At 40.5% G+C, this 121,896-nt stretch overlaps 1 protein-coding gene across 7 annotated transcripts; it reads right to left on the reverse strand.

The window, feature by feature from the left end:
- Positions 1–37,351: 37,351 nt before the first annotated feature.
- LOC124137724 lies at positions 37,352–121,337 on the reverse strand. 7 transcript variants are annotated; one of them, XM_046504152.2, is made up of 22 exons: positions 121,215–121,337; positions 89,359–91,843; positions 76,141–76,204; positions 69,863–69,907; positions 64,076–64,202; positions 62,834–63,566; positions 60,757–60,823; positions 58,965–59,009; positions 56,161–56,281; positions 54,737–54,893; positions 53,879–53,902; positions 52,087–52,253; positions 51,043–51,099; positions 50,123–50,301; positions 48,439–48,591; positions 47,166–47,367; positions 46,322–46,411; positions 44,739–44,911; positions 43,865–44,050; positions 42,613–42,689; positions 39,889–39,993; positions 37,352–37,990 (listed from the first exon to the last, which is right to left on the reverse strand). In XM_046504152.2, exons 2-22 carry the CDS (start codon positions 91,526–91,528, stop codon positions 37,830–37,832), a joined length of 5,103 nt encoding a protein of 1,700 aa, XP_046360108.2. In that variant the 5' UTR covers positions 91,529–91,843; positions 121,215–121,337; the 3' UTR covers positions 37,352–37,829. The 7 variants fall into 7 exon arrangements, with proteins under 7 accessions (XP_046360108.2, XP_046360109.2, XP_046360107.2 ...); XM_046504153.2 differs by lacking the exon at positions 121,215–121,337 and adding an exon at positions 111,741–111,880 and having other exon boundaries at positions 76,156–76,204; XM_046504151.2 differs by lacking the exon at positions 121,215–121,337 and adding an exon at positions 111,741–111,880.
- Positions 121,338–121,896: the final 559 nt, after the last annotated feature.

A 121,896-nucleotide genomic window follows, 5' to 3' on the forward strand; every position in this document is an offset into this window, starting at 1 on the left:
GCACCCGTACTGCAATTGCTACTACATTTGCACAATCAAGAAACGAACAAGAAAGTGACAGAGCAATAAAAGGAAAACTGAACACAGACATTTCGTATGGTGAAATACGCCATGATATGTTCGGACGCCTGCACCTTTCCCGTAAGAACTTATAGGTGACATCCAATGACATGTCTGATTTACATAGCGTAAACTATCGGATATTGATAATAGAAGACATGTTTCAAAAAAGGTTCATCAGGTTTTTTAATCAATGTTTCGACAAGATCTCGTCACTGACAGACAGCCGCCGTCGTGCATCAGCATAGGCATGCATTTCACGTTGAGAAGAGGAAACACGGAAAACCTGTCCTTTTTTTCATGTGTCATTCGATAAAAATGCCAAACAACTTAGGCGGAATGTACAGAAGTCATGTTTCTCATCCCAAGCTGGCTCCCACAGGAGATATCGCTTTGGTGAAATCAAGCGATATCTATTATACACTGTAGATATCGATGCAATGAAATTGCATCACAATGTTTTGCGGACCATTGTGACGTCATTGTTGCCATGACGTCACAATCAAATGACATCACTATTTTCTTACACACCTGTGGGTGAGAAACCCACACTTCGTCGCAGTGGTGACTCAGGATAACACCACTGCCACAGGCTAATTTGCATATCACGTGACCGGACTTTTCTCTTGTTTGTAAACAAACGCGCTTTTTCAGAAATCAGTATAGAACGGACTAATGCAAGTATTTGGGGTCGCTTAACATATTGTTTTGCATAATTATATAGATATGCTACTACCACTGCGACAGTGAATTTCATGACAATATATATTTATACATCAAAGTGAACGTATCGCTAGCTCTCCGTTGGGCTTCGAAGACACAACGTTCTTATTTTCTCACACAACGTTACAAAATCTCTACCAAATAATAATTCTTTATATTGTCTTTTGGGATGTCTTAAAGTTGTTAAAAAAGTTGTTTTCATTCCGATGCCATTGTTGAAAGTGTGAGTAGTCTTAATTTTCGTGGGTTTTTTTCCTGTATACATTTTGTGAACTAAGTTCATGTCAACTTGTCAAGTTTAGTCTTTTTCATTGTGTTTTCATTTTCATTTGCAGTTAAAGATTCTTATCGATGCCATCGTCGTTCACAAAGGCAAACCTGTCTGTACTAAGTCCGGTTTTTGGATTCGGGTGGTCGAAAAATTCGTCACACAGACACAAACCCGGACTTGGTGGTGTTGATCTTGGCGAACTAGAAACAGTTTCTAGCAACACTCGCAATCTGAATCTTGGAACGTCAATCTGGCTGTATGCAATTTTGACAACAAAGTCATTAAATGTGTTCAGAGATTATACGAATAACTCTTCATGTCAGTCAGATCTCCGTCCGCTTTAACGAGGTCATTTACTTTGAGATGTGTCAAATGGTCAACGGTGTTTGTTTACAAACAACGCAGACGTAGTTTTGGGTTTTACTGTAAAATGAAAATCATGTGAAATAAATAAAAATAATAATAATGTGAAATCATGTTGTTGATATGAAACTATGTTTCTGGTAAAAATCTCGAATCAGTGAGATTGTAGCACTTAAAACATTTTAATAAATGGCGTGGATTTGTGAATGAATTGAATGAGAGAAAAATAGTCCCGTTGTCCAGTGAAAATTGATCCTTGTTTAACTGACCAATCACTTTTGATAATCACTTAATTGCACACTGTGCAAATATCAGAAAGATGTTACACTGCACATTTCGCCAGTGTGGGTAATAAAATATAATAGGTTGATATTATTTTGTCGATTTACGTCAGTTAGTACGCACAAGCGTCATATTTCATTTCCAAAGTGACATTTTACTTTCCAGAGTTGGACAATGCAGGGGAAAAAGAAGGTATTATTTTAATTTCTTTTAATTTCTAACATGTTGATATACATGTACCATGTACCACTCACAGTCAGGTACAGGCTCGATTATTATGGCCATTAAGCTGGAATATTGCTGAGTGCGGCGTTGAAAAACAAATAAAAATGTTTCAACGGCCTTAAATTTGATGTCACCCTATGGGGAGTCCGAAGCAGGCGTTGCATCAAGTATTGTTTGTTTGTTTGTTTGTTGTATAACGCCGCACTCAGCAATATTCCAGCTATATGACGGCGTTCTGAAAATAATCGAGTAATCCGGTGATTGACATCATGAGCATCAATCCATGCAAATGGGATACGCTGACATGCATCAACCAAGTCAGCGAGCCTGACCACCCGATCCCGTTCGTCGCCTCTTACGACAAGCACAGCGTTGCCTCAAGTAACCTGTTTGTGGTAAGAGGCGACTTACTTGGATTGGGTGGTAGGACTCGGTGACTTGGTCGATTGCTTGTCACAGTACCCGAGTGTGTAATATTTGCTGGTGCCGTGGCTACTTGAAGCAAGTGTACCCAACACACCTTTTTATTTACAATGGATATATTATATGTGTATATTATTCTGTTATGAAATAAATGTCTTTTTTATTGTGTGCTCCGTAGTTTGAGTTCTGTGTGTGCACTAAATGCATGGGTATGGCGTTATACGCTTCGCTTCGGTGGACTGTAGGAATGGGCTTCATACGGAACATAAGCCAGATGTGAGGAATCGAACTCGGCCGTTTCAGCCAAAACTTGATTCAGACACTGGGCTACCTTACTGCTATTGTGGACATATTTCCTTCACAGGGGCGGTCGGGTAGCCTAGTGGTTAAAGAGTTCGCTCGTCACGCCAAAGACCCGGGTTCGATTCCCGACATGGGTACAATGTGTGAAGCCCATTTCTGGTGTCCCCCGCCGTGATATTGCTGGAATATTGCTAAAAGCGGCGTAAAACCATACTCACTCACTCACTCACTCACTCACTCACACATAAAATATTACTTTGCACGGTGGAATCTGTCGAGACAGGACTTTGACTAATCAGTATTTGTAATACAAGGCGGTGTCAATTGTGCCGAATATACTATGATTTATAATAATACTTCTTTGAATCTTGTTTCTATTTACATTTGTTATCCTCTGTGATTAATATTCCTAATACAGGTCTCTGTAAAAATCAGACTCACTTTCGGCCCCACAACAAGTAAAACGTTCATTTCACCTGGATGTCAAAACAATGACGCAATGAAGTCCTAAGCAGATATCCACTGTACTACACTGTACACAATGAAAGTCAAAAGCCCCGCGCATGAATGCGTGATACGGATGCGACGGGGTAATTCTCTCAAATGTTGGAGTCAGAAGGAATTTCAAAGCTTTTTACACATGGGTTGTGGTGTTCTCAGCATCCCAGAAAATGGTTTTGCGCTGGCCCTTACGCTAGAGTGAGTGAGTGAGTATAGTTTTACGCCGCTTTTAGCAATATTCCAGCAATATCACGGCGGGGGACACCACAAATGGGCTTCACACATTGTACCCATGTCGGGAATCGAACCCGGGTCTTCGGCGTGACGAGCGAACGCTTTAACCACTAGGCTACCCGACCGCCCCTCCTTACGCTAGACGGGCTAGCGACGACACCAAATGCATGGTGACAAATGATGATTATTGATCTATATTTGTTTGTTTGTTGCTTAACGCCCAACTCAGCAGTAATCTAGCTGTATGAGACTTGCCGCCAGTCTATGTGACCCAACTCTCCCCTGGGTTCACACTGACTGGCACTTTCTTGTGGCTCCCGGCACACAGCACAACTGGGGCGCAAACATCTCATTGTATGAAGTGGTGCTCGCAACTGAAGCTCAAACGTAAGAGACCAACTCATTATATGAAGTGGCACGTCACGACTGGAGCTGAAACCTTATAGATCAACTCGTTATATGAAGTGGCGCATCACAACTGGAGCTGAAACATTAGAGACCATCTCATTATATGAAGTAGGGTGTCCCAACTGTAGCTGAAATATTAGAGACCAACTCATTATATGAAGTGAAGCGTCACAACTGGAGCTGAAACCTTAGAGATCACCTCATTATATGAGGTGGCGTGTCACAACTTGAGCTGAAACATTGGAGATCAACTCATTATATGAAGTGGTGCATCACAACTGGAGCTGAAACATAAGAGACCAACTCATTGTATGAAGTGGTGCGTCACAACAGGAGCTGAAACATTAGAGAAAAACTCTTTATATGAAGTGGTGCATCACAACTGGAGCTGACACATTAGAGACCAATTCATTAAAATTGGAGTTTGAACGTCTGAACTGGATCTGAAACAAACTAAACCATCATTTTAGGAGGTGGTACATTACAAAATAGAGTCTTGATTTCGTTTTCTTAATCATCCTTTGATAGTGACACGGGGATCGTAATAAACCTCTACAAAATTTAATTGCCGGAACGAGTATGCACAACAAAGGTCCATAACACAAAATCTTTGCACTGACTATTGTTCTAAATAATGACCAAACGGAGACAGTGTGTCTCAAAACCTGAAGTTGGGGGCTTTTTAATATCTATCAGTATATGTGCTAGAGGGATCAAACTTCCAGACGACCTCAGCTGACACTACAACTGCCTTTCTACGGTAACTGGGGTATCATTGGGTGTGGACAGCACCCGCAACTCATTCTTACACTTCACCATGGATGCGGAAGGTTATACTTTCTCCACTACTCGGAACATTCGGACCAGCAAAATACACCCCTATATCTACTGACCACATTCTTCACAGAGAAAGTCCAGCATAGCATGGCTTTCTCAGAATGGAGCCCACGTGACCACGGACAGTTGCAATGTGTAACCCATGTCCAGGCACCTTGGTCGTCTAGGTATAACCTACAATTGTAGAGGGATACGCTTACATTCAGTCAAAGTAGCGCCGAGTTTAAATCATAATGTTGAAAAAATTATTCTGTCTGGAAAAAATAATCTACTTCGTCTTAGTGATGCGTCTCAAATGGACATAAATCATGAAAAACAGCTCATATTAGTAGGAAATGGTGCACCACAACTGGATCTGAAATATTTGAGACCAACTCATTATATGAAGTTGCGTGTCATGACTGGAGCTGAAACATTAGAGACCAACTCATTATATGAAGTGGCGATCACAATTGTAGCTGAAACATTGGAGACAAACTCATTATATGAAGTGGCGCTTCACAACTGGATCTGAAACATTTGAGACCAACTCATTATATGAAGTTGTGTGTCACAACTGGAGCTGAAACCTTAGAGATTACCTCATTATATGAAGTGGTGCTCACAATTGTAGCTGAAACATTGGAGACCAACTCATTACATCAAGTGACGAATCACAACTGTAGCTGAAACCTTAGAGACCAACTCATTACATCAAGTGACGCGTCACAACTGTAGCTGAAACCTTAGAGACCAACTCATTACATCAAGTGACGCGTCATAACTGGAGCTGAAACCTTAGAGACCAACTCATTATATGAAGTGGCGATCACAACTGGAGCTGAAACATTAGAGACCAACCCATTATGAAGTGGCGCGTCACAACTGGATCTGAAACATTTGAGACCAACTCATTACATGAAGTTGCGTGTCACAACTGGAGCTGAAACATTAGAAATCAACTCATTATATGAAGTGGCGAACACAACTGGAGCTGAAACATTAGAGACCAACTCATTATATGAAGTTGCGTGTCACGACTGGAGCTGAAACCTTATACATCAACTCATTATATGAAGTGGTGCGTCACAACTGGAGCTGAAACATTGGAGACCAACTCATTATATGAAGTGGTGCTTCGCAACTGGAGCTGAAACCTTATAGATCAACTCATTATATGAAGTGGTGCTCACAACTGTAGCTGAAACATTTGAGACCAACTCATTAAAATTGCATTTTGAACGTTTGAACTGGATCTGAAACATTAAAAGACTAAATCATAATTTTAGGAGGTGGTTCATTTCAAAATAGAGTCTTGATTTTGTTTTCTCAATCATCCTTTGATAGTGATACGTTTGATAGTGATACGCGGATCGTTATAAACCTCTACAAAATTTAATTGCCGGAACGGGTATGCACAACAGTGGTCCATAACACAAAATCTTTGCACTGACTATTGTTCTAAATAATGACCAAACGGAGACAGTGTGTCTCAAAACCTGAAGTTGGGGGCTTTTTAATATCTATCAGTATATGTGCTAGAGGGATCAAACTTCCAGACGACCTCAGCTGACACTACAACTGCCTTTCTACGGTAACTGGGGTATCATTGGGTGTGGACTGCACCCGCAACTCATTCTTACACTTCACCATGGATGCGGAAGGTTATACTTTCTCCACTACTCGGAACATTCGGACCAGCAAAATACACCCCTATATCTACTGACCACATTCTTCACAGAGAAAGTCCAGCATAGCATGGCTTTCTCAGAATGGAGCCCACGTGACCACGGACAGTTGCAATGTGTAACCCATGTCCAGGCACCTTGGTCGTCTAGGTATAACCTACAATTGTAGAGGGATATGCTTACATTCAGTCAAAGTAGCGCCGAGTTTAAACCATAATGTTGAAAATATTATTCTGTATGGAATAAATAATCTGCTTCGTCTTAGTGATGCGTCTCAAATGGACATAAATCATGAAAAACAGCTCATATTAGTAGGAAATGGTGCACCACAACTGGATCTGAAGCATATGAGAACAACACATTATAGGAAGTGACGCGTCACAACTGTAGCTGAAACCTTAGAGACCAACTCATTACATCAAGTGACGCGTCACAACTGTAGCTGAAACCTTAGAGACCAACTCATTATATGAAGTGGCGCTTCACAACTGGATCTGAAACATTTGCGACCAACTCATTATATGAAGTGGTGCGTCACAACTGGATCTGAAACATGAGGGACCAACTCATTACATGAAGTTGCGTGTCACGACTGGAGCTGAAACATTAGAGACCAACTCATTTTATGAAGTGGCACGCCACAACTGGAGCTGAAACATTGGAGATCAACTCATTTTATGAAGTGGGGTGTCCCAACTGTAGCTGAAACATTAGAGACCACCTCATTATATGAAGTGGTGCTCACAACTGTAGCTGAAACATTTGAGACCAACTCATTAAAATTGCATTTGAACGTTTGAACTGGATCTGAAACATTAAAAGACTAAATTATAATCTTAGGAGGTGGTACATTTCAAAATAGAGTCTTGATTTCGTTTTCTTAATCATCCTTTGATAGTGATACGCGGATCGTTATAAACCTCTACAAAATTTAATTGCCGGAACGAGTATGCACAACAGAGGTCCATAACACAAAATCTTTGTACTGACTATTGTGCTAAATAATGACCAAACGGGGACAGTGTATCTCAAAACCTGAAGCTGGGGGCTTTTTAATATCTTTCAGTATATGTGCTAGAGGGATCAGACTTCCAGACGACCTCAGCTGACACTACAACTGCCTTTCTACGGTAACTGGGGTATCATTGGGTGTGGACAGCACCCGCAACTCATTCTTACACTTCACCATGAATGCGGAAGGTTATACTTTCTCCACTACTCGGAACATTCGGACCAGCAAAATACACCCCTATATCTACTGACCACATTCTTCACAGAGAAAGTCCAGCATAGCATGGCTTTCTCAGAATGGAGCCCACGTGACCACGGACAGTTGCAATGTGTAACCCATGTCCAGGCACCTTGGTCGTCTAGGTATAACCTACAATTGTAGAGGGATATGCTTACATTCAGTCAAAGTAGCGCCGAGTTTAAACCATAATGTTGAAAATATTATTCTGTATGGAATAAATAATCTGCTTCGTCTTAGTGATGCGTCTCAACTGGACAAAAATCATGAAAAACAGCTCATATTAGTAGGAAATGGTGCACCACAACTGGATCTGAAGCATATGAGAACAACACATTATATGAAGTGACGCGTCACAACTGTAGCTGAAACCTTAGAGACCAACTCATTACATCAAGTGACGCGTCACAACTGTAGCTGAAACATTTGCGACCAACTCATTATATGAAGTGGCGCTTCACAACTGGAGCTGAAACATTTGCGACCAACTCATTATATGAAGTGGTGCGTCACAACTGGATCTGAAACATGAGGGACCAACTCATTACATGAAGTTGCGTGTCACGACTGGAGCTGAAACATTAGAGACCAACTCATTATATGAAGTGGCGATCACAACTGGATCTGAAACATTAGAGACCAACTCATTATATGAAGTTGCACGTCACGACTGGAGCTGAAACCTTATAGATCAACTCATTATATGAAGTGGTGCGTCACAACTGGAGCTGAAACATTGGAGACCAACTCATTATAAGAAGTGACGCTTCACAACTGGAGCTAAAACCTTATAGATCAACTCATTATATGAAGTGACGCTTCACAACTGGAGCTGAAACATTGGAGACCAACTCATTATATGAAGTGGCACGTCACGACTGGAGCTGAAACCTTATACATCAACTCATTATAGGAAGTGGTGCGTCACAACTGGAGCTGAAACATTGGAGACCAACTCATTATATGAAGTGACGCTTCACAACTGGAGCTGAAACCTTATAGATCAACTCATTATATGAAGTGACGCTTCACAACTGGAGCTGAAACATTAGAGATCAACTCATTATATGAAGTGGTGCTCACAACTGTAGCTGAAACATTTGAGACAACTCATTAAAATTGCATTTTGAACGTTTGAACTGGATCTGAAACATTAAAAGACTAAATCATAATTTTAGGAGGAGGTTCATTTCAAAATAGAGTCTTGATTTCGTTTTCTCAATCTTCCTTTGATAGTGATACGTTTGATAGTGATACGCGGATCGTTATAAACCTCTACAAAATTTAATTGCCGGAACGGGTATGCACAACAGTGGTCCATAACACAAAATCTTTGCACTGACTATTGTTCTAAATAATGACTAAACGGAGACGGTGTGTCTCAAAACCTGAAGTTGGGGGCTTTTTAATATCTTTCAGTATATGTGCTAGAGGGATCAGACTTCCAGACGACCTCAGCTGACACTACAACTGCCTTTCTACGGTAACTGGGGTATCATTGGGTGTGGACAGCACCCGCAACTCATTCTTACACTTCACCATGGATGCGGAAGGATATACTTTCTCAAATACTCGGAACAGCAAAATACACCCCTATATCTACTGACCAAATTCTTCACAGAGAAAGTCCAGCATAGCATGGCTTTCTCAGAATGGAGCCCACGTGACCACGGACAGTTGCAATGTGTGACCCATGTCCAGGCACCTTGGTCGTCTAGGTATAACAATTGTAGAAGGAAATGCTTACATTCAGTCAAAGTCACCGTGATTATAGAAAATATATGGAGTTAAAGTTTAAACCATGATGTTGAAAAAATGATCCTGTGTGGAAAAATAATCTGCTTCGTCTTAGTGATGCGTCTCAACTGGACATAAATCATAAACAAACCAACTCATATTAGTAGGAAGTGGTGCGTCACAACTGGATCTGAAACATATGAGAACAACACATTACATGAAGTGACGCATCACAACTGGAGCTGAAACATTATAGACCAACTCATTATATGAAGTAGTGCGTCACAGTTGGAGCTGAAGCCTTAGAGACCAACTCATGATATGAAGTGGCACGTCACAATTGGAGCTGAAACATAAGAGACCAACTCATTATATGAAGTGGTGCATCAAAACTGGAGCTGAAACATTATAGATATCTCATTATATGAAGTGTTGCGTCACAACTGGAGCTGAAACATTGGAGATCAACTCATTATATGAGGTGGTGCGTCACAACTGGAGCTGAAACATTGGAGATCAACTCATTATATGAGGTGGTGCGACACAACTGGAGATGAAACATTAGAGATCAACTCATTATATGAAGTGGTGCCTCACGACTGGAGCTGAAACCTTATAGATCAACTCATTTTATGAGGTGGTGCGTCACAACTGAAACTGAAACATTGGAGATCAACTCATTATATGAAGTAGTGCGTCACGACTGGAGCTGAAACATTAGAGATCAACTCATTATATGAAGTGGTGCGTCACAACTGGAGCTGAAACATTGGAGACCAACTCATTATATGAAGTGGTGCTTCGCAACTGGAGCTGAAACCTTATAGATCAACTCATTATATGAAGTGGTGCTCACAACTGTAGCTGAAACATTTGAGACCAACTCATTAAAATTGCATTTTGAACGTTTGAACTGGATCTGAAACATTAAAAGACTAAATCATAATTTTAGGAGGTGGTTCATTTCAAAATAGAGTCTTGATTTTGTTTTCTCAATCATCCTTTGATAGTGATACGTTTGATAGTGATACGCGGATCGTTATAAACCTCTACAAAATTTAATTGCCGGAACGGGTATGCACAACAGTGGTCCATAACACAAAATCTTTGCACTGACTATTGTTCTAAATAATGACCAAACGGAGACAGTGTGTCTCAAAACCTGAAGTTGGGGGCTTTTTAATATCTATCAGTATATGTGCTAGAGGGATCAAACTTCCAGACGACCTCAGCTGACACTACAACTGCCTTTCTACGGTAACTGGGGTATCATTGGGTGTGGACTGCACCCGCAACTCATTCTTACACTTCACCATGGATGCGGAAGGTTATACTTTCTCCACTACTCGGAACATTCGGACCAGCAAAATACACCCCTATATCTACTGACCACATTCTTCACAGAGAAAGTCCAGCATAGCATGGCTTTCTCAGAATGGAGCCCACGTGACCACGGACAGTTGCAATGTGTAACCCATGTCCAGGCACCTTGGTCGTCTAGGTATAACCTACAATTGTAGAGGGATATGCTTACATTCAGTCAAAGTAGCGCCGAGTTTAAACCATAATGTTGAAAATATTATTCTGTATGGAATAAATAATCTGCTTCGTCTTAGTGATGCGTCTCAAATGGACATAAATCATGAAAAACAGCTCATATTAGTAGGAAATGGTGCACCACAACTGGATCTGAAGCATATGAGAACAACACATTATAGGAAGTGACGCGTCACAACTGTAGCTGAAACCTTAGAGACCAACTCATTACATCAAGTGACGCGTCACAACTGTAGCTGAAACCTTAGAGACCAACTCATTATATGAAGTGGCGCTTCACAACTGGATCTGAAACATTTGCGACCAACTCATTATATGAAGTGGTGCGTCACAACTGGATCTGAAACATGAGGGACCAACTCATTACATGAAGTTGCGTGTCACGACTGGAGCTGAAACATTAGAGACCAACTCATTTTATGAAGTGGCACGCCACAACTGGAGCTGAAACATTGGAGATCAACTCATTTTATGAAGTGGGGTGTCCCAACTGTAGCTGAAACATTAGAGACCACCTCATTATATGAAGTGGTGCTCACAACTGTAGCTGAAACATTTGAGACCAACTCATTAAAATTGCATTTGAACGTTTGAACTGGATCTGAAACATTAAAAGACTAAATTATAATCTTAGGAGGTGGTACATTTCAAAATAGAGTCTTGATTTCGTTTTCTTAATCATCCTTTGATAGTGATACGCGGATCGTTATAAACCTCTACAAAATTTAATTGCCGGAACGAGTATGCACAACAGAGGTCCATAACACAAAATCTTTGTACTGACTATTGTGCTAAATAATGACCAAACGGGGACAGTGTATCTCAAAACCTGAAGCTGGGGGCTTTTTAATATCTTTCAGTATATGTGCTAGAGGGATCAGACTTCCAGACGACCTCAGCTGACACTACAACTGCCTTTCTACGGTAACTGGGGTATCATTGGGTGTGGACAGCACCCGCAACTCATTCTTACACTTCACCATGAATGCGGAAGGTTATACTTTCTCCACTACTCGGAACATTCGGACCAGCAAAATACACCCCTATATCTACTGACCACATTCTTCACAGAGAAAGTCCAGCATAGCATGGCTTTCTCAGAATGGAGCCCACGTGACCACGGACAGTTGCAATGTGTAACCCATGTCCAGGCACCTTGGTCGTCTAGGTATAACCTACAATTGTAGAGGGATATGCTTACATTCAGTCAAAGTAGCGCCGAGTTTAAACCATAATGTTGAAAATATTATTCTGTATGGAATAAATAATCTGCTTCGTCTTAGTGATGCGTCTCAACTGGACAAAAATCATGAAAAACAGCTCATATTAGTAGGAAATGGTGCACCACAACTGGATCTGAAGCATATGAGAACAACACATTATATGAAGTGACGCGTCACAACTGTAGCTGAAACCTTAGAGACCAACTCATTACATCAAGTGACGCGTCACAACTGTAGCTGAAACATTTGCGACCAACTCATTATATGAAGTGGCGCTTCACAACTGGAGCTGAAACATTTGCGACCAACTCATTATATGAAGTGGTGCGTCACAACTGGATCTGAAACATGAGGGACCAACTCATTACATGAAGTTGCGTGTCACGACTGGAGCTGAAACATTAGAGACCAACTCATTATATGAAGTGGCGATCACAACTGGATCTGAAACATTAGAGACCAACTCATTATATGAAGTTGCACGTCACGACTGGAGCTGAAACCTTATAGATCAACTCATTATATGAAGTGGTGCGTCACAACTGGAGCTGAAACATTGGAGACCAACTCATTATAAGAAGTGACGCTTCACAACTGGAGCTAAAACCTTATAGATCAACTCTTTATATGAAGTGACGCTTCACAACTGGAGCTGAAACATTGGAGACCAACTCATTATATGAAGTGGCACGTCACGACTGGAGCTGAAACCTTATACATCAACTCATTATAGGAAGTGGTGCGTCACAACTGGAGCTGAAACATTGGAGACCAACTCATTATATGAAGTGACGCTTCACAACTGGAGCTGAAACCTTATAGATCAACTCATTATATGAAGTGACGCTTCACAACTGGAGCTGAAACATTAGAGATCAACTCATTATATGAAGTGGTGCTCACAACTGTAGCTGAAACATTTGAGACAACTCATTAAAATTGCATTTTGAACGTTTGAACTGGATCTGAAACATTAAAAGACTAAATCATAATTTTAGGAGGAGGTTCATTTCAAAATAGAGTCTTGATTTCGTTTTCTCAATCTTCCTTTGATAGTGATACGTTTGATAGTGATACGCGGATCGTTATAAACCTCTACAAAATTTAATTGCCGGAACGGGTATGCACAACAGTGGTCCATAACACAAAATCTTTGCACTGACTATTGTTCTAAATAATGACTAAACGGAGACGGTGTGTCTCAAAACCTGAAGTTGGGGGCTTTTTAATATCTTTCAGTATATGTGCTAGAGGGATCAGACTTCCAGACGACCTCAGCTGACACTACAACTGCCTTTCTACGGTAACTGGGGTATCATTGGGTGTGGACAGCACCCGCAACTCATTCTTACACTTCACCATGGATGCGGAAGGATATACTTTCTCAAATACTCGGAACAGCAAAATACACCCCTATATCTACTGACCAAATTCTTCACAGAGAAAGTCCAGCATAGCATGGCTTTCTCAGAATGGAGCCCACGTGACCACGGACAGTTGCAATGTGTGACCCATGTCCAGGCACCTTGGTCGTCTAGGTATAACAATTGTAGAAGGAAATGCTTACATTCAGTCAAAGTCACCGTGATTATAGAAAATATATGGAGTTAAAGTTTAAACCATGATGTTGAAAAAATGATCCTGTGTGGAAAAATAATCTGCTTCGTCTTAGTGATGCGTCTCAACTGGACATAAATCATAAACAAACCAACTCATATTAGTAGGAAGTGGTGCGTCACAACTGGATCTGAAACATATGAGAACAACACATTACATGAAGTGACGCATCACAACTGGAGCTGAAACATTATAGACCAACTCATTATATGAAGTAGTGCGTCACAGTTGGAGCTGAAGCCTTAGAGACCAACTCATGATATGAAGTGGCACGTCACAATTGGAGCTGAAACATAAGAGACCAACTCATTATATGAAGTGGTGCATCAAAACTGGAGCTGAAACATTATAGATATCTCATTATATGAAGTGTTGCGTCACAACTGGAGCTGAAACATTGGAGATCAACTCATTATATGAGGTGGTGCGTCACAACTGGAGCTGAAACATTGGAGATCAACTCATTATATGAGGTGGTGCGACACAACTGGAGATGAAACATTAGAGATCAACTCATTATATGAAGTGGTGCCTCACGACTGGAGCTGAAACCTTATAGATCAACTCATTTTATGAGGTGGTGCGTCACAACTGAAACTGAAACATTGGAGATCAACTCATTATATGAAGTAGTGCGTCACGACTGGAGCTGAAACATTAGAGATCAACTCATTATATGAAGTGGTGCGTCACAACTGGAGCTGAAACATTGGAGATCAACTCATTATATGAAGTGGTGCTTCACGACTGGAGCTGAAACATTGGAGATCAACTCATTATATGAAGTGGTGCGTCACGACTGGAGCTGAAACCTTATAGATCAACTCATTATATGAAATGGGGTGTCCCAACTGTAGCTGAAACATTAGAGACCAACTCATTATATGAAGTGAAGCGTCACAACTGGAGCTGAAACATTGGAGATCAACTCATTATATGAGGTGGTGCGTCACGACTGGAGCTGAAACATTGGAGATCAACTCATTATATGAGGTGGTGCGTCACAACTGGAGCTGAAACATTGGAGATCAACTCATTATATGAGGTGGTGCGTCACAACTGGAGCTGAAACATTGGAGATCAACTCATTATATGAGGGCGCGTGTCACAACTGGAACTAAATGAGTGGGCTTATGTACCACCTACATACTCAGAGAGTTCGATGTCAGTAGATGATGTCCCTCAAGGGTTTTTTCCATATGCATAATTGAAACACTGCACAATAAATTTAATACAAATTTTAAGGGTTCTAGTGAGAGATTTGCAACTGTGATAGTTTATTGCAGGTATACCTCCCACAAGATAACATGAAATCATGTATACAATATCACACGTCTCAGATATATAGTTCATGGATTATAATTGTATGCCAGACACTCCAATCTCTGTATGTGTTTATGTATCATATTGAGAGAGGGGTGTTTATTTAATAGTCCAAATGTCATTACTTCCTTATTTGACTTATTTATTCCGAATTTCGTATTCCTGTGATTATGTTTTAAAGACAACATTCACATGTCTCAGTTAAACTATTTGTTCTTTAATAGAGCTGATGCAGTTTCACACGTGAAGGCCACAAAGACTCTCAGTGGGATGTACGGCAATAAATCAAATTTGAAATTTGAATAGATAAAAGGGGAAAAAGTGTAATTTACTCAAGAAACCCTGATTTTTGTTTTGATAAAGTTTGTATACAGATGGATGAGACATAACTGTTGCTGTGAGACTTGTGTTATGTAAAATGAAAATTTCTTTCAGACAAGGATACCAATCTTAACCTAGAGAGGGGGAGACTGAAAGTCCTAAAGGAGCTTCTTGAGGTTGAAAAAAGAGACTCCACTCGGAAGAACAGAAACCGGCCTACATCATTTCTCTGGAAGCTGGCCACTCTGGCCGACTGAATGTGTCCCAAATTATTCAGTTCCTTTAAACTTTGATTAATTTTCCAAAAAAATAAAAAAATTAAGACTGTTAATGTAGCTTCTGTTGTTATTTATCATCGGTTACAAAAAGTCGTTTATCTTAATCATACAATCATTTAGAGAAACAGTTATTGACGACAGCTTTTCGAACTTTGAGGCCGTCATTGAGAGGTCCCTGGTAGGATATCCCATCTTCTTGGGTCAGTTCTACTTGTGTAGGAGGAGCTGGCAATCTGAGGCTGATGCCGAAGTTATGAAGCTGACATGTTGCATACATAGCTGGATGGCATTTGGGGGGAGAGAGAGAGAGGAGGTAAACGGCAAGCAGCCACCTGATTTATGTAGGCACCGATTAATGTACATGTATATAAAAACAAACATTACCCTTTGTTCGGAATACAGATAAGATAGGCTAGTCACAGTTTGTGTAAAACTTGAAATATTCTATAAAGACCATATCTCCGATTTACTATAAAGTATTAGGATTATCTTTAAGCATCACATCTTAATCTGTCATTAGCACAAATATATGCCTTGCTAAATGTTATATTTCCTTGAGTAGATAAGGGATGAACATATACATGCCTGATCCTGGATTTAAGGAGTCCAAAAGCCCTCTCCACCTTGTTGCGTGTTCTGCAGTGTGCAGTATTGTAGGGTTCATCGGACGGTGTTGTAGGGTTAACTACTGGCGTAAGCAGCCATGGGCAACATGCATATCTGATGGAAAAAGTGTAATTGTGTTAAACATACTGGCCATACCATTACATATTGAAAGACAACTTAAAATACCAGCTTATATATTTCAATTTAAATGTTATTTCATTTAGTGACAATTACAGTTTAATTGTCAGTTTACACTGTGAAATTTGGGTTTAAATACAAGGGGAAATCACATTCACTCAAAGCTAGATTTTATAGGCGCTGCTTTCAAATTATTATCAATTTATTTTAAAGTGACTTATATGAAATTAACATTGGAATCTGAAAATGACATTATGAGTGAGTGAGTGAGTGAGCGGGTATGGTTTTAAGCCGCTTTTAGCAATATTCCAGCAATATCACGGCGGGGGGCACCAGAAATGGGCTTCATCACACATTGTACCCATGTCGGGAATCGAACCCGGTCTTCGGCGTGACGAGCGAACGCTTTAACCACTAGGCTAGACGTAGTATTAAACAACCTTTTTATTTTTTTAACCTCATATATTAGAATCTCGCATGGTTCAATTTATAATATATACAGTAAATATAATTAGATCTACACGCAATATTTAGATAAATTCATAATCGATTTCTGAATGACAAAATGATTTCAGTGTAGACTAACTGTGATTTCGTTTTGATGTTTTAAATAGTTTTCATTTTGTTTTTTTCACTGTGTATAACATTATATAAATTATCAAATACTTCGATCTGTGACATATGTATTAAGTAAAAATTACTTTGTTTTGCATCCTTAATAAGAAATAGAATTTGAAAAAAAATTAATCTTGTCTAAGAGCAAAATTAATGCGTTCTTGTGGTTCTTTTTCACAATTTTAAATTGTGTATGCTCCCTCCAAGCTGTAGTTTAGCTAGGCCAAAAGACAAAAGGAAAGACATAATAACAGGAAAACCATTAAAGATTGTGTTAGTTATATTTTCGAAGTTCAATACCAAGAATATATGACAAATAATTCCATTACTTTCAGTCACCAACGATCATTATCTAGTTCAAACGTTTCCTTTTGTAGAATGGGATGACATGGAAAACTGTACTGGAAATAAACTATCACGAATGTCTTTGAATGTGCATGTACGTACCTAGGTGTAGAATACACTTCTAAAGTCGTAGTTATTAAACAATGTGACATAAAAAGTTTGTGAGGCAGCCAAGTGCGAAATACATGCTGAGACGAGGATGTATGTTGTGAAACAAATTTGTGCAGAGTTTTGAGCACATGAACTGTATATACATTGAACGCTACTTGAATCGAAGCAATTCATATTTTCGTTATTGTCTCTTTCACTTGATCTAGATATTACTTATAACTGTACCGGGGGAAAAACAATAATATTGCCTTCCTTCACCTGTGCAAGGTATCGTTTCCTTGTATTAAATAAAGCCAACTCTATGCTTCTTGAGCTTTCCAATTCAAGTATTAAAATTGTCCAATTACATTTCGTTTCAAGCTTTTTGTAAGGTAGATTTAAACCATTAACAACACACCATAACATCCGAAGTATAATTAATCTGTGTGATTGCACAACGAAGCAATATGCGTGTATGACATACAGCGCCCAAGTTATGAGTGATCCAAAATAGGCTTGTGAATAGATTTGCTGCCCATGAAAACGTTTCAACGATTTTGATTGAATCTACATGTACTTACTCTTGGGTGGTAGTACGTTATAATCTTGTTAATTATTAAGAAATAATAATGATGTCAGATATTAAGCGATGTCAATTTGAGTATTGTTAGGACCGTTTAGCCAACCTTCCTTTGAAAATGTCCGATGTCAATTATCCCGAAGTTGTTTTTATCACTAATGAAAGAGCACGGACACGGAAACCTACATGGACGTAATCGATGATTTTTTCAAGATATGCATTCCAAACTGTCATTCGTATTGTAACAATCTCTTTGACAGTCTGCGTACGAACTAATCACGACAACTTCCCTCAATTTTGTTTTGATGTTAAAAACACTGACAATATATATATATATATATATATATATATATATATATATATATATATATATATATATATATATCGGTACTGACCAGTTATGCTGAGGACCAACTACCGCTAGCTCCCCGTAATAGCGCGCACGTGATCTCGCATCTCATTTTACTTTTGCTCGTTTTCATTTATCCGAAAATGATGAATAAAATGAGCTATTCACCATAATCACCTTGCTGAAATACAACTTCAGAAAAGACGCGCGGGCTGTGTCACGTGAGTATTTTACGCGAAAATATAAATCAAACACGATGATGCAGTTTCAGTTCTGTCATTGCTTTCTATCTGTCTGTCATTTCTTCCCAAAAATACAATTCTGAAACCTATTTGGTTACACATGCATTATATCCGCAATGTTTGTTTGATGCTACTAATAAAGTAGATCGAATTTGGGGAATGTTGGTTTTCGTCAGTTTGAAGACGACAAATTGATAATAGCATACTTTATTCATTTTGATGAAAAAAATAATTGCGATACCCGAGATACTAAAAAATGCAATTCGTATAACTGAAGCGCTGCGCGTGATCATGTGGCACGTGCTGTTAAGACGATGGCGCAGGGTTAGAAATTGGCACTAGTCCTATATAGTCCTTGACAAACTAAGGTATCCTAAGTACTAGTAAAAATGTGCCCTTTTTAAGGGTTTTGCTATATGTTATCATTATAAGGACTAGTAGTCTAAAACTGTTAGTTTCTAACGCTGTGGCCATAACTGCATGGTACAGTAAGTCCACAGGAAAGGTCTGTTTCACACTGTTTTGATTCCCTATCGAAGCGTTAACAAAAATCAACTGAATCTTATTCCACAGACAGAAATGTGCGCATTTGCTCAGAGTTTCACAAAAAGAAAAGTTATTGGTACAGTCAACTTTGTACACGGATTATGTCAGAAACAACATGAAAAAAAATAACTGGTCGGTGACCAGTAAACATTAATCATGGAAAATTCATAAAATTCATAAATGCCATTTGTCTATCACTGTCAGGATATGTACTTTCCAATGATATGAATTATTGGACAATTAGATTTCAAACAAGAGCGCTTATTTGACTTTACTTGCCGCATTCGGGTGCTTCCATATTACGATTAAAGTAGAAAAGTAGGAACCTTACAATACCGGCACTTTTATCGATGGCTAGGCAGTGCATATAGGCCAGTAGAAATATTGAAACACCTAGACATTTATGATAACAGACAAATTTTATGTTTATTTTATGTTTATTTTACCTCTGGCAAATATAGTTTTAACCATGTTATTCATCGGGGCAAATATGTTAGAAAAGGGGGAAATGGTGTCTTCATGGAGGCTTTAATCAGGATGTCTTTAAACACATAATGGTGATTATTTGCCATATTTGGTAAACAAATACAGAAATAAGGAAATTAACAAGGTAATGTGTGGCAAGGCCATACTTGAGTTGTCTCCCTTTAAACATACTTGCATCAACTGTCAAAATGTTGGTCATCTTCATTCCTACATGTGTGCAGCAACTTTAAGACTGAAGTAAATATTTAGAAGCAGCACAAGGTCCATTCAAAATTAAGTCAAGGTGACATATCCATATTAGTCAGGTAGACATGCTCCCATAATCATTCTTTTGGTAATGACATATGAACATGAGAATACCTTTGGCACACATATTTGTCTGTTATTGAAAATGACTAGGTGTCATTAAATTAGGGGATTTTCCTACTGGACTAATACATCCTTTGGATTCGTTGACTTTAGACATGTTAGATACTGCTGGAAAGACAATCAACTCGAGTTGCATGTTATACAATTTGGTTACACTGTGTGAAATAATAAGAACGTTGTAGCACTTCATTATATGAAACGGTGCATCGCAACTGGGGCTGAAATATTAGAGATTTTTTTTAATTTTTTTATTTTTATTTATTTTTATTATTTTTTTTATTTTTTTTTGGGGGGGGGGGTTTGGTTGGTTGGTTTTACGCCGCACTCCGCAATATTCCAGCTATATGACGGCGGTCTGTAAAAACCGAGTCTGGACCAGACAATCCAGTGATTTACATCATGAACATCGATCCACGCAATTGGGATCGATGACATGCATCAACCAAGCTAGCGTGCCTGACCACCCGATCCCGTTAGTCGAAATATTAGAGATCAACTCTTTAGTATGAAGTGACGTGTCACAACTGGGCCTGAAACATTAGAGACCAGGGTCTAGATTTTCGAAACGATCTTAGATACGATTAATATTAACAACTTATGTTCAAAGATAAGATATCTCAAGATCAGATACATTTTCGAAACTATCTTAAATATGTCGCAGATCGTATAAAGTTACGATCCCTTTCACAGAACTCATTTGTGTAAGAGATTGAAAAAGCGGGGTGTTTTCCAGTGATGTCACGGGAATGTCCCAGCTGCTGACAATAACAACAACATGGAGAAGTAGCACGGAATTCATGATCACATTGTCAGGTCACACTGTTTAACACGCAACGTTTTGAGTGACAGTCCGTTCAATGCTGCATATGTCCTACATGTAGACGTTTTGTTTTTATGATAAATGATACCATGACTACCCAACCACAAATAGCATTCGTGTGCCATGCAAAGACATTTTTCAAACCCAATAAATGTTATAATCATTAAGTGTAGTGTTACCACATTATAGTTATTAGAATTGAAATAATGTGCAAAAAAGACACTTCACTATTTTCCCTTTTAATGAACCTCTCGCGAACGCGCAGAACTTTATATAATTATGTGGACACATCGGGTACAAAGTCAAGGACGAAAGTAAATAAGGGACGTTATTCTAAATGACAATGACGAGATTTATGATCGAACACCAGGCGTTCAGCATTTCAGATGCGTGTGCAGATCTGATGTTACGTAATGTATGCTGGGTCAGTTTCACAATACTGCTTGTTTTTGTGTTTATGTCAAAAGTTAAGTTTATAGAGAAATCACCAACATTATACCTGGAAACACTCAAAACAAAAATTCTTCAGGAAGCAGCGCACCCATGCACGAGCGAGATATAATGACAATGGAAGTTTCTTTTGTTATTTACATATCCAATATATTTCACGAATAAACAAAGGACTCAAATACATATTTAGATGATGTATTCTTTTTTCTTTTTTTACCAAACGTCCATAATTCTTATCAAAATTTGAAAGTGTCACTTTCGTTCACAAAGGGAGATAATTTAGGAATTGTCAAGTTAAGTGAACAGGCGTCAATGAGTGAAGTCTATTCCCGAACGTAGCTCGACGACGCTTGGCTTGTCTGACAGCATTGTATTTGTCTGGTGACCCTTTCCTTTACAATGATATTAACGTTTGAATGGTCTCAAGTGTATATTTTGTTAATATAAAACGGGTAAATGTACACTTAATTATTTTAAAACCAACATCAATTATTTTTTTTAAATCGGTCCACTGAATCCAAAATTCAAAGATTATTGTGGTGAAAATGTCTATTTTATATTGATCAGTCAATTTCATTCAATAAACATTTTATGCGCAAATATAATGGAACGTGAATTTTGGACAATGTTCAAAATAAGTTACTTTTTTACGACATTTTAAACCCAAATGAGCATGGGAACCCATTTTTTACTTTTCACATCGCCATTCTCAAAAATACGATACGAAAATATGTGCTTAACTTTTGCTCTCAAAATATCAATAAATTGCTATCTATAATGGAATACATCTATGTCGTTAATCACCCTGTTTTAAAGAATGCAAATATTCAATAGACAATATTTAATCACTTGTCGAATATTTGTCTTTTAGTAATAGAGATAACCTAGGTGGGTTTTTTTTTAAACGAAACCAAATACAATTACTTTTGCTAGAAAAACATTAAATATGCTCTTTGTATAAATATACAATATGCATATTTGATCACATGTATTTCCTTGTTAAATCAATAAGATTAGCTGCCCCTGAGTTATCAATAAGGTCACGGTCATTACTACATAGATGGCCGACACCTTCCGTTTTAAACGAACAAACACACACACACACACACACACACACACACACACACACACACACACACACACACCAGAATTTACATCTACATACATACAGAGTATTTGCGAAACGGGTTTAGAATCAATGTTTTATGTACATGCTGTATGCTTACATTTCATAATATGTTTTCAATTCATTGACGACATGGCACAATCTCCCCCCACCCTCCTCACTCTCTCTCACACACACTCTCTCTCTCTCTCTCTCTCTCTCTCTCTCTCTCTCTCTCTCAGCCACTGTGATTACATTTTTACATAATTATATGTTCACCAATAGATTGTTTAATTACATATTGCTGCACTTACCTTGTCGTTTTGTTCAACGTCCCCTCCATATTGAAAACAGAGCAGAAAATCACGCTGAAAAATGTTTCTTCGTGAAAAGTCTTTATAATACACATGACATTCCAAAGTTTTAAAAGCAGCGTTCAAACATGAGAAATAGGGGTCAATGTAATCTCGATTTTAAATGAATTCTAAACAGCTTGTTGAAATTAATTTAACATGCACCGGTGCATTTGATAAAGTGAGCGTCGTCTGCTTCGATCCATAGAGTCTGGATTACACGCAGGAAAAACTCGTGCAACGGAAGTGTTTCCCGATTGGCTAAACTTGTAACCATGACATCACGTGACTATTCTGGTGAACACCTGCATGAAATGTACAACACTTTTAACCTGATTTGACACTTGTTTATATAAATAATCTTAACCGACCAGGCCATTGGCGGTGGGGTCTGTCCAGCGAGGTTAAAGCGTAGACTCGTCACACCAATTCACCACATGGGTACACCATGTAGAGCTGATTTTGACGCCCCTCCCCATAATATGGCTTGGATAGTGTTAGTTTAAAATTTCGCAAATGATTTTGTAATAATAAGTGGTAATCTTTAGCGGTATTCATAATAGAATGGATATGTAATACAGTGGATGGTCGACCAAGAGTTGCCAAGCGCCTTAACATTTTAATGTATTTTAATCTTTTAGGAGCGACGTTTCGGTGTAGGTTCTAACACCCTTGTGAGTGAGTGAGTGAGTTGGGTTTAACGCCGCTTTTAACAGTATTCCAGTTATATCACGGCGTGTCAGCTTAATGTGGGAGGAAAGCCTGAAGTGATGCAGGTCTCAGACGTTTACCACTTCGATGAAACCCACGGGCACGGGTATGGTGCTGACAAACCTAGAAACATAATCGGGGCGAACCGGGATTCGAACCCACAATCATAGGTTTCTGGTGTGCCTAAGGGATGCAACTCTGCACAGCGAATCGCGGCGCCTTAGACGACTGGGCCACCCATCGAAAATTGTTATTCTGTCTTCTGCATGTTAATAAACTGTAAAGAGGTGTCATTAAAGTCAATAACTGCACAACCCATAAAGTTATGGTTAAAGATAACAGTGTCATATGTAATGGTTATTCCAATCACTCAACCAATGTAAATATTTGAGTGAGTGAGTAAGTATGGTTTTACGCCGCTTTAAGCAATATTCCAGCAATATCATGCAATTGGGCGGTGTAAATATTTGCATGTATTTTGTTTGTATGATTGTAAAAAATCAAAAAATCTTCCCTATCTGATGTTTTGGTTTCATGAGTTACGATAAACCGCAGTTTCCAGTAGGAATTGTTAAAACTGTTACAACAAATCCGAGATATACCTCTACCCTTGTGTGTACGGAATACATAAAAAAAACCACTGCAAACAATTTACAAGTTTGTTTTAACAATTTTTCAATATCTTAAAATTAAATTTTGGTTTTCGGTTGTTAAAAGTAACTTGATAAATGATTTACCTTATAATAACTTAGAGATTGCTCTAGTCTGTCATTGAGCGAACAGTTACAACGACATATATCAGGAGGCTGAAATAGCCGACGAATGAAAATTAATAACCAGAGTTGTGGTTTAACCCCGCTCTCAGCAATGTTGCAGCCATATGATTGCAGCCCGTAAATGCGTTTTCACTCGACACATCTTTCGCTACATATTGGCCAATGTCCAAACTGTTACACAAAAAACTAAGTTGCGCATAAAAGTATCTTTCCCTTTCAAACTGTTTTGATTCTTTGATGCACAACCAAACTAGCTACAGCTTGTTTGAATACCGAACTAATTGCGATTTCAACTTCATAAACAATAAGAGTGAGTGAGTGAGTGAGTATGGTTTTACGCCGCTTTTAGCAATATTACAGCAATATCACGGTGGGGGACACCAGAAATGGGCTTCACACATTGTACCCATGTCAGGATTCGAACCCGGGTCTTCGGCGTGACGAGCGAACGCTTTAACCCCAAAGCTACCCGACCGCCTCCATAAACAATAAGGGAGTGAGTGAATGTTGTTTTAACTCTGCAGTCAGCAATATTCCGGCTATATCACCTCTGTCTGTATATATTCGATTTTCAACCAGACAAACCAGAGATTGAGATTATGATCAATGTCCCATGCTTGACCGGCCGATTCATATCCTGCCATATTGTCGCCTCTTACGTCAGTCATAGATGTTGGGGGCTTAGGATTACTGGTGGGTGGGCTTAGCGAGACTTGAGCAACAGTCAGTTTCGTGAGTCAGTAATGATTAATGGCGATTTCGACGTGTTTGGTATCTGTGGAACATTCCTACCAGCTGAATCTACTCTGTCTGTCGGGAGTACTTGGTACGACCATAATCGGAAGAAAACTAACAGGTGAGCTAAGGGAGGATCAGGCAGAGTGGTGCATTTTTCAAAAAGATGCTGAAAGATTTAAATGTGACAATGAAGATATTATGCTGTTGAAAATGTGTTTTTAGCATGATACAAGTTTAACAATTGTCTTGTGTAATTGTTGTCTATCTCCATCATGTTATAAAACGGGCTAGTGATGCAGAACAAGTCTTCAATAACCTTTCGGAATAGGTATGCTTACCAGCTAGTAACCAGCTTGACTACATGCAAGGTGTGGATTGTACACCCGATAGAGGGGTAACTGATTACAAAGATTTTGCTCATGGTAACTTATGTTTTGTTTGTTTGTTGTTTAACGCTGCACTCAGCAATATTCCAGCTATATGACGGCGGTCTGTAAATAATCGAGTCTGGACCAGACAATCCAGTGATTTATATCATGAGCATCTATCCGCGCAATTGGGATCGATCACATGCATCAACCAAGTCAGCGAGCCTGACCACCCGATCCTGTTAGTCGCCTTTTACGACAATCATAGTCACCTTTTACGGCAAGCATGGGTTGCTGAAGACCTATTGTATTGACCTTTTAATAGAAACTAAGTTATGTATTCTTAATGGAAGAATTGGTGAGTGAGTGACTTGAGTGTAAAGCCGCTCTTAACAGTATTCCAGTTATATCACGGCGTGTGAGCTTGGTGTGGGAGGAAAGCCCGAAGTGATGCAGGTCTCAGACGTTTACCACTTCGGTGAAACCCACAGCACTGAAGTGTGTAGATGCCATTGGGGGTTGTAAGGGAAAGTGCCCCTACGTAGATGACTTTCAACGAGACGTGTCTGATGTCTGATGGGCGTATGGTTTTACGCCGCTTTTAGGCAACATTCCAGCAATATCACGCTGGGGGACACCAGAAATGGGCATCACACATTGTAACCATGTCGGGAATCGAACCCGGGTCTTCGGCGTGACGGGGCGGTCGGGTAGCCTAGTGGTTAAAGCGTTCGCTCGTTCACTTGCATAAAATTTGTATAATTACCACGGTGTCTGAGGCAAAATTGGTGTTTTCTTGCGACGTTGCAGTTTAGTCCACTCTTCATACTGACGTAGGAGAGACCCGTGAAGATCCGGGGTAGAATAGGTCTTCAGCAACCCATGCTTGCCGTAAAAGGCGACTAACGGGATCCGAGGGTCAAGCTCGCTGAATTGGTTGATGCATGTCATCAAATCCCAATTGCGTGGATATTGTGATATTGAAACATTGTCTCACTCAAGTAAAGGTATTCAGGTATTTCTGAATTGAAAAGACGCATAATAAGGACTCGACTAGTCATTGTACCAGGCAGGGTAATAAGTACTATACTCGACTAGTCCTTGTACCAGGCAGGGTAATAAGTACTATACTCGACTAGTCCCTGTACCAGGCAGGGTAATAAGTACTATACTCGACTAGTCCTTGTACCAGGCAGGGTAATAAGTACTATACTCGACTAGTCCTTGTACCAGGCAGGGTAATAAGTACTATACTCGACTAGTCCCTGTACCAGACAGGGTAATAAGTACTATACTTGACTAGTCCTTGTACCAGGCAGGGTAATAAGTACTATACTTGACTAGTCCTTGTACCAGGCAGGGTAATAAGTACTATACTCGACTAGTCCTTGTACCAGGCAGGGTAATAAGTACTATACTCGACTAGTCCCTGTACCAGGCAGGGTAATAAGTACTATACTCGACTAGTCCCTGTACCAGGCAGGGTAATAAGTACTATACTCGTCTAGTCCTTGTACCAGGCAGGGTAATAAGTACTATACTTGACTAGTCCTTGTACCAGGCAGGGTAATAAGTACTATACTCGACTAGTCCCTGTACCAGGCAGGGTAATAAGTACTATACTCGACTAGTCCCTGTACCAGGCAGGGTAATAAGTGCTATACTCAACTACTCCTTGTACCAGGCAGGGTAATAAGTACTATATTCTATCGTCTTTTAGTCTGATCAAACTTAAAAACTTCCGCTCTCTGGGCAGACACGGAGGACGCCCTGCTGGGTGACAAAACTAAAGGTTCGACCTCTAAATATTCAGGTGCAGGGTGTTTGTTCCAGACAGAATAGTTTTTCAGTCAGTTCTTTAAAACATACTAATTTTTCTCTGAAAAGATAAGCCCCAAACACTTGGAGGGCAACCTTTGTTTTTCAGAACATATCCAACCAACAAATGTTTTTGGTTACAACTGACAAACATTTGGGTGAAGGAATATTTCATAACATACAAGGCCTCCCCAACAGATCTTCAAACGGTTGTCTCATTATCTCATTGGGAGCTATGAAGCTATCAAGCCAGTGTGGATTGTTGAACATGCTTTCAGTCAGACTCATTTGGCAGACAGCATGCGTGAGTGAGTGAGTGAGTGAGTGAGTGAGTGAGTGAGTGAGTGAGTGAGTGAGTGAGTGAGTGAGTGAGTGAGTGAGTGAGTGAGTGAGTGAGTGAGTGAGTGAGTGAGTGAGTGAGTGAGTGAGTGAGTGAGTGAGTGAGTGAGTGAGTGAGTGAGTGAGTGAGTGAGTGAGTGAGTGAGTGAGTGAGTGAGTGAGTGAGTGAGTGAGTGAGTGAGTGAGTGAGTGAGTGAGTGAGTGAGTGAGTGAGTGAGTGAGTGAGTGAGTGAGTGAGTGAGTGAGTGAGTGAGTGAGTGAGTGAGTGAGTGAGTGAGTGAGTGAGTGAGTGAGTGAGTGAGTGAGTGAGTGAGTGAGTGAGTGAGTGAGCGAGCGAGCATGGTTTTACACCACTTTTCGCAATATTCCATGGGTGAGTGAGTGAGTTAGTTTTACACGGCTTTCAGCAATATTCCAGCAATATCACGGGGCACCATAAATGGGCTTCACACATTGCACCATGTCAGGCATCGAACCGGGTTTTCCCGCATGACCAGCGAACGCTTTACCCACTAGGCTACCCGAACGCCCCACTGACAGCATATTCTTATTCATGTCATATGACACACTCAAGAGTATTCCAACTGACGAATAAATACACAAAAATACAAAACAAGTAAATTTTTATTAATCATGGTAACTATGGTTACCGTTTTATTTTCATGATGACATTTTCATCATAAATATGAACATGAATGTCGATGATGGAATGTATAAACAAGATTGAACACAGGAAAGGAGATATAAATAGCTACTTATTGCAAACATCATCTGCAATGCAAAATGTTACAACATTTATCTGTTGTAAACCCACTTGCCTTTCAATGAAGCCACTCTTAAACTTTATTACATTTATTGATACGTCAATGCTTTCTTGAAAGTATTTTCATCCAGAAAAATTGACTTTGAAACAAGCTGTTACTCTTAGTGGAACAACCAATGTCAAACTTCATCACAATGTCAAACCTTGCACAAGAAGAACTTGGAAAACTTTGTGTACAATTTGTACCGCTTTTAAGTGAAAAAACACTGTATCAGAGCTGTGAAAATTGCAATTTTTTTGTAACACAAATACAACACTATGCCTGACAAGATAGAGGAAAATGACACTGAATCAGAACGGCTGACAGGTCCGGGATGCAGGAAACCTTATCCCGGACAACTACTGTATCATTGAATCATGGGTGAGGTGACTGATAGTGCGAATGACAACAGAGTAACTATGGGAACCGTAACCATAGAAACCGTAACCATGGAAACCGTAACCACAGAAACTGTAACCATGGAGAACAAGACTGTATAAAAGCATAGAGAGCCACTGAACATCTGTATAAAATACCTCAATCATCTATACATTTATCAAATATACATATCGGTCATCACGAGCTGTCCTTGTTCAACAACTCAGCAATGTGGTTTAAGCATTACTGTCTGTGCAAAATAGGCGACTTTGCTCACATCGCTTGTGCTGCGATAAATGTACACAAATATATATAAATACTGTGCAATAATGCAATACATACTACAGTACAAAATAAACATATATGCTTTAAATAGAACCACTTTGGTAAGCCATAGCAATCGTGTTGGTGCATGTTTTCACTGATCAACAATCAATGGTTAAATTTACACTTTTCCAAACAGAAAATTCAACAGAGAGTTTTTTCAATATTGCATTTAATTGTCCGCGGTCTTGTGGTTTGAGGCAGGTCATATGTTAAGGGAAGGCAGACGATGAATGAGGGAAACTTTTGAGTTTAACTAATGGCAGTTGTCTTTCAAAATGATATAAAAATGTGTTGCTTAAGTTTGTAAATCTTCAGATTCTACTCAAGTTTTAAAATAAAACCCTTTAATATGAAAATGTCATAAGACTACCGACTTTGTTGTTCTTAAAGCTGGAATTTCCAAGACTCCTCACCTTTTGAGAGGGATATTCCTTTCATATGAATAGTTTTACACCTCAGTATCCCTGTCAAAACGTTGAGTAAATAACTTATAACTTTCTCATCATAATAATGGAAAGTCATCTAGAGTAAATAAAGAATATACCTCTCCCACTGCATCCTGACCTATAGTCTTAACAAATGAATGTCTAGCCCTGAAGTTTTGGTCGTTATAACACCGTAATAACCACGCAAATTATACGATTTACAGAAACACTCAATAACAAAGAGTAAATAAACGTACTTCTACACAAAACAAACGTAACCATGATTTTCTAAACATTATTGAAAATCGAACAGAAATAAAATTCAACATCAACAACAAAACCATAAACAGAAACTGCTGACATGGCAACATTGGGAATCTTTAGCTGGATACACTTCTTACATATCCAAATGTGGATGATCTCATCCGAAAATGTACACAAGAGTTTTAATGCCATGTTAATTCTCACTATTTGTTAGTTAGTTTGTTTGAAGTAGAACTTGGCACTGCATACTGGAATAATTCACTGTTTCCTCATAGTTTTTGGTACTGTATATCAAATATTGCACACTTAAGATATAATCCTTAAAAAACTCATCCCAAACGGTATAATTCATAAAATAAACAAAATGATAAAAACAAAAAGCTTCTAAAACTAAAATGTGAAGTTATTGATGATGTTTTACCATTTAAAAGGACAATATGCTAAAATATTCTGCAAAAAATATTAAGTGGTCATAGCATACAAAACATATCCTCAGTATTCTTGTTGTGTTCTCTAAAAAATGTGAGTGTGCCATGCTTGTTAAACAGAGAGTGAAATTTTATCTATGGAATGCATATTTTCGGACAGGTAATTATCAAGTTTGAAAAAGAGAGATAGCAACAAAACCAATTTGTTCAACTAGTTGATGACCACTTGACATATTTGTAAGTATTTGCATATTTCGTTTTGATCTACACACAAGTTGTTTTTCAGATTTATTTTATGTTTCCATTTTTCACATTCTTATGACCAATGTCAAACAAATTGGATCACAGGATCATCCATGTTACTCTGTCGGAAATGATCTTCATAATTCTCTCTGGGTTTATCCCAGGGGACAAGATCAGCTAAAATACTATAAGTGATTCAAACAGTAATAATATATGTCTTGAAGTATCTTACTTTTATGAGTATTTTCATTATTTTTATGTAAACAGTGAGCAAAAATAGACATTTCCTTATAAATCTGGGGTGAGCATTACCTGAATATTTAAAAAACATTTTGAAAAATATCTTTAATGATAAAGATGATATGTTGTTAGCCTAAAAAACAGACTTAATGATAATATTATTGGAACAATATAGCCCAACTAATAATGCCTTTAAAAGTGTGTATCAAAGAGCGAGTTGTGTTTAATGCCACTTTGAAAAGTATTTCAATCATATACTGATTTTGCTAAAAGCCCTTTACATATATAAGTTAATTCTTAAAATAACTTGATAAATCCAGAGAAAATATACCATAATACTGTCTCTGATAATTGAGATAGGTTTGACTGAGTAATTCCCCTTTATGGCCAGACTGATTTCCCTTGATGGCTATTAATAGTCACGTATTGTAAAATTCTCATTTCAAATGACAAAATAGGAAAATAATTTGTCGAGTAAACAAGCTGCAGCATAAACAAAATAGAACATGCAATGAAAAATATATGTAGAAATTTCTGAGTACATATATGAATCCTTATACCTGTTTAACAGTAACAGAGTACAAGTATTATGTTGGGAATTGTTTTTAGACATTTGAGTAGAAAAAAATGATACATATGTTCAACCAGGGCTTAGAAAACATAGCCTCTACTTTCACTTTCATTTCCTTTGGAGACACAAAACAAGAAGGTTCACAATATGAAGGATATTTTAAAAGAAGTTGAAATAAAACGTCATAACTGTTCACATAGTCATAAGAGCTACATCAATATCTAAGTTTATTTTTCAATTAAATATATATTTTTCTTTCATGACGTGTTTGATCTTGAGGTTTGAAAGTCCCTCAACAAAACATGTTTACTTTTTATCTGTACTTGGTTGTGTTCAGATGAATTGAAATACTTGAAGAATGATAAGAATATTGAAATGACAATGCAACAAATACAATTTTCAATAATTGAACACGAACGATTTTGCCCCTCTCTCAAGTCCTCAACTGTTTAAATCTTGTATTAAGGGTTATTCACTTCCTACTTGGAGCAGCACATGAGGAAGAGCGAGGACAGGTCTTTATTGGAAATTTAAGGCTGAAATTGGTATTTGAGTGATCTAGTTTTACTGAAAATAAGGTCCAAAAGCAGGAAAAATGAAACCAGCTGGTTAACAAGGTAGAGTGAGTGAGTGAGTAGGGTTTAACGCCGCTTTTAACAGTATTCCAGTTATATCACGGCGTGTCAGCTTCATGTGCGAGGAAAGCCCGAAGTGATGCAGGCTTCAGACGTTTACCACTTTGGTGAAACCCATGAGCATGGGTATGGTGCGAACAAACCTAGAAACATAATCGGGGCGAACCGGGATTCGAACCCACAATCATAGGTTTCTGGCGTGCCCAAGGGACGCAACTCTGCACAGCGAATCGCGGCGCCTTAGTTGACTGGGCCACCCGTGCCCCCTTAACAAGCTAGACACAATTTTATGGATAACAACTTCTTTACTACTGTAAAAAGTGACGTTTCGGTATAGATCCTTGTAGGGTATAAGGATCTATACCGAAACATCGCTTTTTACCATATTAAAGTTGTTATCCATAAATGGTGTCTACCTTGTCATCTGTCAACTTCTAAGTAATGCCTATCAAACAATTCAGCTGGTTAACTTTGATAATTGATCCACTGGGGTAATAACATCATCATCAATTTACAACCATTAGTTATGAATTTCTTTCATAGATGAGAGTGAGTGAGTATGGTTTGACGCCACCTTTAGCAATATTCCAGCAATATCACGGCGGGGGACACCAGAAATGGGCTTCACACATTGTACCCATGTCGGGAATCGAACCCGGGTCTTCGGCGTGATGAGCGAATGATTTAACCACTAGGCTACCTGACCCCCCCTCATAGATGAGAGACACCATGGACTTCTATATAGGTAATACAAGTCCGGGGTGACACTATATCTTAAAAAATACATATTTTCATTAAACATCATTTTATCTAAGTTTTTCAGAAGACATTACAGTGGTTTATTTCCCAAAAATTGTTTAACAGGTTTATTTCAAGGTTTTTCTTTAGAAGACATTCACCCCAAATCAATCCTGAAAGTTTCTTTTTTGGCCTCCTGCATCTTGGCATTTAAATCAAGAAAATAATTAATCTTGTTTGCCCTCAGCCAATTATTATACCATATTTGACGTAATAAGCGCCCCGCTCTAATAAGCACCCACGGCGATATTTGTTAATACATGTATATTGACTAGTGAACAATTGCTATCAGCACCCATTTCGATTGATCAATGTACACAAGACTTATATATTCGTGTATATTACGTGTGTCATATGCATTCTTAATTATGGGAAATTATATTTTGGAAAAATATATCTGTCGTATATAAACATTTCAGGCTGTCAGCATAAACCACGAAATTTACGATCTTTCAACTCTGTTGTTTTTCACCAAAATAATATTCTGATAAGAGCCCCCTATTTCTAATTTTGAGAGCGCCCTGGGCGCTTATTATGTCGAATACGGTACTTACAAATGTTGTGAACAGTAATAACTTAAGACTTAATATGCTTCAGCTACTAAACTAAACAGCTGATCAAAATAAATTCATCAATCAATTAGACCCTGTATTTTACTCATCGATGTATTCATTTCTAAATACCTCTTGATATTCACAAACATAAACCATAGCAATACCTGAGAAAATTCATGCCTGGATCGCACGTGTAATTTCATTTAAATTGGCTCTGATCCAAAAACAACAAATTATCTCAGGAATTGCTGTCAAAAATAAGACTAAAAAAAGACATTTGACTTTGAAAAATATTAAATCCTAGTATCAAAAGATGAACACAATAATGGACAAAAAACATGACATATATGTTTGTGGTTTCTTCATGCCCATGAGATACAAGGCATTGCGACCTCCAGATGACCTTGAGGAACAAGGCATTGCGACCTCCAGATGACCTTGAGGAATAGCTTGGTGGGCATATTGTAGGTTGTCATTGTTAGACTTCAGAGATCAAACATCAAAATTCAATGAAGATTCATAAATCAAGGTATCATCATATTAATGTTATACCAATCAACAAACTTCCCCAAATCCATCGGTTTCTTCCATAACACCTAGAAAAGTAATATCAAAAATGCTGAATCATCAAAATTAGTTCATCTAAGACGTCTGCCCCCAAATAAATACAATGTTCATTACTGCATCATTACCTTGGACTATTTTCCAGTTCACTTCAGACAAAGCAGGTGTTTTCTTACAATGTTCTTGTTAAATGCATATCAATGTCTCCATGGAGAAACATACTTATCGGTGAGTGTTATTCCTGGACCTGAGGTAATCAGGGTTTTTTCCACAATCAGCAAAATCGTCATCATATCACAAAACTTGTTACAAAAATCAATACATACAGGTAAAAATCATCAAGAAGGAATGATATCAGAGACTGGATGATTCACAAAACAAGTAGTTCCCTGGCTTTTACCCATTAAGTCTCAACAGCATGGAGAAGTACATAACATGACCAGTCTGCAGACTCAATGGGCACAGCTTGGCAACATAGGGTTAATATACATAGGTAACCATTCAGAACCTTACATGTCAAACGGGTAAATGAATAACTGTTGTTTAACACCTTAAATGTGGCCACACCTTTAGAAAAGTAAGTGAACATTGAGTGAGTGGGTGTATTTACTCCCCACTTTCATAACTGAAGTATTATATCAAATGGGACACCAAAACCAACTTTGTGACCATGGGAATCAAACCCATGTGTTTTGTCAGAAACTGAACACCTGAACCACAGGACCACCCCTCCCCAAGGAAGGAGTAGACCAGTCGTAGAGTCTATAAGTCACTGATTTACTGTCATACAGACCTTTTGGAAATGCCTGGTTACCACCCCCAGGAAGAAGTGGACCAGTCGCCGAGTCCATAAGTGACTGATTTACGGTCATACAGACCTTTTGGAAATGCCTGGTTACCACCCCCAGGAAGAAGTGGACCAGTCGCCAAGTCCATAAGTGACTGATTTACGGTCATACAGACCTTTTGGAATTGCCTGGTTATAATAATTACAAAAACATCAACAATGACGTCATGAGCACCATCATGTGTACACACTGCATAAGCCAGGAACATCGTCTACAACAGCCAGTGAAATATTGACAGTCTGGAGTAACATTGTACCACTGTTCCCTAGAACCAGCACTCTGTACAGAACACACATATACCAGTGATAAAACACTGACCTTGTTGGGAGAAAATAGGTTGTTACTCAGTGTTCGAAATTAAGCATGAGTGTCAAGAGGTTCTTGTCACAACCCTGATAATACGGTGGGGTTCCTTGACCCCCTTAATTTCGAACACTGTTACCTTATTTAACATAATTAGTGCCCTTGATAGATTTGTTAAAGTCATTATCACATTTTCTAGTTTTAGTTGAAAGATATCAAATCTGCTGGGAACAACTATTTGAGGTTTAATATTTAGAAAATACAAAATGCTGCAACGCTTACATTTTGACATAATTTAGGTTGTCTTTATATAAAAAGCTGGCTAATTTTTGCTATATATTTTCCACTTGTTCAATACACTATGTGACCACAGCCAGATATCGTCTTTGTAAATTTGGTGAAACCCATGAAAACGGGCATGTAAAGACATATGATAATTATCAGGGTCTGGGTTTAAAACCTAGGACCAGCAGATCCTCGCCAAACTAGGACAAGATCAGGTTCAATTTACTGATAACCTTCAGCGGACAACTCACATAATTGTCTGATGCAGGTACATGGGTGCTGTACCACAAAGTAGTTCACCTAATAATGGTCAAGGTCATGGCACTAAAAATCTTAAATACAGCATTGTAATCCCTAACTAACCACAGCAGTGGTAAATATTCTTCCTAATTAGCCACAGTTGAAACTGAATATTTCTGACATATATATTACTTGATTACAAACATAAATACATATTTACGTGATAATAATCATAAATAATTATTTTGACTATTTGTGATTGATGTAAAATACCATTAAACCATCAATGCCAAATTAACCATTGTCTGGTGTTGTTGTCCACTGACTATATACATACTGTAAACTTGTGCTACATGTCCTTAGGCAATAACATATTCATTTATCTGTGTAGCACAGCTTACGAAATATTTGGCTTGGCACCCTTGGCACAGTAACCATGGTAACCAGAAATGGAACCCTTCAAGAAGTCCCTCACATGTTATCTCACCTTTGGTGCAAATAGGCACTAATAGCAACAATAACTAGAAACACAAACATATTTCTGCCAGATTATCAACGTCTTCCAGTCATGAAAGGAAAGTGACTGCATTTTCATTTTGCATGACTAAGATGATCAGCTCCGTAGGTAGCAGCAAGTGGGTGAAAGTTTCTGAAGGTTCTCCTTCATCTGTTCTTCCTCCAGCTGCTTCATGGAACATCCATGGACGTAATCTGTCCTTTGTTTAGTTGAGCAACTATTTTTCACATCTACTTTATCCAACGTTTTATAAAAAATTAATATGAAAAAGTGGATGAGAATTCAGTTTGTGTTCCAGGTTGAACTTCAGAAAAGATGGCATCATTTGGATTTATACTCTCAGAACTTGGAGATTGACATTTCTTGACTCTTGTGTCATCTTGGACCAAACAGATCAGCAAGGTCAGACTGAAGAAATGGATACATTAACCTAACGCATCTGATTTATATCAGCTGAACATTTGGGGGACATTTTGGCCAACTTTTTAGAGCCTTGAGGTTAGCTTGACCTTGAGGACCAATGATGCCTTGGCTCAATTCCATCCCTCACGTCAAGATGACCTTGACCTTGAGGACCAATGATACCTTGCCTCAATTCTATCCCTCACGTCATGCTGACCTTGACCTTGTGGCTCTTTCATGCCTTGGCTCAATCCCATCATACAGGTCAGACTGACCTTGAAGAGACATAACTGTAGCTGACCCAATTCCATAACTCAGATCACGCTGACCTTGAACACATACTGGCTATCCATTCTCATGCACGTAGCATCCCACAGCTGTTGGTGTTGGCTGACTCAGATTACTGTAGATTACTGTTCATCATGAACCTTGTTTATCCCTCAAACTGACACATCCGTCCATCATGTGCCTTGACGCATCAAAGGTACTTGACCATGTCTAATGTTCACATACTGTTAACCATTCTCACATAAAGGTCAGACTGACCTCACATACATAAATCATTTACCTCAACGCATCAAAGGTACTTGACCATGTTTAATCTTCACGTACTGTTCACCATTCACATCATAAAGGTCAGACTGACCTCGCTTACGTCCACCAATGACCTCGATTCATCACAGGTACTTGACCATGTTTAATCTTCACATACTGTTCACCATTCGCATATTAAAGGTCAGACTGACCTCGCCTACGTCCACCAACGACCTGGATTCATCACAGGTACTTGACCATGCTTAATCTTCACATGCTGTAAACTAAAAACACAGGTCCAACTGACACATCCATCCATCACGTCTCTCGACACATCAAAGGTACTAAACCTTGTCTTATCTTCACAAGCAGTTGACCACTCACACACACTGGTCAGTCTGACCTCACGCATCCCTCCTGTTCACCAGACCATCCCCCCTCATTGTGCGCTGTACATCCCTCACCGCACCAAGTGCCGCAACATCACTCCAGCTGGTATCACATTCCAGCACACAATGTACAAATACTGATCAAGATTTTCACAGAGACTTTGACATAGGAACAAGATCCAGCCGAATCTTGGGAGAACAAACAATCAAGAAGCAACGTTACATCCACAGGAAGCTTGAATCCACTGATGCTCAACATCAACAAAATAATTTCACATAATCAACATGAAAACATTGTCATGTGTGTTTGATATGTAAGTTGTGTGCAACTCAATCCTCAGTGATACCACTGCGACCAGCACATCACATGACATGTCAAAAGACTGTCCCAGGTCACATGACTAGTTTGTACACAGTTTCTGATCACATGACATTTAAAGGATGCCCCTCTTGGCAATAATCGTCCTCATGTGCTTCACTGCATATATGATGCAAAACTTGAAATCATGAAACATGCAGCACATGACCTCATCTGTAGCATCTGTAACTTAATCATGAAATGTCGGATGTGGATGCTTAGCAGCATCCTGAAATCGTGTCTCTACTAATTTGCATTGTCAGTGATAGTCCCGTCACTATTTGGCGGCTGTTTCTGTGTACTGTTGTGACGCCAACAGCAGCCGGTACCTCAGGCGTAGATTGCGGGATCGAACGTGCGAGTTCATGATTTCCTCTGTGTAGCATGCCGGGAACCAGCCTCGTTCTCCATCCCGAATGCGCTCTCCCTCGTACCAATCTGTGTCAACAAAAGAGTGAGTGAGTGAGTATGGTTTTACGCCGCTTTTAGCAATACTCCAGCAATATCACGGCGGAGGACACCAGAAATGGGCTTCGCACATTGTACCCATGTCGGGAATCGAACCAGGGTCTTCGGCGTGACGAGCCAACGCTTTAACCACTAGGCTACCTGACCGCCCCGTCAACAAAAGAGGATGTATATCAGAAAAACACATACAGACACAAAGATGTGAGAGTATTCAGTGAGAGAGTTGGGTTTAACACCGCTTTTAACAGTATTCCAGTAACATCAGCTTAATGTGGGAGGGAAGCCCGAAGTGATGCAGGTCTCAGACGTTCACCACAAGCACAGGAATGGTGCTGACAAACCTAGAAACATAATCGGGGCGATCCGGGATTCGAAGCCACAATCATAGGTTTCTGGCGTGCCCAAGGGACGCAACTCTGCACAGCGAATTGCAGCGCCTTAGACGACTGGGCCACCCGTGCCCTCTGTGAGAGTATTGTCTTACCTTAATTTGAACAATATTAAAGTTATATACCTCCACCTAGATTAATGTAGCAGGAAAACCATGAGGAGACACAGACATTAAACACTGTCGTGTTACCCTACACAGTGAATACCGTATTCGATGTAATAAGCGCCCCGCTCCAATAAGCGCCCACGGCAATATTTGCTAATATATTGGCTAGTGCACAATCCCAATTGGCACCCCTTCCGATTGATCGATGTACACAAGACTTATTTTTTCGCGAATAATAATAATAATGTGTTATATGCACCCTTAATTAGGGGCAATTAAATTCTGGAAAAATATATCTGTCGTAAAGAAACATTTCAGGCTGTCAGCATAAACCACGAAACTTATCTTTCAACTGTTTCTAACAAGAGGCCCCTATTTCTAATTTTGAGAGCGCCCGGGGCGCTTATTACGTCGAATACGGTAACTGTTTGATTGGCTATCTAGAAGTTGGCAAATAAGTAAGAAAAACATTTAACTTCATACAGCCATGACAGAACTGGGCATATTGAATTGCTAGTCCCTTAAAAATACAAACTGTATTCAAAGAATATATTCCGAGCTGGCTTTTACATTGGTTGTAATGATAAAAATCTATCATTCTTTCTGGACCGTTTATGAATTTGAAATACATGTCTCATGTGGTACACAGGTGTATCTTCATGCTCAGATCATCATGACTACCATATTGTAGCACATTGACTTGAATGAGCCTCAGTACTAATATTGCTTAGTAGGTCTTTGAATACAGACTGATTGGCATTTAGAAGCAATACACAGAATTTATGGATGTCAACTTCTTTATTGTGAGGAACTTAATGTTTCGGAGTATATACTTACTCCTTCATCATGTGAGTAAGAATATTCTCTGATGAAGGAGTAATCATATACCCCGAAACGTTGTGTTCCTCATAATAAAGAAGTTGACATCCATGAATTCTCTTCCTTCGGAATATATCATTGAATAATAAATATTGTTTAAAGACACAGTCAGCAATATTCCAGCTGTATGGCCGCAACCTGTAAATAATTCAGTCTGGACCAGGCAATCCAGTGATTAATGTGAGCAATGATCCATGCTGTCGGGCACAAGGAAAACCCAGTCCATTAAGTCGTCTCTAACGACAGGCATATGTTGCTGGGGACCAATTCTAACCAGAATCCCCAGGGGAGCCATAAATGTATGAGTGAGTGAGAATGGTTGTACGCCGCTTTTAGCAATATTCCAGCAATATCGTGGCGGGGGACACCAGAAATGAGCTTCACACATTGTACCTATGTCGGGAATCGAACCCGGGTCTTCGGCGTGACGAACGAACACTTTAACCACTAGGCTACCCGACCGCCCCTCATAAATGTACGAGGAAGTACTCACGGTCCTCAGTCTTCTTGTAGACGTTGACCACATCAGACTCCTCCAGACTCAGCTCGTCCGGTTCCTGGGCCACGTACTTCTTGACACACTGCACCTGGGGACAGTCTGCAACACAACGAGTGAGTGAGTGAGTGAGTGAGTGAGTGAGGGAGGGAGGGAGGGAGGGAGGGTGGGTGGGTGGATGGGTGGGTGGGTTGATGAGTGAGTGAGTCCCTTCTATGTCCCTTCTACTAACCAATCAGGTTCCACCACTCATAACACTTGCATTTACTTCAAACAAAATGATGGCACCCAGTCAAAACGATCTGATTGTAATTGTAATAAAACAGGTCCTACCTCGCAAAATGCATCAAACCAGTTTAGTGCCTTGATTAAAAAACATGAAAAGATTTGAAAAATATCTATCAACGCCTAGTTTATGGAACACATGCTTTGCAAATGTTGCAATGGTCCGAAATACACCACTCAGACACAGTATACTGACTACGAGTCGACCAGTCCTTGTTTTAGCCCCGTAATGCCGAGACAGGGTAACAACAAGTACCATCTTTTAACGTCTTTAGGTATGACGCGGCCGGGGATCAAACCCCGGACCTTCCGCTCTCCGGGCCGACGCTCTACCACTAGACCACGGAGGCGGTCTTACATATCTGAAATCCATGAAAAAGTTCATAGTAACACTGAGATCGCTTTGCGAAATGTGGCCTTTGACAGCATCTTTCACATTGAACAATGTCCAATATAGCAATTAAGCAGTAATATCACCATGGAAACACCAAAAACTGGCTTCACTAAATGTATGGATTTGGGGAAGTAGATCATGCCCATACTGTGTCATGCAACACCTCACCCATATACATTGTCCAAGGTCAAATCTCACAGGCTGACCAAAGGAGTGAGTCAGTCAGTATTGTTTGACCATCCATCACCTGCATACACATAGTCAACCTCTAGCACCCTGAACACCCACCCACCCTCCACCCCAAGCACCTGCAGCCTCGTCATGTCACTGGGTTACACTGATAACGATGGTTCACTCACAGTTTTCTACCGGTATACTCTGCAATACTGACATGGCCTTATGCAGTACCCATCCATCACCTGCATACACCCAGTCAACCTCTAGCACCCTGAACACCCACCCCCACCCCAAGCACCTGCAGCCTCGTCATGTCACTGGGTTACACTGATAACGAAGGTTCACTCACAGTTGTCTACCGGTATACTCTGCAATACTGACATGGCCTTATGCAGTACCCATCCATCACCTGCATACACCCAGTCAACCTCTAGCACCTTGAACACCCACCCTGAACACCCACCCTCCACCCCAAGCACCTGCAGCCTCGTCATGTCACTGGGTTACACTGATAACGAAGGTTCACTCACAGTTGTCTACCGGTATACTCTGCAATACTGACATGGCAGCATCATCTAGCTAAAGAAGATAACTGTACAAGCAGATGACTTTTCCTCTATAATGAGTGAGTGAGTGAGTTGGGTTTTACACCATTTTTAGCAATATTCCAGCATTATCACAGTGGGGACACCGGAATTGGGCTTTACACAATGTCCCCATGTGGAGAATAAAACCCAGGCTTTTGGCATGACAAGCAAATGGAAAGTAATAAAAAATATAACTATGTTTCAGACTTGAAAAAAAAGGAATTGTCTGCCATTACATTGTTGCAATAATAAAACAATAATAGTCTTTATATACAGTCAATACTTGATTTTATGGATATAAAAATCGACATTTGGACTTTTTTCTCGTTCAATGTTGTTCTTTTCAGGTTCATAAAAACAGTCCTTTATTATATAGAGAATCTCACCCAAGTGTCTTTGGAAATCAAATATATCAACACGAGTTGATCAAAGCGGAAAAACTCCCAGGCTTGATACATGTATTTGATATCAAAAGTCACGAGGATGAGATTTTATTTATCATGCAACATCATTCTTCCAACTCTTTCAGTTTGTAGATAGGGTTAGCCTCTATGCTATTCCGCTGAGGTGGGTAGAGTTATTATACAGTTAACCTCTATGCTATTCTGCTGAGGTGGGGTAGAGTTATTATACAGTTAACCTCTATGCTATTCTGCTGAGGTGGGGTAGAGTTATTATACAGTTAACCTCTATGCTATTCTGCTGAGGTGGGGTAGAGTTATTATACAGTTAACCTCTATGCTATTCCACTGAGGTGGGGTAGAGTTATTATACAGTTAACCTCTATGCTATTCCACTTAAGTGGGGTAGGGTTATTATACAGTTAACCTCTATGCTATTCCACTGAGGTGGGGTAGAGTTATTATACAGTTAACCTCTATGCTATTCCACTGAGGTGGGGTAGAGTTATTATACAGTTAACCTCTATGCTATTCCACTGAGGTGGGGTAGAGTTATTATACAGTTAACCTCTATGCTATTCCACTGAGGTGGGGTAGAATTATTATAAAGTTAACCTCTATGCTATTCCACTGAGGTGGGGTAGAATTATTATATAGAGTTAACCTCTTTGCTATTCCACTGAGGTGGGGTAGAGTTATTATACAGTTAACCTCTATGCTATTCCACTGAGGTGGGGTAGAGTTATTATACAGTTAACCTCTATGCTATTCCGCTGAGGTGGGGTAGAGTTATTATACAGTTAACCTCTATGCCATTCCACTGAGGTGGCCGGGGTAGAGTAAAGACATGGACAAGTGTGGTATTTGGGCCACTCACCCCAGTCTTCATAAATTCTTTCTGTTTCTGACGTCTGTACTGGAGTCACGGCATCAATCCATCGAGTCCTGTCGCTCCTGGAAACCAACATTTCGGGATTAGAAGTGAGGTGCTGTGAGGTCCAATGGGGTTTAACATCGCGTTCACAATTATTGCACTCATAAATCTACGCAATTTTCCAAGTTGCAATGATAAAATGTCCAAGCATAATTATTATTATTCTCATATTAGGGTTATTCACACGGCAACTCATTCACAGGTGAGGAAATCTACAATGTTTATGATAATAATATAATATTTTCCTTATTATGAATAGTTCGTCACATGCCAAAAGAAGGCCTATAGATTAATCTTCAATGGAACAAATTCATAAACACTGAAAACAAATGAGTGAGTGAGTGAGTATGGTTTTACGCCGCTTTAAGCATTATTCCAGCAATATCATGGCGGGGGACACCAGAAATTGGCTTCACACATTGTACTCATGTCGGGAATCGAAGCCGGATCTTGAAAACAAATGAAAAAGAAGACGTAGAAGATTTAGAGTGAGTGAGTTGGGTTAAACGCCACTTTTAACAGTATTCCAGTTATATCGCGGTGTGTCAGCTTAATGTGGGAGGAAAGCCCGAAGTGATGCAGGTCTCAGACGTTTACCACTTCGGTGAAACCCACGAGTACGAGTATGGTGCTGACAAACCCAGAAACATAATCGGGGTGAACCGGGATTCGAACCCACAATCATAGGTTTCTGGCATGCCCAAGGACGCAACTCTGCACGGCGAATCGCGCCTTTTAGACAACTGGGCCACCCGTGCACCCAAAAGATTTAGAAGCTGGTAGTACATAAAAACATATTTGTCACATTTCTGGGTTACTGTTTGAGACACAATAAAGTTGCTATCCAATAAATTTTGTGTCCTTCAGGAATGACAACTTTTTTAGCTTTAATGACTCAATCATAGAGTAAACACAATTTATGTAGAACAACTTTAATACTGGAAAAAGCGACGTCTTGCTTGACAACAGTATAAGTATCTATACCGAAATGTTGCTTTTTAAAGTATTAAAGAAGTTGTTATCAATAAATTGTGTCTTCTTTGTCATCCGTCAACTTCTAAGTAATGCCTATCAAACGACTTAACAAGAACTTTAGCCATGTTCCTCAAAGAAGTTCTCATCCTAAAAAGAAAAGATTTTCTGATAATAACATCATCTGTTACAAATATTTCCGCCATGGTCCCCCCCAACTTACGCTGATGCACATGACAGCACCATCTCGACCTGCTTCTTCTCGAAGTTCTCCAGCATGACGAGGAGGAAGAGGTTTTTGCAGCCATGGGGCACGCCCTGGGGCAGTAGGCGACACTTCTCTACGTTGTCTATTGCCTCCACGTGGAGCGAGTTACGTTGGCAATAATCAGTCACAGAGTAGGAGTTGCTGAAAACAGAAACTGTTTGTTAGACAACTGATTTCAGATGAGTTATTACAGGAAAGACTTCTGTCACCGTTGCCAATTTGTACTGTGTCAACACTCAAAATGGTGCAGTGTGCAACCAAACATCATATAAGAAAAAGGGTTTTATTGCAAATGTTGGGATTGTGTATGCGCTTGTAATGTGTTTCATTTTTTATTACTTTATAGACGGGATATATACATTTGCCTTTTGAAGGTTTTTACAGGGTGGTCACTTTACCCCACTCAGCAATATTCCAGTTATATGATGGCGATCTGTAAATAATCGAGTCTGGACCAGACAACCTAGTGATTGACATCATGAGCATCGATCCACGCAATTGGGATACAATGACATGCATCAACCAAGTCAGCGAGCCTGAGCATCGGATCCCGTTAGTCATCTCTTACAACAAGCATAGGCGCCTTTTACAGCAAGCATGGGTTGCTGAAGACCTATTCTACCCCGGATCTTCATGGGTCTTAAGATTAATAGCAGAAATTACTTAGAGGGAGTGAATGTGAGGAATCAAACCCGGTCATTTAGGGTGACGAGTGAATGCTTTAACTTCTGGGCCACCTCTCTGCCTACATGAACGGGTTGCTGAAGATCTATTCTACATGTAGGAGAAATCAATCTCCATGACGACAAAACACATAAATCCATCCTACCCCTTCTTCTTGGTGACCATCACCATGTCGTTGAACAGGAACAGGAAGGTGTTCTGTTTGCTGGGGCCTCGAAACGCCTTCCCAAATGGTATGCGGCTACTGGCATCGGTGCTGATCCGAGTTAGCTCCCCTTGTTTCACGATGTATCGCGATGATGAGATAAGCGGGATTTCCTGCACAACAAACACAACATTAACTCAGGCAATAAAGTCTCTGTCTGGATGACTTTTGTTTGTTTTGTTTGTTGTTTAATGCCGCACTCGTTGGGCTTGGTGCCCTCAATATCATAGGGTTCAGCAAACCACTGGTAGACAGTCCATGCTGTCAGGGTATAATAGCCAGTGAGTTTGGCTAAATGGCACTTTGAACAGTTTTGTTTTATACAACCATGTCAGCAAGCCTGACCATCCGATCCCGTTACAACAAGCATAGTCGCCTTTTACGGCAAGCATGAGTTGCTGAAGACCTATTCTACCCCGGATCTTCACAGGTAGCCTTAATTACATATGAACCCTAATACTGAAATAGGATTGGATGAGGTACTGCTGATGCAATGTGAAAGTTTAACTTACAATGATCTCCGAAAGAAATATATAAAAGATTATTTAATAGCAATGTCACCGATAAACGCCTTTGTAGTTATGCTGACGACAAAGAACGAATCAAATATATTAAATCTTTCTCTTTATATTAAGCATGCATTAGCCAAAAGAAATGAATTAATCAAACAACGTGTATATCCCAATGTGTAACAAATGTAATTGTATCTACATGCGTAACTCTTTCTTGTATATGGGCCGGTGGCCTTTTGTACAATAAACTTCTTTGACTTGACTCGCTCACTAATACTGAAATTATTGAGCAACAAACTGCTTTAACCACTAGGCTGCTCAAATGAGGTGAGGTGAAATGGGGTTTAACGTCGGGTCCAAGATTATTGCACTTATATAGCGACGTGCATGTACGTGTGTGTGGCTGCTTGTACTAGTCTGGACTGATGCCGATTTATAGTGCTAGCACACTGAGATACTATGCTGCAGTTTAACATGAATACCCCACTCAGACACAGTATACTGACTCCGAGCCGACCAGTCCTTGTTTTAGCCCCTTAATGCCGAGCGCCAGACAGGGTAACAACAAGTACCATCTTTTAACGTCTTTTGGTTTGACGCAGCTGGGGATCGAACCCCGGACCTTCCGCTCTCCGGGCGGACGCTCTACCACTAGACCACGGGGGCGGTCTGCTGCTCAAATTCACCACTGACAAAACTGTCATAAAGTACACTGATCCAGATGGTACCATTATAAGGGAATTCCACCGGACATAAAAATTTCCAGATAAACAAATCAGAGTAACGTTGCTATTTGTAGAGGTTCTCAACAAAGTCATCCAGAAGTTTCCAGACTAACGCGACGCAGACTAACGATGTTTCACTATATAAAAAATAAATCGTCAACACCAAAGAATAACCAGCCTCCATTATCCTCCAAAACAGATTCCACTGGGTGTAAACAGAGGTGAAAAGTATATAAAAGAACACGGAACATCAGCGATGACACCACGTGTAAATAAATAGACCGACCTTGACCTTGAAGTCGAGCTGCGACGCCAGGATACACATCTGTTCCGTCTGCTGCATCTTCTTCGCTCCATCATTGCACTTCCGCACCACCTGCACACCAATGTCAAGTGAGTGAGTGAGTGAGTGAGTGAGTGAGTGAGTGAGTGAGTGAGTGAGTATGGTTATAGCAATATTCCAGCAATATCACGGCGGGGGACACCAGAAATGGGCTTCACACATTGTACCCATGTCGGGAATCGAACCCGGGTCTTCGGCGTGACGAGTGAACGCTTTAACCACTAGGCTACCCGACCGCCCTAAATGAGTGAGTGAATTGGGTTTTACGCTCACCAAAGTGAGTGAATGTTGTCATGACAACCAAGAAGTTGTGCAGTCTTGGATGAAAGCAAGAGCAATGACAACTGTCATCAATGGATGAAGCCACACAATTTGATCACACATTTTGCACACCCGATTATCAACAATCAGTTACCTCCACAGAAACAACATGGGTCTTCACAAACAATGTAGATAGAAGTCTTAACAACTGCAAATTGTCATAGTAGAATACACATGATAACGATGTAATGTTCAACTATGTAAGGGAGGTAAGTCTCATGATTTGTTAGATGTTGACCACTAAACAAGTTTTATGAAAACAAAGCGGAGTGTGGTTTATTATTTTGCCAGAAGCATAATAATGATGGACTGCCCAAAGGACACAACTCTGCATATCAAATTGCAGCGGCTTAGACGACTGGGTCCCCATGGCCCATCACCTACTGAGGACATTCACTATTGCACAATCACCACTGACTCACTGACATGAGTCATATTTGTGTCTTATCATCATCGATCCACTCACCCTGTGGAGATTCTCAAGAGCCCTCGCGGAAGACTTGTGTCTCAAGGTGCCTGGTTCCAAACGATGACAGATAGCATCCACCAATAGCGGCAGCCTGGTGATTCTCTGCATCGGCAGCAACAGGAATGACGACATCGGCAGTGACTGGCACTCAGGATTACGCTCAAGACGACGCACAGCTTCTATATACTCTACGCGTTTCCTGAAAGGATGTACACTGATTGTTAATTCAATTCAATATATTATCGGTCAGCTTACTTGAAAACTTCTTTTCTTTTCATCATAGAAGGCAGGGTATGAAACTCCCCAAAATTTCAGCCAGACCACAGGACTGGCTAGCTGAAATACTTGCCAGCCCTGACCAAAACCTGCCTGCCCACTATAATCATATGTTTCTCAGGATAAGCTAACGGGGTTTCTTTTTGGTTACATTTTATCATTCATCTTTACATGTGAATTAATGCTTATCATTGGGAAATATTTAGAATATTTTCACATATGAAATATAACCTGACCGTCGGGCAGGGGGATTTGAAAATCTGGCAGCCCGAGTTGAAATCAACCCGTCTCGGACGGTCGGGCAGGCAGGTATTTCGAACACTGTAGAAGGAATTTTTTATAGTAAACTGTCAATCATTAACAGGAAGGAGTCAGCAATATAAAAATGTCATTTACCTTGAACTTCATTGTCTACAGTAATGTCCATCACTGTTTGTCCACGGTCCAGTCTGAATCCTAATTGTCACTGTTGTGTAAGGTGTGTTTACATATTGTGAGCGCCAATGTGCACACGCTATTACGCCATGCGTCACGTGCCCCAGCATCGGGAGTGACGTCATGACAATGTACTTGAGACGTCTTGTTGCTTGATGTTCCTTCCAGTTTAGGTGCGGGTCGTACAAGCACCTGATGTACAGTCTTACAAATACACGACAGTCACTGTAATATTTTAGTGACATTTCATCTGTCAGTGAGTGAGTGAGTGAGTATGGTTTTACGCAGCTTTTAGCAATATTCCAGCAATATCACGGCGGGGGACACCAGAAATGGGCTTCACACATTGTACTCATGTCGGGAATCAAACCCGGGTCTTCGGCGTGACGAGCGAACGCTTTAACCACTAGGCTACCCGACCGCCCCCCAGACATTCTAGAGTTCCATCAGACCGAAATATGTGAAATTGACTTCTCCTCCTATTTCCAGGCAAATAATAATCCCTGAAGAAAATGTAACCAATGCAAGAAGTTCCAACATTTCCCTATTGTCCACCTACTTCAATGTGTCGAGCATGTGCTCCTGGAAGCGCTGGTTACTGGTGTAGCGTACATAGGGCTCGAAGTTCTTGATGGAGTGGTTGAAGATGATATCACAGATGTCACTCAGCACACAGTTGGACTGCCACCTCTCCTCCAGGTCAGCAAGGAATCTGCAGATGAGAGTGAGTGAGTGACTGGGTGAGTGGGTTGATGGGTGGATGGGTTGGTGAGTGAGTGAGTGAGTGAGTGAGTGGGTGGGTGGGTGGATGGGTTGGTGGGTGAGTGAGTGAGTGAGTGAGTGAGTGAGTGAGTGAGTGAGTGAGTGAGTGAGTGAGTGAGTGAGTGAGCAAGCAAACGAACGAACGAATGTTAGATTGGATGTGAACCACATCAGTGACACAATCCAGCAATTCTTGCCCTGGGCAGAACCATTGGAACATCTTCTAACTCCTACGCACAAGGTGTCAGATTAAATGACGCTCTGTGCAGTCCAGCGGATCCTTGCACGGAAAGGGACAAAACTCGGAAGAACCATTGGAAAACCTACCCTCCCCCTACCCACAATGAAATGAGTAGAAATCACTGTAAATCAAGTTAAGTAATACACACACACGCACCTCTCCTATAGTAGAGAAAGTGTTCCTAAACTTTGAAAGAATCTATGAAGTAGTTCTCAAGTTATAGCTTGCACAAATGTTGAAGTAAAAAAACATTAGGTTCAAAACATGTAAAAAATCATATTTTCTCAGAAAATCAACATATGCACTACACCTCTTCTACTAGTATGAAAACTGTTCGCTTAATTTGAAAAGAATCCATGAAGTACTTTCCAAGTTATAGGTCGCTCAAATGTTTAAGTAAAAAATGATTACACTGAAAAATCAGAAAATCCACATATTTCAATCAAACTTCACACTGCACACATCCTATTGCAGTAGTTTTCAAGTGATAGGTCGCACACAAAAATGTCCTTGTAAGGACAGAGGGACGGATGGAATACCTTGGTATATACCACCAGATAAGCGACATCAAGAATGGAATTTTCCAGACACCTTGCCTTCGTTTTTTTTATCTACTTGAGCCAAAGAAAACACAACAGTGAGTAACTCCACTTTCCCATGTGAAACGTACGTGAACGACACATGGTCAGCCTTATGGACACCAAATGCTCATTTCTTACATCAACTGGGATACCAACATGGGGTTCAACCCACACCCCGCTGCCCTCTGTAGTAAAGTGAGTGAGTGAGTGAGTGAGTGAGTATGGTTTTACGCCGCTTTTAGCAATATTCCAGCAATATCACGGCGGGGGACACCAGAAATGGGCTTCACACATTGTACCCATGTCAGGAATCGACCCAGGGTCTTCGGCGTGACGAGCGAACGCTTTAACTACTAGGCTACCCGACCACCCCCTCTGTAATAAAGAATTCACATTGGTTTTATAGTAGTCACATAAGGGACCAGTTCAAAAGTTTGAAGTTATGCCTCAAAACATATGCAATTAAGTTATTTATTTGACATCAAACTTTTGAACTGGTCCCGAAGACAGGCTGATCAGTCAACAATACCATGCAATCTGCCTGACCATTGGGTCCCATTTAATAGACTTGCACAGGCTACTTGGGACAAGCTCCACTCTCGAAACCCAAAAGATTACTGTTTTAAGGTTCACTTCAGTTAAAACCCACTCATACATACTTTTCACTAGCATCTCTAATAGCACCGATGTTGGAAAAGAGAACCTGACGTTCCCTCTTTGTGACGACACAGCGGTCGGAGTGGTCGGCAGAGAACTCCGGCGCTATCAGGAACACCGTGATGAGGATGTTCAGACTCTTCATGTACGACGCCTCCGATGTAATGATCTCAAACATCGCCTGTAGAAACAAAAACAGAGAATAAAGACATACCCGCAGACAATGGCACAGTTAGCGGTCACCTAAAAGTTCTGATTCACTCACAAGGTCACAAGGTCATAAGGTCATAAGGTCACAAGGTCAACCATCATTCATCAAACCTGTACAGTGAGTGAGTGAGTGAGTATGGTTTTACGCCGCTTTTAGCAATATTCCAGCAATGTACCCATGTCGGGAATTAAACCCGGGTCTTCGGCGTGACGAGCGAACGCTTTAACCAGTAGGCTACCCGACCGCCCCTACAAACCCGTACAGAAAAACATTTACATTAGAAACAGTTGTAATTACCAACAAGGGCAGTTCATAAAAATCATATGTGCCCTAGGGTCATATGACATCACGAGACAACAGTGTATTGTTTCCGTCATCAGGACGGCATTGTTGACATCATTCGAATCTTATTGTGACGTGAGGTCGGAATGACGTCACATTATAAACAACGTCATAGCTGAAGATTGTTGACGTCATTCGACAAATTGCGACTTGTTGTCCTTTAAGGTAAACACTAAAATCTGTCTCGGTATACTATGTTTACAACACTCGTCCTAAAGTCTGGTATTTACCTCGCTATCGCTTGGGAAATATCTGAATTTATTTATGTCATTTCACTTAGACTAACATTCTAAGATGTGCAATATATTGTTTGTCAGCGTGTGATACGGGGAGGCATTAATAAGATAACGGTTATAGTGCATGACTCACTTCTTGCAGTTTCCTTTCTTGCGGTTCCATCTTGTCGAGCACCCCCTTGTCCACAACCTGAAATATAACATGCCATATAAGGACACCTGTTTGTTGAACACCACAGTCAGCAATTTCAAATACATATCACAGAGAGCTGTGAATACATTTGAGTTTAGGCCTGACAAACCAGTGATTGATGTTACGGGCAGAGTTCAATGCTTTCAGGGCACAAAGACAAGCTATCAACAAAGCTTGTGTGCCTGACCACTCAATCAGTTTAGTTGCCTCTTACGAATCCACACAGAGGCCACATCATGATGAGGCCAATATCTACTCATATGACGACAGATCCATGATCCGGGTTAGGATAGGTCTTCAGCAACCCATGCTTGCCGTAAGAGTGAGTGAGTCAGTGAGTGAGGTTTTACGCCGCTTTTGGCAATATTCCAGTAATATCACGGCGGGGGACACCCTTAATGGGCTTCACACATTGTACCCATGTCAGGAATCGAACCCGGGTCTTCAGCAACCACTTGGCTACCGGACCACCCCTTGCCGTAAGAGGCGACTATGATCGGGTGGTCAGGCTCGCTGTCTTGGTTGATGCATGTCATCGTATCCAATTGGATAGATCAATCCTTTTGATATCAATCCAGACTTGATTATTTACAGACCGCTGTCATATAGCTGGAATATTGGCGAGTGCAGCGTTAAACAACACACAAACAAACATCATATGATGATATCATAAATTCTTTAAAAAAATATCATCGTATAATAATGACGTCTCAGAATCATAGAAATTACATGTCATCCAAGGAGGGATTGATGTCAATGCCACTGTGATCAGTATTTTATTTATATCACAGCAGTACAGCATAATATAAGGGGAAAGCCCAAAGTGACCTATGTCACTGATGTTGTTCATTTCGATGAAGAGGAACTGGGACCAATTGGGACCTATTCTACCCACAATCTCCACAAGGGGACTGAGACTTCAAAAACAGACTTGTTGGAAACCCAAATTCAGAGAATATTTTTTTTAAGATCCTGACGCCTCACCTCTGGCATCTCACACCAGAGGGCTCTGTGTAGCGATCCCGTCCGGCCCAGGACCTCCAACATGGTGGAGCGTTTGCTGGGTGAGATGTCCTCCGCGGACTTGGCGTCCTCGTCCGTCAGAATCCCATCTTGCAGCATCTGCTCCACATCCTCGTAAATTCCCCCTTCTGGAACAGCACAAGCTTCACCATTAGCATTTACCTGGAGGTCTGTGAACGGATCATGAAAAATATACCGATGGAGTGAGTGAGTGAGTGAGTGAGTTCGGTTTAACGCCGCTTTTAACAGTATTCCAGTTATATCATGGCGTGTCAGCTTAATGTGGGAGGAGAGCCCGAAGTGATGCAGGTCTCAGACGTTTACCACTTGGTGAAACCCACAAGCACGGGTATGGTGCTGACAAACCTAATAACATGGTGGCGAACCGGGTTTGGAACCCACAATCATAGGTTTCTGGCGTGCCCAAGGGTCGCAATTCTGCACAGCGAATCGCGGCACCTTAGTCGACTGGGCCATCCGTTCCCCCTATACCGATGGACAAGACATAGGGACTACATAATCTGACACGTTTGAAAACACATAATCAACTTTAACCTGAAATCAGAAAATATATGTTTTGTTGTGCTCATCTCCAAACACATCGAATATGATTCGAACCAATACCACAGCATTTTTGTGTTTGATTATCTCAAGCCTTAATACCCAGAACAGATAATTTGATTTTGGTCCTGAAATACAATTATTCATTATAGTAATGCTGAAGAATGTTTATCGGGTATTCCAAGGTGGGTGATTTATACCAACAATATCGTCACGGACATGCAAAGTGAAGTGATTGTTGGCCTGTCTACTACATTACCAAGCACTCCCTCCTTAATTTTGTTGTTTATTGCCGCTCTCAGCAATATTCCAGCTATATGACGGTGGTCTGTAAAATAATCGAGTCTGGACCAGACAATCCAGTGATTAATATCATGAGCATCAATCCATGCAATTGGGATCAATGACATGCATCAACCAAGTCAGCAAGCCTGACCACCCCCATGTAAATAAAGATTTGTTACGAAGAAGGCCATTGACCATGTTCTTGCTCTGACACTGAAGAGAAATTTCAAATAAAGATAACATGAAGAATCTGCAGCATCAACAACTACTACTACAACAACAACATCAAAACTACTAGTGTGACCACTACTACAACCACTTCTTCTTGAGATACTCTGATATACTGCAACAGAGCCTTATCTACCTGGAGATGTCAACATTTCAACTGAAAGGTTCCGCTTGTCAAAATGTTTAGGGATAACAAGATAACAATTGCAGTTTTTCCTTGTCAACATTCCATACAATGTATCTTGACACAGTAACAATGTTAACACTTATATTGAAAGGATTTTGTCCAAATGTCTTGGGACAAATTTATAACCAGACACATGCAATTTTTTGTTGATATCTGAAAATGGGACACTGTTTCTACCATATCCCATGTTCATGGTACCATAAGGTACTGGTAGAAGGTTTGACAAGTTCAGTGAAATTAAAATACCATATTAATTTAATTTATTGTATCTGCTGAAAATTTCAAATGTGTACAAGCAACTCAACTAGTAGGAAGAAATACCTCATATTTCAACTCAACTAGTAGGGAGAAATACCTCATATTTCAACTCAACTAGTAGGAAGAAATACCTCATATTTCAACTCAACTAGTAGGAAGAAATATCTCGTATTTCAAAACAAGCATATATCACACATGTGAGCTATAACAACATATATACAACAGCATTCTTACCTTTCTTTCTCTTCCTCTTAACAACTAGTAAGCACAAATCAAAGGGAACTTGCTTATCAATCGGTCAATAAATTGGAGGGAAAAATATGCATTTGGACCAGTAACTATTCGGATTCATCACTCATGTTAAGCCAAATAATTAACACCTTTCAATTTTCTCTTTGATTGGAGTTGGTAAAAAACATGACTATTCTTTCCGGGTAGAAACTTTCAGGGGAAAGGACTTACTAAAAAATCCCAATATTACAGGGATAGAAAGTCGTCCACATTACAGCTTTGTATCAGGGGCCAGTGGTCAGCAGCATAACCGCTATGTCACAAAAGCCAGGACAGTGATCAAACCTAGAACTAACATTAACTTAGGCATCTCCATATTCAGAAGTGTTTGGTTTGTTTGTTTGTGTTTTCTGTTGTTTAAAGTCGCACTCAGCAATATTCCAGCTATATGACGACAGTCTGAAAAATAATCGAGTCTGGACCAGACAATCCAGTGATTGACATCATGAACATCAATCCACGCAATTGGGATCGATGACATGCATCAACCAAGTCAGCGAGCCTGACCACCTGTCGCCGTTTACAACAAACATAGTCGCCTTTTACAACAAACATAGTCACCTTTTACAACAAACATAGTCGCCTTTTACAACAAACATAGTCGCCTTTTACGGCAAGCATGAGTTACTGAAGACCTATTCTACCCCGGATCTGCACGAGTTATTCAGAAGTGAGTGAGTTGGGTTTAACACTGCTTCAGATTCAAAAGTTGTCTTACAGAGGAAATGTTTTGTTCAGGTGAGCAAAATTGCAGCAAACACCTAGATGTAAAGATTGAAGGCCAAAGAGGCAGACACTCACCACTATCATCATCACTAATGGCCTCTTCCATCTTTAGTTTGCGGTTAGCTCGAATGAGGTTCTCCTTCGTGTAATACTGATAGAGAGGCTCGTTGACAAACTTGCTTGTCTTCATCTTCATCTCTCGCCCCAGTCGGCCGTACACCTGATCATCATCCTGCAACATCCAGCCACTGATGAAGGGAGGCAACTCACGCAAGGGAGATCACTCCACAGCATGGGAGATCACTCAACAGCAAGGGAGATCACTCCACAGCAAGGGAGATCACTCAACAGCAAGGGAGATCACTCCACAGCAAGGGAGATCACTCTATGGCGACTTTTAACATTAGTTCAGTTAGGTTACATTGACAATATTCTATTATATTAAACAATATCACAATCTTGCGATGGACATCATAAGTGAGGAATCCAACCTGGGCAAACACTCCACCCACATGACCACCCAGCTGCCATACAAGAGCCCAGTCACCCACATGACCACCCAGCTGCCATACAAGAGCCCAGTCACCCACATGACCACCCAGCTGCCATACAAGAGCCCAGTCACCCACATGACCACCCAGCTGCCATACAAGAGCCCAGTCACCCACATGACCACCCAGCTGCCATACAAGAGCCCAGTCACCCACATGACCACCCAGCTGCCATACCAGAGCCCAGTCACCCACATGACCACCCAGCTGCCATACAAGAGCCCAGTCACCCACATGACCACCCAGCTGCCATACAAGAGCCCAGTCACCCACATGACCACCCAGCTGCCATACAAGAGCCCAGTCACCCACATGACCACCCAGCTGCCATACAAGAGCCCAGTCATCCACAAGACCACCCAGCTGCCGTACAAGAGCCCAGTCACCCACATGACCACCCAGCTGCCGTACAAGAGCCCAGTCACCCACATGACCACCCAGCTGCCATACAAGAGCCCAGTCACCCACATGAACCCCCAGCTGCCATACAAGAGCCCAGTCACCCACATGACCACCCAGCTGCCATACAAGAGCCCAGTCACCCACATGACCACCCAGCTGCCGTACAAGAGTGGTGCTCCTTTTAAAGAAACATCAAATATATATCAAGCCTGGTCCTCATAGCATTGCAATGATTAAAACCACTCTTGCAAAACTGTTGCAAAATTATTGGCATAGAATTATGTGTATATATTGTATCCAATAAAATTTAATTAGTCTGTCGCAGTCTTGTATTCTTTGGGTACACAAGAATATTCAGTTCTGTAACTTTTATCATAATGATAGTAATGTAGCACATAAAACTAATTTCATATCAAGGATTTTAGGCCAATATAAGATGCCATATTTCATGTTAAATTTTGAGTCTATTCAACATTCAACTTCCTATTAAAAATGATGCCAATATGTAGTAAAAGGCAATACTTGTCCCATGTCCACGTGACTTACGAGATCTTGGTACAGGGACTGTCCATCCACACCGGCTGGATGCCATTGGTCAGTTTCAGGATAGATGTATCCAGACGATGACGTGCTCGACGCTGGGCGGTCGTCAGCTGTGGCAGTTTTTCTGGAAAAGGTGAAACCGTGTGTCAGTATTGTCTCTGTTGAAGATTGTATACCAAGCTGAGCCTAACACATGTGGCCTCGAACTGTCAATCAGTGAGTTCGTGAGCATAGTATTACGCCGCTTTTTGCAAAATTCCAGCAATATCACGGCGGGGGACACCAGAAATGGGCTTCACACATTGTACCCATTTCGGGAATTGAATCCAGAATGAAAACACACGTGACATATGATCAGTGAAACTGTTTCAGTACTTACAAATACAATTGTAACGTCAGTTGGACATTTTTTTCATAAAAAAACACAATGATTCAGTGATTGACATTAATAGTGATTTTCTTGTTTGTTAAATACAAATAAAACCACACACATCTGACATCACACATCAGTAATAACTAGTGGATGTTAAAGTCAAAATTTATAACACAAATTTTTTTTTTACTTTGAATATCATAATATACCTTTCCAAGGCTCTAAATGTTGAATGCAGTGACAATCTATTTACATCAAGACAACATGCAATTTGTGGTTGTCTTCCCATACGACCTCTACTTTTTCACACTCTCATTAGCTTGTTCTATGCTGTCATCTTTTTTGTATCCCTTGTGTTCATGAAAAATACCAACTATGCTGCAAAGCGTTTGCACGTGGCGAGGTGAAATGGAGTTTAACGTCCAAGATTATTGCACCTATTTAGCCACATGCATGCACGTGTGTGTGTTGGTGTGGCTGCTTGTACTAGTCCAGACTGATGCCGATTTATAGTGCTAGCACACTGAGATACCATGCCACAGTTTAACAAGAATACCTCACTCAGACACAGTATACTGACTCCGAGCCGACAAGTCCTTGTTTTAGCCCCTTAATGCCAAGCGCCAGACAGGGTAACAACAAGTACCATCTTTTAACGTCTTTTGGTATGACACAGAGGGAGTTCAAGCCCCGAACTGCAGCTATCTGGGCGGATGCTCTACCACTAGACCACGGTAGCGGTCAACGTTGTGTGTACGAAGCCCTTGAAGAATTGACTACGGCAGTATAATCATAGAAGCATTTCTTGTTTGAAAAAAACCCGCAAATAAGATATTCTGAAGTGACAGGTACAGACAGCGGACTTAACAGTGAGTGAGTGAGTGAGTGAGTGAGTGAGTGAGTGAGAATGGATTGTTGCTGCAGACAGCAATATTTAAGCAATGCCATTCTGGTCGACAGCTTGACTCAGTCAGTTATTAAGCAGGGTGATGTTTGGTATGCCAGACGCTAAAAATTCCAGTCTTGTTACTTGTACCAGGTGTGCACAGTGGTGTCATTACTAGAGATTACCAATCGGGTGATATATATCAATAGGTGGGTGAGTGAGTGAGTGAGTGAGTGAGTGAGTGAGTGGGTGGGTGGGTTTTGGGTGGGTGGGTGGGTGAGTCAGTGAATGAGTGAGTGAGTGAGTATGGTTTTACGCCCTTTTTAGCAATACAGTAAACTATGTTTATAACACACTTGCAACAAACAGACGAATATAATGAACTTATCTTTTGGTCCCCCCATTTGCTGTATACACGCTGTATATATGCTTATAACGAACTATGGTTATAAAAAACTAAAATTATTGGTCCCTTTGAGTTCTTGATAACCGTAATGTACTGTATATAGTCCTGCAATATCATGACTAGGAACACCAGAAATGGGCTTCACACAATGTACCCATGCGGAATTGAACTTAGTTCTTCAGCGTGATGAGCAAACGCTTTAATCACTAGACTACACCACTGCCCCTCTTAGTATGTTCAGAGCTCCAGATAAGCTTTTGGTGTTGTTGGTATTTTACCCATGCATTTTAAAATCACTGGGTATCAGTAATTCTATCTGCGTATTCAAATTTCTGTTACCCACTAGTTTTTACACATGTGGGTATTTAAGTTAAATATTTAAAAACACTATTCATCTAGTCCCTGCAAACTGGTGTCGTGTGGGTTCGAGAGCTTTATAGGACTAACAAATACCACGATACTTCCACAAGAAAGTGTGATGGCAAATGATCATGATGTAACTGTCATCGTGGAGTTTGGCAAGGTTGACGGAATGCCCGTTTATAATTTCAAAATAAGTTGCTGATTTGCTAATCGAAGACAGAGGTCACAATATTTTGATGATACGCACAAGTTTTATTTTTGTAGCGTATCTGTAATGTTCGTTGCGTATTTGATACGCTTGGATTATATTTTATTGCGTATTTCTGCATTTCTGATGCGTATTTCACACAGATACGCAGCTTATCTGGAGCTCTGATGTTGTTGTCAATTTTTGTGTTACACATTCGTTGTTTCTACAATTCAATCCCATATCAAACAAGCAAAACATGAACACTGATCAAGCTCATGCCAACAGAAGAGAAAACATCTTGATACTGAATTACCAAATCAAAAATTAATCTCACATGAACAATATCAACATGCAAAGGATGGGTATTATGTAACCATGGCAACATTAACCATAATCAAGTGAAGAGTGGGGATACTAAAAACTAAGCTCTTTGTAGCCATGGTGATGGAACCATCTTTGTATCCATGGCAACATGCTGGATTGCTTGTGAACAAAGGTTACCATGGCAGTACACAATGGCACCATAACATGCTGTAACTGAAGAGGTAACAATGACAACATCAAACAGCCAACGCTTTCAAATACTTACCTGAAGAAAGATCCTTTTTTCTTCTTCACAGATGACTTAGCAAAACTGTGCAAAGATTGGGTTGTTTTTTTATCAAAACCTTCGAGACGTTAATATAAAGCTTTGATTTCTACATTATTTTGTACCAAATCCAGAGTTTAATCTCACACTTTAGGAAAGTTCCATCATTTGTAGAAGCAGATTTGCAGTAAACAGCCAGAGCTCCAGATAAGCTTTTGGTGTTGTGGGTATTTTACCCATGCATTTTAAAATCACTGGGTATCAGTAATTCTATCTGCGTATTCAAATTTCTGTTACCCACTAGTTTTTACACATGTGGGTATTTAAGTTAAATATTTAAAAACACTATTCATCTAGTCCCTGCAAACTGGTGTCGTGTGGGTTTGAGAGCTTTATAGGACTCAAAAATACCACGATACTTCCACAAGAAAGTGTGATGGCGAATGATCATGATGTGACTGTCATCGTGGAGTTTGGCAAGGTTTATAATTTCAAAATTAGTTGCTGATTTGCTAATCGAATACGCAGGGTTGCTTCACAATATTTTGATGATATGCACAACATCTGTTTTTGTAGCGTATCTGTAATGTTCGTTGCGTATTTGATACGCTTGGATTATTTTTTACTGCATATTTTTGTATTTCTGATGCGTATTTCACACAGATACGCAGCTTATCTGGAGCTCTGACAGCTGTCTGAAGATCATTAACATCTCTCTCGCATTTGCAATTCTGATTTCCTTTTTCCCCCACCTTAACAATAATCCCATAGCAACCATCTCTGCTGGTCACAGAAGAGTCCGTGATACCACTTCAAATTCATATGGACAGTCCTTGGAATCACTAGTTCCAACATTCAACGACATATTGTCGGAGATGTTACCAGTCTTGTGTGGAGAATGTTATCTAACGATAGCTATTTAGGAACCATTATTACTGTGCACCAAACATACATTCAGGTGCCCCAGATAGTAGGTGGAATGCAGAGATACAAGGGAGGGGCATAATTATCACAAATTGATAATTTCATATATGCACACATCAGCAAAATTCTACTTAATGCATTTCGTTACTTTGACATACCAATACCAGAAAAAAACTCTTTTCTATGATCTTATTTCTTTACAGTACATAAACACTGATAATATTCCTGAAACAAATGAGAAGAAGAAAAGACACCAGGTCATGGTGACCCAGGATATGTCACAGTGACCTTTTATGACTAGTATGAAAGCTACATTGATAAGATAATACCCATGTCCCCCAAATTATCTATCACAACTACAATCTTAAAGAGGAATCTTTTAATCAGCCATCAAGGCTTTCCAAGAGGTATCAGCTAAACATGTGTGCTGTTTGAATAGGACACCCGAGACACAATTTTACACATCTCTCTTCCACATCCTTGTATCATTTTGTATTGATACATGTTCTCACAGTTCAATGCCTGTATTGAGGTACAGAATAGCATGATGCACCAGACGTTCCACCTATCCACTATAACATGCCAGAGTGAACGATTGTAGCCATATGATAAGAGATCACAGTCCCTGGCCGATAATTGAGTCTTGACCAGACAAAGACCAGGTAATTGCATAAGCAATGATACAATGTCACTTTCAATTCTATCTCTCTGCTTCGTTCTGTGACCTTTTAAGAGTGTGTGTGGAAACAACTGGTAATAATTTGTAAATATTCAGAAAGAGAAAAGGCTTAATATTTCATGCAAAAATCTTAATTTAAAGTATAATTGGGAAGTAGTTAATGAAAAGTAGCAAAGCATATATACTCACTCTCTTCTGTCGACAGATTCCGTCTTGCCAGTCCGCCCAGTGCTTGGATCATAATCCACGTAGCCATCTACACAAAGAGAGTACATTGAGTTGGGTTTCGTCCCGCTATGAACAATAGCATGTTAGCTTAATGGGGCATGAATCCACGCAATACGGATACGTTGACATGCATCAACCAAGTCAGCGAGCCTGACCACCAGATCCCGTTAGTCGCCTCTTACGACAAGCATAGTCACCTTTTACTGCAAGCATGGGTTGTTGAAGACCTATTCTACCCCGGGTCTTCACAGATCTTAGTGCCGCAATGAACAACAGCGTTAGAAATTGGCACGAGTCCTATAGTCCTTGCAAACTGCCCAATAGTAAAGGCATCATAAGGACTAGTAGAAATTTGCCATTATTAAGGGTTTTACTATATGCCTTCACTAAAGGACTAGTGGACTAAAACAGTTAGTCTCTTTCGCTGGAACAATATGTCAGTAATATTACAGTGAGTGAGTGAGTGAGTGAGTATGGTTTTACGCCGCTTTTAGCAATATTCCAGCAATATCACGGTGGTGGACACCAGAAATGGGCTTCACACATTGTACCCATGTCGGGAATCGAACCCGGGTCTTCGGCGTGACGAGCCAACGCTTTAACCACTAGGCTACCCGACCGCCCCAGTAATATTACAGCATTTTATGTGGGATGAAAACAGGTCTTAGACATGTTCCACTGTGGTGAGTCAGTCAGGCTAAAAAGGATCTTCATGGGTAGAAGAGTGAGTGAGTGAGTGAGTATGGTTTTACGCCGCTTTTAGCAATATTCCAGCAATATCACGGCGGGGGGACACCAGAAAAGGGCTTCACACATTGTACCCATGTCGGGAATCAAACCCGGGTCTTCAGCGTGACGAGCGAACGCTTTAACCACTAGGCTACCCGACCGCCCCGCATGGGTAGAAGAAAGCTATATTGACATTTACCACTTTGGTTAAATTACGAGCATGGGTCAAGTTCTGACTAACGAGGGTCCTAATCAGGAAGGATCATACGAAGTATTCAAACCTTCAATCAGCAGATCGTGGCATGAGCAGGGCAGGGTTTTACCTTGACCTACAAAACTAGGGGTCAAGAGACGCCCAATTCTTAATTTCCTTTACTTGGGGTGAAACGATACAGGGAGGTCACAATACGATACATATCACTATACATAGGTTATGATACGATGTGTATCGTAATACTCATATCTACGTCAAATCACATGGAAACTTCTTGACCATAAATATTTCAGAGCTGGTTTCAAAGTTAAAGCTAGCTGTAGACACATGTGCATAGCGACTATTATTCGAAGTGAACTTGAAAGGTTGATTACAACACATTTTGTCAAAAAGGCAGCCAAAAACACTGGGGGGTCATTAAACGAGTAATACCGGTAAGTAATTAATTGTAGCAAGTGTATCGTCTTGTATCGATACAGTCCAAAATGTATCGTGTATCTTATCGTTGCATGAAAACCAGTGTACCTGTTGTATTTTAGCATCCCTAGTACTTACAGGCAACATGAGGGTCCTGTAACATACTGACCTCATTTGCATATTCTTGCGATGAGTCTATCGCATCTATAACCTTCATATGCTACCCAACTTTGGATAGGGATATTTTTCTATCTTTCCATGATACACAAAAATGATTCTCATAACAAATCAAGTGTATTTTTAAATACAATGACATATCGGAATATTCCTATCAAAAGTTGAGTGGCATGTGATAGTGAGCGAGTGAGTGAGTGAGTTCGGTTAAACGCCGCTTTTAACAGTATTCCAGTTATATCACGGCGTGTCAGCTTAATGTGGGAGGAAAGCCCGAGGTGATGCAGGTCTCCGACGTTTACCACTTCGATGAAACCCACGAGCACGGGTATGGTGCCGACAAACCTAGAAACATAATCGGGGCGAACCGGGATTAGAACCCACAATCATAGGTTTCTGGCGTGCCCAAGGGACGCAACTCTGCACAGCGAATCGCGGCGCCTTAGACGACTGGGCCACCCATGCCCCCGAGTGGCATGTGATAAAACGTTGTACGTGTATTACCTGGAAACTCCTCGCCATTACCATCTGTGTGGTCCATGGAAGCAGGGACGTCCCCCAGCGATGCGGACTTGAGATGCTGACCGTGGAGATAACTGTCCTTGCTGATACTCAGCTGACCTTTACGGCGAAGGTCACCCGTGGAATGCGACGACGGTGCCCGGTCGGGTGGAGGAATGACCATGTCCAGGGTCGGACCGGACGCGGACTGATTCCGGGGGGGAAGGGGTGGTGAGTTTTCGATGTTTGTTTGGTTTAGAACCCGGGATGACCTTGGTGGGAGCGGGGGAGGTGTAGGACAAGACAGACCCTCATCTTCCGACAACTTGGAGGAAACTGTCTCGCTAAGTTCTTTCTTTTGTCTTTTTCCACTGCTCCTTTCGCTGGAGCTCCGAGACAGGGACGACACTTTCTCCAGTTCATCACCAAGTGCTTCATCTACGGCTTCCATATCGGAATCAGTTCCGGTTGAGATTGATGGCGGTTCCGAACCTTTAGTTTTACCAATTTTACCAAATTTGTTTCCAATTTTGTTCAGAACACTGGTGGCCTGGGCCGATATGTTGACCTTGGCCTTGATTTTGTCGCCGAGGGATTGTGAAGGACCATCACGCTTTTTCCTCGAGTCTTTTTCTTCTGTCAAAAAGTCGGCTTCTTCGTACAGACTCTCGCCAGGGATTGGTTCATAGGTGGTGCTGTTGCTGTCAGTCTCCCAATCTTCTTCCTCTGACCCGACCTGGGAAGAGAGCCAGTGAGTGAGTGAGTGAGTGAGTGTTGTTTCACAATGATATTTAGAATAATAAAAACCATAAACACAGTACTTCAGCACAGCTGATTGTTATTGCCGGATGTTTTGGCATTCTAATAAAGGTGCAAGGATTTCATATGGTAACATGTGCTCACAGACCATGGTGCATAGTTAGGGCACAGTGAGTGAGTATGTTTTCAGCGTTAGAAATTGGCACTAGTCCTATAGTCCTTGCCAAACTGCCCAATGGTAAAGGTATCATAAGGACTAGTAGAAATTTGCCTTTTTTAAGGGTTTTGCTATATGTTATCATTATAAGGACTAGTGGCCGAAAACTGTTGGTTTCTAACCCTGGTTTTAACACCGTGTTCAGCAATATTCCAGAAATAGCAAGGCAGGGAACACAAGAAATGGGTTTCACACATTGTACCTATATGTGGGAAATAAAAACCAGGCTTTCAGCCAAGGTCTAGTGTCTGACCACAGTGAATACTCACGATCCTCTCAGTGCTGGCAGTAAGATCTGGAATGCTGGGAACAGAGGTCGGCAGTTTCTTGCTGCGTCCCAGAGAGTTCGACTTGGACTTGGTCTTAAAACTTGGCTTCTTCAAACCCTTCTGCTTCCTGTAAACCGACAACATGGGGAATGTGTAATTGATACATAACTATTTAAGGGTATGTGTCAAAAAGGAAACAACAGATTTGAATGGATGAGGTGATATTGTAACTGCCAATATAAACAGAATATGCATAACTGTAGTAACTACATTCTCTATGACATCCCTAAGATCTGTCAAAGAGGCACTGTGTCAGCAGTATCTTTAATAAGCCAAACGTAGTCTGCTTATACAAAAACAAGAGGATTGAGACACACAATAAAAAGACATATCATCATGATTATCATCAGTCCGATAATTGTGCACACAAAATCATCATCATCATTATTTTATTATTTTTATCATCAATGTGTGAAAAGAAATCAAACCTCAAAAAGTCAATCAAGTACATCAAATTGAAAAAAGCTTCCAAACTTTGAGACGGTCCCTCAATGCTGGTGGTAGGCAAGTTTACAGTGGGCATTCCAGCCTACAGCATTCATCACAGGTGGCATAAACAAAATGGCTGATCGCACAAACAAAGTAGAACCATGTCTGATTCAGCTACGATAAAAGTGTAACCAGGGGATGTAATTCAAGTTTTACATTGGTGTTTTAACATTTACAGTGAATTTAGAAGGGCAGTCTTAACATATACAAATTCAATGAAACCGATAGACCTCAATAAGTGTGAGTGAGTGAATGAATGTTGTTTTCTGCCAAGTCAGCAATATTCCAGCCATGACTGTAAATAATCAACTTGGGACCAGGAAACCAGTGGTCAACTAAACAAGCACCAACCACTAGACCATCAGGACCAGTTTGGTGCTGACAACCCAAGGTTCATAATCAGAACAATTCTGAGTACTTTACCAATGACATCTGACATGGAGTAAGTGAGTGAGTCGGGTTTAACACCGCTTTTAACATTATTCCAGTCACATCACGGCGTGTCAGCTTAATGTGGGAGGAAAGCCCGAAGTGATGCAGGTCTCAGAAGTTTACCACTTCGGTGAAACCCACGAGCACGGGTATGGTGCTGACAAACTTAGAAACATAATCGGGGCGAGCCGGGATTTAAACCCACAATCATAGGTTTCTGGAGTGCCCAAGGGACGCAACTCTGCACAGAGAATCGCAGCGCCTTAGACGACTTGGCCATCCGTGCCCCCTATCTGACATGGAAGTAACAGATGCAACTCCCAAATTTCACAGGCATCTTTATTTCATATCACATGCCCCTAAAAACACAAAAATATCTTGGTTTATCCGAAATATTAAGACAAATATTATCTACATTTTTTTAATTATCCAATGCGATAATGTCAGAGCAGATCCCAACACATCATGCAACGTGTCAGCGAGCTCCACTGCAACAAGATGCATTGTTCTCTATGCATCCCAAAGTCAAGTCCATCCAAATATGACTTGTGTATACTTTGGTAAGCAAACTTGGGACAAAGGGTCGAGGAATCTATGACTAACATCGCACATGCAAATCTCTATCAGCTAATTTGTCCATCGTTAGAATGACTACCAATTTCAGAACAAAATGTATTTTCCCATTCGACTCAGGGAGGATCTATTTGGCTTGGTATGTTACCTCCACAAACACATGTCAGTTTTCCATTGTATTTCTCTGACACCAAAATAATAATAAATGTGCTATTACTTCCTTAACAAGCAGAATGCTCCAGTATGGGCCTTGTTAATGCTGTAGAAAGGTGATCAGCAAGTAGCAGCAAACATGCCATCAATAACCAGGCCATTGTAAACTCATTAGCAGGCAGGTAAGTGAATTTCCCCATCTGTCAACGCGGCAGGCTGTTGCTATCAGCAGCATCACCAGCTGACGCTCTAACATGCTTACTTGGACCACAACTTAATCATGCTGTTACTTAACGGACTGTCTTACGTAATCATTCTCCTCTCCACTACAGCAATGCAAGTGTAGCGGCCATAAAATTCCGAGACCCGTGATGGGATTCGAACCACGGACCTTCTGATCCGAGGTCGGACGCCTTGTCCGCATGACCAAAGAGGTTAACCCCTTCAGCAAGCTGACAAGGTAAGGATGTCATCTGTGGGATGACTCCACGCCCTGCTACATACTCCCCCGTCAACAGAAGGCACTTCCCGGGCTGCATAGTAGGGTACTGAGACTTATTGCTCAAATTTGATATGAACGTGCTCAGCCCCACGTTGGGTGCCAATGTAGCGGCCATGAAATTTCCAAGTCCCATGATGGCATTCGAAGAAAGGACCCTCTGATCAGAGGTTAGACGCCTTGTCCACATGACCAAATAGGTTAACCCCGTCAGCAAGCAGACAAGGTAAGGATGTCATGTGTGGGATGACTCCACGGCCTACTACACAAGCACACAGCCTCCATTTTGTCTATCAAAAGTAGCAATAGGCCAGCATGGTATCGATGGTAATAGAGCTGAGTATCGTCTGGTATCTTACGTAATCATTCTCCTCTCCACGACTACAATTCAAGCACACCCACAATCATAGGTTTCTGGGGTGCCCAAGGGACGCAACTCTGCACAGCGAATCGCAGCGTCTTAGACGACTGGGCCACCAATGCCCCCTTTCTGTTGAGAAGTAGAGGAGGGTGAGTTGGGTTTTCTAACACTTTTGGCAATATTCTAGAAATATGATGACAGGGGACACAGAGAATGGGCCTTGCTCTTACATTGTTCCATGTAGGGAATAAAACCCAGGTCATCAGCTTTAACGCTTTATCCACTAGGCTGACCTACCACCCAACAGACTCAGTGAGTGAGTAGGGTTTTATGCTGCTTTTAGAAATACTACACCAGAAACATGCAGGCTTCACACATTGAACTCAAGTGGTGAATCAAAACCTGATCTTTGTTGTGAGTCAATATGTATTGGAGAAACCACGCTCACGAGGTTTTGGTAGACAGAGCATGCCCTGGGGAGAGGGAAAAACCAAGGGGGCGAAGCACCCGCGGTTTTTCCCGACCCCCAGGGCATGCTCTGTCTACCAAAACCGAGGAAAAGTGTTTTTCCAAGCTTATAAACCGAAAAAAGAAACTTAAAACAACATTTATCAACATTTTTAGGTTTCGAACTTACTTTCCATGAACCTTAGGAAACGCGTGTAAAATATCTGTTGCTGGCGTACGGATCTTGAAAAGGACATTCTAAAAACCAGTGAGGCTTATCAACACCTCTGTAGCCTCGTGGTACACTCACTGGGCTACAGATATGAAGGTTGCGAGTTCGATCCTCGGGAATATAAAGAAAACATTTGTCATTTGATTTTACATTTCATTACATGTTACAATCTGAACGGAAGTTATATTAATAAAATACCCGGGATATTATATAACCTCACAATAGGTTTTAATGCCTATAGAAAGAAGTCTCTTACTTAATAGCAATCCCAATGAATAGGTTTATAATTTAACCACTAGACTACAAGTTCTAGGTCCAGGATTCTGCAGAGGTTCAAGAATCACAGGATAAACAGATAATCAGACAACTATGGGAAGGATGTTTGTTTGTTTGTTTGTTTGTTTGCTTGTTTGTTTGTTTGTTTGTTTGTTGTTTAAGCCACACTCAGCAATATTCCAGCTATATGACGGCAGTCTATACGACGAGGCCTCATGGTCAAAGCTGATGACCTGAGTTTTTTATACCTACAGGGAAAATAAATAAAGCCTGGACCAGACAATCCAGTGATTGATATCATGAGCATCGATAGGCATTTGGGATATGATAACATGCATCAACCAAGTCAGCGAGTCTGACCATCTGATCCTGTTAGTCGCCTTTTACGGCAAGCATGGGTTGCTGAAGACCTAATTCTACCCCGGATCTTCACGGGTCACTAAGGGAAGGAACTCAATTAACAATATACTGATATTGACAAGGAAAATAGGTTTGTATGTCCTTCCGTAATCTTGAACCTTGTGTTGAACAGTCAAGATATCAAACGCATATTTCCTAAACCTCATTAGAAGAATATTACTTTTAATGTTGAAGAAAATGACAAATTAGCTGTGATGGACAAGAAAATGTCCTCGTTTTTGAAGTAAAACATACAAGTGTGTCTAAATTCAGGGGATTTTAGCATTTTAATGCCTGTTGTACCAATCAGCCATTCAATGATCAATAACAAAATATAAAAATCAGGTTCACTAATTCATAATCTAAATGATTACTGATGCATCTAGAAGTGCCGTAATACCCCACATGTTAAACATGCTATGGAGATTTTATTCACGAAAAATAACTGGAAAAATTTCATCCTTGTGAAAATGATAATGTATTGAAATTAATGTATTTCTTCTAACTACGTTACATCAGCTCGTTAACCAGCATGCAACATGCAGAAATGTTGCTGTTAATTTGTTTTATGTTTCAGTTAGAATCAAAGTTGAGAATGGAGTTCAGTCTAACTACACAAACCATTCTAATTCTAAATAAATAGCCAGGCAGTTCAACATCAGCTTGGGAGGGAGGGAGGGAGTGGTTGGTAGGGAACTCAGCTAACGTGGCATAACACAAACCAGGATGGCTTGGAGTGAGTGAGTGAGTGGGGTTTAATGCCGCTTTGAATACTATATCATAAAACCATGCCATGTCAGCTTGATGGCCCAAAGTAATGCACACAAGCACTTAGCGGTATGATGCCATCTTTCTGAGGCAAGAGAGTTAACTGATTATAAAACCTAGTCCGGCAAGGGTGGAAATTGGACTTTTATAGTCAGTTAACTCCCTTGCCTCAGGAAGATGGTATGGTGCTGACACACCTAGAAAGAGGATAGCCACAATCTGCTTTCTGACATTTCTGAGGGACGCACAAGTGTGAGTGAGTTTGTTTTAGAGGCCAATGCAAACAGAAGGAAGGCCATGGAAAAGAAAGTTGTCTCAGAGGAGTAAGTGACTTGGTTTTAACGCCACTTTCAAAGGTATTACAGTTATACATGTATCAGGGCGTGTCAGATTCTCATGTGGGAGGAAAGCCCGAAATGATGCAGGACGTTTACCACTTTGTTGACACCCATGGGTATTATGCTGACAAACCTAGAAACGTAATCGGGGGGAGCTGGCATTCAAACCCATGATCATAGGTGTCGGCATGCCTAAGGGACACAACTCTGCACAGCGAACTACGGCACTTTGGATGACTGGGTTGCTGAAGACCTATCCTACCCCGGATCTTCACCCAATCATCTGCATCTAGTTGGTAGATGTTTGGAAAGAAGTGAGATTTTCCCACCTTTGCATATGGAAGAGCTGTAAGCGGCTTTGTGCTATTATGGGTACAACTAATCATGTATGGTTGACAGTGAAGAGGACGTCTGTTGAAAATCTTAAGATTAAGTTATAGTGTGATTACAGCCAATATACAGGATTATGGCAATGTCGTAATAGAGGTATGGTATTCGAAAGACTTATAGGTTTTTCTGGCACGTCCATCATACCGAAGGGACCAACTTTGCACAGCGAATTGCTGCAAATAAGATGACCCGGCTACCATGGGTCACACGTAACACCAGGGCAGCCAGGCCAGTCTCAGATGGGTGACTGTCAGGTTGAGTGACAAGCATGAATATGGATGTGAATGTGAAGTTAGATGAGGAAAACAGTTAAGGAGAGAGAGGTTCGGTCATGATGCGTCAAACTTATCGTGCTGCTCGCGCTACTTACAACTTGGCCATTTTGCTGGCAATACTTTTCATAAAGTCGAAAGTGCTGTTGAAATAATAAAAAAGCTTAAACATTGATGCTATGAACATGAAGACATAAACAAAATGTGAAGACAGGAGTCCTTGGACCATGCACAATATGACCATGACGGACTACATGACCATGGTTTCTGAACAAAAATCTCATATTTCATTCAAATATGGTTTAACGAACATGACTTAATATAAACAAATTATTTTCTAAAATTCAAGACAACGAAATACGATCAATGGAAATACTAAATGCTGAAACTAAACACACATAAACAACAAATATAGATTCTGAAACAAAATCTGACATTACATGCAGCCATCGCTTATTCGGTTACCCTCTTTTCTCAGTGCCTTTCTCATTCAACATTGGGCTCCAGTCCTAAAGCCGGCATGGTAATACCACAATTTATTTCTGGAAACTCAGCCATAGATTGAGAATTTCAAAAACAAAAAAACAAAATAATATTTTAATTTGAGAAATTAGTAACCATGTATACTGTATTAATACCCCTGCTGCAGTAAACACCCCTTGGCCAAATTCTGGACCATTCTGTGCGTAATTTCTGGCGCCCCGAATAAATCTGAAAATTGATGCCCCTATTTATATTTCGTTGTGCATATAACAGATCTATTTATAGTAAACACAACAGTGGAGTATGTAACTGTCTTATAATTATTATTGAAAACGTTTTAGTTTCATGGATGTTTGACCCACTTCTGTTCTCTGCTACTCAATCTCTGAAAACAATTCTAACTTGTGCAAGTTTTTAATACGTGTCGATTTTCTGAGACCTAGGGCGCTTAATACTTCAAATATGGTAACTGATTTCAGAAATAAAAGTAGGTCAACATAAGACAGGAAGTAACTCCTACACATGTCCGGAAGAAAAACACTTTTTCTTTAGTTTTGTTTCCTTCAGACAATAACAAAAATAAAGATATCATTTGTATATTTTGACAATAAAAATCTATCGTCAAACACAAACATAACAAATAAACAGATGGACACGGAAAAATATAACAACACACTAGATGATGCATGTGAGCGTGACATCAGTGCACATGATAACATGCAGCCTTGTATTTTCTTGATAAGATAAAGAATACCTGTATTTCATCTCTTATCACCCATTCATTCCTATTTTCTGAAAAACCCATACAAGCTGCACATTCAGCGACTTTTCATTATCTCATGCTATTCACCTGACAGCAAACAATGTGTGATGAGATAAGATATTACAACATATCTATTAAGTGTTAAGGTTGGTTGGTGCAAGAAGAAGGGAATAGTTTATGGTAATCCACAAAAATGATTAACATCCATAAACTTCAAATTGGTAAACAAGTGCTCCTAGAGGAAAAGGAGCGTTCACATGAGCACTTCAGTTCAAGAGCTGAACTGAAAAAGTTGTTAGGATGGTAGCATCACATGTGACTTCTATTTCTTGCAGAGGTTTAATCAGAGATCAACAGTGTTTGCATAAGCACTTCAGTTCAAGATATGAACTGCATAGGTTGTTAGGAAGGTAGCATATATATCTTGCATGAGATATAACAGAGATTAATAGAGTGTCTGCATGAGTACTTCAGTTCAGGAGATGAACTGCACAGGTTGTTAGGAAGGTAGCATCTATATCTTGCATGAGATCTGTCAGAGATTAATAGAGTGTCTGCATGAGTACTTCAGTTCAGGAGATGAACTGTACAGGTTGTTAGGAAGGTAGTATCACATGTGACAGCTGTTTCTTGCAGGAGAGTTATCAGAGATCAACAGAGTGTTTGCATGAAAACAAATCCTGTCACATGCAAGCATGGCTTTAGTGATGGATTTTCTGAGAGTCAGAGGAACGTTATATTAATAATCAGGATCACAAGGGAACAGGAATAGTGAAGTACCCTGCTCAAAATTTCTGTTCATGCTGTTTACTGATAAATAATTTGAGAAATCTGGGATCCCAAGGGCCGGTTATTGCCTACAATTGTGTGAAGTCAGAAAATGACACACAATGAAACATGCAGGCAAAGCTCTATTTTTAAACTGCTATGTTTATACAACTTCTTTGCAGTTGTATGGTGCTGACAAACCTAGAAATAGAATCTGGGTCAAATCAGGAATAAAACCCATCACCATCAACTCAGGTTTCTGGCTTGCTTAGGCAAGCAGCTCTGCACCGTGAATAGATGGCTCGTCCACCATGTTCCCCCCACCCCCCTGTCCCCTGTCCCCCATTCCCTCCCCGCATTCTAGGGATGGGTATTGCGAGGTTTAAAGTGTATCACAATATTTTGCAATGCACAAGGCCGTATTGTGATATGTAACACGATATATTGTATAATTATGAATTTTGAATTCGGCAGCAGTCTGATACATTAAGGTATGAACTGAAGTTCATAAATGGAACAAAACGAAATGCTGGTACTACATGTTTACTCAGTCAATAAATATGCAGCCATCTTGCTTTAAAAACTCGCTATTTAAGATCACCGGATATATCGAGCATGAACAAATGATATTGTGATTCTTTATCGTGGAAAGAATGAACCTCAATTTGCCGATATACCGATAATACCGCACATCCTTACTGCATTCCTCATCCCAATAAAGAACATACAGTTCTATGAAATCTCTTTGTACACAATAAATTTATCTCTTTTAATTGTTTTTTTACAAATTTCATCTCAGACACTTATTATTTTTATAACATAGACTTGTTACAATTAACATAAATATACCGCAGTGAACATGGTTAAGGTACAGGGCTAGAAAACATCATGTAGTGAATGATCTACATCAGGGGTAGAAACCAACAGTTTTTGTCCACTTGTCCTTATAATGATAACATATAGCAAAACCCTTAAAATTGGCCAATTTCTACTAGTCCTTAAGATACCTTTACCATTGGGCAGTTTGGTAAGGACTACAGGACAAGTGCCAATTTCTAACGCTGTACATCAATGTGTTTGTGTTGAAAGCAACATGAGAAGGAAACAACATGGCTGCTGGGACATTACACTGGACAGCAGAGGACGCGGGAGTGTTTCCTGCTGATTCAAGTGCCAGTACGTTATAATGGGCCACAACAATGTATGGGATACAAGCACCACTTAGGAACACACACTGACAGATGGTCTCCTGTACACTCCTGTGCACTCAGCAATATTCCAGCTATATGACAATGGTCTGTCAATAATCGCATCTGGACTAGACAATTCAGTGATTGACATCACAAGCATCGACCTATGAAATTGGAATACGATGTCATGCACTGACCAAGTCAGCGAGCCTGACCACCCAATCACGTTAGTTGCCTCCTTCGACAAGCATAGTTGCCTTTTACATCAAGCATGGGTTGCTGAAGACCTATTCTAACCCGGATCTTCATGGGTGAGCAGTCAAGTAGGTGGTAGTTACAATGGGAATTCCAAAGGGGCATATCAGTTTGCTGGTAAGGGGGGATCAGTTTGCTGGTAAGGGAGGATCAGTTTGCTGGTAAGGGAGGATCTGCGTATTCCTGGTAAACCTCTTATTTCCTGCATAAAAAATGTTCAATATACCGTGGACCCGTGAAGATACCAGGAATAGGTCTTCAGCAATCCATGCTTGCTGTAAAAGGCGAGTATGCTTGTCGTAAGAGGCGACTAACGGGATCAGGTTGTCAGGCTTGCTGACTTGGTTGATGCATGTCATCGTATTCCAATTTCATAGGTCGATGCTTATGATGCCAATCACTGGATTGTCTGGTCCAGCCTCGATTATTTACAGACCGCTGTCATATAGCTGGAATATTGCTGAGGACAATGAGGAAGGGGTCTTCAGTAATGCATGCCCAAAGCCATCTTGATGGCGGGGGTGATGTGTGGTGGGTGGGTGGGGAGGGGGGGAGGGAGGGAGGGAGGGAGGGAGGTGAGTCCAGTATAGGTGTAGGGGTGGTGGGAGTGATTGTGCTTAGTATGGGTAGATTGGTAGGGTGCATTCTGTAATAGGGGTAGGGTGGAGGAGGGGTAGGACGAAATGAAAGAACTGAAACAGGGAATAGTACTGTGGCAGGGGTTAGGGTTAGGGTGGTGGGGTGGTGGGGTGGTGGGGTGGGAGAATTGAGGAAAGGGTAGATGGGGTGGGGGTCTTTTTGGTAATAGGGGTGAGGTAGGGACAGAGAAACAGGAATTGTCATTTGGCCACAGTTGGTGTATTATTCATATCATTACTTGAAAGTGAATCTAGAAAGTGAATTTAAATTGCAATTATTTCCTTGCAAAACTGTTGATCTCACCATCTACATTAAGTTATCCTATTTAGGTGAAGACTGTGACTCCATAAATTATGTCCGACTATCTCCAAGAGCACATAACAAACTGATGTGTGTATTTACCAAGGCAGGGAAGGACAAACATTAACCCTAACAAGCCCAACATGCATGTCATGAACTTCAATCTCAGTCAATCCTCCCGAGACAAGGGAGTTAACTGACTATAAAAGTTCAGTTTCCACCCTTGCTGAACTCAGCTGGAATTATGGAGTTTTGTAATAGCCACTGGTGGCACTACGATCGAGCCCAGAAATTCCAGCCTAGTTTGTCAAAGGTTGAAACTGGCCTTTTATAATCAGTGAGTTGCGTGAGTGAGTGAGTCGGGTTTAACACCGTTTTTAACAGTATTCCAGTTATATCACGACGTGTCAGCTAAATGTGGGAGGATAGCCCGAAGGGATGCAGGTCTCAGACATTTACCACTTCGGTGAAACCCACGAGCACGGGTATGGTGCTGACAAACCTAGAAACGTAATCGGGGCGAACCGGGATTCAAACCCACAATCATAGGTTTCTGGCGTGTCCAAGGGACGTAACTCTGCACAGCGAATCGCGGCGCCTTTGACGACTGGGCCACCCGTGCCCCCTTTTATAGTCGGTTACCTCCCTTGCCTCAGGAAGATGATCTCAGTCAAAGCAACACAACAGCATCATAAAATGAATACTGCATGGTGTTTATGATACTGATTCAAACAGTAATTATAATCTACTTGTATTAACTGTTATACACAACTGCCATTTCAAAAGTTCAAAAGATTCCATTGGGGAAATTTTAAAGTTAAGAGAAGATCATAGTGGACTTAATGCAACTTTGAACAGTAATCCAATAGAACGGCATGTCAGCTTAATGTGTGAAGAAAGCACAGGTTTCAGGCAGTCATCACTTTGGTGAATCCATATGAACAGGTATGGTGCTCTTAACCCTAGACACATAATATCGATAGTATCGATATCAGGTTCACCTAAGCTTTCTGCGTTCCACCCGTGGCCCTGATTACAGGTGAGGTGAGGTGAGGTGAAATGGGGTTTAAAGTCGCGTCCAAGATTATTGCACTTATATAGCGATGTGCATGTACGTGTATGTGTGTATGTGTGTGTGTGTGTGTGTGGCTGCTTGTACTAGTCCGGACTGATGCCGATTTATAGTGCTAGCACACTGAGATACCATGGCACAGTTTAACATGAATACCCCACTCAGATACAGCATACTGACTCCGAGCCGACCAGTCCTTGTTTTAGCCCCTTAATGCCGAGCGCCAGACAGGGTAACAACAAGTACCATCTTTTAACGTCTTTTGGTATGACGCGGCTGGGGATCGAACCCCGGACCTTCCGCTCTCCGGGCGGACGCTCTACCTCTAGACCATGGAGGCCGTCCCGATTACAGTCTGACATAAAGTGTATGAATGTCACTACTTGTGTCAATGAACAGGCACATCAATATCAATAAAACTTGTTAGCATGGACCTATGTCAATGATTGATATATTAACTTGCCATTGATACATTGCACTGGGTCAGACATTTGTAGTATCACTGTTCTGATCAAGCTTTACGAACATTTATACCATGTATATCCCACCTCCAGGACAAAGGGGTTAACGTAGGTCAGAATACCACCTGACTCGCAATGAGATAAAGCATTATTTACCTCTACAGTGACCTGAGGGGTAGTTAGGTGGGGAGGGAGAACAGCATTGGGGTCATTTTGTGTCATTTTGTTTGATGTTGTGATCACTAAATACCTGAATCATAAACAAACAATAATAACTGCCTGTGTGCACATCCAAGGTCAAAGGTGAAGACTGAGAGTTAGGTCAAGTACATACAACACATTCCAATGGACAGCCCCTGTACAGGGGCATGAGACAGGGGGGTACAGGGACATGAGACGGGGGGTCACAGACAAGAAGTGAAAGGGCGTGGCAGCATGCACATACCTGTAAACACCATACCTGCGGCCCTTGCCCGCGATGTCCACATTGTTGTCAAACTGTTCATCATCTGGAACGAGAATCAAGGACAAGGTCAGAGGTGACAGTTAATCTCATTATGCCAAAACATGCCCGTCAGAATGTTGGACATTTCGACAGCCGGATAATAAAGCTGCTTGCCCTTGCTTGTATGAGGAATCTCTTGTAATGTTTACTTTGAAGTTAATGACTATATGACTAGAGGCAATTGGGAAAAAGCTTTGAGGTCAACTATGCTTTACTTGTTTGTTTGTTGTTTAACACCGCACTCAGCAATATACCAGCTGTCTGTAATACTGTAGATCTTGAAATGCGTCTCCAAATTGATACGAATGCTGACCCCTAGCCAAAAGTGCGACTCAAAATCAATGTGACTCCCCCCACCCCAACCCCAGTGGAATTATATATACCACACAGTAAACGAGTCTGGACCACACAATCCAGTGATTGACATCATGAGCATCAATCTACGCAACTGGCATACGATCAAATGCATCAACTAAGTCAACGAGCCTGACCACCCTATCCCGTCAGTCACCTCTTATGGCAAGCATGGGTTGCTGAAGACCTATTCTTACCGGACCTTCACGGGTCAAATTTTGCAGTAAGGTGAAAATTGTGAAGGTGATGATTACAAATCTAATGATCATCAATATAACGATATATTTTAGAAGCTTTAGGATCAATGAAGACTGAAATGACTTACAGATGTCAATTTTTCTATTCTTTCAATACAACATTTTTGTACAGATGTTGGTGCCATATTTTTGCATGATGAAGATATCAGCATCTTTACCAAGCAACACATTGGAAGAATATAGAAGGTGAAATTCACAAGTCAACTTGAAAATGAAATAATCCAAAAGAAGATGACAATAGATCATCAAACTCAAACAAATGAATATTCATAAGTCAAAATAATTGTATGAGATAGGCATGTAATCAATCAATATGTACATTTAGATCAGAGTCCATAAACTAGCCATAAAATGAGAATATATTGCTACTGTGGGCTGTGATATACGACCACGTATCTCACACAATGGTCCTTGTAACACAATGTATCTGTGTCATAGTTAACAGGCACATCAATATCAAGATGTTCATATATAAACTACCATGCCGAGCTACACATCCGGCTTTCACTATCAGAGCTTAGTGTGAGTCGTTGGTGTTACATGTAAAATGACAACTGCTTCCATAGCTTATCATCATCAATATAACTCAATGATAAATAAGAATTATCATGAAATATTTTTGGACAATTTGATAAATGACAAATGATAATGAAACAAAACAAATAATTATAAATGCATTAACATCATAATTGTCATGTACAAACCCCAAATATTTCATAATTTTCATGAACAATTTTATTGCCTAATATGGCAACCCAAAATGTTTTGAATTTATCAGATTGACATCTCTGACTTGTGCGGACAACTGCCCACTGTGGCCTTACAGAGGAGATATGAATAATACTGTGACCTTACTATGAAGATATGTATCATACCGTGACCTTACTATGGAGATATGTATCATACCGTGACCTTACTATGAAGATGTACATTGCATCCTGACTATGGAGATATGCATCGTATCCTTACTATGGAGATACGTATCGTATCCTTACTTTGGAGATACTATTGTATCCTTACTATGGAGATATGTATCGTATCCTTACCATGGAGATACTATTGTATCCTTACTATGGAGATATGTATCATACCGTGACCTTACTATGAAGATGTACATTGCATCCTGACTATGGAGATATGCATCGTATCCTTACTATGGAGATACGTATCGTATCCTTACTTTGGAGATACTATTGTATCCTTACTATGGAGATATGTATCGTATCCTTACCATGGAGATACTATTGTATCCTTACTATGGAGATATGTATCATACCGTGACCTTACTATGAAGATGTATATTGCATCCTGACTATGGAGATATGCATCGTATCCTTACTATAGAGATACGTATCGTATCCTTACTATGGAGATACTATTGTATCCTTACTATGGAGATATGTATCGTATCCTTACTATAGAGATATGTATTGTATCCTTACAATGGAGATATGTATTGTATCCTTACTATGGAGATATGTATCGTATCCTTACTATGGAGATACTATTGTATCCTTACTATGGAGATATGTATCGTATCCTTACTATGAAGATATGTTTTGTATCATTACAATGGAGATATGTATTGTATCCTTACTGTGGAGATACTATAGTATCCTTACTATGGAGATACTATTGTATCCTTACTGTGGAGATATGTATCGTATCCTTACTATGGAGATACTATTGTATCCTTACTATGGAGATATGTATCCTATCCTTACTATGGATATATGAATTGTGTCATGACTCCACTATGGAGATACGTACCTTTACATCACCTTACTATGAAGATGCACATCCTATTGCAACTAAGAGTGTAGTGTTACAGCCTTAGTCAAAATACTGTCCCCAGCTTTACAGTAACAGTGGACTTGGCCTCTGGACATTATCGGGCTCATCATGACTGAATGACTCACTCAGTCACTGTCCACTACGACAAACAATCAATCACAATGCATGGCATGCTATAACAGGTCAGCGTGAGTGGACAGGGCTTTACATCAGACACAACTGACTGTCACAGAGTTACATGAATGTGTTTTATTGTCCTCCTGACCAGAAAGTGACTGCTGTGGACCACCCTATAGGTACAAGTCTGTGGGGGGAAGTTGATGGGGTCATGTCATCAGACAAAGGTGATTACAAGTGGAACTTATTGATTGTGACTTGCCAGATGTTCCCCCATTTAAACACTGCCCACACATCTGCTCTGAACCTATCATTAAGTGAGCCCTGAATCACCCACAACTCCTGCTGTAAACGAACCCTCCCCTTCCATCTTGCAAAATACTGATATGTACTGACCCATATGCAGCCTTATATCCCCTCCTCCCTCTTCCATACACATGTGGATCCAGTGGGGTGTTTTGGTTTTTTGGGGAGGTGGTGGGGTGGGTGGGAGAGAGGATCTTTTCTTAACCAAACCTTACCCTGGCTACCTACCCTCCCCTCCTTACCCCACCCCTACCCACCCATCCCATACCCTGCTATCCACCCTCATCAACTAACTCCAGCCTAACCACCTTCATTGCCTAACCCCACCCTGCTATCCACCTTCATCACCAAACCCCACCCTGCTATCCACCCTCATCACCTAACTCCACCCTGCTATCCACCCTCATCGCCTAACCCCACCCCTAACAACCCTCATCACCTAACCCCACCCCTAACATCCCTCATCGCCTAACCCCACCCCTAACAACCCTCATCGCCTAACCCCCCCCTAACAACCCTCATCACCTAACCCCACCCCTAACAACCATCATCGCCTAACCCCCCCCCTAACAACCCTCATTGCCTAACCCCACCCCTAACAACCCTCATCGCCTAACCCCACCCTGCTAACAACCCTCATCACCTAACCCCACCCCTAACAACCCTCATCGCCTAACCCCACCCTGCTATCCACCACCCTCAGGTCCTGCCCACCACCCCTCAATACATCTTGTTGTCCCCACTCCCAGCACTGCTCCATGAAGCTGACAAGGCTAAGACCATGCCCTGATGCTTCTCAAGTACCTCCTCTTCAGTCAGCACAATAACATTAGTCATGGAGACTACAGACTGAAGCTGATTACAGGATCAGGGGGGAATCAAGGGAGGGCCTGTTCTGTTGTCTGACAGCATGGTCAGCTGGATAAGGGGCTTATCACACCTAAATTGTTGATCAAATGAGGTGAAAGAATTACGAACAAAGAGTGATCATCAGATAGCCAAGGCCGGAGTTTTGCTGAGTTCATCATTGCAAGGCAACTGTTCTTGGATGAAGTCATAAACATGGTTATGAATGAGTAAGTGAGCTGAGATAACATTACTTTGAACTATGGCTGGGATGAGTCCAAATTTACTACCCGGGTACCCACCCCCCTATTACCCGACCCTACCCGGGTACCCACTGTAGATCTCTGGAGATGTCTCAAAATGTCTGATTGGGAACATTTTTAGCATAGCCCTGCCAAAAACGTATTTAGATACACGTATGAAACAATCTGGTCATTCATACACTGAAGTTGAATTAAGTTATATCTTTTTTCAACAATATGAAAAATCAGAAGGAATAGTCAGGAAGAAATGCGAAACATTAGTGACTTTTAGTTCAACCATAGGGTTCTAGATATTTTTTGTCATTAAACAATATATCACGTGACTAACCACGGGTCCGGGTAGTCCTGTGGGTACCCGTGTACTACTCAGTACCCGACCGGGGTACCGGAGTTACCCGTCCCAGCCCTACTTTGAACAGTATTACATTTATACTACAGTGAGTGAGTGAGTGAGTGAATGAGTATGGTTTTACGCCGCTTTTAGCAATATTTCAGCAATATCACGGCGGGGGACACCAGAATTGGGCTTCACACATTGTACCCATGTTGGGAATCGAACCCGGGTCTTCGGCGTGACGAGCAAATGCTTTAACCACTAGGCTACCTGACCGCCCCTATACTACAGTGTGTCATCATAATGTAGCAGGATGTCATGGTGATACTGCTAAAAGACATTTACAACCTTAGTGGAAATAGCACAGGTGTCGTGCTGATTGACCAAGGGTGATAATCTGGGCGAATCAGGGATTCAAACTCATGATCAGCAGATCCTGGCAGCTAAGGGGCATAACTCTTCTATGAGATTTTTCATGCCTTACATCAACAAGCCACCCTTTGACCACTTACATAAATACAATGTTCATAGACAGAATTGATAAAAACAAGTTGATGAAATTTGTAACTAAAACTATCCCAAAAGCATGGTAATTTATTTCTTTTGAAATAGGACCATACCAAAATATCTCACTACTGAAACAAATTGGGCTATGATTTCTGAAAAGTGGTGATAATGGGCAGCTTGTCTTTCTGCTAGTTCAGCATAAAAAACAGTCTGAGAAACAAAAATAAAATGCTTTCATGTTAAACGTTTTTGCTGTTGAGGACACGAGTCCCAAGAACCACCGTATTTTCTTGAGTATTATGAGTGCGCACTTTTTTTCCCAAAAAACACAGTATATGTTTTTAAGGTTAAAGGCCATATAAAAACAACACCTCATAAACAATTTGTTAAATAAATTAAAATACAAATATTTTCTTTTTTCACTTCTTCTCCTCAACCAGTGCAATCTAAATTCCCAATTGTACTAAATGATAACAACAATTACATAACAAAAGGAAAGAAGTTCCCTATTTGCAATTCATGAACAGCATTGATGGCTGACAAGACCAGTCACATCAAAAAGTGCAACTTCTGGATGGAAAATATCTCAATAAATGCGAAACGGGAACCCAACTTTAGCATGCAATATTTTTTCTTCAATGTAAGTGGTCTAATAGTACCAATTATTGCATCATTGGTTTAACATAAATTGCAGGAAACGTTCCATTTATCGCCACAACCTCGCCACAACCTCGCCTCTACGAGGTTATTGATGTATATAATGTACAGATAGGAATACAAATTACTTTGGAATTTGGCCCACTATGTTATCATCATCCATGATGCAAACCAACAGCCGTCAGAACAAAGCCTTAATGGACCCTCCCACCCATAATGGGTGGTATAATGTCAACAAACTCCAGTCCAAACAAACTTCAATTACAACAAGTACAAATAACATTAAATGCAAAAGTTCTATACAAAAACAATCTAGTACACTTTTAAAACATAATTCAAACCAAGTCAATATGTCAAAATCATTTAAAGATTAAATAGGTTTTGAGACGTCCCCCAAATGTTATGCCCCAGCTGGGTGTGTGATAACCACAAGTAGACCAGTCCATGGTTCAGTGCGATCACATGTGCCATGGATTAAGATAGGTTGGTACATAAAAAATTCTGAACACGTTACAGACATCAAGGATTGATAATGACTGCTACAAAATGCTGGGATAGTACAAGGGGTTCAATCATGTCTCATTCATTACAAGATCAATGAAACACTGCGAGGATTGACACTGAATCGTTGACACTGAATCATTGTCCACTATTGCTCTCTGCACAACCGTCAGAGGAAATCATTGATCACATCAAATTTTCATGTTTTAGGATGGTTATCAAATATGCAATCCAAATTAAGACAAATAAAATTAACATTTTCTGAACAGCAACTGCAAATCATGAGTCTCCGCCAAATATCTGATGACACCAAGATATGTTTTATTCAAAATTTCAAAAAAAAATTCAAAACTATGTACATGTTAGCAAAAAGGTTGAGATTTTGGTTTTGCAACACTTCCAGCAAAATTCAGGGACAGCCAAAATGGACTTCCCACCCTTTGGAGGAATCGAACGTGTTTAAGGCATGACAAGTGAATGATTTAACAAACAGACTACCTACAGGCTCTGTTGATAAAAAAGAGGAAATGCAACGTTTCCTGTTACGCAGTGTTTTTGAAAATTTATTGTGAGAAAGATTTCAGAATACATGGTCAATTTCACATGCCCCTTAATTCCCACGATCTACAACATCCGTGAAGCAATGTACGATCTACAACATCCGTGCAGCAATGTACGATCTACAACATCCGTGAAGCAATGTACGTTCTACAGCATCCGTGAAGCAATGTACGATCTACAACATCCGTGAAGCAATGTACGTTCTACAACATCCGTGAAGCAATGTACGTTCTACAACGTCCGTGAATCAATGTACGTTCTACAACGTCCATGAAGCAATGTACGTTCTACAACATCCGTGAAGCAATGTACGATCTACAACATCCGTGAAGCAATGTACGTTCTACAACATCCGTGAAGCAATGTACGATCTACAACATCCGTGAAGCAATGTACGTTCTACAACATCCGTGAAGCAATGTACAATCTACATCCGTGAAGCAATGTACGATCTACAACATCCGTGAAGCAATGTACGTTCTACAACATCCGTGAAGCAATGTACAATCTACAACATCCGTGAAGCAATGTACAATCTACAACATCCGTGAAGCAATGTACGTTCTACAACATCCGTGAGGCAATGTACGTTCTACAACATCCGTGAAGCAATGTACGTTCTACAACATCCGTGAAGCAATGTTCGTTCTACAACATCCGTGAAGCAATGTATGTTCTACAATATCCGTGAAGCAATGTTCATTCTACAACATCCGTGAAGCAATGTATGTTCTACAATATCCGTGAAGCAATGTTCGTTCTACAACATCCGTGAAGCAATGTACATTCTACGACATCCGTGAAGCAATGTACATTCTACAACATCCATGAGGCAATGTACGTTCTTCAACATCCGTGAAGCAATGTACGTTCTACATCCATGAAGCAATGTACGTTCTACAACATCCGTGAAGCAATGTACGTTCTACAATAGTCCGTGAAGCAATGTACGTTCTACAACATCCATGAGGCAATGTACATTCTACAACATCTGTGAAGCAATGTACGTTCTACAACATCTGTGAAGCAATGTACGTTCTACAACAGTCCGTGAAGCAATGTACGTTCTACAACATCCATGAGGCAATGTACATTCTACAACATCTGTGAAGCAATGTACGTTCTACAACAGTCCGTGAAGCAATGTACGTTCTACAACATCCATGAGGCAATGTACGTTCTACAACATCTGTGAAGCAATGTACGTTCTACAACATCCATGAAGCAATGTACGTTCTACAACATCCGTGAAGCAATGTACATTCTACGACATCCGTGAAGCAATGTACGTTCTACAACATCCGTGAAGCAATGTACGTTCTACAACATCCGTGAAGCAATGTACGTTCTACAACATCCGTGAAGCAATGTACGTTCTACAACATCCGTGAAGCAATGTAAGTTCTACAACATCCGTGAAGCAATGTATGTTCTACAACATCCGTGAAGCAATGTACGTTCTACAACATCCGTGAAGCAATGTACGTTCTACAACATCCGTGAAGCAATGTACGTTCTACATCCGTGAAGCAATGTACGTTCTACAACATCCGTGAAGCAATGTACGTTCTACAACATCCGTGAAGCAATGTACGTTCTACAACATCCGTGAAGCAATGTACGTTCTTCAACATCCGTGAAGCAATGTACGTTCTACAACATCCGTGAAGCAATGTACGTTCTTCAACATCCGTGAAGCAATGCACGTTCTACAACATCCATGAAGCAATGTACGATCTACAACATCCGTGAAGCAATGTACGTTCTACAACATCCGTGAAGCAATGTACGATCTACAACATCCATGAAGCAATGTACGATCTACAACATCCGTGAAGCAATGTACGATCTACAACATCCGTGAAGCAATGTACAGTCCAAGTTCCTGACATGTTTATGATGAATCCTCTTCCACAGTACAAAGCACCCTGAACCATTTGTGCCACTAATAAAAACATATCCCGAAAAAATCAACCTACATCATCATCCAAGTCAGAAAGTACATTTCACTTTTTAATCAGAAAAAACCTGAAATGCCCACACATTCCACTTGTTAATTATTCCCCACAAGGGCTGTATTGTCTTATGATGCCCGGAGAGTGCACCAAAGGTGGTAACACTTTTCAATATTATCCAAGTCGACTGTTTATACTCACAATATTCTCATGAAGATAAGACAGAGTTCATCAGGATAAAATGTATCAGTTTTCCCTATCCAGACATGCTTTGCCATACATTAATTAGTCTATCTACATGTCTGCAACATTTAATCCAAAGTGCACCTGTAGCATCGCCATCAAACTGTTGGCCTTGGGAAAGTTCTATATGGGCAAGAAATTTGCTGACAGGCAAAATACTGACATGGGTTTAACAATTAAACACATCGAGTTGGACTCTACTTCAACATAGAATTCTTTTATTGGTGTTATAGAAGTTGGAAAATATCACTTTTTTTATTGATAACATTTTTATAACGTTTTATGTTTCAAGGGCTACTTCTTGGCCATCTACTGATGGAATTAGTGCATGTTTGCAGACTTAAATATTCCATTGTCCTTACATAAGACAATCGGCCCCACTCAGTGCTTAGAGTATTTGGGCATTGTGCTAGACTCAGAGAACATGGAAGCCCATCTCCCAGAAGCTAAATTTGTCAGAATTCTGCAGATAATGGAATCAATTGATGGAAAAAAGAAAATCAACGAAAAAAATAAACGAAAGCTCCACAGGGTTCTTGGACACCTAAACTTTGCAATGCAAATAATTCCCCAAGGCCACTCCTTCGTCACCTACCTACTCAAACTAGCCCATTCCGTGCCCGAACTACATCATCAAATCTCTCTGACCAAGGAATGTCGGATTGACTTAAACATATGTAGAACAATGGAATTGTAAATCCTTTTTCTTGAAAGACATGATAACTGCCGCTCAGTTTCAACTGTTCATGGATGCCGCTGCCTCGGTCAGCTTTGGTGCCTACTTTCAAGGGAAATGGTGCGCAGAAAGGTGGCCACCACAGCTGTTCGACGTAGCAAGAGAGGACATGTCAATAGCTTTATTGGAACTCTACCCCCATTGTCATGGCATCATCATTGTGGGGCCACCTGTGGGTTTCAAGGAGCACCTGTTTTGTGTGTGATAATGCTGCAACGGTGTCACTTCTCAATAAGGGGAGATCAAAGATTCCGGTTGTCATGCTCTTCCTTCGGAAATGAGTGCTTACTGCAGCAATGTACAACTTTGTGTTCAGCGCCGTACATATGCCAGGTCGAGACAATCTTATAGCAGATGCTTTGTCTGGTTCCCGATGCAGAAGCTCCGTCAGTTAGCTCCCAGGGCTCAACCACACCCCACTCCCAGCCTGCAGCTCAAAGACCTAACGATGCCTCCGATCTCGACTTCGATCGCCTCTGGTCACAAGCGATCTCCAAGCATACAAGAACTGTGTACGACTCTGGGTTAAGAGCCTTCCTGTTATTTATGAGTATGTCCGGTGTGGTGTGGTTTCCTCGTGTTCTACCTCAGCTCACAGAACAAATATTGTTAAATTTTCTGTCTCACTGCCATTACAAACTTGGACTGACATACTCTACAATCAGGGAATATCTGAGCGGGGTCAGGTTTGCCCATCTACGTCATGGGGTAGACAATCCTTGGTGTCGTGGTACCTTGTTGCATTTAGCATGTTTAGAGACCATCATGCGGTCTGTGAAGAAGACATCCGGTGCCAAAAAACAATTCCTTCCAGTTACAACTATGGTGCTGCAACAATTAGTACTGACCTTGAACCATGGCATGTTTTCGCCATACATTTTGTCCAGCTTTCTTTGCCTTTTTACGTTGTGGGAGTTGACATACAATCAGTTTGATCCTAGAGTGAATCGGAGAAAATCCCACCTCCTCCCTCAACACCACCTGTTGTCCATGTTCACAGTCTCAGCGCTTCCAGTGTCATGTTGTGCTTTAGAAGGTTAATACCGTGTAAGTCCGGGGGAATTTGTCTTATACCCAATCAGTGTTGTTTGTACAACTCATTGTCCCAATCATTCTGTTCACGCTGTACCTGTCAGTAGGGACAGGGATTCTCAGGATGATTCATAGAAGGTAGTTAAAACAAATCCTTAATTGTTTCCGGGAATATTTTTTCCCCAACCATTCCTTGTTGTACATGTTCAAATATCCAGTGTAAAATGGCAGTTAAATATCCATAATGTTTCCGGGGATAGTTTTTCCCCAACCATTCATTGTTGTACATGTTTAAATATCCAGTGTATAATGGCAGTTAAATATCCATAATTTTTCCAGGGATAGTTTTTCCCCAACCATTCATTGTTGTACATGTTCAAATATCCAGTGTAAAATGGCAGTTAAATATCCATAATGTTTCCGGGGATAGTTTTTCCCCAACCATTCCTTGTTGTACATGTTTAAATATCCAGTGTAAAATGGCAGTTAAATATCCATAATGTTTCCAGGGATAGTTTTTCCCCAACCATTCATTGTTGTACATGTTCAAATATCCAGTGTAAAATGGCAGTTAAATATCCATAATGTTTCCGGGGATAGTTTTTCCCCAACCATTCATTGTTGTACATGTTTAAATATCCAGTGTATAATGGCAGTTAAATATCCATAATGTTTCCTGGGATAGTTTTTCCCCAACCATTCATTGTTGTACATGTTCAAATATCCAGTGTATAATGGCAGTTAAATATCCATAATGTTTCCTGGGATAGTTTTTCCCCAACCATTCATTGTTGTACATGTTCAAATATCCAGTGTAAAATGGCAGTTAAATATCCATAATGTTTCCGGGGATAGTTTTTCCCCAACCATTCATTGTTGTACATGTTCAAATATCCAGTGTAAAATGGCAGTTAAATATCCATAATGTTTCCGGGGATAGTTTTTCCCCAACCATTCATTGTTGTACATGTTCAAATATCCAGTGTAAAATGGCAGTTAAATATCCATAATGTTTCCGGGGATAGTTTTTCCCCAACCATTCCTTGTTGTACATGTTTAAATATCCAGTGTAAAATCCATAATGTTTCCGGGGATAGTTTTTCCCCAACCATTCATTGTTGTACATGTTCAAATATCCAGTGTAAAATGGCAGTTAAATATCCATAATGTTTCCGGGGATAGTTTTTCCCCAACCATTCATTGTTGTACATGTTCAAATATCCAGTGTAAAATGGCAGTTAAATATCCATAATGTTTCCGGGGATAGTTTTTCCCCAACCATTCCTTGTTGTACATGTTTAAATATCCAGTGTAAAATCCATAATGTTTCCGGGGATAGTTTTTCCCCAACCATTCATTGTTGTACATGTTCAAATATCCAGTGTAAAATGGCAGTTAAATATCCATAATGTTTCCGGGGATAGTTTTTCCCCAACCATTCATTGTTGTACATGTTTAAATATCCAGTGTATAATGGCAGTTAAATATCCATAATGTTTCCAGGGATAGTTTTTCCCCAACCATTCATTGTTGTACATGTTCAAATATCCAGTGTAAAATCCATAATGTTTCCGGGGATAGTTTTTCCCCAACCATTCATTGTTGTACATGTTCAAATATCCAGTGTAAAATGGCAGTTAAATATCCATAATGCTATCCATAATGTTTCCGGGGATAATTTCCCCCCATCATTCATTGCGGTACATATTTATGTGTTAATGGCATGCTGCCAAATACTGTTTCTGATGCTCAGAAGCATGGTCCAGACTCGATTATTTACAGACCGCCCTCATATAGCTGGAATACTGCCGAGTGCGGCGTTAAACAACAAACCAACCAACCAAATCAGAAGCGTAAGTCATATCCTCGAATGCACCCCATGCTGGGGTCAGTAATGACTGACCCTCAGTCAAGCAGCTTCTCATTCCAGTGATGCTTACTCACTATACACGCGGCACTATATGCGGGTAGTTGCTCCCAATCCTTGGGCATGTGATTTGTGCTGGTTAAGGTTAATGCTCAACCGCAGGTTTCATTGTTATATTTATAGTGGTAGTTGGTATTAACATGAGAATCCCCAATCGCCAAAGAAACTAGTTCTGTATGCATTTACTGTGGTATAATGTTATTCTAATAAATAATTTGTCAGTTATCATGTGTTTGTTAAATTTATTATAAGGTGAGGTGAGGTGAAATGGGGTTTAACGTCGTGTCCAAGATTATTGCACTTATATAGCGATGTGCATGTACGTGTGTGTGGCTGCTTGTATTAGTCCGGACTGATGCTGATTTATAGTGCTAGCTCAATGAGATACCATGCCGCAGTTTAACATGAATACCCCACTCAGACACAGTATACTGACTCTGAGCTGACCAGTCCTTGTTTTAGCCCCTTAATGCCGAGCGCCAGACAGGGTAACAACAAGTACCATCTTTTAACGTCTTTTGGTATGACACGGCAGGGGATCGAACCCCGGACCTTCCGCTCTCCGGGCGGACGCTCTACCACTAGACCACGGAGGCGGTTTAAATTTATTATAAATATGCTACTAATTTTTATAATAATAATAATAATTATAATAAGAATAATACAAGGTCTGTATGTTATGCATCAGATTTGATTCAGTACGTGAATGCTCCCAGCGCTGTATATACATATATATCAATAATATCATCATAAGTATCATAAACTCACCTTCTGTGGCTGCAAGACCAGCTTCTGGAACATGTTCATATATCCCATAATCCGATCCGCTATCCGAAATATCGCCATCGTTGTCTCCGACCTCAAGGTACTCATTTTCCTGCCCGTCCTCCATCATACGAGAGGAACGCTTGAGTCGTGACACACCAGCTTTCCATTTTCTCCCAGCATTGCAATTTTTGTTCGTCTCCAAATTATTTACTTGTTCTACAAAATCCGACACCTTCAAACCACTGGCAAATATTGATTCCTCTTTTCGTTTAAAAGAATCTGTTTTTGTGAGCTTAGTTGTTGTAGGTTTTGATGCTATTTCCGAAACACGATGTTTAAGTTCAATGTGATCAATCTCTGAACCACGCCTCTCAAAGCTCTCCGTGGGAACACCACGTTCAAAATCAAATTTCAATCTCTGGAATCGCTCTGTGCTCATTTTCCGAGACACCATTTTCCTAATGTCCGCTCCCGGACCAGCTGCCTCCAGTTTTTCCCCCCCGGACATCTTCCTCGGCGGAGGTTTGCTGGCTGATGATGTCCTGGTTGTGGTGGTTGACGTAAGCATGTTCTTTCTCTCCTGAATAATACTGGCAGCCGAGCGTTCACATGGTTTGGACAAATCCTTCTTTTTTGTAACATCATTTGTCCTCTTTGAGACATCACTTGTTCTTTTTGTAATTTCAGGTTTGGCCACAGTGACTGTTCTTGATGTTTTAGCCTCTTCCTTCTTCGTGACCTTGACATCGACCTGTCTCGACCTCCTTTCAGGTTTGACCTCTGTTGTTGTTTTAACTGCAGGCACCCATGCCTCTTTACTTGCAGGAGTTTTCTTATTGGAATCGCCAATCCTCTGAATAGGAATCTCACGCTCGATCTTCGTCTGTGTCTTAGTGTCATGTTTTGACTGAGCAGACGACACAAAGGAAGTCAAAACATTCCTCGCATTTTTCTTTTCTAACCAGCTCGGTTGTGAACTGCTGGAGGAGTCCGTCTTAACCTTAACATCCTCTTTAGAATCTAATATGCCACCAACTTTGCCTTTGTTCCTATCAGACCACGGAATAGGTGCATCTATTGAAACCTTTGCTGGCGATCCCACCTTCCGTTCAGACTGCGTAATCTCCACAGTTTTGGTCCTAGTCCCAAGAGGACCTTTAACTTCTGTAGAATATTTCGAAACAACTGTCCTATCGCCAGAGTCACCAAAACGGGATGTTTTCGACACAAATGTTTTGTCTGTACTATCACTGAACCGAGATGTCCCGCTTGTTTTGGACACAGCAGTTCTGTCGGTGGTATCCCGAAATCTCGACACCCCACTCCTCCCTCCACTACTGACTGCACTGAGTTTGGTCTCATCGTTACTGGAATGATGGACAACTGGAATTTCAACTCGTATACTACTATCTGCAGTATCCGAACGAGGACTTGGTAGATATTTTGGTTTTGCCCGACCAATCAGCTTTGGGCTTCCGCTACCTGTACTTACTGGGCTGGCACAGTCGCTTCGAGATCGTGAACTGTCGTCTTTCGATGATGCACTATCGAAACTTTCTACAGAGGTCACTCTGTCCAGATTTAACCTAGGAACACTGAATTCTTTAGGCTTATCATTGGCACTAAAGGAGAACACACTTGTTTTGGAGGACTGGGGTGACTTGTTGCCAGTCTTTGACAGATCTGGTGAACTTTGGCTCACAGTTCCTGCAAGAGTTTCATTTGGTCGTGGTGTGTCTTTATAATATCCTGTCCTGTTAGCTCGGTATTTGGCTAGAAGATCAGAACTGCTTGATGATGTTTCCTTTGACAAATTAACATTCCCAGTACTGCCACCATACTCTCTTTTTAAGTCTGTTTTTGTTGAGGTCAAGGACACGACCTTGACCCCCGAATCATCCTTGTTATGTGACCTTGGACTTATTCCAGAGGCAGACGTACTAGTTGTTTTAACCACTTTGGTTTCTGTCTTAGTTTTAGACGTTTCTTTGTCTTCTTTTGAATGATCAAACATCGCCTTTAGATCTTTTACATTTGCCGGCTTCAATGGCGTCCTGATGCTGCGTGTTGTCGTAGTTGTTGTCCGAGACGTCACACCCCTCCCTATCGCTTTCGCACCCTCCATTTCTGTCGTTTTAAGTTTCACTCCAAATCTACTACCAGGATCCATATGTTACACACCTATAGACAACCGCCATAATTCTCCGTCTGGTCATAATCACTTTGTCATCAAAATTTATACAAACCAAACGTCACAGAGACATTCCCAAATGTTTGTCAACACGATGTGAAAAACAGTCTCGTAACAACGTGAGTCAACATCAGTGGCACCTCTCACCACTCCAACAAATTCAACAGATCACTCGAATCAGGCTCACTACACACTGTTCCTCTATGTAATCATATCACCATAGTTACGCTCATGCCTCACACCCCTGCGTCATCTTCATCTTCATTGCAGATCTTATCTCATGGTTCACATATTCTGAAACAAAAAAGGAACATTTTAAGTAAATAGCAAACACATGCCTCCAAATAAGGAAGTGAGACGTTGACCCCTGAAAATGACTAACCACGAGCAAAGTGTTCTGGGTAGTGAGTTTTCCTTATGACATGTATGATATGTATCTTGTAAATAACAATTATCTAAACCATTGTTTGTTTGTTTGTTGTTAAACATCGCATCGAAATGAGTAACGACAAGCAAAGTGTTCTGGGTAGTGAGTTTTCCTTATGATATGTATCTTGTAAATAACAATTATTTAAACCATTGTTTGTTTGTTTGTTTGTTGTTAAACATCGCATTGAAATGAATAACGACGAGCAAAGTGTTCTGGGTACTAGGGCTGCATCAAATACACCATGAGGCGAATACGATTCGTATCATGAATATAGGGTAACAAATATGAATATTAATTCACAATTTCAAAAACAAGTCAGCTGTTGATGTATTATTTGTTATATTCAGCAAAACAATAACAACATAAAATATTTGACATGGTTTGTTAATTATTAATATATCAAACATTTATATACTTCACTTATCCAGGTTCTAGTATCTGCTTAAATGAAACAATGACCAGTGACCACAATACTGTCAAATTAAATATCATAAGAGCGATGCCTTTGAAGAAATCTATGCACATAATATGTTCTCATTAATATTTTTAGGTACAGAGTATGTAAATGCACATGATTGCATATTCATAAATATTCGATTCTAGTGGCCACGAATAACGAATTCAATTCATAAAGGGATATGGTTCGATTCACCAAATAGACGAGGGAATCATAACAGCCCAACTGGGTACCTATTCTAACCTTGAATCCTCACAGGTCAAACCACCACAGCAATAATCTTAAACAATACTTTTCCATACTCTGCAATGCTCTGAAACCCAAACATGTAAACTGAACCACTGCATCAGCATGTGCCAATACAAGCATGACAGACTTATTCGTCTTTTGAGTTTTCCTTATATGTATCTTGCAATTAACAATTATTTAAACCATTGTTTGTTTGTTGTTTAATGTCGCACTCAGCAATATTCCAGGTATATAGCGGCGGTCTGTAAATAATCGAGTCTGGACCAGACAGTCTAGTGATTGACATCATGAGCATCGATCCTCGCAATTAGGACACGATGACATGCATCAACCAAGTCAGCGAGCCTGACCACCCGATCCCGTTAGTCGCCTCTTGTGTTCTGTATGGTTTCATTGTTTAACGCCACACTCAGGAATATTGGTTGCTGGGGATCAATTCTACCATGGAATCCCCATGGGTTAAACCACTGAAACCATGACCTTTATTACTGTGTTTTTATCAACTTAATTCCTGTTCTGCTAAATCTTATTAACTGGACTTATTAACCCCTAAAATCCATTAAAATGAACTAATGATGTTGGTTGTAATTGGAAAATAATTGAACACAGATTCCATACTTGATTCCTTGGAAATCAGAACCAAATTGCCATAAATGAAAAAGACTCATTGGTCCAACACAGGTCAGTGGCCATTTGACCGATAGCTTTTCAGCTGAACATGCTTCAGACAAACTTCTAGTCTCTGAAATGAACATATCTCACAGAATAAAAACAGTTGTTAAATTATCTTAATAAAAATATAATAAAAAGGAGACAAGAGACTCTCTTCATTTTCAGCCTGATACTGCAGTAATCATGGTAATCTAGACTTGCTAAACATTATAGACTTGCATGGGCTTAGACTAACATCTAGTCTCTGAAATGAACATATCGTACATAAAAAAACAGTTGTCCAGTTATCTTAATAAAAATATAATAAAAAGGAGCCCAGTGACTCTCCTGATACTGCAGTGATCTAGACTTGCCAAACATTATAGACTTGCATGGGCTGTATTTGATATATATTTGTATCAGGGTCTGTAAGACAGACTAGCATGGGCTGTATTAGATATATTTGTTTCAGAGTCTGTATGACAGACTGAACATGAATAAAGGCTGAGAATATGAGATAAAACAGAATCTGAGTTTAGAATTCACAGGTCAAACATCTTACTCTGATTTACATGTCTGACAGACAAACATTCAAATTACATATAACCATAATTGATTTGATAACCTACATCACAGAGCCCCATGTTTTCATGCTGCAGCCTGTTCACAGCTCACCATTGTCTGTTTATAGCATTGATTCAGCTCTAACAAAGTTACATAATCACAGTCTCTACCAGCAACATTCATCAATGGATCATATTCCCCTAACACCATGTAACAAAGGACTGATGTTGGGGACTGTTTTACCAAATTTGTACCAAGTAGCCATATGGCTACAAGTATTTTTTTCCAGGTAGCCAGTGGTAAAATTAAGAAGTCGAGCCGATAGAGTAGGTAGCTAAAAGCATTTGAAATTATCTTTTATCAAATAACTACTAGCTGTATATTAGTGGAAACTGTACTTGATTTTTGTTATTTCTGACTCGAACAATGATGCAATTTATGTTACAAGATTATATAGGCATATCAACTATCAACTAAAATAAAATACTAATTACATTAATATTTATGCATTTCGGTTCATTGTTGACTTTAGGATGCATTATTTACAAGTACAATCAGTAGCAGACATGTTTATTTTTGTGTCTACAAATGTGAAGCAAAAGAATTAAGTCGACACAAGATATTTTTCAAGGCAGTTATTTGGCTACCCCTGAATTTTAGACAGTAGACAAATTGAAATTTGGGTCGCACTGGTGACCATTTTAGTCGCATCTTGAGGCCTGAGAAACGTTTGCCCCTACGGACTGGCCGCTGGCATATTGTCACAGTCGTGCTTCATCTGCCCTGGCAGACAATTTCTTGCTTAATTGGTCCCAACATACAAATGATTAAACACACATGACACTTCAGCATGTCATCACAGGTGCTGAATGGCATCTTACTGTGCCTCAGATTGCTGGGGTCGCTGTGACCTCTAAACAAAGTATTCTTAGCAATCTGGGTCACCAGGGATTTATCTGAACCCGGTCAGATGCCGATATTTAGTCCAATTTCTACAGCAAATGTCAGGAAAAATTCTAAAATTGGAATTCGAAATTCCCACGACATGTTATTGTAGTTAACATAACGGACGTTATCGCTTTATGGAAGTCTTTGTTGTTTGTTGTTTAACGCCGCATTCAGCAATATTCCAGCTATATGACGGCGGTCTGTAAATAATCGAGTGTGGACCAGACAATCCAGTGATTGATAGGGGTTACTATTGGTCTGGAAATCACTATTGCGATAACTATTGATATTGAAAGAAACTGTTGCGATAACTATTGATATTGCAAGCAACCATTGTGATGAATAGTTTTCAGTGTATTATTCTAGATGGATTTAAAGAGTTTCCTTTGAATGTGATAACCATAACAACAAATAAATAGTAAAGTTTGAGATATGACTGATTTGTTTTTTCTTTACCCTAATAATTTAAGAAAAAGAAACTTCCACATTACCATGTCTAAATTACTACCACTCATGATCAAAAGAAAAACAAATTTGAACAGCATTGCATGTATCTTATTGATATGGTAAATACAATCGAAACTATCGATATTCCTAACTGAAATCGATACTATCGATCGGAAACTGATTTAACAATCGATTTATTGACTTTAAGTGCTTACCAATAGCAATATATCGATATTTCGATTTATCGTGACACCCCTAGTGATTGACATCATGATCATCGATCTACGCAAATGGGATACGGTGACATGCATCAACCAAGTCAGCGAGCCTGACCACCCGATCCCGTTAGTTGCCTCTTCCTACAGATACAACATTATCAGCCTATTTCAGAACATTTGGATCGAGTTATCGAGCGTTCTTAGCAGCTGACAGCTGTATTACCGACATTACTGCCTGTAGCATCATTGGTTGCAGCAAGAGTGAGTGAGTGAATATGATTTTCCAGCTTTTAGCAATATTCCAGCAATATCACGGCAGGGGACACTAGAAACGGGCTTCACACATTGTACCCATGTTGGGATTCGAACCCGGGTTTTTGGCGGGATGAGTGAACACTTTAACCACAAGGCTACCCTGCTGACCGGGTTGCAGAAAGAGTAATGTCCTTACTATTAACAAAGTCAGATTCACGACCACCTTATACTTCTCGTGAGCTGCTTTGACAAACATTGGGTGAAGGAGCCCATGAGGTTGTACGTTCTTACAGAACAAAGCCAACCACCATCAGCAGAAGGTGTCAACTATTCGGATATTTACTGAAGTGTGTGACTTCCTGGCTTACCAGTCATCAACATGTGTGTCCGGACAGCCTGGTCGTGATGCTCGGGGTAAATTTCTGAACATATGCAGTATCATACAGTGACGTCTAAGCATCTGCAATGTCATTATGAGCAAGAAGAGTTGCAGTTTGATCCGTTATAATGTTTCTTTCTTTCTTTTCTGACCCGTGAAGATTCCGGGGTAGAATGTCCTCAGCAACACATGCTTGTCGTAAAAGGCGACTAACGGGATCGGGTGGTCAGGCTCGCTGACTTGGTTGATGCATGTCATCGATCCCAAATGCGTGGACCGATGCTCATGATATTAATCACTGGATCGTCTGGTCCAGACTCGATTATTTACTGACCGCCGTCATATAGCTGGAATATTGCTGAGTGCGGCGTTAAACAACAAACCAACCAACAACCAAATCTTTCTTTCCTGGCTGTTAAACGCCACACTCAATATTCAAGCTGTATGACTGCGGTCATAAATAATAATCAATTCTGGAACAGACAATCCAGTGATTGACATCATGAGCATTGATCCACGCAATTCGGATACAATGACATGCATCAACCAAGTTAGCGAGCCTGACCACCCGATGCCGTTAGTCGACTCTTACAACAAGCATAGTCGCTTTTTACGGTAAGCATGGGGTGCTGAAGACCTATTCTACCCTGGATCTTCACGGATCTTGTTATCAGTGGAGAACCAGACAAGCAATACCTGAAGGGTGAAACATTAATAATTCCGTGGTCATTCTGACAAGACAGAAGCACAGAAACCTGAACTCGCAGTCCCTAAACACATTGGATACAAATCGTGTTGGCAGAATGCATTTCAACTTAAGACTTAGAGCATGCACTTTAGTAAAAGTGTTGCATTTTGAGCTGTTGGCAAAAACAAATGTCAGTAAACATGGTAAACATTCCCAAATTGGATCTTAAAAATGTCCAATTTATATTAACAAGTAATTTTATGGCTTTGCAGCGTTGACAGGTTTTTCATGGATCACAGGACCAAGCAAGGGGGAGAGGTTTTTATTAGTTTTAGGATATTGCATTGAAAGCAATGTTAAAATGACAAGTATAGTTCAGAAAACAAGAATTATTGTGAAAATCCCATTTTGAACAAAATCATGATTGTTTCTCAATTTGCAGCCAAAGGTTCTTAGTCTGGAATCCTAGATAAATCCTAGGCTATCATCTAGTCTCTTAAATGAACATATTTTACAGAAACAACAGCTGTTAAATTATAGTTATAAAACATAATAAAAAGGAGCCCAGAGATGTTCTTTATTTTCAGGTACTGCAGTAATCTACACTTGCCAAACATTATAGACTTGCATGGGCTGTATTGGATATATTTGTGTCAGGGTCGGTATGACAGACTAGTTAAATCCCTGAACCTGGGAAAGCAAACATGTCTCAGTCCCTATGTTCATCACAGTCTGATTGGTGTAGATAAGAATACTATTACAGCACTAGAAATACATATTCCTTTACACAGGTCCCAGAAGCATACTAAGTAAGTGGACAGCTATCACAAAGATCTTAGTAATCAATCTATGACCATAGTGATTGAAGTTCTTTTCAAAGTACGCTGTTGCCTCAGTGCACTCAAGTATATGAGCATGCCAAGGTCTAATTAGGAATGTATATAGTTACAAAAAGATATTTTCAGCATAACACAATGAAACCGGACCATGCAAACTTATTCTAAGACTCATTACATATTCAAAAGAATTATTTCAAATTCATCAAAACGTAGACGAATGCAATCATCAAGTTTCAAACTTGCTTTAAAGAAAATTGAAATGACCTGTTAGCTGTATCTTCCACCAAACAGCTGAAATAAGAAGCATATTGACAACCACCTATTTCCGTTCCTCCCCACGATATCCTGGGCTCCTAGTGTGACGCAGGAAGTGAACATACGACACAGCTAACCAAGCTAAAAGTCACTGTGTGACCATCGTCCATCTCAACACACATTCCCTCATAAGTATTAGAGCTGAGTATCGCCTGGTATCTTGCAATACGATTCGTATCACGATACAGAGTGAGGATACCATTGGTATCATGATAAACCACAACAAATAGTAAGAAACGATGAAATCACTGAAATATGGCTCTAAAACCTCTTTCTTTATACGTTTATTTATTGTTATCTCAAAATCTCAAGAAAACCACAAGAACAAAACAGTTTCAAATAAAGGGATGGTTATTAACCGTAACAGTTAGTCGGCGGGTCCTCAGCTACCACGTCATGTTCTGCCATGCCTACAGGTGGCGCTATGCTACTTCTGCCATTATAACTCGTCACGATATGGCTGAAATATTGCCGATGTGACGTAAAGCATAAACTCACTCACTCACTCACTCTGCCATTATAGGAGGTAACTATTCTTTCCTGTTCTATTTATAGCATATCGCGATCTCATAAACCGACAATTCACGTACTGTGTGCACCTAAGTATCAATGATATCGTAGGTATCGGTGAATCATTACATCCCTAATAAGTATGTCTTTTTTCATAAATTTATTTTGTAGCAAAAAAAACTCTGAGTTCACTCAACAAAAAATGTATTTATAAAAACTTATTCATCTTTTTAATAAGTAATAAGTCTGGATCGCCCTTTTGAGACTTGATTTGGACCCCCACTCACAAAAATAAAGTAGGAAAATACCTCCATATTATTATTTAAAACATTGTACATTCTTGTCTCTTGTGCATATCCTTCATTTTTTGTCTGATTTTTGTTCGACACCACAATCAGCAACATTCAATCCATATGAAGGTGGACTGAACTAATCAAGTCTGGACCAGACAAACCAGTGATTGAGATAAAGTGTATCAACCCACCACCTCAGAGTATGATGTCACCAATGACCAATCACCCAATCCATTTGGTCACTACACACCTACATACCTCAAGCAAAGGCTCAAGGGACCAAACCTAGAATACCCACATCAGCGGAATCAAACCCAGGCCCACAGACTGGCAGACCGTCCACTGTACCACCAGTGACCTGTATGACTGATAAGCTGCTACCTCTTCAGAGACTGGCAGGAAACCTGACGGAAGACATCCACAGCAGAAGCTACAAGAAACCTGACGGAAGACGTCCACAGCAGAAGCTACAGGAAACCTGATGGAAGACATCCATAGCAGAAGCTACAGGAAACCTGATGGAAGACATCCACAGCAGAAGCTACAGGAAACCTGATGGAAGACATCCACAGCAGAAGCTACAGGAAACCTGACAGAAGACATCCACAGCAGAAGCTACAGGAAACCTGATGGAAGACATCCACAGCAGAAGCTAAAGGAAACCTGACAGAAGACATCAACAGCAGAAGCTAAAGGAAACCTGATGGAAGACATCCACAGCAGAAGCTACAGGAAACCTGACAGAAGACATCCACAGCAGAAGCTACAGGAAACCTGATGGAAGACATCCACAGCAGAAGCTACAGGAAACCTGACAGAAGACATCCACAGCAGAAGCTAAAGGAAACCTGATGGAAGACATCCACAGCAGAAGCTACAGGAAACCTGATGGAAGACATCCATAGCAGAAGCTACAGGAAACCTGATGGAAGACATCCACAGCAGAAGCTAAAGGAAACCTGATGGAAGACATCCACAGCAGAAGCTAAAGGAAACCTGATGGAAGACATCCACAGCAGAAGCTACAGGAAACCTGACAGAAGACATCCACAGCAGAAGCTAAAGGAAACCTGATGGAAGACATCCACAGCAGAAGCTACAGGAAACCTGACAGAAGACATCCACAGCAGAAGCTACAGGAAACCTGATGGAAGACATCCACAACAGAAGCTACAGGAAACCTGATGGAAGACATCCACAGCAGAAGCTACAGGAAACCTGACAGAAGACATCCACAGCAGAAGCTACAGGAAACCTGATGGAAGACATCCACAGCAGAAGCTACAGGAAACCTGACAGAAGACATCCACGGCAGAAGCTACAGGAAACCTGATGGAAGACATCCACAGCAGAAGCTACAGGAAACCTGACAGAAGACATCCACAGCAGAAGCTAAAGGAAACCTGATGGAAGACATCCACAGCAGAAGCTACAGGAAACCTGATGGAAGACATCCATAGCAGAAGCTACAGGAAACCTGATGGAAGACATCCACAGCAGAAGCTAAAGGAAACCTGATGGAAGACATCCACAGCAGAAGCTAAAGGAAACCTGATGGAAGACATCCACAGCAGAAGCTACAGGAAACCTGACAGAAGACATCCACAGCAGAAGCTAAAGGAAACCTGATGGAAGACATCCACAGCAGAAGCTAAAGGAAACCTGACAGAAGACATCCACAGCAGAAGCTAAAGGAAACCTGATGGAAGACATCCACAGCAGAAGCTACAGGAAACCTGATGGAAGACATCCACAGCAGAAGCTACAGGAAACCTGATGGAAGACATCCACAGCAGAAGCTACAGGAAACCTGACAGAAGACATCCACAGCAGAAGCTAAAGGAAACCTGATGGAAGACATCCACAGCAGAAGCTACAGGAAACCTGATGGAAGACATCCATAGCAGAAGCTACAGGAAACCTGATGGAAGACATCCACAGCAGAAGCTAAAGGAAACCTGATGGAAGACATCCACAGCAGAAGCTAAAGGAAACCTGATGGAAGACATCCACAGCAGAAGCTACAGGAAACCTGACAGAAGACATCCACAGCAGAAGCTAAAGGAAACCTGATGGAAGACATCCACAGCAGAAGCTACAGGAAACCTGACAGAAGACATCCACAGCAGAAGCTACAGGAAACCTGATGGAAGACACCCACAACAGAAGCTACAGGAAACCTGATGGAAGACATCCACAGCAGAAGCTACAGGAAACCTGACAGAAGACATCCATAGCAGAAGCTACAGGAAACCTGATGGAAGACATCCACAGAAGCTACAGGAAACCTGACAGAAGACATCCACAGCAGAAGCTACAGGAAACCTGATGGAAGACATCCACAGCAGAAGCTACAGGAAACCTGACAGAAGACATCCACAGCAGAAGCTAAAGGAAACCTGATGGAAGACATCCACAGCAGAAGCTACAGGAAACCTGATGGAAGACATCCATAGCAGAAGCTACAGGAAACCTGATGGAAGACATCCACAGCAGAAGCTAAAGGAAACCTGATGGAAGACATCCACAGCAGAAGCTAAAGGAAACCTGATGGAAGACATCCACAGCAGAAGCTACAGGAAACCTGACAGAAGACATCCACAGCAGAAGCTAAAGGAAACCTGATGGAAGACATCCACAGCAGAAGCTACAGGAAACCTGATGGAAGACATCCATAGCAGAAGCTACAGGAAACCTGATGGAAGACATCCACAGCAGAAGCTACAGGAAACCTGATGGAAGACATCCACAGCAGAAGCTACAGGAAACCTGATGGAAGACACCCACAACAGAAGCTACAGGAAACCTGATGGAAGACATCCACAGCAGAAGCTACAGGAAACCTGATGGAAGACATCCACAGCAGAAGCTACAGGAAACCTGATGGAAGACATCCATAGCAGAAGCTACAGGAAACCTGATGGAAGACACCCACAACAGAAGCTACAGGAAACCTGATGGAAGACATCCACAGCAGAAGCTACAGGAAACCTGATGGAAGACATCCACAGAAGCTACAGGAAACCTGATGGAAGACATCCACAGCAGAAGCTAAAGGAAACCTGATGGAAGACATCCACAGAAGCTACAGGAAACCTGATGGAAGACATCCACAGCAGAAGCTACAGGAAACCTGATGGAAGACATCCACAGAGGCTACAGGAAACCTGATGGAAGACATCCACAGCAGAAGCTACAGGAAACCTGATGGAAGACATCCACAGCAGAAGCTACAGGAAACCTGATGGAAGACATCCACAGCAGAAGCTACAGGAAACCTGATGGAAGACATCCACAGCAGAAGCTACAACAACCATGGCCTTGGACCTATTCTTTTATTGATCCAAGTTCCATCCAGACTGGGATAACATGTTCATCAATTTGAGCTCCTTCACAATGCTGATGACATGGGCCCTTGTAGTATACTATGGCTTCAGAACTTTACACGTCTCTCGCACTCAAACCATGAAAATCAATCGGTTTCAAACATAACCATGTACGTGAACTTTGCTTGAACATATAATCAATATAAAGCAGATCTCTCCATGCTATCAATCATATCATCAAAGACATACACACATTTTCTGTAAAAATCACATAATAATAGTCCATTTGTATGGTGCTTTTCCATGATGGATATATAACCATGTACATGAACTTTGCTTGAACCTATAATCAATATAAAGCAGTTCTCTCCATGCTATCAATCATATCATCAAAGACATACACACATTTTCTGTAAAAATCAAATAATAATAGTCCATTTGTATGGTGCTTTTCCATGATGGATATATAACCATGTACATCTCTCCATGCTATCAATCATATCATCAAAGACATACACACATTTTCTGTAAAAATCACATAATAATAGTCCATTTGTATGGTGCTTTTCCATGATGGATATATAACCATGTACATGAACTTTGCTTGAACCTATAATCAATATAAAGCAGTTCTCTCCATGCTATCAATCATATCATCAAAGACATACACACATTTTCTGTAAAAATCAAATAATAATAGTCCATTTGTATGGTGCTTTTCCATGATGGATATCATGCTCAGAGTCCACAGAGAATTATTACCCCATTCTGTGGATGAGCATGCACTCCATATTAATTATCATCTCCCTGGGGAGCATACAACTCAGGCTGCCTACGAGGTGCTAGAAGATTACCGGGTACCCGTTCACTGCTGGGTAACCATGAATACTTATTGGACGTCAAACCTAAGATGGTAGTCAGTTTTCCTGAGTCTTTCTACAACATAAATTGTACCTATGATCAGTCAAGGTAGCCTCTTGAAAATGTGGATATTTATTTTCAACTACAAAATCAATTTTTTTTCACGAACTTGGGCGAACTCACTGACTTTGCATGCCTATTACTGGGGTCACCGATCCGTATTGATTCCCAGCCATTGTTGCTTCTCAAAATGAAATTGTTTGTTTGTCTATTTGTTGTTTAACGCCACACTCAGCAATATTCCAGCTATATGACAGCGGTCTGTAAATAATCGAGTCTGGACCACACAATCTACTGATTGACATCATGAGCATATATTTGGGATACAATCACATGCATCAACCAAGTCAGTGAGCCTGACCACCCGATCCCGTTAGTTGCCTCTTACGACAAGCATCGGTCGCCTTTTACGGCAAGCATGGGTTGCTGAAGACCAATTCTACCCCGGATCTTCCAAAATGAGTGAGTGAGTGAGTTGGGTTTAACGCCGTTTTTAACAGTATTCCAGTTATATCACGGCGTGTCGGCTTAATGTGGGAGGAAAGCCCGAAGTGATGCAGGTCTCAGACGTTTACCACCTCGGTGAAACCCACGAGCACGGGTATGGTGCTGTCAAACCTAGAAACATAATCGGGGCGAACCCACAATCATAGGTTTCTGGCGTGCCTAAGGGACGGAACTCTGCACAGCGAATCGCGGCACCTCAGACGACTGGGCCACCCGTGCCCCCTCTTCCAAAATGAAATAACCACAGTTACCTTGAATATATTATAGGTGAGTTTGTACTTCCTTGATAGGGCATATATATCTTAAAAGCAGATCTGAAATTAATTCTAACACAGTTCCCGCTGGCTTTTGAAACTGTCAGTCCTGGTGGACTAGCAACTTTAAATATGACCAGTTCCCCCCTCTAAATTCTTTCAACATCATCAACAACGCTGTCTACATTCATGGTTGACGTCATCCCTTAAGTATCTTTGTGAGATTTACATATAACTCACACAAAGTTCAGTCACAAATTTCTCTCCCCTCCCCCCCCCCCCCCCCCCTCCTCCCCTAATATTTCACTTTCACAAATTTACTGATAGCAGTGATGTTCTGTTCAACAACAGAGATTCATAGGGTATTTTATTTGCCGATCCACAGGGACTGACGATCACATGAATTACTGGTCCAATCCTTTTTTAACCGGTAATAAACTGGTAATTACCAGTAAACCTGAACAGAGTTAGAGAAATTGACCCCTCGAAAAGTTTTAAACATTTAAACAAGAGGTCACGGCGACTGATAATTCAAACTGTTTCCGGAACTGGGCGGTCATTAGATGTAACCAATCTGCAACACACACAGTACACAGAATGATTCACTCATCCCAGAGGCCTGCTGAGGCAATGCAAGTGTCAGCCCCTAAATCTTACAACGTCCGGATTTACAGGTTTTCCTGTGCAAGTCTTTTTGTCAGTGATCTCATTATTTTGGATACCAGTAATTTATATTTTTGGTCCTGCAACATGAAACTGAAAAACTGTTGGACAGTCAGCCATATTATAAGCAGTGTTCGAAATACCTGCCTGCCCGACCGTCCGAGACGGGTTGATTTTAACTCGGGCTGCCAGATTTTCAAATTCCCCTGCCCGACAGTCGGGTTATATTTCATATGTAAAAATTATTCTAAATATTTCCTGATGATAAGCATTAATTCACATGTAAAGATGAATGATAAAATGTAACCAAAAAGAAACCCCGTTAGCTTATCCTGAGAAACATATGATAATAGTGGACTGGCTGAAACTTTTGGGAGTTTCATACCCTGTTATAAGCTGTGTGACTGCCTGTTCAGTGTTCGCGGAGTTTTTTGTACAGTGCGTGCAGAAATGAAATAATAAATTTCAATTCAAATATTTCGCGTGTGAAGTTTTTATTTCAATAAAATCAGTTCTAGTACAGCTAATAATTATGACCAAGCTTTAACTTACGGTCCAGTTTTGATATAATGAACCTTCAATCATTAATAAAATAAATATGACTGTTGGTAGCACATGCCCATGTGTGGAAGTTTTTTTCCGTCGCTCTGTTTATGATCGTTCGTATTTCCGACTATTACTTGTAAGCTGGGCTCTGATTGGACGAAACGAACGACTTCCGGGGAATTCCATCGATAGTAATGAATGACGTCCTGTGTCTGAGATTAGTTATTCCGTTGCCCAAAGACCATATATGGAAATATAAAGGACGCGATTCAAAGCGCCATCTGGCCACATTCTATTTTTAGCAATGGGAATTTCCAGGTTTTGATTTATTTTCGTCTGAACATCATAAGCAGGCTATCAGCTTTGAATAGTTTTTTATTTTATGGTATTAATACTAAATTAAGTATATCACAATCTGTGCATGCAAAACACGCATGCAAAATATTTTTTCGTATTTATATGATTTTAATGCATGAAAAACGCAGGTTTCTGCGTTAACGCGAACACTGCTGTTGAGTGTGGACCAGGCAAACCTGTGATTGTCATCTTGATCCACACACCAGGGTACCATCATACACATTATGCCAGATAAAGAATTGTAGTGTTCAAAATTAAACATTAATGCAGGAGGCTTGTCATGACCCTAAGAGTTAAAACTTCCAAAACGAGAGATCCCTAGACTGAAACACTACAATAGAAAACCCTCCCCTTAATTCTTAACACTCCGTAATGTCCACCTGATCATAATAATAAGCTAATACGACAAATATCGGCATCAACCTTACCATTCTGACCCAGAATTCCCACTGGGCATCTGCACTAAGCATGACTAGAGAAGGCGTTTTGTCGCTAATCTCTGTAAATACTTATCTTATTATGCTGGAGCATCACTACATCCTTGGCAAACAGACACACAACACATGCTAATTGCTCTATGGTCCAGCAACCCCTGGGAAATGTGTGTGGTATAATGGACAACGACATAGTGCTGTTTATACCACCACAATAGGTCCCCTGTATTCCATAGAAGAGGGGTGGGGTGGGTACAGGATGGGGTGGGTACCGGATGGGGTGGGTAAGAGTGAGTGAGTGAGTGAGTGAGTTGGGTTTAACGCCGCTTTTAACATTATTCCAGTTATATCGCGTCGTGTCAGCTTAATGTGGGAGGAAAGCCCGAAGTGATGCAGGTCTTAGACGTTTACCACTTCAGTGAAACCCACGAGCACGGGTATGGTGCTGACAAACCTAGAAACATAATCGGGAGTGTGTAAAGAGTGGGGTGGGTAAGGATGGGGTGGGGTGGGTAAGGATTTGGGTGGGTAAGTGAGTGAGTGAGTGAGAATGTTTAAACCAAAAGATTCATTCCTGTATGAATTTCACTGAAGATCATATCTGTTTAATACATTCCTCCATGTCCCTCCAGAGATCATTGACAAGCCAGGGGTAAAAGGACCAGTATTTAAATTGTGTTAGTCTTGAGTTTGCTTGTGGAGCGCTTCATTGAATACATTCTGTACAATACATACAGTCCAATACAATCAAAGAAAGAAGCTTCATTTCTGGTGTGCAAGTGAGTATGGTTGTACGCCGCATTTAGCAATGTTCCAAAAATATCACGGCGGGGGACACCAGAAACGGCCTTCACACATTGAACCCATGTGGGAAATCGAACCTTCGGCGTGACGAGTGAACGCTTTAACCACTAGGCTACCCGACCACCCTGGCCCAGTCATGAATACCTTGTACTGTGTCAAAATCCAGTGAACCTCAGTTTGAATCTCAGATTCACCCTGATTATGGTTCTAGGTTTGTCTGCACCACACCCATGCCTGTGTGTTCCACCACAGTGATAACATCTAAAACCTGCATCACTTGCGATTTCCTCTCAAATTAGGCCGAGATGCTGCTAGCTAACTGGAATCATGTTCAACTCAACTCACTCACAAAACACGGGACCCGTGAAGATCCGGGGTAGAATAGGTCTTCAGCAACCCATGCTTGCCATAAAAGGTGACTATGCTTGTTGTAAGAGGCGACTAATGGGATCGGGTGGTCAGCTCTCTGACTTGGTTGATGCATGTCATCGTATTCCGTTGCGTTGATCAATGCCCATGATGTCAATCACTGGATTGTCTAGTCCAGACTCGATTATTTACAGACCGCTGTCATATAGCTGGAATATTGCTGAGTGCTGCGTTAAACAACAAATAACCAACCACTATACAAGGATCCAGGGTAACCATGACAACACAGAGCCTGCTTTCTGTAACCAATTGAAATGTTAATTTCAAAATTTCGAATGAACTGCATATTGAATTTAATGACAGGACAACCCTCTTGATAGCTCAATTGCATGATCTTACACAGCTGGGCAGGAAGACTACAGCACTAATTCAACTCTCTTATCAATCGTCATTATAGTGATTTTGCCAACCTACACTCAGTATACACTGCTTGATAGTCGCATGCCAAAATATGCACACTTCTCAAAGGCTGAGAGAGTGAATGAGTGAATGAGTGAGAGTGATTGACTGAGTGAGTGCGTTATTGAGTTTAACGCTGCTTTGAACAGTATTCCAGTTACTGTATTCTACACAATAAGCGCCCAGGGCGCTCTCAAAATTAGAAATAGTGAGTGAGTGAGTGAGTTGGGTTTAACGCCGGTTTCAACAGTATTCCAGTTATATCGCTGAATGTGGGAGGAAAGCCCGAAGTGATGCAGGTCTCAGACGTTTACCACTTCGGTGAAACCAACGAGCATGGGTATGGTGCTGACAAACCTAGAAACGTAATCGGGGCGAACCGGGATTCGAACCCACAATCATAGGTTTATGGCATGCTAAAGAGACGCAACTTTGCACAGCGAATCGCGGCGCTAAATGTAAATGACAATAAGGATAACATGACCAAGGGATGCAACTCTGCACAGCGAATTGCAGCGCCTTAGATGACTGGGCCACCCGTGCCCCCACTTAATCATCGAAAGGTTGTGATGACTAACACAATAACTCCCCTCTTGCCAAGCATCATATAAGTGAGAACCGGCAGAGATTCTGAGAAGGCATACAGGTCTCTAGCAACAAATGCTAGTCGTAATAGGAAGACAAAATGGATCAGGCAGTCAGGCTTGATCAATCACATATCATCATATCCAATGTCGTTCAATGCTCATGATGTCAATCACTGGATAGTCCGGTCCCAAGTCACATAACTGAAATAATGCTGAGTATGGTGTTAAACAACAACAAAACAAACAAATCACATAGTCAAGTTTCCCGAACCAGATATTTTAAATGATGGCCTACTCTCCACCAGTTTCGACCTTTAAAATTTTAAGTAAGACTAGGTTTTCTTGAAATACCTGACTGCAGAATAAACAAAGGTGTTACTTAACGCCGACCTGGAGCCTGTGCACAGAGATTGCAAACATGCAGCCCTCTAAGTCAGGACACCTGCATTCGCTACAAAACTCGTAACCTTAAAACGTGAGACCAAGGACAACTCACATCTAAAAGTACAAAAAATTGCCTAGTCCATTAAACATTCGAAAATATCTTCAAACTGAATTATGATTATTTGCCCATCATGCTCATAACAGAGAAGATGGAAGTTGTGACATTAATGACAGTACCTATTCATATCTTGTTTGGAAATATAGCAAAAAATATTTATTATTAACAGACAACATATGGTTGAACTATGAGTCATTACCTTAATTATTCTTGTACAAGAAAAGTCAAATGTCTTCAATTTAATGCGGGGCGGTCGGGTAGCCTAGTGGTTAAAGCGTTAGCCCGTCACGATGATGACCCAGGTTCGATTCCCCAAAAGGGTACAATGTGTGAAGCCCATTTCTGGTGTCCCCCGCTGTGATATTGCTGGAATATTGCTAAAAACGGCGTAAAACCATACTCACTCACTCAATTTAATGCATATAAGTTTATATATCATTAAACATAATGACGAGCAACACTTCATTCACATTAAAACAAAATACTTTGGAATACTTACGTTAATAAATCTGTACAATATGTTATGATTTTTTTCACTATTTTCATTGAATGAATGCAAAGATCATTTGATCCGAGTCCGAGGGAGGAACTGACTTGTCAGACATATAATTAAATATTCCTATACAAAAGCATCAGGAAATGAAAAACAATAAAATTATCATAGTCAGTAGGATGTTCCCATGACAACCCCAATACTCAGGAAGCAATGGGGCTTTTTCAAATCAAGCCTTTATTTGCAGTCGTTTGAAACAAAGCATCACCACTCAGTTGTACTTGTCATGCTTCTTGTCGCGATAACACAAATACTTATCAGGGCTGTTACCGTGGTAAGTATTGACAGATGTATCAGTATACATGGTATATGACCTAAAAAGCTTGTACCATACCCTCAGGTTATGTATCGATACAAACTGGAACCTGTTACCATGTTTAAGTTTTATATAATAGCAGCGTTCGAAATACCTGCCTGCCCGACCGTCCGAGACGGTTTGATTTCAACTCGGGCTGTCAGATTATCAAATCCCCCTGCCCGACGGTCGGGTTATATTTCATAGGTGAAAATATTCTAAATATTTCTCGATGATAAGCATTAATTCACATGTAAAGATGAATGATAAAATGTAACCAAAAAGAAACCCTGTTAGCTTTTAGACAACCTAACATTTAGCGATGCGCTTATGCTACAAGCAATCAGTTTTCATATTTTTAATTAAATCATCCTGAGAAACATATGATTATCGTGGGCAGGCAGGTTTTGGTCAGGGCTGACAAGTATTTCATCTAGCCAGTCCTGTGGTCTGGCTGAATTTTTTGGGAGTTTCATACCCTGATAATAGTGAGTGAGTGAGTGAGTATGGTTTTACTCCGCTTTTAGCAATATTCCAGCAATTTCACGGCAGGGGACACCAGAAATGGGCTTCACACATTGTACCCAGGTCGGGAATCGAACCCGGGTCTTCGGCGTGACGAGCGAACGCTTTAACCACTTAGCTATCCGACCGCCCCTTTTATATAATACTATCATGTTTTCATCATAATCTGTATCATATATCGTGAAATAAGAATACATGAATAATGATTCCTATATCAGGATATTTTAGGACAAGCATATTGTTTCAGGCTAAATACTTATCAATAACACTATATACTAAGGGATAGCCTAGTGGTTATAGCTTAGCTTCATCAAGCCGAAGGCCCATGTTTGTTTTCCACATGGGTACAATGTGTGAAGACCATTTCTAGTGTCCCCTGCCGTGATATTGCTGGAATATTGTTAATAGTGGCATAAAACCTCACTCACTTATATATATACCTACCGTATTCGACGTAATAAGCGCCAAGGGCGCTCTCAAAATAGGGGGCTCTTATTAGAATAATATTTTGGTGGAAAAAAACAGAGTTGAAAGATAAATTTCATGGTTTATGCTGACGGTCTGAACTGTTTATATACGACAGATATATTTTTCCAGATTTTAATTGCCCATAATTAAGGGTGCATATAACACACGAGTGCATATTATACACGAATAAATAAGTCTTGTGTACATTGATCAATCGGAAGGGATGCTAATTGGGATTGTTTACTTGCCAACATATTAGCAAATATCGCTGTGGGCGATTATTAGAGCGGGGCGGTTATTACGTCAAATACGGTATGTGTTTCAGCCATGCTCTCTTGGGATAAAAGCTATGTACAAGGTAAGAAAATTATGCATCACTTACAGACTTGAAATCCATGTCATAACATTACAACCACCTGTTTCTGGCATTGGAATAAGCTGCAACTTAAATACTGGGCGCCGTTCCACAAAGCGATCTTAGCACTAAGATGATCGTAAATCCCATGCTTTGGCATGGACAGGATAGTCGTGCTGTTAAAACAGCTTTGTGGAATGGGACCCAGATGACTGGCAAGTAGGTTCTAATTGTTTTGATTTTGTCATCATGAAACATGTTAAATCGATAAGACATGTAACCATAAATAACATCAAAATATAGACAATATGTAATCTTTTCATCAACTAAACCATGAATATGTCTTGATTGAGTATTTATAGGACAAATCGAATTGAAGATGTAGGTTCATCACAGCTGTTTTCATTAATAAAAATAAAATCATTTCACAAAGACAAATTCGTAACCAAGAATAGATCATCGTATACAATTATACTTACAGTCAGAGAAATGACTGTATAAGTGAATAGCATAGCTATAAAACATGACAAACACTTCTAATGATTCACTCATCATCAAGGACAGTCATGTAAACAAACAGCACAAGGAGAATAAGCAGGATTATAACAATTAGCCATCAAACTGAACTTCAACTACACTGGTGACAGTGTTTAAGAATCATAAGCAACGGAAAACATGATATTCACAATGGATATCAGATAGCAAAACAAGATAGGATAAAGAGCTCACATTATTGATGCATCACACCTGCCCGAGACCACGACAGTTCATGATTCACTCTCCACAGCCATCGTTACGCCAGACAATACAAATATCTCGACCATTGTTCCCCATTCTTACGTTTTCCAGTCATGGCTCAGTGGCCATGACTTTGAGGATGCACAAATCTATGAGATATATATAGAAATGTCACGCAGTGCCAGATCAAAGTGGTTTGGCCATCTGTCAATTCAACAATAGCCAGACGCCCGTAAAACTAGTCCAAATCGAGTTGGCCCTCGTTTTCCGCTCAAGCGATCTTACCTTACTTCATGCTCAGGGTATCCTAAGCAAGTAGAGTGTTTTGTGGTAAATAAGCATTACTCGTGTAATCTGTATACACTGTCAACATCTTGCTGACACTCATGCCCTGGTTGTTTGTACGGAACAGATGCTAGTGGGGTGACAACTAGTTGTAGCACCAACCTGCAAGATGAGGGCGTCTGTTGACTGTCTGACTAATCAATATGACCTCTTGCAGATGAACAAGACGCGAGAAACTAGCTACGCCTGAATTTAGCGATACTGTGACCAAAGCAGGTAAATAATCTGCCCTTGAAGGATACCCCAGGCCATAAATATAATATCATGTCATCGGCTCAGCTATAATATCCATATGTGCAGTAATAATAAGAATGGATTTTATCATTCCTAAAACAAAATCCTATTCATCATGTTCATGGACTTAGTCGTGTATATTAACATTAATATCATCATGAATATATACACAATCAATTGCTGTAAGAATTCAAAGAATTTCTGTATCATGGTACAAATATTGTTGGATCGGGTCATATATCAATTCAATACATCAGGGATATGTTAACAAGTTCAGTATTGTACAATACTATTGTCTGAGAACAGAAGATTTCTTCAGACATTATTAGGCGGTTGGGTAGCCTAGTGGTTAAAGCGTTTGCTCGTCACGCCGAAGACCCGGGTTCGATTCCCGACGTGGGTACAATGTGTGAAGCCCATTTCTGGTGTCCCCCGCTGTGATATTCTTGGAACATTGCTAAAAGCGACGTTAAACCATTCTCACTCACTCACTCACTCAGCCACTGTTTGTTTAACTCCCTCGGAGGTTACTAACACTGTCATATCCCATTATTTAATTCTGGGGGAGTCGGGGTTGGGGATGAGGCTGGGGATGGTGAGAGGGTTTGACAATGGCTCAAAAGGACAGAAGGATCACAAGACAAGTATATAAATTCCTCTGGAATTGTTACAGAATAATAACTTGTCCATTTCGATTGGTCCATTGCTAATCACCAATCAGCACCAATTAACTGTTGGCTTCTCTTGTTAGACCCGTGAAGATTCTGGGGTAGAATAGGTCTTAAGCAACCCATGCTTGCCGTAAAAGGTGACTATGCTTGTCGTAAAAGGCGACTAACGGGATCGGGTGGTCAGGCTCGCTGACTTGGTTGATGCATGTCATCGATCCCAATTGCGTGGATCGATGCTCATGATATTAATCACTGGATTGTCTGGGCCAGACTCGATTATTTACAGACCGCCGTCATATAGCTGGAATATTGCTGAGTGCGGCATTAAACAACAAACCAACCAACCAACTTCCCTTGTTAAGTTTCTACCTTTGTTATCTTATTACTTCTGTTGTTCTTACAGGTACATATATATATATATATATATATATATTCTCTGCTTCCTAGCATTTATTCACCTGATGAAGGAGTAATAAAATACTTTGAAACATTGTTTTACTCATAATATAAAAGTTGACATCCATAAATTCTCTTAATTATGGGTATCACTTCTAAATGCCATTCAAAGACTTGATAATTTGTCACTGTGGTTGTCACTCTACTTCAGGTGCCCTCCTTCTAGTTCGTCTTTGCATCCCTGAACAGAAAGTGAATTATAATAAATAATTTTCTTTTTCTTCTTTGTATATTGTTCCCAGAGTTGTAGAGTAAGACAGTATTCCATCAAAACATATTTCTGATTGCATAGAATGACACAATACACTCCTTAAAAATGTAAAGGTTTGGAAAACAAACACTGTCACATTTCAAACCCAAAAGATTGCAACACACAATCAGACTCAAACACAGCATGTATCAACAGAGAGCTAAGAATCAAATGCAGAGAATAAAAGTGAATTATAACCAATACTATTAAAAATTCTAAACCACAAGTAAAGCAGCAGGCAAAAGTCTCAGGATCAGTACAAAGAAGTCTTACTAACAATGACTTAAGGACTTATGATAATGTTAGGCAGCTGGGTATATAAACACAAGGACAAGTGTCCACTTAGACAGCTAGCCCTTCAAATATGTTACTTGCCCCTAAACATGTTGAATGTATCTTGGATGCTGGAATATTTTGATGACAGAGATGGAGTGCCTTGTTGGAAATAACCCACTCCTTAATGTTAAATAACTGAATCAGACAGGCCCACCTTAAACACTACAGCACTGCTTTAAAACTGTCTTGAGGGGTTCTTAAACATTTAACAGGGGTGGTTGGGTAGCCTTGTGGTTAAAGCGTTTGCTCATCACGCTGAAAACCCGGGCTCGATTCCCGACATGGGTACAATGTGTGAAGCCCATTTCTGGTGTCCCCCGCCGTGATATTGCTGGAATATTGCTAAAAGCAGCGTAAAACCATACTCACTCACTCACTTTAACATTTAACAAGGTAACTGCAGACAAGTATCATGGTTTTCATCAGATAAAAATAACATGTCATCAATGACCTCTGAATTATGTTGTTGGAACAGGATAGATACACTAGACGATGTCAAGACCAGCTCAATTCAGACATAATGACCAATAACATTATTACCTAATTCTTATAATTATTTCCAGCCTCTGGCTACTGGACAGGTAGGTGCAGTCCCTAGGTTAAGTCACAACTAAGCACTTCCAGTGAAACTTGACACCCCGTCTGCTTGTGGGTAAAGAAATTAACACAATTCAAGCTGATGAGTATAAAAATACCTGGCATACCGGTAGACACTGACAAAGGCCTCCCTGTCCGTGGGACTGGGAGAGGTGTACAGAGAAACTATACCACATACTGAGGCCATGTGCAGGTTCTCCTGGGGGCGATGTACTGACACTTCCAACAGGACCAAGCATACCAGAATTGGTCCAATATCTACCTGTGTTGAGAGCTGTAATCTGAACTGAAGGAGCAGTGGGGTGGTCTAGTGGTTAAAGCGCTGGCTCGTCACGCCGGAGCCCCAGGTTTGATCACCACATGGGTACAATGTGTGAAGCTCATTTCTGGTGTTCCCCCGCCATGACATCGCTGGAATATTGCTAAAATCTGCGTAAAACCATACTCACTCACACGCAAGAAATGAAGGGATCTTATCAGCATAATTAGTGACAGGTATTGGCCATGTTATCAGCATAATTAGTGACAGGTATTGGCCATGTTATCAGCATAATTAGTGACAGGTATTGGCAATGTTATCAGCATAATTAGTGACAGGTATTGGCCATGTTATCAGCATAATTAGTGACAGGTATTGGCCATGTTATCAGCATAATCAGTGACAGGTATTGGCCATGTTATCAGCATAATTAGTGACAGGTATTGGCCATGTTATCAGCATAATTAGTGACAGGTATTGGCCATGTTATCAGCATAATTAGTGACAGGTATTGGCCATGTTATCAGCAGGTCATATGGTAGATATGACTTACGCCACAATCCCCAGTATAATTAACATATTTTTGGGTCAAATAACCTTCCCTTACAAACGTCATTATGTTAATATAAAAATTTACTGGAAAATGATGTCATGTGACAAGAATCTAAAGGTTTTGGCACAGACTGAAAATATACGAGTGGGTTGGGTGATCTGAACAGTATACATGCTATTTCAGTCGAATCTTGGCATGTCTGCTTAATGTTGGAGGTAAGCAGGTCGTGGACAATTTACCACTTTACTGTCACCCAGCTAAAGCTGTTTGCACCACCCCCGCTCTATAAGCTGTTCAACACTCTTCAAGAAGTTACATTTTCTGATGGATGTATTCTGATAAACAGACATCGGCTTCACACACTGTACCCCAATATGGAACCAAACACAGGCCTTTGGCATGACGAGCAAACACTTTAACCACTAGGCTGCCCCACCACTCTCAGCGGACATTTTGACCACACAATCCACATTGGTTGCCTACAATCACAACCTCCCCTGTACCCATACAGTTGTTGAATCAGATCATAACCTCGCTATTTTAATTCCTAACAAACTCAATTACGAAATCCTACCTTCACTGCAGATGAATCCACGAAAACATTTCAAACACATATGAACAATATCTGAACACGGCACCAAATTTTAAACATCAATCTACAGGGCTGCTAGTCGGAACAATTAAAATTCCCTGCATCAAACGTGTTAGAACATCATCCACACGTGTGACTCATTTCAGACTAGTACACGAAAGACCCTAAATGTTACGATCGAAAAACTAACCTGTCACTTTCGGGGGAAAGTTTAACTTATGCTTATCTTACCGTCTCACCAACTAATCACAAATGCAGACAGCAGTCTTATTGGGCTTGTTACCAGTACATGCACCACTGCATCACATCAGCTGAGAATGTAATTTTGATCATGTGGATAAAGCGTGTGGAATTCAAGGGGAGATAACTGTAGCAAAGCACCTGCTAAAACACAGGTGTTGATAGTGAACAGCTTAACATAAAGGTGTTTCGACATTATCTAGAAACTGAACTTGTTTCTGAGTTGGTCATGATAATCTTCATCTAAGTGAGGTCTGGTTTTGTCTATAAATTTGAAGCAGAACTAGAAGTAAATCAGTTCAATATCTTCACGGAAAATATCCACATAATTATATCTTGAATACGTGTGTATGGTTTTACGCCGCTTTTAGTCTAGCAATATCACAGCTAGGGACACCAGAAATGTCCTTCACACATTGTACCTATGTTGGGGATCGAACCTGGTTAATGACTCGCGAATGCCTTAACTACTAGGCTACCCCGCTGCCCCAATTACGTCTTGAATTAACATATATCATGATATATCCTCAAGGAAAATACATATGCCTAATATTAAGGTTTTAATATACGAAAAGATGCTGATTATTACAAAAAATACTAACTGGCCTTTTCTAGGATATATCGGAAGATGATTGACATGTTAATACTGTACTCATCAAAACCAAACTTACCAAATAAACTACAGTACTAAGTGATAGTGAGTTGGGTTTAACGCCGCTTTTAACAGTATTCCAGTTATATCATGGAGTGTCAGCTTAATGTGGGAGGGAAGCCCGAAGTGATGCAGGTCTTAGACGTTTACCACTTCGGTGACACCCATGAGCCTGGGTATGGTGCTGACAAACCATGAAACAAAATCAAGGTGAACCACGATTTGAAACCTGGATCATAGGTTTCTGGCGGGTCGAAGGGACGCAACTCTGCACTATGAATCTACTATGTTTATATAGATGTAGAAGAGTGTGAAGTCATCCCACAGATGACATCATTTCCTGATTGGGTTAACGGCTTTGGTCACGTGGACAAGGCGTCCAACCTCAGATCGAACGGCCATAGTTCGAATCCCACCACAGAACTCGGAAATTATATGTCTGCTGCATAAATAAAAATTGGCCATTCACATTGCGTTGTATTTCCACACAATATCTTCATTTTGAATTTGAGGAAATTAAGACTCAGGTCCCTACTATGCGCCCGGGGACTATTGCTTTCTGTTGATGGGGGAGTATGTAGCAGGGCGTGGCGTCGTCCTACAGATGACATCCTTACCTTGTCAGCTTGTTGAAGGGTTAACCTCTTTGGTCATGTGGACAAGGCGATCAACCTCGGGACAGAAGGTCTGTGGTTCGAATCCCATTCCAGGTCTTACACATTTTATGGCTGCCACACAGACATAAATGATCAATATCTCTATCAGTGACAAGATATTCCGGGTAACTGGTCACATCGATCCACTGACATATAATTTCAATCAGCCAATCAGAGTCGGACCACCTGACCCTGGTCTACATATAGGCTGCAGCATTACTCATATTTCCCATGTTTATGGCCTTCAATAAGGAAACTAGCCCATGCATAACAAATAAGTTTCATTTTACTTAAATGATAAAATGTAAATAAAATAAGACATTTTCCCATGAAGTCATGACAAGGATGTAATTCTCATTTTTTCAAATTTATTCAAAAAAGTTTGGGTGTCATATTACTTTCTGCAACAAGGAAGGATGAGAAGGGGGGAAACATATTTGTGATGCATACTTAAGTGGTGTTCTATGATCACGATGATGGTGCTGCACAGACACGACATGTTTTGTGCCTCATTTGCAGTTTGTTCTTTCATGTTTGGGAAAGTGGGTTCAAGTTACCTGCCCTAGAGGTGAGGTGAGGTGAAATGGGGTTTAATGTCGCGTCCAAGATTATTGCACTTATATAGCGACGTGCATGTACGTGTGTGTGTTTGTGTGGCTGCTTGTACTAGTCCGGACTGATGCCGATTTATAGTGCTAGCTCACTGAGATACCATGCCGCAGTTTAACATGAATATCCCACTCAGACACAGTATACTGACTCCGAGCCGACCATTCCTTGTTTTAGCCCCTCAACGCCAAGCGCCAGACTGGGTAACAACAAGTACCATCTTTTAACGTCTTTTGGTATGACGTGGCCGGGGATCGAACCCCGGACCTTCCGCTCTCCGGGCGGACGCTCTACCACAAGACCACGGAGGCGGTACCTGCCCTAGAAATCATCACACTCCTTCCCAGCATGTGACACCTACGTTACACTCTTGGTAACATCGCTGCCATCAGTGTGGAAGCTGCCATTACAGAATCTTGAAATTTGCCCTCTAACCCCAAATGTTGTAATGTTTATGCTTTTGTTCATGTCTTTGGGAATGCCTTCTTAGAGAATTTTGAAAGGTTTACGACTGACCATGTTTTCCAGATGAATTTACCTTTTTGTTTGTTTGATCAGATTGGTTGGTTATTAAAGACAAACAGAAAATCAACTTCCTCTTACAATATCAATTACATGCTAGTTGTAATAAAACAGAAATTCAAACTGACAAACTCCAAGCATGGTCGTAGCCACCCATCACAGTGGGGAGTTTTGACCTGTGGAAGCGATGGTATAGAGAGCTCCGCGAATGGGATATCGCTGTGAGGAGCTTGAGAAATCATCAAAATGTGGATTGGGAAAGTGTGCATGGTGAGGCAGTTTTCTTTTTATGTTTCTCAGGAATATTCCTGCCGATCACGACAGAGGTCACCAAGAATCTTTGCCTTATCCATTATAGTATTTTATGCCCACTAGTTTGACAGCTGAGCTCCCTATCCACCCCCCACCCCACCCCACCCCACCCCACCCATGACATCAGTCTCTCACACACACTCACAAATCTCTTGGAAAATGAATTAAGAATTGGGTCTATAGAAAAAATATTTAGTCAATACTTAATTTACAACACATATAGTAGTCAAGGTAATATAAAGAAAATCATATCTTTTTCAGCTAAAAAAACTGATGTACCGGTTTCATAGCATATTTAGATTTGTTAAACAGTTAATGTGCAGTGAACAACATGTTTATGGAGTGAGTGAGTGAGTGAGTGAGTATGGTTTTACACCGCTTTTAGCAATATTCCAGCAATATCACGACGGGGGACACCAGAAATGGGCTTCACACATTGTACCCATGTCGGGATTCGAACCCAGGTCTTGAGCGAACACTTTTACCATGATTCTTTTCTGCGACAGCGCTTGGAGAATTAAATTCATAGGCTTTTCCTTGTCACACCGCCCTGGCTTGATTGCCTGCATGTATGTCTGATGTACCGTATATGACCGCAGACAAGCCGAAGCCGAGGTATTAATTTGACCATTGAAATGATATCACCTGTAGATAAGCCGAACCAGGAAGTGAAAGGCAACGACAAACCGCGAAGTTGGTCTGCAAGAATGTTACGGTACTCGCAGATATTCAGTAATATAAGATGAAAAACGTTGCAATCATATTGAAAAATTCATTATAATTTCTAATAAAGATTTAACAGACCAGTCATCCACTCCCCTAATGTGGGAAGCTGTTTCTGTTGTCTTTTTTAAATCTCATAATGATCGTTATGTTACCATCAACAATGAAGCGCCATTTTGTGAATCAGTGTATATAGAATTATGTCAATCGCTTGTGTCTTGTACTTTTGTCTTTCTGCTTGAGAGGATCGTGTGAGCGTTATAGATCAGAGTGAAAGGAAAACCTATCAACACAAAACTTGCAGGAGGAAAATGTCTATCCTTTTGTTGGGCGACCCAGACGAAGACATGGACTTCTGAACAGCTGGATCTCTTTTATTCTTACAGCCACAATGTTGAATCCAAATTACTGGATTGCAATGTTACAGCTGGACATATAAGTTGAACTGGTTTAACCTGTCCTTCCATTAGACTGACTGACTGAGTATTCCATCCATCAGAAAACACACTGCCAGGGGCATCTGCCTCAGTACCCTCCTTTGTTACCTGCTTAGTCTCCGGACCCAGTACTCAAAATTCAATTAACTACTTTGGCATAAATCATGTAAATATACGTTGTTTGGGATATTCATCCCAAAATTTCAGAAAACTCATGCCTTTTTCATGCATTCACCCAAATAATAACTAAATATTGACAAATTGTTAGAAAAGGAATGATTCACTTTCCCAAAGGATGTTTTACATATATTACTCAAAAGAAGTAAAAGAACACCCAAACAGATGTCGGTAATAAGAAAGAATATGGTGTTCTTTAATTTCTTTGGAGTAATATATGTTGGGTTGTTTGTTTACATAAAGTGCCACATATTTTTCTGATTAATTGCATGGTAGCCATGGTAACTATAGCTTTAATTGGTCATCTAGAGTCTTGTTCAACATATGGTGTGAACATTTCCGTTTCAGGAAAAAGTATAGTATTACGTTATCATTTTAAAGAACAACTCTGACATGTTTGAAGAAAACAACTTTTAAAAAACACCATTTTTTCTGATCAAAAAGAATGTTCACTTCAGAGTCATAAGACACTATATTAGGGTGAAACCACTGTTTAACAAAATATATCCAATGACTAAAGGATATATTTTGTCAACAGTGGCACTAAAGTATTTCTGAATCACTTTATCTTAGCAATTACAGCAAAATTAAATCATTCTTACAAACTGAAAGATATTTAACTTGTTTAAATGATAAAAGTTTAATAGTTTAATGAGAACTTGACAGATACACACACCAGTCTTATGAAAAATGCTAATGATTTTATTGGTTTTTTGGGGGAAATATGACGTATAATACCATTTCTTGTAATTTCCTTGCTTAATTTCTTAATGAAACGATAGATTCAATATTCATCAAAATCCTTCAAAAATACTTTATGTTGGGCAAGTTAGTCCTATTTTTCTGGATATTAGCTAGTCATTTACACAGAAGTCAATTACAAGACGCCAATCCTCACAATCAACACACCCAGTTAGATTTGGCCTCTGCACAACAAAACGAATAGCCTCAGACTGATTCATTTCCTCATACGAGGCGACAGACTGTCGCCAACCCGGATACACACAAGTAGTCGTACAACTACTAGCTTCACATTTGGAAAGCGACAGTATTCTAATCCCAATGTGTCCTGGAAAATAAATCTCTCCTGCTCAAGAAAACGAGAAAACAAACGTGAAAATTAAACATCTATTTTTACCTTTTCGGATCTTTGTATTGTCCAAGATATTTTAGTAAATTCTGTCTCCAAAACTGATCATACCGGCGTCACTGTGAGTCACTGGCCGACCACCACTGCTTCAGGTGCGACCGTCTGTCACTGTACAACACTAGGGGGCGCTGTTCTCAGCTCGCGAGGCACTTCCGCATTCTGCACCGAGATGCTAAATTTGCATATTTCTTGGAGGGGATAATTAAGCATGATGGTGTTTTTTGTTCAAAATATGTGTACAAAATATTTAAACGAAACATACATTGGGCAGAAAGAATGAAATATACTTCTTGACATCCGTAAATAACATTTGTAGATCTGAACTTTGCCTTTAAAATAAATACTACAATCCCACAGATATTCAATTATTTACCATTATTACTTGAAACACGCGTAGTCGCGTATTATAATGTTTCAATGAACAACTATATGCAAATGAAGCCTTAACAGAGAAAATGTTTCTTCCACTTGCCCAAATGGTAAATTATATTATAATCTACAAAATTCAACATGTGAAAAGGACAAGGTATTTGGCTAAAGCAAGGGGGGTGGGGGGTACTTTTGTGATAGATATCACGCCAGGTCACGTCAAGTCATAATGGATCACATATTTATTGTCATTTACATTTAGCGCCGCGATTCGCTGTGCAAAGTTGCGTCTCTTTAGCAC

The sequence above is a fragment of the Haliotis rufescens genome, unplaced genomic scaffold, assembly GCF_023055435.1.
Source record: "Haliotis rufescens isolate VD_foot unplaced genomic scaffold, xgHalRufe1.0.p SCAF_29, whole genome shotgun sequence".
Taxonomy (NCBI): domain Eukaryota; kingdom Metazoa; phylum Mollusca; class Gastropoda; order Lepetellida; family Haliotidae; genus Haliotis; species Haliotis rufescens.

Excerpts from the sequence above, each read along its gene's own strand:
- LOC124137724 (XM_046504152.2), bottom strand. The coding sequence starts at position 91,528 with ATGGATCCTGGTAGTAGATTTGGAGTGAAACTTAAAACGACAGAAATG. Across the intron at positions 51,100-52,086 it reads TCTGGTGTGAGATGCCAGAG|GTTGTGGACAAGGGGGTGCT; the intron begins GTGAGGCGTCAG and ends GTTATATTTCAG. Across the intron at positions 44,912-46,321 it reads AGCTCGACTTCAAGGTCAAG|GAAATCCCGCTTATCTCATC; the intron begins GTCGGTCTATTT and ends TTTGTTGTGCAG.